At 42.9% G+C, this 144,179-nt stretch overlaps 2 protein-coding genes across 3 annotated transcripts; both read right to left on the reverse strand.

Moving 5' to 3' along the window:
• Positions 1–6,048: 6,048 nt before the first annotated feature.
• On the reverse strand, positions 6,049–97,880 carry LOC120060267 (low density lipoprotein receptor adapter protein 1-B-like). Of its 2 annotated transcripts, XM_039009446.1 has the most exons (9): positions 97,661–97,880; positions 47,078–47,220; positions 45,678–45,790; positions 44,102–44,216; positions 43,672–43,744; positions 17,236–17,331; positions 12,689–12,822; positions 12,103–12,137; positions 6,049–7,481 (listed from the first exon to the last, which is right to left on the reverse strand). In XM_039009446.1, exons 1-9 carry the CDS (start codon positions 97,743–97,745, stop codon positions 7,337–7,339), a joined length of 939 nt encoding a protein of 312 aa, XP_038865374.1. In that variant the 5' UTR covers positions 97,746–97,880; the 3' UTR covers positions 6,049–7,336. The 2 variants fall into 2 exon arrangements, with proteins under 2 accessions (XP_038865374.1, XP_038865375.1); XM_039009447.1 differs by lacking the exon at positions 12,103–12,137 and having other exon boundaries at positions 7,368–7,481.
• A 15,510-nt stretch (positions 97,881–113,390) lies between these two features.
• Positions 113,391–140,611, reverse strand: LOC120060269 (macoilin-2-like). The gene is made up of 11 exons (XM_039009448.1): positions 140,343–140,611; positions 132,826–132,967; positions 131,856–131,982; positions 121,169–121,292; positions 120,386–120,564; positions 119,769–120,273; positions 116,712–116,870; positions 115,447–115,629; positions 115,248–115,368; positions 114,631–114,805; positions 113,391–114,495 (listed from the first exon to the last, which is right to left on the reverse strand). Exons 1-11 carry the CDS (start codon positions 140,420–140,422, stop codon positions 114,293–114,295), a joined length of 1,998 nt encoding a protein of 665 aa, XP_038865376.1. The 5' UTR covers positions 140,423–140,611; the 3' UTR covers positions 113,391–114,292.
• Between the last annotated feature and the right edge of the window lie 3,568 nt (positions 140,612–144,179).

Genomic DNA, 144,179 nt, shown 5'->3' on the forward strand with positions numbered 1-144,179 from the left:
AAAACATAAGTATTCAGACCCTTTGCTATGAGACTTGAAATTGGGCTCAGCTGCATCCTGTTTCCTCAATTGATTGGACATGATTTGGAAAGGCACACACATGTCTATATAAGGTCCCACAGTTGACAGTACATGTCAGAGAAAAAAAACAAGCCATAAGGTCGAAGGAATTGTCTGTAGAGCTCCGAGACAGGATTGTGTCAAATGCACAGATCTAGGTATGGGTACCAAAAAATGTCTACAGCATTGAAGGTCCCCAAGAACACAGTGACCTTTATCATTTTTAAATGGAATTAGTTTGGAACCACCAAGACTCTTCCTAGAGCTCGGTGGTTCCAGGACCTCGGCCAGGCACGACTCCAACACCATCATTAAGTTTGCTGATGACACAACAGTGGTAGGCCTGATCACCAACAATGATGAGACAGCCTATAGGGAGGAGGTCAAAGACCTGACCGTGTGGTGCAAGGACAAGAACCTCTCCCTCAACGTGATCAAGACAAATGAGATGATTGTGAACTACAGGAAAAGGAGGACCGAGCACGCCCCCATTCTCATCGACGAGGCTGTAGTGGAGCAGGTTGAGATCTTAAAGTTCCTTGGTGTCCACATCCCCAACAAACTAACATGGTCCAAGCATACCAAGACAGTCGTGAAGAGGGCAGGACAAAACCTATTCCCCCTCAGGAGACTGAAAAGATTTGGCATGGGTCTTCAGATCCTTAAACGGTTTTACAGCTGCACCATCGAGAGCATCCTGATGGGTTGCATCACTGCCTGGTATGGCAACTGCCCGACCACAAGGCACTACAGTGGGTAGTGCGTACGGCCCAGCACATCACCGGGGCCAAGCTTCCTGCCATCCAGGACCTCTATACCAGGCGGTGTCAGAGGAAGGCCCTAAAAATTGAAGACCATCCACCCTAGTCATAGACTGTTCTAACTATAAGATTTCACCTTCCTTATAACTGTATAGATCTTTGTATGTTTAATGTTAGAGAACATTTGCATATTTTCTAAAGGTCTCTCTTGATCAAATTGTCTGCCCCCTTTGATGTGTATGTCACAGAGCTCTAGCTTGGATTCCTGGACTCTTTAGGAACTCACTGTTCATCTCATATTAATATTGTCCATCTTTGACAAACAAAGTATTTTTTGTTTAAAATCTATGAATTATTTAAGATTAATGGCTATGAATCGATCTCTGAACCATGATTAAGCCACTTTCTCCTGCTGCGCTATTATGTAATGATTGCAGGCATGTGCTTTGTCAGTGGCTGTGATGTTGGGTTCAGCCAGGAGTTGATGGACAGTCAGAAGAGCGAATGAAATGGTAGGACGGACATCCCAGCTTCAAGTGGTTTCAGATTTCACATCAGAAAAAAATACTATTGTGTCCGTGGTAACCAGGGCTATCGCCCAATGCACGCCATTTCGATCTACGGTATCCACAGATCAATTTATAAATGAAATTTCGGTCGGAACCGGTACCAGAACCACACAGGTCCCCTTACATCTAAGAGGTCTTAACTAACAGGGTTTTAGTTTTTTACAAAGTTGATGGGAAAATGAGCGAAATGCTAATGTTTGTGGGCTAGCATAAAGCGGCTCATCTGATGTTACTAGCTACTGTTAGCTAGCTAGCAAACAGATTTGCAATTATTTGCTTCCCTCCCCCATATCATATTTATAGCATTTACCATTACAAAGAAAAAAATTGAAGCACTAACCTGTATGGGTTTGTACAACTTGTTGGACTGTGCGAGTGAAGTGTCAAATTTAGCTAATGTTCATAAACCAATTCTATTTTGGATAAACCACCAATGGCACGGGCAAAAGCTTGGCACCTTCATTTAACAGGTGCACGCATGAAACTAGAGGTCAGTGAGTTCATATGACGTCTTCACATTATGGATTTAGCCAGATCTCCCCGAAGATCTACAATCAGAAATAGGCAAAGATACATTAAAATATATCTTGTTACAAAATCCAAAATATCATAAAGACCAATCAAATATAAAATACTGCTGCCAAACAATGTGACCCTACGACCAACAATGCCATGAACAATACTAATAGCTACCATCTATGACCAATATCCCAGATAATTGGCACAGTTCATAGAGTAAGTCTTCAGAGCTTTGTGGCCCCTATTTAGCGAATACATATTACTCAAAATTCAATGTGTTGGTGTCAGTAATGAGTTTCCATGAGAGTGACATAATCAGAGGTGCATGTGGAGGCACAAAAGGATTTGAAGTTGAGGCAGGGGACTCGCTTCCCGAATGAGAGTAAGTATAATGATAGTGTGGCAATAACATAGTGTGTTCGCTTTCAAAGTTGAGTTCAGTCCCACCTTTTGGAGCAAATTCACTGCATTCTATGTGCTTCAACTACCAACACCTCTCAAGGCCTCACACTACAGTACCATCAGACTTCTGATACCAGTGCAGCAACATTGGAGTGATAGAGGGCCACAAAATTGTGAACCACTATAAAAAAAAGTATTTTGAAAATACAAAATACCATTCTCTGAAGTATCTTGTTACAAATTACATTGGGATTTTCCCAGGCCTTTGAAATACAAATGACTAATGTAAATCCTCAAAAGTAATTGAAATACACATTTTAAATACTTGTAACAGAAATACTGCCCATCTCTGCCTACAATGACCTAAACAAACAAGACCTAACATTATTATCCTCATATAACATGAATTTATGTTCATGTTTAATGTCAATGGCATTGATTACTTGAATATAACCACAGAGATAGCTATTATTTGATGACGGAGCAGAGCAGTGTGTATTATATACAGGACCAGTCAAAAGTTTGGACACACCTACTCATTCAAGGGTTTTTCTTTAATTTGACTATTTTCTACATTGTAGAATAATAGTGAAGACATCAAAACTATGAAATAACACATTCGGAATCATGTAGTAACCAAAAATATATTTTATATTTGAGATTCTTCAAAGTAGCCACCCGTTGCCTTGATGACAGCTTTCAACACTCTTGGCATTCTCTCAACCAGCTTCACCTGGAATGCTTTTCCAACAGTCTTGAAGGAGTACCCACATATGCTGAGCACATGTTTGCTGCTTGTTCTTCACTCTGCGGTCCAACTCATCCCAAACCATCTCAATTGGGTTGAGGTCGGGTGATTGTGGAGGCCAGGTCATTTGATGCAGCACTCCATCACACTCCTTCTTGGTCAAATAGCCCTTTACACAGCCTGGAGGTGTGTTGGGTCATTGTCCTGTTGAAAAACAAATGATAGTCTCACTAAGCGCAAACCAGATGGGATGGCTTATCGCTGCAGAATGCTGTGGTAGCCATGTTGGTTAAGTTTTCCTTGAATTTGAAATAAATCACTGACATTGTCACCAGCAAAGCACCCCCACACCTCCTCCTCCATGCGTCACCGTGGGAACCACACATGCAGAGATAATCCGTTCACCTACTCTGCGTCTCACAAAGACCTGGCGGTTGGAATCAAAAATCTCCAGTGGTCTAATGTCCATTGCCCGTGTTTCTTGGCCCAAGCAAGTCTCTTCTTATGATTGGTGTCCTTTAGTACTAGTTTCTTTGCAGCAATTCAACTACGAAGGCCTGCTTCACGCAGTCTCCTCTGAACAGTTTATGTTGAGATGTGTCTGTTACATTTATTTGGGCTGTAATCTGAAGCTGGTAACTCTAATGAATTTATCCTCTGAGGCAGAGGTAACTCTGGGTTTTCCTTTCCTGTGGCGGTCCTCATGAGAGCCAGTTATCATAGCGCTTGATGGTGTTTGCGAGTGAACTTTTTACATTTTCCGCATTGACTGACCTTCATGAAAGAAATTCCACAAATTAACTTTTAACAAGGCACACCTGTTAATTGTAATGCATTCCAGGTGACTACATCACGAAGCTGGTTGAGAGAATGCCAAGAGTGTGCAAAGCTGTCTTCAAGGCAAAGAGTGGATACTTTGAAGAATCTCAAATATAAAATGTATTTGATTTGTTTAACACTTTTTTGGTTACTACATGATTCTGTATGTGTTATTTCATAGTTTTGATGTCTTCACTATTACTATTCTTCTAATGTAGAAAATAGTACAAATAAAGAAAAACCCTGGAATGAGTAGGTGTCCAAACTTTTGACTGGTACTGTGTGTGTGTGTGTGTGTGTGTGTGTGTGTGTGTGTGTGTGTGTGTGTGTGTGTGTGTGTGTGTGTGTGTGTATATATATACAGTATATATATATATAAATAATTGAAGTCGGAAGTTTACATACACATTAGCCAAATACATTTAAACTCAGTTTTTCACAATTCCTGACATTTAATCCTAGTAAAAATTCCCAGTCTTAGGTCAATTAGGATCACCACTTTATTTTAAGAATGTGAAATGTCAGAATAATAGTAGAGAGAATGATTTATTTCAGCTTTTATTTCTTTCATCACATTCCCAGTGGGTCAGAAGTTTACATACACTCAATTAGTATTTGGTAGCATTGCCTTTAAATTATTTAACTTTGGTCAAACGTTTCGTGTAGCCTTCCACAAGCTTCCCACAATAAGTTGGGGGAATTTTGGCCCATTCCTCCTGACAGAGCTGGTGTAACTGAGTCAGGTTTGTAGGCCTCCTTGCTCGCACATGCTTTTTCAGTTCTGCCCACAATATTTCTATGGGATTGAGGTCAGGGCTTTGTGATGGCCACTCCAATACCTTGACTTTGTTGACCTTAAGCCATTTTGCCACAACTTTAGAAGTATGCTTGGGGTCATTGTCCTGACTGATGTCTTGAGATGTTGCAGGTAACCTAGTGGTTAGAGTGTTGGACTTGAACCAAAAGGTTGCAAGATCAAATCCGTAAGCTGACAAGGTAAAAATCTGTTGTTCTGAACAAGGCAGTTAACCCACTGCTCTTAGACCATCATTGAAAATAAGAATTTCTTCTTAACTGACTTGCCTAGTTAAATAAAGGTACAAATATATTTAAATATCCACATCATTTTCCTACCTCATGATGCCATCTATTTTGTGAAGCGCACCAGTCCCTCCTGCAGCAAAGCACCCACAAAACATGATGCTGCCACCCCCGTGCTTCACGGTTGGGATGGTGTTCTTCGGCTTGCAAGCATCCCCCTTTTTCCTCCAAACATAACGATGGTCATTACGGCCAAACAGTTCTATTTTTGTTTCATTAGACCAGAGGACATTTCTCCAAAAAGTACAATCTTTGTCCCCATGTGCAGTTGCAAACCGGCTTTTTTATGGCGGTTTTGGAACAGTGGCTTCTTCCTTGCTGAGCGGCCTTTCAGGTTATGTCGATATAGGACTCATGTGGATCTAGATACTTTTGTACCTGTTTCCTCCAGCATCTTCACAAGGTCCTTTGCTGTTGTTCTGGGATTGATTTGCACTTTTTGCACCAAATTACGTTCATCTCTAGGAGACCGAACGCGCCTCCTTCCTGAGCGGTATGACGGCTGTGTGGTCCCATGGTGTTTATACTTGCGTACTATTGTTCGTACAGATGAACGTGGTACCTTCAGGCGTTTGGAAATTGCTCCCAATAATGAACCAGACTTGTGGAGGTCTACAATGTTTTTTCTGAGGTCTTGGCTGATTTCTTTTGATTTTCCCCATGATGTCAAGCAGAGGCACAGAGTTTGAAGGTAGGCCTTGAAATACATCCACAGGTACACCACCAATTGACTCAAATTATGTCAATTAGCCTATCAGAAGCTTCTAAAGCCATGACATCATTTTCTGGAATTTTCCAAGCTGTTTGAAGGCAGTCAGCTTTGTGTATGTAAACTTCTGACCCACTGGAATTGTGATACAGTGAATTATAAGTGAAATAATCTGTCTGTAAACAATTGTTGGAAAAATTACTTGTGTCATGCACAAAGTAGATGTCCTAACCGACTTGCCAAAACTATAGTTAATTAAAAAGACATTTGTGGAATGGTTGAAAAACGAGTTTTAATGACTCCAACCTAAGTGTATGTAAACTTCCGACTTCAACTGTATATAAATAAAATACAATAGCCTCACACTGATGCATACATTTTATTGAATTCAGAGGTAACATAATACCAGAAATTATAAAAATGTATTTCAAACTGTATCAAAAATGTCAGCGATATTAACACGGAGACTTGAACTTAACTCAAACCCTCATATGATATCTTCAAAATTAAATCTCCAAACTGTCAAGTAAACTATCAAAATGAGCACAAACCAGATTAGACAATATTACAGTGGTACATGTAAGAGCTAGATGGTTATTATAATAACAATCAATGACATGAAAGTATGTGCTTTGTAGAGGGATGAGTGGAGAGTGCAAAAATAGATTTTGCAATAGAATAAAAATAAGTTTCTTTATACACACACACAACCCACATATTATGTATGCAAGTAACACAGGAGGCTGGTGAAACCTTAATTGGGGAGGACATGCTCATAGTAATGGCTAGAAGGGAATAAATGGAATCGAAAACACGTCAAACACACGGTTTCCATGTGTTTGATATCATTCCATTCACTCCATTCCAGCCATTATGCGCCATCCTCCCCTCAGCAGCCTCCTGTGGCAAGTACATTTAGTTAAAGCCCGTTTGCCCAATTATTAGAGCCATTGAGCTCAGAGGAGGTGATGGTCACCCTCACTTTATTCTTATATTTGGCATCATGGCTGAAGTTCACTCCAGCTGGTGGCTTTGACTACATCACCAGTAAGTTTCCCCTCTGAGTGAGTTACTCCTCCATCCACTTATATTAACAAAAGGAACATAACTGTGGCATTCACCCAGACTCAAACACTGACCATGGATGTGTTGACCTTAAATATACTCATTACTTTCTGCCTCTAACGCTTAAATGTGCCTTCACCAAATGCTCAACAAGTGATAAATTATAGCTCCGTTTGTATCAGATTATGTATACAGTATATACACACATACATACCAGTCAGTAGAGACAGAGGCACATTGAATAATGGGGTATTGAATGTAGCAAACACCAGATGACTGGATGTTTAAAACAATGGTTGAAAACAAATGGTTGTATTGCTTTGGTCTTAGTTCTGGAGGCTCTCGACTCCAGTAGGTCCCTCCTGGTTGGTCAGTTAGACACGCTAACAGTCACATCCCTCAAGATGGCAACACTGAGTGGACTTTCAGATCGAATCATGTACAAACTCCACTAGGCCTGCTATTCTTTCACAGACATCCCACAGTCACTGCCTCTCTACTGCTTTCACCCACATACCTATCGCTTTCCTTCTCCATCTTTCGCTCTCCCCCTCGATGCCTTGCTTCCGCAGTGGCTCCACCCTTAGAACCCAAACATATAGTCTTTTTCGGCGTTGTCTGCATCCGTTTTGTCCCAGTTAGCTGGGGACAGGCACTCTTCAGTGTTGAAGTCCTGAGGGTTTACCCCAATGTCCAGGACCTGGGGGTTATTGCGAGACTCAGCGAGTCTGCAGGGGGGAGGAGACATTTCACTTATCACATTCATAAGGCAAAAGATACCAAATATCAGATGGGATGTGAAAACTCAATACATTGAAATTAACAGACATGTGGAAACTTTAACATTCAAAAGCATTTAAAATGACAAATGTGTGTATTGACATGATAGGAAAGATACTATACAAAAATGTGTCAAACTTGAGTAAGCAACTAAAAAGACAGTGTGTTGGTCTCGAGTTACAGTATCCAGAACTAAACTGTAGAGGCATGTCTTTTTAAATGATCAAACAGTGAGGTATGGTTATCTAAGTACTTCACACAGCTACAACTCTCAGGCCTGACTCTCAACACCACTTCACTGCTACGACAGCAACACCACTTGGCTCACCATGTCATTACTCATTCAGTGATGTTGCAATAATGGCGAAATGGCTGTAGATGTGAAGCAGAATAACACACAAATCCAAGACCATGTGGGCATGGACAAAATGAGAATAAATGACAATCAACATGTTAGCGGAGAACCCTGCCGTTCATACACTGCACAGCCTTCCCAACCTCTGTGCACTTTGCTGGTGTAATGTTGGAACCTGTAGTCCAAATTTACATCAGACGGGTAACTTCTCTGTCTTGGTTTGAGCCATACGTTTGCTCAGCGTGGTCTCAACATAAGGGAAGTCAATAGGACAGGGTTCTGAGCCATGGTAATGGGATGCTCCTATAGGGACATATGCAACTACAGGCATTTGTAATGGCAGAATGCTACAGATCCACATCCATGCTCAGACAGATGGGCTGGGTACGGTGAGGATGGAGAGTGACAAAGGGGTCACAGTTGTGGGTGGTGGGGGGTGGTGAATGGAGTGCGGGTGACTGGGGGAAGTGAGGGTGGGACACTGCATGTCCAATGGATGACGTCATTACCTGAGTATGATTCAAAGCTATCCAGACTGCGGCTGAGGGGTGCAAAGGAAATGTCAATAGTCAGACAACTGTTACTATTCCCCTATATTTTTATTATGATGAACACCAGAGCATTCCCAATGAACTTAAAAGTTGCATTAACTTCCTGCAGCCAGAAGATGGCACTGTAAATCCTTCTTGAGTTACAGCGATCTTAGTGAGGTCAGTGTCAGTGTTGAGAGTTCCGACTCCTGGGCACAAACTTCCTTCATATCGATGTTTAAAGGAATGTACAAGGAGAGAAAGTGTAGGTGCCCACACAGCTAAACTAAATCACTCACACAGAGAATGAAGGCAAGAAATGTCAACTCTGTCTCTTATTTTATAACTCACTAGTAAAAAACTAAATAACAGGGATGGAGGATTGTCACTAAAACTGTTCTTTGCTTCAGAAGAAGTCCTGAAGGAGGAAAACCATTCAGTCTAAAATGACAGGCATCCCTGGACTTCTAGAGTTCTGCTACACCATTATACCACCCACAGCAAGTTTGGAGGGACAAAAGCCCATCTGCCAATAAACTGCCTTTTACTGAGTTATTTCCTGAAACTCAGAGGAAAAGTCTGACCTCATTTCACCCCATTCCCAGAGGTAAAATAAAGGAAAGAACAAGCATTAGCAACAACAACATATCCCTGACTGTCAATATGCCAGAGTTTATAAACAACCCAGTCAAGAGAATAACTAAAGTCTCAGACAGAAGCTTATTTTCTGTCATCACTGGTTTTGGTCTTTTTTAGAAAATCTATACTCAAAGTGCTCTTAGGAGCTTGTTGAAAATCTCCAGTTGCCACTTCCAAGTCTCCTCAAGTAACTAAAAACGATCCATACTCCTATCATATATCGGCTACAGACATACAAGGAAAGCAAGTACTGACATCAGTCATGTTTGATCAGGCCAAGTGACAGTGAATCAGTTCAGCAGCACTCATATATGGAGATATAGTGACAGAACTTCCTCTCACTCTTCACCACAGCTCAACACCCACTACTTCAATAATAAGAGTGCAGCTCTGCAATCAGCTCTCTCTGATAGACTAAAGGCTTGAACCGGGGGACTAATTTATCAATGGTGCGTGCGTAACAAAAATACTCTACACCTTGCGTGTGCCAGTTTTCCTGCAAAGGTTGGTATTTATCCATTTTGAACATGGGAAAGTGTGTGTATCAAACTACAGCTCAGACCATGCATACACACAACTTCTAGTGGTTGATCAATTGTACTGCAAGCAAATAACGTAATAATAAAACAGATACCTTTGCCATTGGTAAGGAGATCACATAGTAGTTTACAGCATAATGTTTTTGACTTAAGGCCTAAATCATACTCGTATTTTCTGACATGACTAGTTAATTCCCGCTAGACAACAAATATTAGGCTACCATTTATCCATTAATAATTCAATAGCCAAGAAAGCTTGGAAGTATATAGACCAGTAGCCTATTTAAAATATTGATAGTACGGGTAGGCTACAGTATTGCTGTAAGATAGGAGTGCGACGTCATAGCCCATTTAATATTAGAGCCTATACCAAGGCAGGTGATAGAAACCCAATCATCTATTGATTACCAAAATATTGAACAACAATTCAACTTTTGCATAGTGTGTGGGCTGTAGCATTTACATTTAAATTGTTTGAATAGACAATCAATCTTGCAGAATGCGCTTGGCACTTGCTATAGTCGGCATGCATTTTTAGTTTGAAAAAGTCACTGCAAAATATTAAAACATTCTACACACACCTCTACAGAAATGTGATGAAATTTGCCTTTGCACTTTCTTTTAGAAACAGACATGTCCCAGTTCCAAAATGTCCAAATAATACAGCAAATGAGGGTGTTTTTGTTACTATAAAAGATTAACGGAAGGCGTTTTCCAGACAGGGTTGTATCGCTCGTTCACAAGCACACAAATATATGGCTCTGATTTATCAATGAAAACGTGTATATGTTGCGTGTAACAGTTCGATTAATCCCAATCATTTGTTGCGCACGCGAACACTAGAATCTCCACTTACGACAGAATTTAGTAAGAAATGTACACATGGTTGATAAATAAGGCCCCAGGTCCTCTGCCTACTAAATTTCCCTCAATTAAACCAATCTATGGTCGGACTGCCCATCACTTCTCCACAGAGTCCCCTCGTTAATCACAGCAGCATAGATTAACGGCCTAGTGAGTAATTACTGTGTGTGCAGACAAATAATTATCTGATAACAGGACTAGAATGGTCTCAATGCTTGATTACCGCCCCTCTGAAGCACACTGTCCCTACCGCCAGACAAAGACTGATAAACAGAGGAGAGGCCACCGTCAGTTTCAAATGAAACAAAATGAAAAGAGCCTTGGGGGAAATGAAAGCACTGATAAGACTGGAATTAGACTATAACTTAGTGGCTACATAAAAAAATTTAAAAAATAAAAACATCTTAGGAATTGTGATTCAGCATCCCTAAAGACCTCATCAGGACATGTCATTGAAACAAGATGGACTCCTTTGAGCTCTGCATGAGTTGGGTTAGTTTAAAATGAGCCCTTGAGCAGGGTTGGGCAGTAACTGATTACAAAAAATCTGTAATTGTAATCAGTTACGTTACCAGCCACAATATTGTAATCGGATTAAAGATACTTTTGAAAAACTAGATTACTTCTTGGATAACATTTACATTTAGAAATTATGTTTATGACATCTTTCTGTTATCTCAATGAAATGAATCATTGAAAAAAGGTGCAAGTTTTAGTTTGTTCCACCTCAGAAAGTCTGACCACGTCAGGGACCACTATGATGACACACCAAATGCATTTGATAGATCCTTTTTGTGTTCTTCTAATGCCTCTTAAAAAGGAAAATTCCACCCCAAAACAATATTTTGGTAAATGTTTTGCATGTCAGCAATCAAGTTAAGATATATTACCTTCAAAATACAGAAATACAACCGGTATGATGCATTTTCAGTCATATGATGCAAAATGCATCATACTGGCTGTATTTCTGTATTTTGAAAGTAATATATCTTGATAACTTGATTGCTGACATGCAAAACATTTTGGGACTATATCAACAATAGACTAATGAAACAAATACCAAAAGATAATTTTGGGGTGGAATTTTCTTTTAAGGGGAAAGTACTCCAACTGTAACTAATCAGATTACATTACTGAGTTTGGGTAATCCAGAAGTTACGTTACTGATTACAATTTTGGACAGGTAACTAACGGATTACATTTAAAAAGTAACCTACCGAACCCTGCCCTTGAGGAATTCCAGTCTGTACAAGAGCACAGAGAATACACTGAAGGACGTGTCCAGTTAACCTTGAACCTGCTAGTTGTATGACCGAAAACCAATGCTCTGTGTATTTATCCCGCAACCACTGCCATTGAAGCTTGCAGAATACAATCTATCCAAAGTCCTCACTTAAAAACCTATTGTTAAATCACTGCTTGTGGGGGCCTGGCCAGTAGAAAGGCAGGCTGAGAAAGCAGAAGATTACTAAGTTGGGCGTTGAGGCCAGTAAACTAAACACAGACAGTTTCTTGGATATAAGTGCAGCGAGTGCCCAGCGGCGAGCCAGCAGGTGGGAATGGCAGTGTTTATAAGACAAGCCTTAAAATTGTGTGTGTGGTAATGCAGAGGGACTGGACAGGGCACAGTAAAATCACACACCTTGAGAAAGCTTCATCCAGACCATCCTCAAGCTCCTACCAGACAAAACACACATATAGACAAGTTCAGGGAAAGAAGACCATGTCAAAATAATTGAAATACTGTTTAAAAAACTACATTTGTTTCAGAAAGGTTAACAGTAGCTAAACTACAGGAAGTGATGGCATCATGACTATAAATGGAAGGTTTGGGTTCTGAGCAGCTAAAGGAAACACACACCTCTATCCAAATGTTCCCTGTAATAGAAGTATATGATTGCAGAGAAACAGCTCCACACCCTCCCCTGCTATGGGGACCATCTGATAAGTCTTGTTCTGTTCAATGCACCATTGTCCTGAGCTAAACTCAACCCATAATCATACTCTACTATAAAGACACTGCCTTTGAATCAAGTATGTATGCTAGGAGCTACTGTCAATACTGTATTATTTCAATCTTACCCTTACAGTATACTGGTAGCCATTCTATGTCCATTTGATGTAACCATACAGCTCTCCAAGCCTTCATTCTTTCATCCATAAAGCATTGCCCCTCTTATTAAGCATGTGTAGCAACAGTAGTTCTATTCTAGCCCCCATTCTCTTACCCATACAGTATTGTTGTTCTCTGTGGCGTGGTTGTGCGTCATGAATGGGTCTGGTTCGCTCTCCTTTGTCCCTGAGTGCAGCAGCGCCATGTTTGCCCCCTCTGCCAAGTCCAGAAGGTTCCCTGTGGCCACTTCTGTAACACAGAGAAAACAAACACACTACATTAATCTCAGAGGGAAGAACAGTACTTTCAATATCAACAACATTGCAGGACTTCTGTACAGACATCTATTACATATCTTATTGTCACATACTGGCACCAAAACCCCACGCACACTTATGAACATCATGTGCAAACATAACAGTAACATGAATCATGCAGACAAAGGCCATTATGGGAATCATTAGGACCAAAACTTCCTTATTACCCCTCAAAATGTGTGTCAACAACATGGAAGGTTTGGGGCGGCAGGTAGCCTAGTGGTTAGAGCGTTGGGCCAGTAACCGAAAGGCTGCTAACTCGAATCCCTGAGCTGACAAGGTAAAAATCTGTCGTTCTGCCTAGGCCGTCATTGTAAATAAGAATTAGAGGTTGACCGATTAATCGGAATGGCCGATTAATTAGGGCCGATTTCAAGTTTTCATAACAATCGGTAATCGGCATTTTTGAACACCGATCATGGCCGATTACATTGCACTCCACGAGGAGACTGCGTGGCAGGCTGATTACCTGTTATGCGAGTGCAGAAAGGAGCCAAGGTAAGGTGCTAGCTAGCATTAAACTTATCTTATAAAAAACAATCAATCTTCACATAATCACTAGTTAACTACACACGGTTGATGATATTACTAGTTTATCTAGCTTGTCCTGCGTTGCATATAATCGATGCAGTGCCTGTTAATTTATCATTGAATCATAGCCTACTTCGCCAAACTGGTGATTTAACAAGCGCATTCGCGAAAAAAGCACTGTCGTTGCACCAATGTGTACCTAACCATAAACATCAACACCTTTCTTAAAATCAATACACAAGTATATATTTTTAAACCTGCATATTTAGTTAATATTGCATACTAACATGAATTTCTTTTAACTAGGAAAATTGTGTCACTTCTCTTGCGTTCTGTGCAACAGAGTCAGGGTATATGCAGCAGTTTGGGCCGCCTGGCTCGTTGCGAACTGTGTGAAGACTATTTCTTCCTAACAAAGACAGCCAACTTCACCAAACGGGGGATGATTTAACAAAAGAGCATATGCGAAAAAAGCATAATCGTTGCACGAATGTACCTAACCATAAACATCAATGCCTTTCTTAAAATCAATACACAGAAGTATATATTTTTAAACCTGCATATTTAGTTAAAAGAAATTCATGTTAGCAGGCAATATTAAACTAGGGAAATTGTGTAACTTGTCTTGCGTTCATTGCACGCAGAGTCAGGGTATATGCAACAGTTTGGGCCGCCTGGCTTGTTGCAAACTAATTTGCCAGAATTTTATGTAATTATGACATAACATTGAAGGTTGTGCAATGTAACAGGAATATTTAGACGTATGGATGCCGCCCGTTAGATAAAATACGGAACGGTTCCGTATTTCACTGAAAGAATAAACGTTTTATTTTCTAAATGATAGTTTCCGGATTTGACCATATTAATGACCTAAGGCTCGTATTTCTGTATGTTATAATTAAGTCTATGATTTGATATTTGATAGAGCAGTCTGACTGAGCGGTGGTAGGCAGTAGCAGGCTCGTAAGCATTCATTCAAACAGCACTTTCGTGTGCTGTTTATGACTTCAAGCCTATCAACTCCCGAGATTAGGCTGGTGTAACCGATGTGAAATGGCTAGCTAGTTAGCGGGGTGCGCTCTAATAGCGCTTCAAACTTCACTTGCTCTGAGACTTGGAGTAGTTGTTCCCCTTGCTCTGCAAGGGCCGCGGCTTTTGTGTAGCGATGGGTAACGATGCTTCGAGGGTGGCTGTTGTCGTTGTGTTCCTGGTTCGAGCCCAGGTAGGGGCGAGGAGAGGGACGGAAGCTATACTGTTACACTGGCAATAATAAAGTGCCTATAAGAACATCCAATAGTCAAAGGTATATGAAATACAAATGGTATAGAGAGAAATATTCCTATAATTCCTATAATAACTACAACCTAAAACTTCTTACCTGGGAATATTGAAGACTCATGTTAAAAGAAACACCCAGCTTTCATATGTTCTCATGTTCTGAGCAAGGAACTTCAACGTTAGCTTTTTTACATGGCACATATTGCACTTTTACTTTCTTCTCCAACACTTTGGTTTTGCATTATTTAAACCAAATTGAACATGTTTCATTATTTATTTGAGGATAAATTGATTTGATTGATTTATTATATTAAGTTAAAATAAAAGTGTTCATTCAGTATTGTTGTAATTGTCATTATTACAAATAAATGTTTTTAAAAAATCAATATATTTTTAAATATTTTTTTTTACATTTTTTAATTTAATTTACATTTTTTAATCTTTTTAATCTTTTTATTTGATTTTTTAAATTTTTTTTTTTTTTTTTTTAAATCGGCATCGGCTTTTTTTGGTCCTCCAATAATCGGTATCGGCTTTGAAAAATCATAATCGGTCGACCTCTAATAAGAATTTGTTCTCAACTGACTTGCCTAGTTAAATAAAGGTTAAATAAAAAAATATAGAAAAACATGCCCATCTGTTGTTTGTCACTTATTGATAAGTGGGCATGGAATAATCCCGACACACACCTCACCATGATGACTGTGCTGTAATGGGATCGTCTCCAATGGCTGCTGTGGACGCAGCTGTTTTATAGGGTTGGGAATCGTGTGTGTGTGTGTGTGTCTGCGCCATGTGTGCTTATTGATTCCCTGGTCAGACAGACGGGTGTCAGTCCCCTGAGAAGAGAAGGTCAAATCTCAGTAGGTTCTCTAAATCTGTCTCAAAGTTGTACTTGGGTTTATTAATAACCTCATATACTTCCTCCTCTTTTCTCTGCATAACAGGAGGCCCCCAAAAGAGGAAGGCTCATAAATGATCAAATCAGCCATTGCAGCAGTTCCCCTCCACTGGTTCCCTCCATCAACACGACCTCTGACATTTACTGCATCTTCCCTATCACTAAGAAAGCCATTATTAGCAGGTGATTATTCATTGTATCGGTCTGTCTGGGATGGTGAAGGATGCAGGGGGGCACCGCCGCACTGTTCATCACCACATTGGGTCTGGGGCTGTGTGCGGAGGGCTTAGGTTGAGAGTGAGATGGGTGTGGGGGCTTGGAATGGGTCTGGGCACCGTCTGGCAGTCTGGCCCCAGGGAGTGAGTGGCAGATTGAGTCAGGAATATAATTTTACAGGCCTCTCAGGAACTACATCTCCAAGTAGAGGACACAGGAACTACATCTCCAAGTAGAGGACACAGGAGCATGTGCCCACACCCGCGCACACACACCAGTTTGTGTGGCAAGCAGAAAACTGGCAGAGGGAAGATGTGAGGTGGGTATCATGTCTCCTGAATAAAGCTGAATAGTCTCCAGCAACACTCCTTCCTGAGGCTCCCAGGAGGTGAATACTTACTGTAAGCACTTTGCGTCTCGGTCAATACCACTTCCTTATGGGTCTAACCCACACATTCCTCTATGGGACTATGAATCATAGCTCAAGGACAGCCAAAAGATAAAAGGGACAGGGCTGCAATCCCCTTACACCAAGCCTCTCTGTTACAAAAATACAATTTCTAGGTCAAGGGTTTTGCTCTCCTCTCTAGAGATGATCTATAAACCACTGAACCCAAACGGGCCTAATCCTATTGTAATCGTGAGCTGATCCAGTCCCATCCCATGTTAACAGTATCAGATGAGATTTAGAGGGATCCTACTCTGGCAGGCTGGGGTCCACCTGGCCAGACTAGGGGGACGCATGGCCAAAGCTGATGTTTTAAGTCTGCTCTCTCTGCATCACACAGTGACTGAACCCTGTGATCCCCTCACAGAGGAGGAGAGGGGAGAAGAGGGAGAACATGGTGTGCCAGAGGTACTGTAGAGTGAAGGGTGAGCGTCATCCTCTCTCAGGCTCTGGATCAGGAATGCAGCACTTCAGGGCCTAAAACTGCACAGGCCTCACCAGCAGTATTTGAGGAAACGGACACAGGGACTAGAATCTCCCTGCTTACAGAATTCTACAGAAGAGGAAGCTAATAGCCACAAAGAATGTAGATCCCTCACGCTTTTCAAACAAACAGTGTTTCCTGCTGTTGGACTTCTCAAGTGTCCATGGCAGAAGTCACTGTTCTCCTTACCATTCCACAGTGCAAAATATATTTGAAAAACAAATAGCTCAAATAAGAGAGACAAGATCCTGAGAAAAACAGATCACCTTTACTTCCTACTGAAGTATTGATCATGTCTACGTGAGTATCTTCAGGAGAATAAAGACTGTAACCAGCGTGAGGCAAGGATGGTGGATAGAGATGTAGACGGAGGAGACAAGCACCAGATTGACATAGTCACCTGCCCTGGGCTATATGAATAGCCTACCCATTAAATATCATCCCATTCCTGAGGCCCTCAGGCTGAAACTTCAGGCTGGTGACTCACCTCCTCCCTTCAGACTGCCCAGTCTGGACAAGCTCTCTGACTGGCTACTACTTGCTCCTTCCACATCTGACCCAGACTTCACGTGTTTCTCCTTCTCTGTGGGAGAGAGAGGGGGGGGGGGGGGAAGAGAGACCGTCAGCGAAATACAGGAGAATATTTACATCTAGCTGATCATGTGTGTGATGTCTGTAAATCATAGTTGATTATTCTCAGCAGATATCGGGCACTTGACCAAACATATTTAGACAAGATGCCACAAAGACCACAAGCTCTGTAGTAGCTACACTTACACATGTCAGTCAGTAACCACTGGTTAGGAGTTTTAAATAGGGCAGAACCAAACACTGGTCATGTCTGTAGCTTGAGGACCCAGTCAGTCAGGCAGGCAGTTCCTCCTTTGCCTTAATAAGGAGCATCTGGGTCACATGGATAAGGCCTGTCTCCCCTCCTAACATTCTCACCTGCTGGGAGCAGGGCTTATGTTGAGCACAGACCCAAAGAGCTTTCCAGGGATTTCCTCGATAATCTGAATGCTTTTCTCTGAATTTCAGTCTCAGTCTACACAGTATGGTTTATATACCAAGAGAAGCATCTCTACAGGAAGTATAGTCCTATAAAATGTACACACAAACATACACATGTATAGACACAGTGCATTTGGAAAGTATTCAGACCCCTTGAATTTTTCCAAATTTTGATACATTACAGCCTCATTCTAAAATTGATTCAATTGTTGTTTTTCTCATCAATCTACACACAATATCCCATAACAACAAAGCAAAAACAGGTTTTTAGAAATGTTTGCAAATGTATTAAAAGTTAAAAACTGAAATACAGTGCCTTGCAAACATATTCACCCCCCTTGGTGTTTTTCCTATTTTGTTGCATTACAACTGTAACGGGCTTCCTCCTTCTCTTCATCCGAAGAGGAGTAGCAAGGATTGGACCAAAGTGCAGCGGGGTGTGAATTCATAATGATTTATTAAACAAAACGACGAAACACGAAATAACACTTGAAATACAAAATAACAAAACGAACTAAACAGACCTAAACTACGAACTTACATGAAACGAAAAACACACGAACAGGAACAGACAAACCGAAACAGTCCCGTGTGGTAACATCAACATCAACTCATAAAGTTGGAGTTAATCGCCGCCCATGGGAACAGCTGGAGGCAGCTCGGAGAGCGGAGGAAACCGGAGAGAGGAACCGGCGTTATGAGGGGACGCGTCTAGCACGGAAGCCCGAAAAGCCCGCAAGTACAACCCAAAAATTTCTTGGGGGGGGGGGCTAAGAGGTAGTGGGTCTAGGGCAGGCAGGAGACCTGTGCCCACTTCCCAGGCTAACCGTGGAGAGCGGGAGTACGGGCAGACACCGTGTTACGCAGTAGAGCGCACGGTGTCTCCTGTACGTGTGCATAGCCCGGTGCGGGTTATTCCACCTCCCCGCACTGGTAGGGCTAGATTGAGCATCGAGCCAAGTGCCATGAAGCCGGCTCTACATATCTGGCCACCAGTACGTCTCCTTGGGCCGGCTTACATGGCACCAGCCTTACGCATGGTGTCCCCGGTTCGCCTACATAGCCCGGTGCGGGTTATTCCACCTCCCCGCACTGGTCAGGCGACGGGGAGCATACAACCAGGTAAGGTTGGGCAGGTTCAGTGTTCAAGGGAGCCAGTACGCCTACACAGTCCGGTATATCCGGCGCCACCTTCCCGCCCCAGCTCAGTACCACCAGTGCCTACACCACGCACCAGGCTTCCAGTGCGTCTCCAGAGTCCTGTTCCTCCTCCACGCACTCTTCCTGTGGTGCGTGTCTCAAGCTCAGTGCCTCCAGTTTCGGCACCACGCAGCAAGCCTCCTGTGCGTCTCCAGAGCCCTGTACGCACTGTTCCTTCTCCCCGCACTCGCCCTGAGGTGCGTGCCCTCAGCCCGGTACCTCCAGTTCCGGTACCACGCACCAGGCCTATAGTGCGCATCGAGAGTCCAGTGTGCCCTGTTCCTGCTCCCCGCACTAGCCTTGAGGTGCGTGTCTCCAGTCCGGTACCACCAGTTCCGGCACCACGCACCAGGCCTACTGTGCGCCTCAGCGGGTCAGAGTCGGCCGTCTGCCCAACGCCTTCTGCACTGCCTGTCTGCCCAGCTCCGTCTGAGCCATCCATCTGCCCAGTGCCGTCTGAGCCATCCGTCTGCCCAGTGCCGTCTGAGCCATCTGTCTGCCCAGTGCCGTCTGAGCCATCCGTCTGCCCAGCGCCTTCTGAGCCATCCGTCTGCCCAGCGCCTTCTGAGCCATCCGTCTGCCCAGCGCCTTCTGAGCCATCCGTCTGCCCAGCGCCTTCTGAGCCATCCGTCTGCCCAGCGCCTTCTGAGCCATCCGTCTGCCCAGCGCCTTCTGAGCCATCCGTCTGCCCAGCGCCTTGAGCCATCCGTCTGCCCAGCGCCATTAGAGCCGCCCGTCTGTCCCGAGCCATTAGAGCCGTCCGTCAGTCAGGAGCCGCTAGAGCCGTCCGTCAGTCAGGAGCTGCCAGAGCCGCCAGCCAGTCAGGAGCTGCCAGAGCCGCCAGCCAGTCAGGAGCTGCCAGAGCCGCCAGCCAGTCAGGAGCTGCCAGAGCCGCCAGCCAGTCAGGAGCTGCCAGAGCCGCCAGCCAGTCAGGAGCTGCCAGAGCCGCCAGCCAGTCAGGAGCTGCCAGAGCCGCCAGCCAGTCAGGAGCTGCCAGATCCGCCAGCCAGTCAGGAGCTGCCAGATCCGCCAGCCAGTCAGGAGCTGCCAGAACCGCCAGCCAGTCAGGAGCTGCCAGAGCTGCCCTACAGTCATGAGCTGCCCTACAGTCATGAGCTGCCCTACAGTCATGAGCTGCCCTTCAGTCATGAGCTGCCCTCCAGTCATGAGCTGCCCTCCAGTCATGAGCTGCCCTACAGTCATGAGCTGCCCTACAGTCATGAGCTGCCCTACAGTCATGAGCTGCCCTACAGTCCGGAGCTGCCACTCAGTCCGGAGCTGCCACTCAGTCCGGAGCTGCCACTCAGTCCGGAGCTGCCACTCAGTCCGGAGCTGCCACCCAGTCCGGAGCTGCCACCCAGTCCGGAGCTGCCACTCAGTCCGGAGCTGCCACTCAGTCCGGAGCTGTCCCTCTGTCCTGAGCTACCTCTCTGTCCTGAGCTACCTCTCTGTCCTGAGCTACCTCTCTGTCCTGAGCTACCTCTCTGTCCTGAGCTACCTCTCTGTCCTGAGCTGTCTCCTCTATGTAGGAGGGGCCTTAGTGAAGGTTCCTGGACCATGGTCGGGGGCGAGGGTCGCCACTCAAAGGACGCTAAGGAGGGGGACAAAGACAGTGGTGGAGTGGTGTCCTCGTCCACCGCCGGAGCCGCCACCGCGGACAGATGCCCACCCAGACCCTCCCCTTGAGTTGTAGGGGTGCGCCCGGAGTTCGCACCTTGAGGGGGGGGTTCTGTCACGTTCCTGACCTGTTTTCTGTTGTTTGGTATGTGTTTATTGGTCAGGGCGTGAGTTTTGGGTGGGCAGTTTATGAGTTATGAGAACTCCAACTTAATGATCTCCTCCCAAGACCAGAAATCCTGCTTCGTGCGCTGTCCGTTAACCCGCTGCTTGATCCGGGTTTGGTGGGTGATTCTGTAACGGGCTTCCTCCTTCTCTTCATCCGAAGAGGAGTAGCAAGGATTGGACCAAAGTGCAGCGGGGTGTGAATTCATAATGATTTATTAAACAAAACGACGAAACACGAAATAACACTTGAAATACAAAATAACAAAACGAACTAAACAGACCTAAACTACGAACTTACATGAAACGAAGAACACACGAACAGGAACAGACAAACCGAAACAGTCCCGTGTGGTAACATCTACTGACACGGAAGACAATCACCCACAAACAAACAGTGAGAACAACCTACCTTAATATGACTCTCAATCAGAGGAAACGTCAAACACCTGCCTCTAATTGAGAGCCATACCAGGCAACCCAAAACCAACATAGAAACAGAAAACATAGACTGCCCACCCAAAACTCACGCCCTGACCAATAAACACATACCAAACAACAGAAAACAGGTCAGGAACGTGACAACAACCTGTAATTTAAATTTATTTTTATTTGGATTTCATGTAATGGACATACACAAAATTGTCCAAATTGGTAAAGTGAAATGGAAAAAAATAACTTGTTTCAAAAAAAATAAAAAAAAATAAAAAATAAAAAGTGGTGCGTGCATATGTATTCACCCCCTTTGCTATGAAGCCCCTAAATAAGATCTGGTGCAACCAATTACTTTCAGAAGTCACATAATTAGTTAAATAAAGTCCACCTGTGTGCAATCTAAGTGTCACATGATCTGTCACATGATCTCAGTATATATACACACCTGTTCTGAAAGGCGGTAGAGTCTGCAACACCACTAAGCAAGGGGCACCACCAAGCAAGCGGCACCATGAAGACCAAGGAGCTCTCCAAACAGGTCAGGGACAAATTTGTGGAGAAGTACAGATTAGGGTCGGGTTATAAAAAAAAATCTGAAACTTTGAACATTCCACGGAGCACCATTAAATCCATTATTAAAAAATGGAAAGAAAATGGCACCACAACAAACCTGCCAAGAGAGGGCCGCCCACCAAAACTCACGGACCAGGCAAGGAGGGAATTAACCAGAGAGGCAACTAAGAGACCAAAGATAACCCTGAAGGAGCTGCAACGCTCCACAGCGGAGATTGGAGTATCTGTCCATAGGACCACTTTAAGCCGTACACTCCACAGAGCTGGGATTTATGGAAGAGTAGCCAGAAAGAAAGCCATTGCTTAAAAGAAAAAAAATAAGCAAACACGTTTGGTGTTTGCCAAAAGGCATGTGGGAGATCTCCCAAACATATGGAAGAGGGTACTCTGGTCAGATGAGACTAAAATTGAGCTTTTTGGCCATCAAGGAAAATGCTGTCTGGTGCAAACCCAACACCTCTCATCACCCCGAGAACATCATCCCCAGTGAAGCATGGTGGTGGCAGCATCATGCTGTGGGGATGTTTTTCCATCGGCAGGGACTGGGAAACTGGTCAGAATTGAGGGAATGATGGATGGCGCTAAATACAGGGAAATTCTTGAGGGAAACCTGTTTCAGTCTTCCAGAGATTTGAGACTGGGATGGAGGTTCACCTTCCAGCAGGACAATGACCCTAAGCATACTGCTAAAGCAACACTCAAGTGGTTTAAGGGTAAACATTTAAATGTCTTGGAATGGCCTAGTCAAAGCCCAGACCTCAATCCAACTGAGAATCTGTGGTATGACTTAACGATTGCTGTACACCAGCAGGAACCCATCCAACTTGAAGGAGCTGGAGCAGTTTTGCCTTGAAGAATGGGCAAAAATCCCAGCGGATAGATGTGCCAAGCTTATAGAGACATATCCCAAGAGACTTGCAGCTGTAATTGCTGCAAAAGGTGGCTCTACAAAGTATTGACTTTGGGGGGGGTGAATAGTTATGCACGCTCAAGTTCTGTTTTTTGTCTCATTTCTTTCACAATAAAAAAATATTTTGCATCTTCAAAGTGGTAGGCATGTTAAGTAAATCAAATGATACAAACCCCCCAAAAATAGATTTGAATTCCGGGTTGTAAGGCAACAAAATAGGAAAAATGCCAAGGGGCATGTATACTTTTGCAAGGCACTGTATCACATTTACATAAGTATTTCAGACCATTTACAGCGATTACAAGTCTTCTTGGATATGACACTACAAGCTTGGCACACCTGTATTTGGTGAGTTTCTCCCATTCTACTCTGCAGATCCTCTCAAGCTCTGTCAGGTTGGATGGGGAGCATCGCTGCACAGCTATTTTCAAGTCTCTCCAGAGATGTTAGATGGGTTCAAGTCTGGGCTCCTACTGGGCCACTCAAGGACATTCAGAGACTTGTCTCGAAGCCACTCCTGGATTGTCTTGGCTGTGTGCTCAGGCTCATTGTCCTGTTGGAAGGTGACCCTTCACCCCAGTCTGAGATCCTGAGCACTCTGGAGCATGTTTTCATCAAGGATCTCTCTGTACTTTGCTCCGTTCATCTTTCCCTTGATCCTGATTAGTCTCCCAGTCCCTGCCGCTGAAAAACATCCCCACAGCATGATGCTGCCATCACCATGCTTCACTGTAGGGATGGTGCTAGGTTTCCTCCAGACATGACGCTTGGCATTCAGGCCAAAAAGTTCAATCTTGGTTTCATCAGACCAGAGAGTCCTGATTGGTAGAGTGCTGCAGAGATGGTTGTCCTTCTGGAAGGTTCTCCCAGAGTATGGTACTTCTGTTTTTTATTTGTAATAAAATGTGCAAAATTGTCTAAATCCTATTTTCGCTTTGTCATTATGGGGTATTGTGTGTAGATTGATGAGGGGGAAAAATTAAATTAATTAATCTAATCCATTTTAGAATAAGGCTGTAACATAACAAATGTGTAAAAAGGGAAGGGGTCTGAATACTTTCTGAACGCACCGAACATATCCACTATGGGTATGCATTGCATGCATGTCTCCATTCCCCTATGATAAATGGTGAGTTTTTTTCCTGACGCACAAACACATACTTGTGATGCACTCAAGCAAACGAAAACACAGTATCTGAGCAGGCTTGGTCATTCTTAAAAGGCCTGGCTGCTGACCTACTGTACCTAATGCTTCCATTACCGTCAATGGAGATTAAAAGCACATCTCAGCCTGTCCCTCAATGGAATTGGTTACATTAAAGCCTTTTTAGGATTCCTTAGCCATCGTCCAGCTGAAGCATAAAAAAAACATAGCCCCCCTCCTGTGAGTCCCATTCTCCAGGAGAGCCAGGTGGCTGAGTGGTGACTGGGTTCTAAACCATTCCCTGGGCGACTGCACCCTTATTTCCACTGAACTGGATAGACCCCAGATAGGGTGTGAGAGAGAGTGTCATCAAGCATTGAAACAATTCCAAATAATATTGAGAGGCAAAATCAAAGCTATGTGTTTACTGTAAAGTACACTTCAAATCACTATTTCTCATGCAGAGAGATGAGAGCTTATAAAGATTTGGGTCAGGGATGCGGTTTACAGAAATATGGTGGGGTGGGGGTGCAATGATGTACAGCAAAGAGACAACCACCCTGATGTTCCTACCCACAATCCTCTAGGGCCATGTAACTCACGGAGCAGTCTCAAAGCTTTTTAGTTCTCTCTCCTTCTGCCACAAGAGAACACAACTACTTCCTTTGATATCTCCCCAAAGCCCCACTCCTTTCTACTCCTCTCCCTCATCAGCCACATTGTGTAGAACAAGACAAGACGCAGCCCAGCACATCAGAGGGGTTAGCACTCCTGATGGCTTGGAGTCTGAGCAAACTCTGACGAGGTACAAGGGGGGAGAAATTGAGAGGACGAGGAGAGAGCGCAAGGGGAGAAAAGTCTGCACTCCTAATTTGCAGCTTTAATATTCATTTTTGAAATGCAGAGTGGAACACAGAAGTGGGGAAACTAAACAGCCCTCTGCTGCCTTGATCTCTGAAAAATAATGAAATAAAATGGAAATGCATCCAAATTAAAACACTATCAAAAGGCTCTGTGGTAAACACAACCTTCTCCTGTCCAAAACCACTAAAAAGGGGGGAGTAAATGAAAGGCTAGGGGGTGTAAAGGGATGAATAAATAACCTCTCCTTCACTCTCTCAGTGAGACAGGATCAACTGCACAGGCACCCAGCTGTCACATACAGGACTGAACTGCCATTGTCACATACTCTCCCCCCTCCCTCATCTCGGACAGTGAAACAGAATGAGGGGTTTAGACAAGAAAAACAGGAACTTCACAAGGATCTAGGTAGATGTTTGAGCGGGATGGAGTTCTACATCCGCTCCCACTAAAACCTGCAGCTTTTCATACCACACCTGCCCGCTCCCGCTGATTTTCAGTTTTTAGGATAGATGTACTTTGAAGAGAGCAGAGTTGGAGAGAGAGCGGACGCTTGCACTTTCTCTTGAACCGAGTTTTGCAAATGCGTAGCCTACCTTTTAGGAGTGGGAAAATTTGTAGACAAAGACAATTAAATGGGTAATAAATATTTATTGAAAAGGAAAAAGGTGCAACGCTCACTCACCATGGTCTGCACGTTGCAATCTTTTGATCGCACCTCAACTCACGTTGGTTGAGTGCCCTCTACTTCTCTGCATTATCAATATTTATTTTACAGACACTGTACTAAACTACAGCCTAATCGTATTTAAGTTAATTTCCTTGGAAAGATAACTGCCACATGATTCTCAGTCCATGCATAGGTAGCCTACTCTATTTCATTGAGACCACACATATAGCCTAATGTAGGATGCACTTGATCTCGCATGCCAAACTACTGTAGGAGAGGTAGGCTACTGAAATTGAAGAAGCAAATTCTGAGTGTGTGAATAATGCGTCAAAGGCTACTAACGCATACAAAGCATTAAGACGACCGTTTCCAAATGATATGCGGGACAAAAATAACATTTCATCCCAAAGTTGTCTGACCACCTGAAGAATGAAAGTGACAGAGCGCGCCCGCAATGATCTCTGTCGAGACCCGCAGGTCTATGCAGCCCTCTAGATCCAGTTGCCAGACTAGATGCACAGTCACAAAATACATTTGGAAACATCTAGAAACAAAAGATAACTGTATGCTTGTTGCAACTGAATCTTGATAAGATTTGACATTTTATATCAAACAAAAAGAATGGACCTCTGATTCTAAGGCACTATGTTCAGAAGACAACATAGTAAGACAGGGCGTGCTATATGGAGGTGTGAATAGGGCTGTGGCGGTCAAGAAATTGTCAGCTGGTGATTGTCAAGCAAATATCTGCCAGTCTCACGGTAATTGACCGTTAATTAACATAAATATATTTAGCATCGCCTGGCTTCCACGCATAGCCTACAAGCCACTGATGCAGACCTTTGGAACATCTACATTTTAAAAATAAATACATAGCCTACACCATCACAATAAATTCATTATGTATTTTAGACAGGTCTAAAGAAACAAGATATGAAGAAAATGTAGTCTATTTCAGAAGAACAGAATAGCATACTCTGTGTCCTTATGTTAGGCCCTGATCTGGCTATGCCATATGGCTGTGGGCTACACTAGTTTAGAGGTCGACCGACTATGATTTTCAACGTCGATACCATACAGATTATTGGAGGACCAAAAAAAGCCGATACCGATTAATCGGCCAATTTTTATATATATATTTGTAATAATGACAATTACAACAATACTGAATGAACACTTATTTTAACTTAATATAATACATCAATAAAATCAATTTAGTCTCAAATAAATAATGAAACATGTTCAATGTGGTTTAAATAATGCAAAAACAAAAGTGTTGGAGAAGAAAGTAAAAGTGCAATATGTGCCATGTAAAAAAGCTAACGTTTAAGTTCCTTGCTCAGAACATGAGAACATATGAAAGCTGGTGGTTCCTTTTAACATGAGTCTTCAATATTTCCAGGTAAGAAGTTTTAGGTTGAGGTCATTATAGGAGTTATAGGACTATTTCTCTCTATACCATTTGTATTTCATATACCTTTGACTATTGGATGTTCTAGTAGGTACTTTAGTATTGCCAGGCTAATCTCGGGAGTTGATAGGCTTGAAGTCATAAACAGCGCAATGCTTGAAGCACAGTGAAGAGCTGCTGGCAAATGCACAAAAGTGCTGTTTGAATGAATGCTTACGAGCCTGCTGCTGCTGCCTACCACCGCTCAGTCAGACTGCTCTATCAAATCATAGACTTAATTATAATAACACACAGAAATACGAGCCTTAGGTCATTAATATGGTCAAATCCGGAAACTATCATTTCGAAAACAAAACATTTATTCTTTCAGTGAAATATGGAACCGTTCCGTATTTTATCTAACGGGTGGCATCCATAAGTCTAAATATTGCTGTTACATTGCACAACCTTCAATGTTATGTCATAATTATGTAAAATTCTGGCAAATTAATTACGGTCTTTGTTAGGAAGAAATGGTCTTCACACATTTCGCTACGAGCCAGGCGGCCCAAACTGCTGCATATACCCTGACTCTGCTTGCACAGAACGCAAGAAAAGTGACAATTTCCCTAGTTAAAATAAATTCATGTTAGCAGGCAATATTAACTAAATATGCAGGTTTAAAAATATATACTTGTGTATTGATTTTTAAGAAAGGCATTGATGTTTATGGTTAGGTACACATTGGTGCAACGACAGTGCTTTTTTTGTGAATGCGCTTGTTAAATCACCCATTTGGCGAAGTAGGCTGTGATTCAATGACAAATGAACAGGCACCGCATCGATTATATGCAACGCAGGACAAGCTAGATAAACTAGTAATATCATCAACCATGTGTAGTTAACTAGTGATTATGTGAAGATTGATTGTTTTTTATAAGATAAGTTTAATGCTGGCTAGCACCTTACCGTGGCTCCTTGCTGCACTCGCATAACAGGTAGTCAGCCTGCCACGCAGTCTCCTCGTGGAGTGCAATGTAATCGGCCTTAATCGGTGTCCAAAAATGCTGTTATGAAAACGGCCCTAATTAAATTGGCCACTCCGATTAATCGGTCGACCTCTACACTAGTTCATTTGTGACTTGTTTCAGGAAACTAGGCAACCTTCACGCTAGCCATGATTAGCTGAGATAATGAGTGTGCTGGACATGCCAAGAGATGAGTTCAGATTGGTCTGCCATGTAGCATGCTTCTGTCTATAACATGAGCTGGTCAGTATGTGTAGGTAATCCTTTCTAACACAGCTTTTTTGAAAGATATCATGTAGTAGAACTGCGTAAGTGTTGCTCTCCACTTTCTGGAGGACCGAGTTTTGAAATCAGTGGAATTAGAGTATGATAGCTAAGGAGATGGAGAAAAGTCTGGCGTTTGATTGCAAATATGCAGACGGAGTCAAAAAGAGAACACACAGAAGGCTGTTGTATAACTTCTTCGGGATAGGGGGCAGTATTCAGAAGTTCGGATGACTGAGGTGCCCAAAGTAAACTGCCTGTTACTCAGGCCCAGAAGCTAGGATATGCATATCATTGGTAGTATTGACTAGAAAACACTTGGAAGTGTCTAAAACTGTTAAAATTATGTCTGTGAGTATAACAGAACTGATATGGCAGGCGAAAACCCGAGGAGAATCCATACGGATTTTTTTTTTTTTAGGTGTCTGCCCATTCAAATGCTTGTTTATGGGAAAATCAAAGGAATACCTCCCAGATTGCAGTTCCTAGGGCTTCCACTAGATGTCAACGGTCTTTAGAAAGCGTTTCAGGCTTGTTTTTTAAAAAATGAGCTAGAATTTGTAGTTTTTCTAGGTGGTTCTCATTTTGACTGTCGTCTTGTGGCGTGCATGGATGAGGGCGCGCACGGTAATGAACATACTGTTCTCCATCTTAAATTGTATCGTTTATTTACATATTAGGGTACCTGAGGATTGATTAGAAATGTTGTTTGACTTGTTTGGACGAAGTTTATTGGTAACTTTTGGGATTCTTTGTATGCATTTTGAACGAGGGGAACAGGTGGATTACTGAATCAAGCACGCCAACTAAACTGACTTTTTGGGGATATAAAGAAGGACTTTATCGAACAAAACGACCATTTGTTATGTAGCTGGGACCCTTGGTATTGCAAACAGAGTAAGATCTTCAAAGGTAAGTTATTTATTTTATCGCTATTTCTGACTTTCGTGGTGCCTCTCCTTGTTTGGAAAATGTTTTTAATGCTTTTGTACGCGGGGCGCTGTCCTCAGATAATCGCATGGTATGCTTTTGCTGTAAAGCCTTTTTGAAATCTGACAAAGCGGCTGGATTAACAAGAGATTAAGCTTTAAAACAATGTGAAACACTTGTATTTTCATGAATGTTTAATATTACGATTTTTGTATTTTGAATTTCACGCTCTGCAATTTCACCGGATGTTGTCGAGATGGGGCGCTAGCGCCCCACCTTTCCCAAAGAGGATAAAACACATGTCTCCGGATTACATCTTCAAACTACGGGCAACCATGGCATCCGTGACAGAGGGAGAAGTGTCCATCCATGTATACGGGTAAGATAGTCTAGCTAGCTACATTTTCAGACATTACACGTGTCTGATTTTGTGAGAAAGTCATTTTCATTTCAAGTGTACAGTTAAATAGCTAACGTCAGCTGGCTGGCTCGCTAGCTAACATTACCTGTATGATCTGTGTAGGTATATCAGAGCCATTTGCATTGCTAGTTATAGCCTAATGTTAGCTAGCTTAACCTGTTGAGGATAGAGGACGCTATTTACACTTTGGGGGAAAATCGTGCCCAATTTAAACGGCCTCGTACTCTATTCTTGCTCGTACAATATGCATATTATTATTACTATTGGATAGAAAACACTCTCTAGTTTCTAAAACCGTTTGAATTATATCTGTGAGTAAAACAGAACTCATTTTGCAGCAAACTTCCTGTCAGAAAGTGAAAAATCTCAAATCGAGGCCCTGTTCCAGGCCCTCCCTATCATTTGGCTTGAGATTTGTGACTATACATGCACTTCATACGCCTTCCACTAGATGTCAATAGGCTGTGAGAGGTGAAATGGGGTCTCAATCTCTTTCTATGGTCAAAAGAGACAGCTTGGAATGACATGACCCCAGAATTCGTTTGTTCAGGAAGCGCATAAAGGTCACCAGTATTGGCTTCTGAAAAGCAATCGTTATAGACGTCTTATATCTCCGGCTTTGATTTTATTTGATAAATGTGAAGATATCATCGTAAAGTATGTTTTTTCAATATAGTTTTATTAGATTATTGAAATTTTTTCGGGAGTTTAGACGTGTTGCGTTCTTTGCGTTTGGTGAAGATGGAAAGCTTAGCGCCACTTGGCTAGTTTTGCTTGCTAATTCGCGAGGGAAAAAGGCCATTCTAAAACCAAACAACGATTGTTCCCGACAAAGGACCCCTTGTACAACATTCTGATGGAAGATCATCAAAAGTAGGACCCATTTTATGATGCTATTTCATATATCTGTCGAACATGTGTACTATTAGGTAGCGCCCAGATTTTGGGCACGCTCTCGCTATAACGTAAGCTGGATGTCGTAATGAAGTTATTTTTAGAATTCTAACACGGCGATTGCATTAAGAACTAGTGTATCTATCATTTCCTATACAACATGTATTTTTTTGTCATGTTTATGAATAGTTATTTGGTCAGAATAGGTGAGTTTTAGAAAAATATCCGCACATTCTGGGAAAAAGATGCTACGTTAGCACAATGTATAACCACTGATTTCAGCTCTAAATATGCACATTTTCGAACAAAACATAAGTGTATGTATAACCTGATGTTATAGGACTGTCATCTGATAAAGCTTATCAAGGATAGTCAAAAATTATATATCTTTTGCTGGTTTGTTACGATCGCTAACTTTTGCTGCTGGTAAATGGCTTGTGTTTCTGGCTATTGTGGTAAGCTAATATAATGCTATATTGTGTTTTCGCTGTAAAACACTTAAAAAATTCACAAGATGCTTGTCTTTCATTTGCTGTACACCATGCATTTTTCAGAAACGTTTTATGATGAGTATTTAGGTATTCCACGTTGGTCTCTATAATTACTCTGGCTGCTTTCGGTGCTATTTGTGACGGTAGCTGTGATGGTAGCTGCAATGTAAAACTGATTTATAGCTCAAATATGCACATTTTTCGAACAAAACATAGATTTATCGTGTAACATGTTATAAAACTGTCATCTGATGAAGTTGTTTCTTGGTTAGTTTGGTTGGTTCTTGGTTAGTTAGGTTGGTTTTGTGCATGCTACCTGTGCTGTGAAAGAAATGTCTGTGCTTTTTTGTATTTGGTGGTGAGCTAACATAAATATACGTGGTGTTTTCGCTGTAAAACATTTTAAAAATCGGACATGTTGACATTTTTCACAGCACAGGTAGCATGCACAAAGCCAACCTAACTAACCAAGAACCAACCAAACTAACCAACAAACAACTTCATCAGATGACAGTCTTATAACATGTTATACAATAAATCTATGTTTTGTTCGAAAAATGTGCATATTTCAGGTATAAATCATAGTTTACATTGCAGCTACAATCAGAAATTGCACCGAAAGCAGCCAGAATAATTACAGACACCAACGTCAAATACCTAATTACTCATCATAAAACATTTCTGAAAAATACATAGTGTACAGCAAATGAAAGACAGGCATCTTGTGATTCCAGCCAATATTTCCGATTTATTAAGTGTTTTACAGCGAAAACACAATATAGCGTTATATTAGCTTACCACAATAGCCAGAAAGACAAGCGAAAAGTTAGCGAAAAGTTAGCGTAGCAAAAGTTAGCGATCGTAACAAACCAGTAAAATATATATTTTTTTTGACTAACCTTGATATTCTTCATCAGATGACAGTCCTATAACATCATGTTATACATACACTTATGTTTTGTTCGAAAATGTGCATATTTAGAGCTGAAATCAGTGGTTACACATTGTGCTAACTTAGCTACTTTTTCCCACAACATCCGGATATTTTTCTGACACTTTTTCTGACACACATATTCTGACCAAATAGCTATTCATAAACATAACTAAAAAATACATGTTGTATAGGAAATGATAGATCCATTAGTTCTTAATGAAATCGCAGTGTTAGAATTCTAAAAATAACTTCATTACGATATGCAGCTTCGGTATAGCTAGAGTACCCAAACGTTGGGCGTCGGCGACTAGTTCACATGTACGACAGATATATGAAATAGCATCATAAAATGTTTCTTACTTTTGCTGATCTTTCATCAGAATGTTGGACAAGGTGTCCTTTGTCAAGAACAATCGTTGTTTGGATTTGGAACGTCCATTATCACTCTCGATTTAGCAAGCGCACTTGCCAAGTGGCACGACGCTCTCCATGTCAACAAACGGAAGAGAACGGAACACGGCAAAATTCCCGAAAAATTTTCAATAATCTGATGAAACTATATTGAAAAAACATACTTTACGATGATATGGTCACATGTATCAAATAAAATCAAAGCCGGAGATATTAGTCGCCTATAACGGCAGCTAAACAGAAGGCAAATCCAGGTCCCCCTTCGCGCTCTCCAGAAAACAGGAAATGGGCGGACACGTCATACAAAGAGCTTGTATTCCACTTCAGACCAAGATAAACACTAAATTTCTTCTCTCACCGCCTCTTGACATCCAGGGGAAGGTCTATGAAGTGCACGTATACTCTTACGTATCATGCCCATTTATAGGCAGGAAGTAGAACAGAGCCCCGATTTCAGACTTTCCACTTCCTGGTCAGGAAGTTTGTGCCAAATGAGTTCTGTTTGACTCACAGATATAATTCAAACGGTTTTAGAAACTAGAGAGTGTTTTCTATCCAATAGTAATAATAATATGCATATTGTACGAGCAAGAATTGAGTACGAGGCCGTTTGAAATGGGCACCTTTTATCTGGCTACTCAATACTGCCCCTTCAGCCCAAACAGGTTAATGTGTGAAAGTTAAATATTTCTCAAAAATATTTTTTGAATTTCGCGCTCTGCCTTTTCAGTGGAATGTGGGAGGAGTTCCGCTAGCGGAACCCCGGGGCTAGACAGGCTAACATTGAACCTGGTTGGTTAGCTTCTTGCAGATTCATGTAGGGTAGTAACATTATGAGTTGGGATTATGGATCACTGTTTAGCTAGCTAGCTACATGTCTAAACAAAAGACTCCACTATGCAAGTAACCATTTCAATAGTACGTTCCAGATGTCACTGCGACAACTGTCGACAGACATAGCTGGTAAATTCACTCTGGCTATCTACTCCGATTTCAGAGCACTCTCGTCTGAGTGTGCCAGAGCGCAGAATAACTGATGAGTTTACTAACACTTAACACGCCTTGAATATGGCCGGGTTGTCAGTAAACGTTGGCAAAAAAGCGTAATTAAATTGTTGCCAGCAGCATAGTTGCAGTCACCAACACTCTGGATAACATAAAAATAGCCTAACCAGCTCTGCTAGGGCAAGTAAAATGGTCAGAGTGAGGTGTTCTCTGTAAGTAGCTAGCCAACATTAGCCAGTTAGCTTGGGTGCTTGACTGCTGTTAGGTCAGAACACTTGGATCAACCCTACTCCTCGGCCAGAGCGTCCAGTGTGCGCTCTGAACGCTTCGAAAACAAAACACTCTGAATTTACCAACGGACAATCTGACAAGTTTATGAATGCCCAGAGCACACTCTGGCACTCCAGACTCAATTTACGTACACACCCGTAGTATAAAAAAAAAGAAATCTTTGGTTGTTTAGTACATGGCCTCATGTGAATCCTTAAAGAGATGGGTGAGGCTAAGGCTTTAGAGGGAGGGAACGATGCTGAATGGGTGTAGACAAAGAGCCCTCCAGTAGGTGTACCAAAACATTCAATGGCCATTTTCTCAAAAGTGAGCTAACAAGTTTATCAACTTTCAAAGCAGAATTACTTTCCCATTGTTCTTCAACTGTAGTATATGATATAACATTTTCTAGCTCTGAGTCGCTACTTTTATCCAATGTAAAAACAATTTCAAATTTTGCCAAAGACCAAATCAAGCAGGTTGGTCACATTTAGCAGACAAGATTTGCTTAGAATTCCGTATTGTATATAGTATGAAGAATACAATTGAAAATAGCTGAATAAAATATAAAGGATATTTTCTCCAAAAGATTTGAGCTATTGCGCACATGCGGCTATTCTGTGTTGAGCAGGTTAACAAAGAAACAGGTCTTCCTATATGCTTAATTTAGAGTTATTTATGCAACTTTAGCTATGATCAAAACATATAGCCCAACGTTTGCATGTTTAATACATTCTATGTCTGCATCATGCGACACTAATGACGATTTGAAAAAAGTTGCAGGAAAGGCATGAGCGCTGCATGTTATTTGCGTAGGCTGCACACATTTCATCAGTCTCTCATTCACAATTTGACAAGCACTTGATAATGGCCTCGAATTTCCCAGCAGCATCCCCTTTGTGTGGCAGTTAGGCTCTACACCTGTTGTAAAGCGGATTAATACTCTTAATTTTAAGAATTTATTTTGCCACTTTAGTTGTGATACAAAACTTATCAAAACATATAGGCCTATGGGCTAGGCTAGTGTACATGAAAAAGTTGCACAAAAAAAGGCATGCGCTTCTTCGCGGCTTACTGCACAAGCTGGGAATCATCACAAGTGATAGGCTAATATTGTCACCCATCAGACTTGATTTAGAATGGACCATTAGCATGCACCTGTCTCGAAACAGGTGCAGGGGGGAGAAAATCCATGTCATCTCTCACAATGCGAATTATGCTGAAACTACACTTCCAAAACCTATCGCTCGATCACCCATCAGCAGACTTGTGTCTGGGACACCAACCAACCGCTGGTGGGGGGGTCCCGAGACACAAAGGGGGGGAAATACAGGCCCAGACCCATTATGAGCCTCTACGTGCAACACTGTACGAGGCCGCCCGATCAGGAAACAAATCAAGTTGTAAACTTCCCCATGAGAACAAAGAGGAGCGGACGAGCCCCTCGACGGGGATAACCTTAGAATACACCTTGAGATATCACTGAGGTGTCCCACACTGGCTTTCCACCACCCACAAAAAAATGGTAAAGTGTTCCAGTAGGATAACATTACGCAAGCAATTGGTAGAGTAGCTGGTCCCCTTGGGTACCAGTACCAATGCCAGCAACAGTCAGTCCAGCCACAATCAGTAAGAAGGTTAGAGACCTAACAATTCGAATTGCCCTTGATAACAGATGAGGTAGTAGTCACTCAGATTGCAACACATGGAAGGGAATCTCCAAAACTCTCTTCTGATCATTAACACACATGCCGCTAATAAATAGAACCCTCCATTCAGGAGGAAAGTTATTAGAATTCCTGAACCATGATCACACCAAGTAAGACTGGTTCAGTTGTTATAGAGTACTTCCGTCGTGAGGTTAGCTCCTCTGTGGATAATGTCGCTATGAAATAGACTCCTTCATACCCATCGCCACTACAATGGTGTAAGACACATTGACTTGTAGCAAAACATCTGCAGGCCCCCTTGGCATATGGCTTGAGGTCGGCACAGATTCTTACTGACACACGATTATTGACATGGAAATGATCTGATGACGTCAGACTCATTCTGCCCAGGTTGCAGCCTACCAGGATACTTGGTGTTCTTGCCCTTGGCATGTGCGCTTGTGCAAACAAACACACATTTAATGAGGATTTAAACTAGGATCACTTAAGGGTCCGAGCAAAATACCAGTCTTGGTAAAGTTGAAAATAGACCCTGAAGCCCCTTTTGACTCTACAGCTACATTAATAACCAGTAACTCCCCAGAGGTCCGTAGGTCACCCCTGTAGAGCGTTCGAAGCTAGTGCCTTACACCTGTATACTTCATGTAGTTATCAACTTAGGATAGTGGTGTGTTGCTTAGGGCAAGTAGGATCGCCCTAGACATGACATTAGACAAAAATGCCATGATAGAGTCATTTACCCAAAACCGTGGAGGTATATAGAATAGAGTCCAACTTGATGATTAAGGTGTGGTAACTATATTTTGTATATTTTTATTGTTTGTGTTTTTATACATTTTTATTTCATTTTCTTTTCTTTTACAAACAAGTTCCCCATACGACCACCAGTTAGTGCCACAACGACGCTCATTTGGGGAAGAAATGTAATGATGTATTTTGTGAGTGTTGTGTGTTATTAACGCATGTCTAAGTTACTGCCTAGATCTACCAGCCTGGACAACCAGACGAGGGGTCTGGAAAGAAGATACACAACCATGGCCATTCTTGTGGTGGTCTGCAGCTTGCAGAAATCCTACCAGGTTAAACCACCAGAGGGGGACTGTCATGATGATCCACAAACCAGGACATCCCATGGTAATTCTTGAGGTGGGTTGCAACTTGCCGAATCCTTCCAAGATTGAACCCACCAGAGGGGGACTGTCATGACTGTCCTGTAAAGATCCAAATAGGTCAGATCAGCTTCGCAATAAATTACTTTGGCCAGACCCCCTTTCACCTGCAGAGGTGGGAGAAAGGAGCTGGTGGGGGGTTGACATCACACCCTGTAGTAAATCAAGGACAAGAAAATTCAGCCATCTCCCTCTCCAAATTCACACAGGAATGTACCTTTGTTTCACAGAAATGTTCCCACCGAAACTCTAACACATTCTAAAGTGAATACTGCAACAACATTTCTAACATAGAACGTGGGGAATGGTCAGAGGCGATCTAAAGAATGTCATTTTGGTTATTCATTTGAGATGTCATTAAAAATGGTAAAGGAAATATTGTAACTTGAAAAGTACACACACTATATGTGTGAAGTGTCCATCCTCTACGTTGTGCATGAAATATGAAAAATGATTAAAGTGTTTTTGTTAAGAGAGGAATGTGATTTTAGAAACTATAAGAGGAAATTGTTTCTATAACTTTGAACAAGTATGTAGCCCCCTGAGTGAGGTCAAAGAGCATGTCAGCCTGGTGGAACCGCTCCTTTTGAATGAACTGTATAAAATGATGGGATAAGAATTAACATCAGACCAAAAAGACATTGAGCTACAGCTCACATTTAGTGGTTGGAACTCTTAATCTCAACACGAGGTAGAGACGATAGTCACCTCCCGGACAATCACTGGTACGGCTGATTAGCTGTCCTAAGTAAAGTATCAAGAAAAGTGAAATAAACTGGGACCATTCTACTACTCTTCTCAAATCACTGTAGTACGCTACTCTCATCACCCCACTGAGAACCATCAACACGGCTGGCTAGCGTATCTTCAAAGAATAATCTTCCAGAGCGAGTGGAAGTAGAGTGAGCTCTGTAGTTCTGTTCAGGACTACGCGACAGGTCGCCGGATGGCGGGCGACGGCAAAGGAGAGCAACAGTCAGTCCCTCCAGGATTCCGTGATTCTGCGATTGCATAATTCAATGCAAAACCAATCAGCACATATTATGCTAGAGCTCGCAATTTTGACCAATCAAGGTGAGTAGCGTTTTACTCAAACTTGTAATCCGCTAACCTTGGCTTTAGTAGGGTGGTCGGCACTCTGTGCTCCCCAGTCTGTCTATGGAGAGCGCTGCTCAAAGCACTGAGTGCAATTTGTCAGCTTTGCCGTTTTAAACTCTAAAACTTATGGTACCACAACCAATGACTCCGCAGTGGAGCAACTGATATGGAGGAGGATGAAATGGACGATTACATTAAGATATAGGCCTAGATGAGCTAGGCCCTTGGTCACCCCCCACCTCTCGTTTTGTTCAGAAAGAGCTGTGTTTATTCAAAAAAAGAAACAGCCCAAAAGAGCACTTTGTCTCTAATTGTTTTCATGAAAGATGAACTTGAGATATAATATGTCTTAATTGCAGATTGGACCCCAGGTGTTTCTTTTGTCTTAGTTTAACCTTTTTTAGTACCTACAGATTATGGGGGCATGCATTTTTTTTATGTTGGAACACTGAGCTAGCTTCTACACCTTTTTTGTTCAAAAAAAGAGCTGTTTGTTCAGGAAAAGAAACACTTTAAATGTTTCTAATTGTTTTTGTGTTATGTATTATGCTTAAAATTGTCCTAAAACTGAGCACATATTACTTTTTATTGCTTTATATGAAATGAACATGAAAAAACACTGCATAATGTATCACAGAATTTCAGAAAAAAGCTGCCGCAAAATCAAGCATTTTTGGCACCAGAAATCACCCAAAAAAATGTAGCAAAATCCTGGAGTGACTGAACAGTAAGAGACGGATGGGGACCCCTTTTGGACAATCAGAGCCTTACAAGCGTGCCGCAAAAAGGCCCAACAACCATTCTTCCAAGAAGGCCTGGTTCTGACAGAAATACATGAAAAACCAAGACATTTACATGTAAATACATTCATGAGTTCTTACTCCAAATGTGTGTCAGTTTGTGTGAAAAGTATATGATTACTGTGAGAGTAGTTTCTAAAGTATTTTTTTAGTATTATGTCTCTGTCCCTCTCTTCCCCCCCCCCCCCCCTCCCCTCTCTCTCCATGTCTTTTGTAACAAGCCACCATATGGTCAGTCCACTAGAGACCTGTTTTTAATGTATTAAGTATGTTTATCCTGTGTTACCATTTATCTAGATAGTAAATAAATAATTAAACCAATTTGTGTAGTACTGAATCTTAAGTAAGGCTGGGGTTTTTGCAGAGGCAGGAGGTTACAACTGTTCAGAATTATATGATAACGGTTATGATTAATAAGATGACTGTTTATAGATGTGATAGGTTAAGACCTTTAGAGTTTAATTCGGGAGATGGTAACTCTTTAAAGAACTGCTCTCGTGTTGCACCAATTCCTAATGAGTTAATTGTTACCCAATTCACTATTAAAAAAAAACAAATTAAAAAATACAAATCGGGTACCAATTAAACATACAGTGGCAAGAAAAAGTTTATGAACCCTTTGGAATTACCTGGATTTCTGTATAAATTGGTCATAAAATTTGATCTGATCTTCATCTAAGTCACAACAATAGACAAACACAGTCTGCTTAAACTAATAACACACAAACAATTATACGTTTTCATGTCTATTGAACACACCGTGTAAACATTCACAGTGTAATGTGGAAAAAGTATGTGAACCCTTGGATTTAAGAACTGCTTGGTTATCCTTTGGCAGCAATAACCTCAACCAAACATTTTCTGTAGTTGCGGATCAGACCTGCACAACCGTCAGGAGGAATGATGGACCATTCATCTTTACAAAACTGTTTCAGTTCAGCAATATTCTTAGGATGTCTGGGGTTAACCGCTCTCGAGGTCATGCCATAGCATTTTAAAAATCGGGTTGAGGTCAGGACTCTGACTGGGCCACTCCAGAAGGTGTATTTCCTTCTGTTGAAGCCATTCTGTTGTTGATTTACTTCTGTGTTTTGGGTCGTTGTCCTGTTTCATCACCCAACTTCTGTTGAGCTTCAATTGGTGGACAAATAGCCTAACATTCTCCTGCAAAATGTATTGATAAACTTGGGAATTCATTTTTCCATCGATGATAGCAAGCTGTCCAGGCCCTGAGGCAGCCCCAAACCATGACGTTACTACCATACCATACTTTACAGTTGGGATGAGGTTTTGATGTTGGTTTGCTGTGCCTTTTTTCTCCATACATAGTGTTGTGTGTTCCTTCCAAACAACTCAACTGTAGCTTCATCAGTCCACAGAATATTTTGCCAGAAGCGCTGTGGAACATCCAGGTGCTCTTTTGCGAACTTCAGATGTACAGCAATGTTTTTTTGGACAGCAGTGGCTTCTTCCGTGGTGTCCTCCCATGAACACCATTCTTGTTTAGTGTTTTACGTATTGTAGACCCGTCAACAGAGATGTTAGCATGTTCCAGATATTTCTGATAGCCTTTAGCTGACATTCTAGAATTCTTCATAACCTCATGAAGCACGCTGCACTGTGCTCTTGCAGTCATCTTTGCAGGACGGCCACTCCTAGGGAGAGTAGCAACAGTGCTGAACTTTCTCCATTTACAGACAATTGATCTTACCTTGGACTGATGAACATCATGGCTTTTAGAGATACATTTGTAACCCTTTCCAGCTTTATGCAAGTCAACAATTCTTAATCTTAGGTCTTCTGAGATCTCTTTTGTTCGAGGCATGTTACACATCAGGCAATGGTTCTTGTGAATAGCAAACTCAAATTTTGTGAGTGTTTTCTGGAGGGCAGGGCAGCTCTAACCAACATCTCCAGTGTCGTCTCATTGATTAGACTCCAGGTTAGCTGACTCCTGACTCCTGACTCCAATTAGCTTTTGGAAAAGTCATTAGCCTAGGGGTTCACATACTTATTCCAACCTACACTGTGAATGTTTAAATTATGTATTCAATATAGACAAGAACAATACAAACATTTTGTGTTACAGTGTGCTTAAACTAGTGTTTGTCTATTGTGGTGACTAAGATGAAGATCAGATCAAATTTTATTACAAATTTATGCAGAAATCCAGGTAATTCCAAAAGGTTCACATACTTTTTCTTGCCACTGTAGTTAGTTGATTAGATAAATAACAGTCATCAGATGAATGAAAGTAAAGTCACACCGGTGTGGCGGTAATACAGTGGTGAAGAGGGAGAAATACTGACACACACGTAGAGAATACCCCCAGGAGTTCTCATTTACATAGAAGTCATACATGCAGTAAATTACATACATGTTCTGCTGATCTGTGAAAACCATGCATGGGTGTTTGACACCTTCCTAAAACAGCACTTTCAATGTGCACACACACACACACACATCTTCATCGGTTTAGCCTGGTACATGCTCAAAGTAAAAAATACTTAAATTAAACAATATACATGGTAAATAATTTATGTACTAGAATCAAATATTTCCACTCCGTTTGAAGGAGTAGACCTCACTATCTCATTGGTGACTTCCATCTCTCCCACTTCTGCCTCGTGTTCTCTCAGCCCACAGTGAAAACACAGGAAACAGGGCAGATTGACTCAAACCCACCTAGGCTATGACTCGCTGAACTCCTGTCAATAAACATAACAAATCAAATCTTATTTGTCACATACGCAGAATACAATATGCGTGGCACTACAGTGAAATGCTTACTTACAAGCCCTTACCCAACAACGCAGTTAAGAAAAATACCTAAAGAAAATAAGAAATAAAAGTAACAAATAATTCAAGAGCAGCAGAAAATAACAATAGCGAGGCTATATACAGGGGGTACCGGTACAGAGTCAATGTCCAGGAGCACCGGTTAGTTGAGGTAATATGTACACGTAGGTAGTTATTAAAGTGACTATGCATAGACAGAGAGTAGCAGCAGCGTAAACAGAGAGTAGCAGCAGTAACAGAGAGCAGCAGCAGCGTAAAAGAGGGGGGGAAATGCAAATAGTTCGGGTAGCCATTTGACTAGATGTTCAGGAGTCTTATGGCTTGGGGGTAGAAGCTGTTAAGAAGCCTCTTGGATCTAGACTTGGCAATCCGGTACCGCTTGCAGTGCGGTAGCAGAGAGAACAGTCTATGACTAGGGTGGCTGGAGTCTTTGACATTTTTTTGGGGCCTTCCTTTGACACCCCCTGGTATAGAGGTCCTGGATGGCAGGAAGCTTGGCCCCAGTGATGTACTGGGCCGTACGCACTACCCTCTGTAGTGCCTTGCGGTTTGAGGCTGAGCAGTTGCCATACCAGGCAGTGATGCAACCCGTCAGGATGCTCTTGATGGTGCAGCTGTAGAACGGTTTGAGGATCTGAGGACCCATGACAAATCTTTTCAGTCTCCTGAAGGGCAATAGGCTTTGTCGTGCCCACTTCACCACTGTTTGTGTGCTTGGACCATGTTAGTTTGTTGGTGATGTGGACGCCAAGGAGCTCTCAACCTGCTCCACGACAGCACCGTCGATGAGAATGGGGGGCGTGCTCGGTCCTCCTTTTCCTGTAGTCCACAATCATATCATTTGTCTTGATCACGTTGAGGGAGAGGTTGTTGTTATTCCACCACATGGTCAGGTCTCTGACCTCCTCTCTATAGGCTGTCCCGTCGTTGTCGGTGATCAGGCCTACCACTGTTGTGTCATCTGCAAACTTAATGATGGTGTTGGAGTTGTGCCTGGCCGTGCCGTCATGAGTGAACAGTAAGTACAGGAGGGGACTAAGCCTGCACCCGAGAGGCCCCAGTGTTGAGGATCAGCGTGGCCGATGTGTTGTTACCTACCTTTACCACCTGGGGGCGGCCCGTCAGGAAGTCCAGGATCCAGTTGCAGAGGGAGGTGTTTAGTCCAAAAGTCCTTAGCTTAGTGATGAGCTTTGAGGGCACTATGGTGTTGAACACTGAGCTGTAGTCTATGAATAGCATTCTCACATAGGTGTTCCTTTTGTCCAGGTATGCAAATCGGAGTGGGTCTAGGGTTTCTGGGATAATGGTGTTGATGTGAGCCATGACCAGCCTTTCAAAGCATTTAATGGCTACAGACGTGAGTGCTACGGGTCGGTAGTCATTTAGGCAGGTTACCTTAGTGTTCTTGGGCACAGGGACTACTGTGGTCTGCTTGAACCATGTTGGTTTTACAGACTCAGACAGAGAGAGGTTGAAAATGTCAGTGAAGACCCTTGCCAGTTGGTCAGCACATGCTAGGAGTACACGTCCTGGTAATCCATCTGGCCCTGCTGCCTTTTGAATGTTGACCCGTTTAAAGGTCTTACATCGGCTGCGGAGAGCGTGATAACACAGTCGTCCGGAACAGAGGATGCTCTCATGCATGTTTCAGTGTTACTTGCCTCGAAGCGAGCATAGAAGTAATTTAGCTCGTCTGGTAGGCTCGTGTCACTGGGCAGCTCTCGGCTGTGCTTCCCTCTGTAGTCTAATAGTTTGCAAGCCCTGCCACATCTGATGAGCGTCGGAGCCGGTGTAGTATGATTCAATCCTAGTCCTGTATCGTCATTTTGCCTGTTTGATGGTTCGGAGGGCATAGCAGGATTTCCTACAAGCTTCCGGGTTAGAGTCTTGCACCTTGAAAGCGGAATCTCTACTCTTTAGCGCAGTGCGGATTTTGCCTGTAATCCATGGCTTCTGGTTGGGGTATGTACGTACAGTCACTGTAGGGAGGACATCATCGATGCACTTATTGATGAAGCCAGTGACTGATGTGGTGTACTCCTCAATGCCATCGGAAGAATCCCGGAACATATTCCAGTCTGTGCTAGCAAAACAGTCCTGTTATTTAGCATCTACTTCATCTGACCACTTTTTATTGACCGAGTCACTGGTGCTTCCTGCTTTAATTTTTGATTTCAAGCCGGAATCATGAGGATAGAATTATGGTCAGAATTGCCAAATGGAGGGCAAGGGAGAGCTTTGTATGCGTCTATGTGTGTGGAGTAAAGGTGGTCGAGCGTTTTTTCCCCTCTGGTTGCACATTTAACATAACAGCCTTTAACCAGAGTAATCTGCCCTTAATAAAGTGGGTTTACTGAACTAAGCCAGGTTCTCCTTTCTGGCCTGGTTGTGCCAACAGAGGCACTGTTTTAATCAAATGTGGACCTTCCTGTTGGGGAGCTAACTATTTCACATGCCTCTGAGTGGTCAGGGCCAAGTTGAGGGAAGAGAGGGGAATTGATGTTGCCACATAGTACAGGAACTATGGTGGGATTGAGAAACTCCACGTGATTGTCCCTCATGCAGCTGTTGCAGAGAATAGCTACATGCATTGCATGTGAACAGGAGAGAATGAAGTGTGTACTGAAAGAGAAGAGGCAACACGGTGAAAGAATGAAAGAGTAGGGGGGAAGGAAAGGGAGAGAGGAGGATAAGAACGATTACGCTCAAAGAATATCAGTCAGCAATCCCACTTCTCTAGTCGTCCGGGGTGACCATGCCTACCTTCTTTGGCGGCCTGCCAGAACTCAAACGCCACTCTGAAGGCCTGGGCCACTGTTAACGTCACTGCCTGGGCCTGGGGGAGAGAGAGAGAGAGAGAGAAAGTGAGGCAGGGGGAGATAAACACAATAAGTATGACAAAAATATGTTGGCTAAGTGTTTCAAGAGGGGAGAAGAAAATCCATTGATGACGGATGAGAGCAGTACTAGGGCCTACTTGACGAGGGAACATTAACCTAGGTGTCGTTCCCTACTGCGCAGTCCAACTTCTCCTTTTCATTACAAGTTGTTTCATGCAGCTGGGAGGAAGTGTGGCCTTTGGACCAGAGCTAAATTAACAAGGGGAAGGAAAGAAGGAGTGGCACAATCATTCACAAACCCCCCTTGGAGGGAGACTATTTGAAAGAGGGCCCACAGGCACACACGGACTCACCACCTTCCTCTTGGTGCAGAGGTATGCGTGGCACTCCAGGGTTTCGTTCTGTTGGCTCTGGGCGATGTAGGCAAACACTTTGTCGTGCATCTTGTCTGCTGTGCAGTAGGATATCCTGAGGGGGGGATCACAGAGAGACAATCTAGTTTGAATAAAACCTAAAAATCTAAGAGTCCCTGCGGATCAGACAAGGCTATCACACAACTTCATCTTCACTAAGCCTTTAAGCACACTACAATCAGATTTAGACCCTTAAATCTTTCATTTCCACATTTTAAAAAAACAAAAAAATTCCACATAGATTCTGCCCACACACTATAGCGTGCGGGTGGAGAGCCACTCAAAAGATCCAGGCGGAGAGTTTTAACTTGAGGACATTATCTGTAGTTGATCCACAGCGTACCTCGTCTTTTTTCATGTCAGCCATAAAGACTGATGCCTGCTGTGTCCGCCTAGCCCACCTGGGCCTGTTGTGTTTTAGCATTATTGGATTGGACCTGGACTCTTAACAACAGTTCTGCTCTTTCTCTAACATTTTCCCCTGGAACATGCTCTGTTCTGCAGATGTTCAGAGAAATGACATCATTGGTGATATCATCACCTCAAGACCTGATTGACAGGTGGTTTGGCCAGTCGTATGGGGACCCAGAGCAGTGGGATGACGGGCATAATGAATGACCATCTGCCCTCCCTGTTCCTTTCCACACCAGTACACTGCTGCTCAAACTGTCAACATCACTGCAGAGATCAAATGTCTAGTTTACTAATGACTCAGTGATATAAAAAGGCAACGTGTAAAAGGATTCTGCTATAAAAGCCCACAGCTGCACAACGTGACGCTGTGAGATTTCCGACAGATGTTCGAGTGAGAGCATTGTAAAATTGGGTGTCTAGGTAAATCCATTTCATTTCCTGCTCGTTCATCTTCTCTAGCGGATGCCTGGAGAGGAGGACCCCAGTGAATAATGTTTGCTTTAAATTTAACCAACACCATTACATTGGGTCACAGCTGGATAGTTAGTGCTTCAGTATGATGGAGAGTTGAGCGACGTGGTTGTGATTCTGCCAACCCCTCTGTCACTGTGAGAGTGATCCAAGTTCTGGCCTTGAGACCCAGTTAAAACTCCACTTCTCATAAATGTGGAATGTTAGAAAAGTGATTGAAGTTTGACCTAAGCAGTTACAAGTCACACTCACATGTTTTTGAAAGGTGAAATTGAGGGTGTGTGTTGTGCTTGCGCACGTGTGCTATCGTGCGTGCCCGTTTGTCAGTATTCCCACCCCAGGTGAGGGCTCAGACACACAGATGTTGTAGAGGCCTCTTGAGGGAGAGGAGATCACCGCAAATCCCAACACTTTTAGGCTCAACGTGATAGATGAGAGGGTCTTGGAAGGGAAGGGAGATTCTGGTGGGAAATGTTTTATTTATTTTTTGCAAGTAAAAAAATTATGAACTTGGCCTGATAGAATTTCACATTTCAGCTGCTCACAACCAGAGCATGAGTATATCTTCTTCTCCGTCAGTGAAAGGCAGAGAGAGAGAGAGAGAAACAAAGAGGGAGACATGAGCACTAACCTGTATATGGAGATGTTCTCAATCAGCTGGTTAGAGGCATAGTCGTAGAGGATGATTCCTCGAGGGGACACTTTTAATGTCACTTTCTGGAGTTTCTTGCCACTGGCTTTGGCCTAGAAAGACAGACAGACAATATTAAATATTTAAAATCAACTCATGCAATCACAAACATCTGTGACACTTGCCAGTGTGCAAATCTTTGCTAAAAGTACACATCTAGATTGTCCATTTACACTTCTGCTACCTCCTCCAGTGCTGACACTGCCAGTGCTGACACTGCCCAAAACACAGCCTTGACACCAGCAGGTATTAATCAAACCAACACGCCCTAGCCTAAACACACTTCCCTCAGAGAAACAAAACACATGATTCAGAAAACCCTGGGGGCCGATAACAGCTTTCTAGCTTCAATGCATCATTATACTGGAGAAACAGATCTATTAGACAACTTCATACTATAGTCTGAAGGGATGCATCCAGACCCCTCAGCTGCTAATGATATCCCTAACACACAGAGTCAAGACAAGCAGCTTGTTAGAGTTCTATAACACACAGAGTCAAGACAAGCAGCTTGTTAGAGTTCTATAACACACAGAGTCAAGACAAGCAGCTTGTTAGAGTTCTATAACACACAAACACCACTCCGGTGCTTAACAATGTCGACAGAGAGCCTTGGGCAGAGCAATCAACAACAGAGTTTGTTTACACCCGGAAAGGAGAAGGACAGCAGTAGAAAGACTCAAGGCAGTTATTTAAGCCATTCTCTAAAATCCTGCTTTCAACCAGTCAATACAATAAGTATTGGGTCCAAAACAACACTACCTAGTGTATTAACTGTCAGGACCTTGTTAGTCTGGTCAGGGTGGCGACAGAGAGCAGAGTGAGTCACCTATGAGACTCTGTCCTGTGTGCCCTGGGGCTGATCAGCGTTCCCTAATTTAATTAGTGTGGAGCTGACAGATTTATTAACAATAAGCCTTTCTGTTACTGTAAAATAACCCTGGCCAAAGCAACACACAGATGCATCAGTACTAATTGCATCTTGTTCAAATGAAGGCAACAACTTAATGGGAAAATAAATGGGACTGTTTTATACTGTGGTGATACGGGTATTAAATTATAAGGAATAGATCACCATCCACTGTATGTTTGGAAAAATTGTCAAAAGGGCCTTTAAAGGTCAGGGAATCTATATAGAATGGAGTTTACATTTTGGGGGGATAGGGTGCAGAACTCCTTGGGAGAGGATGAGTGTGAGTATAGAAGGTCAAGTGTGTGTGTGTGTGTGTGTGTGTGTGTGTGTGTGTGTGTGTGTGTGTGTGTGTGTGTGTGTGTGTGTGTGTGTGTGTGTGTGTGTGTGTGTGTGTGTGTGTGTGTGTGTGTGTGTGTGTGTTGCTGACCGTGGCAACAATCCTCTTGACGGCGGCTGCAGAGAGCTCCTCTCCTTTGGGCTGCTCCACCAGCGTGACGCCCAGGTACTTGAGTTGGAACACCATGCCCTCCAGCAGGGTTTCTCGCGTGTCTGTCCAGTTCTCTGGCAGCTCTATGGCGAGGAAAGAGGACACAGGTGAGAAGAGACAGGTAAAGGACATACAGGTGACAGGTCAGACTGATGGCCCAACGTTCTTCCATCTAGAAACAGACGGTAGGCATATTTCTGATATTAGTTTATGATTAAAGTTTTAGGTAATTTAATTTGCTTCACCAGTTTCTGTGTAAAATCCTCCAAAGGCCATTGAACTGTACTATGGTTGTGTGTGACCATTCCTTAGATTGGGGGGGACGGTAGAGAAGCAGACTGTCTCAGACCAAGGTTTATCATACTAATCACGTTTCCATCCTCAGTTTATATGCGAGTAAAGTCATACCAATTTTATAAATGCAGACAAAATTTGTTCGTTCGACATGGTGGGATCTTTTTGTGTCGGTAAAATGAATTATGAGATAAATGTTAGTGGAAACACCGTTATGGCCAAGGCCACGAGGGATCACTGCATATATTAAGTTATTGTATCTGAGCTCCTAGAGTGTGCGGCTCTCCTTTAATTTTTCAGGGATCACTGCAATAGAGGAGCACAAACGAACATGCACAGACATGCACACAATCCTCGAAATAGCTGTGATTGACATAACAGGCTTCTTCTTAAGCACCATGTTTAAATACACTGACTTAATGATTAGTGTTACAGGCTTAGATCTGAAAAGCTGGCCAGTACACTGAAATAGCCTAATTCATGTTTCTGAGACGAAAGACGAATGACAAAGGTTGTTTTGGACTGCTTTCATTATCTTCATACTGCACTTCCTTCCTGAAATCAGAAAACATCAAAAAGATCTGTATCAAAAGAGAAATGGAAGAAACTTACACTCGATAGTGACACAGGAATTTGGAAGGGAAGAGATGACATGCACACAGCTAGGATTACAACAGCTAGGATCTCCAAGGACTGGGATGATCCCCCACACACACCCTCCAACACCTCAAACCTTTTATTGACTCGTCGCTCTTAAGAGGAGCATTCACAAGCATCAGGGTGCTCAATTCTGTTAGACCACCATGAGACATGGCCACCTGGACACTTGCCACTGCTCACTTCTTGGGAGGTCTCTGGTGGTCAGTGATATATGTTGACCTCAGGGTCATCTAGATGGAAGATCCTGTCTTCACAGCAGCCGTGGTCTTACAGAGACATTCAGCCAACTGCAAAGGTTACTACTGTAGGTTAAAATCATGCTCGGCGCGTCAAAGGTAAACCCATGGATTGGATTCCATGTAGGCTATAGGCTACTCTTCACTGCAAAAGGTTAAGATTCGTATGCTTTCACCCTACGGAGCCACAGTCATATTCTACCAATGTAAAATGCCTGAGGTCTAGCTTGCTACTTTGCTTGCGTTTCAGAACCAAAATCTACCCATCGAAGGCCACACTCGAAGGCCACACTCAAGGTCACTGGTTTGAAAAGTGCAACAATGTGACTTCCCTTTAAAACCTAACAAGGAGTTGAAACTAGAAAAAACATTTTCAAATAGGGAATCTATCATTTTCATCTCTCTCCCCAGCCTTGGCGACCAGCCTTCAGTAAACACAGGCTTTGTCCATTCCAGCCTTCTCAATCCATCCATCCTTCTCCATTTTATACTAAGTAGTACGGTGCACCTCCCATAGTCTTTTCTTGACTTTGGTGACTGTGAAGAAACCTCTGGTGGCGTATGCATGGGTGTCCAAGCTGTGTGCTAGTAGCTTAAAAACAGACACCTCAGTGCATTCAGCTTGTCAACACTTCTTACAATAACAAGTAGTGATTAAGTCAATCTCTCCTCCACTTTGAGCCATGAGAGATTTACATGCATATTATTAATGTTAGCTCTACGTGTACATTTGCCAATTGTATTTTCCGAGGTCCCTCTGTGGCACCGGACCACACGACTGAACAGTAGCCCAGGTGCGACAAAACTAGGGCCATTAAAATAATGCCCTCTGTATTCTGTTAGACAGGTAACTCTTTATCCACAATACAGCAGGGGGTGTAAAGCCATAACACATAGGTTTTCCAGCAGCAGACTATGTCAAAAGCCACACTGAAGTCGAACAAAAACAGATCCCACAATCTTTTCATCCCCAATTTCTCTCAGCCAATCAGTCATTTGTGTAAGTGCCGTGCTTGTTGAATGTCCTTCCCTAGAAGCATGCTGAAAGTCTTGTCAATTTGTTTACATTAAAATAGCATTGTACCTTGATCGGACCACAAAGGTCTTAAAAGCTATAGTACCCGAAAGGGCATCAAGCCGTCTGAAATTACAAGCATCTGCATACATTAGACACTCTACTTTTCCCTCCAGGGGCATTTCCTCCATTCTTTTATCTCAACACACGTGTACTGCGTGGATCACTGAGACCAATCCCTACTAGAGGCTGTGGGGTTGACAACAGTTCACTCTACATACAGAGCCTCACTGTAATCCTTTTCTCCTTGTCCCCTCCCCCCTCCCGCTCTCTCAGAACCATAAATATACCGTATACTTCTTCCGTCCCTCCCCTCGGTCTTGCCTCACACTCTCTCCTTACTTCTTAAATAAAACCATAGGAGTGGCTGAGATAAGCAGGGCAAGAGATAATATACTCTAGCAAAATTATATACCACAAAAAAACATTTCCATGCTATTTTCATGCCCAAAAGCAATTTAGTGATGGAGGGAGGGCCAATTCTCCACATGCCAATTACTCCTGAAATAGCTACATTAAAGTACATTCACCCTTTGAAGCCAAACTCAATGTCTATGAGAGAGGGGTAGCCTATTCTAAGAGTGCTGCTTCGTATGGATAATATCCCATTTCCATATTGGAACAGAGCGCCACATTCTCATTCTTCTCCTCTTGCTGCCCAGGAGAGGTTATTAGCGCACACTTCAAAGGCTGCCTATGCTGGCTGGACCACAGCGCTGCCTGTAACTGCTGGACGCTGGAACACTGCTGCACACACGGCCCAGGCCGCTTGGCAGCGACACAGAGGACCACAGCTGCTCCCAGAACAGGGGGCGTGAGTATGGTCGACTCGGCCCGTGATCTTCAAAGCCAAGCCTGGATAATGAAACAGTAGAGGTGTGTGGAGGCGACTCTGACTGAGGCACTGGAGGGACAGGTGTCTACTTCTGCTGCCATGGGACGACATTAAGAACAGACCATCTCACACCAAAGCCAGCTTCTGCACAGTGCACACAAATTAATTGACCAAAGCATGTTCATTCCGCATGGGGAAATGGGCAGAATGGAGGAAAACCCAGTGAACAGGCAAAAAAACACACACACACACACACACACACACACGTGTGGACTGAAATTTAATCATGGCCAAAGTAGGGAAAGAGAAATAAGAGATTCCCCTAAAGTGGCCCACATACATTCCTGTAGGCACATTTCTCTTTGAGGTGATACACTATATGCCCCTTTATGAATAAAAGACAAGGCCCTTTTGAAAAATCCCATTATCAGGCACCACCATCATGAATTAACAATGAGACAGTTAAAGGAATACAGAATCCCATTGAATGTATAGACATTCTTCAAACAGTAGGGTCTATACACCACACTCACGCTGTGAGAAGTGTGATCCAATTCCAGTGTCTTCTGTCACAGCAGATAGAATGGTGCTTCCCTCAGAGCTGTGGCAGTGAGAGGTGTCAGACTAATCCTGCAGAGAGACAGAGAGAGCAGTCTGCTCCACAGCCCTCTAATCAAACAAGCTGTGAGGAGCCCACTCTGACACACTGCCGTACTGATACACCACCACGCCAGTCCTCTGCTTCTCCTCTCCTCCTGGATCAGACCAGTCTTAACACATCAATCACGAAGAAGGGAGGGAGGAGGGGAACAAATAAACCCTACTACCTTCCTCCTCCCTTCTTTCTCTCCATCCGTCAGTGTTCTACCTCATCTGAACCCAGAATAGTTTCAGGGGACTGTGCCTAGTGAAAATGACCTTATCTGGCCCCCACTGTCTTGGTGTCTTATGGTGAAGTGGAGCTTGTCTGGTAGCTGGATCATGGGAAGATGGCAGCAGTGAGATAAAACCAGTGAACGGCTCTGAATATCAAACAGATGTGCCAGCGGCTACAAACTGCCTCCTAGACTACCGGTAGGCAAGAGTGTTAGCCAATAATTGATTGACAGTGATAGTGCATGGACATTCTGCCCATCTGAGGTCTCTCAGTACTAGTGGAAAGCTGGGTTCATTTCGTCAAAAATAACTATGGCAAAAAAATATATACTCTCGTCAACCTATTTTTCCTGACTAAAACTATGACGAGACACCCTTGAAAAAATGATAACTATTACAAATTACTTTGTAATTATTACCAAACAAGAACATTTGACATGAAGCTCCTTTTCATAGGTTTTGTCCAATCAATCCATACAATCCTCTTTTTGTCAGAATTGAAAATGTTCAGTTCTGTGGTTGATAGAGCTGATCTGCCCAGCTCTCCCACACAGCTCCCAGGCGGTCACTTCCATCACTCATCAATCTTTTGAACTGATGCGAAGCCAGGATACTGGACTTGTACCTAACCTCAACTAGAAACAATGTTAAATTTCTCTTATTTCATCTAGGCTATTTTTTCTTTGATCACGTCAGAATCTCTATTTTCCCATGTACACTGTTATTCATTCAGCTGTGTTGCTGCTCTGGCAACGTGGTCCGCAAATGCGAGTTGTGGCTGCTTTTTATATGGGAAAAATAAATGCTATTTGTTGAATATTAGGAGTACAGTTATACTTCTGGCATTTTTGTAAAGCTCAAATTCTCCCCTTTTCAAGGAAGCCACTGATATTATTGAACCCCTTGACAGTTATGATGGGGAGAAAATTTGAGCTGTAAAATGTTTAAACAGTAGCCATGGCGTTATAGTCTATATGGTTAATTATGGCTGGCATTTGTTACAATCTGCCTCAATATCAATGTTGCCAGCTAATGTATACAAGGGGATAGTAGGCCTATACTGGACAAGGCTATCTGAATGTGCACATGATGGTGAGGAGGTAACCTAAATATTCATTATTTATTAGAAAAAATGCATTAACTATGTGACTAAAATGGCTGTGACTAAAACTAAAGATTTTTTAGTCGACTGATAATAACAAACCGACGAAGGAGAACATGACTAAAATGTGACTAAGACTGAAAGATATTTTAAGACTAAAACTAAACTTAAAATATACTGAACAAAAAAATTCAACGCCTTTCATGAGATTAAATAAAAGATCCCAGAAATGTTCCATACACACAAAAGCTTATTTCTCTCAAATTTTGTGCACAAATTTGTTTACATCCCTGTTAGTGAGCATTTCCAAGATAATCTATCCACCTGACAGGTGTGGCATATCAAGAAGCTGATTAATCAGCATGATCATTACACAGGTGCACCTTGTGCTGGGGACAATAAAAGGCAATTCTAAAATTTACATTTTTATTCACACAACACCACAGATGTTGTAAAGTTCAGGGAGTGTGCAATTGGCATGCTGACTGCAGGAATGTCCACCAGAGCTGTTGCCAGAGAATTGAATGGGCATTTCTCTACCATAAGCTGCTTCCAATGTCATTTTAGAAAATGTGGCAGTACATCCAACCGGGCCTCACAACCGCAGACCACGTATAACCACACCAGTCCAGGACCTCCACATCCGTTTTCTTGGGATTGTCTGAGACCAGCCACCCGGAGAGCTGGTGAAACTGTGGGTCATTCAGATGTCCACACATCGCTACTAATGTCAGCTGCTACCCAGAGACCTCAAATGCAGTGCTTCTGAACACACGTTGGCCGTTCCCTCTGTTGTTGAACAGACCAATGAGAGAGGAGTTGAGAGGACCATAACCTTACTCATACAGTGCATTCGGGAAGTATTCAGACCCCTTGACTTTTTCCACATTGTTATGTTACAGCCTTATTCTAAAATTGAATAAATTAAATAAATCCTACATTTAAACACAGCACCCCATAATGACAAAGCGGGGGGGGGGGGGGGGAATGGTGCAAATTTATATACAAAAATCAATAAAAAATACCTTATTTACACACATATTCAGACCCTTTGCTATGAGACTCAAAATTGAGCTCAGGTGCATCCTGTTTCCATTGAGATGTTTCTACAACTTCAGTGGAGTCCACCTGTGGTAAATTCAATTGATTGGACATGATTTGGAAAGGCGCACACCTGTCTATAGAAGGTCCCACAGTAGACAGTGCATGTCATAGCAAAAACCAAGCCAAGAGGTCAAAGGAAGAGCTCTGAGACAGGATTGTGTTGAGGCACAGATCTGGAGCATTAACATTTCTGCAGCATTAAAGGTCCCCAAGGGCGGCAGGTAGCCTGGCGGGCAGTAGCGTTGGGCCTGTAACCGAAAGGTTGCTGGATCGAATCCCCGAGCTGACAAGTTAAAAATCTATCGTTCTGCCCCTGAGCAAGGCACTGTTCCCGTGCGCCGATGATGTGGTTGTCGATTAAGGCAGCCCCGCACAGTAAAGGGTCTGAATACTAAACAAAATGTGACATTTCAGTAAAAAATATATACATTTGCAAACATTTATAAAAACCTGTTTTTGCTTTCTCTTTACGGGGTATTGTGTGTAGATGTATTTTTTTTTATTCCCTCATCAATCCGTTTTAGAATAAGGCTGTAACGTAACAAAACGTGGAAGAAGTCAAGGGGTCTGAATCAGTGGAGGCTCCTCAGAGGAGGATGGGGAGGACAATCCTCCTCAGTGAATTTTTAGATAAAACTATACTAAATATAATCACGTCACCAAATAACTAATTAAAACACACTATTTTGCAAAGAAGGTATACAGTAGCCTCAACAGCACTCTTTAAGGTAGCACCATGGTGTAGCCGGAGGACAGCTAGTTTCCGTCCTCCTATGGTTACATTGACGTCAATACAAAGCCTAGGATGCTCATGGTTCTCACCCCCTTCCATAAGCTTACACAGTAATTATGACAACTTCCGGAGGATGTCCTCCATCCTATCAGAGCTCTTGCAGCATTAACTGACATGTTGTCCACCCAATCAAAGGATCAGAGAATGAATCTGAAAGCATAAGCTACAGCTAGCTAGCACTGCAGTGCTTAGCATGTGGTAAGTAGTTGACTCAGAAAGACAATAGTTGAACAGTTTATAAATTAATTTCTTCCAAAATGAAGGACAAGCGAGAGAGGTTATTTTTCACTTTCAGTTTCATTTACTTAGCTAGCAAATACAGCTAGCTAGTGTAGCCTACTGAAATGCAATGCTCAAAACAGAGGGATGCTGTGTTAGCTAGCTGGCTATGACTTTCCAACACAACACTGGAACTCTTTCAAGTCAAGGTAAGTTTTTGGTATTACTCATGTATTGCCACCGTGGCCCGCCGGTGTAACTGCTTACTGACTGTACACTAAGGTTACTGCATGATTATAACAGGTTTACTAACGCGTTAGTTCTATTAGCTATGTTGACTATGACGTTACTTTAGTTAATATGGTGACAACGATGTAGGCTGTTTGTTGAGGTTTGGCTTGGAAACATTTTTTCGCCTGGTCACATACAGCTGATGTGTTGTGCATTGAAGTCCACAAGTGAAGGGAAGAGAAGGAATACAACGCGGCTGTTATGAGAGTGAACTCTGTTTACGCATGATCAGGGATGTATTTATTCTGCCGATTCTGTTGAAAAAAAAAAGTTTCTTAAACGGAAGCAACGGAACAAACATACCTGAATTTGTCCAATAGAAACGTTTGCAACTGTTGGACTAATGATAACACCCAGATGCAGGCACACTCTTGCCGCAAGGCGGTATTGAATGTCACCGTCTGGCTCTCGACCTGTGTGTACCTATGTTGTAAACTTACATTCATAGGCTAGGTTGTAGCAACCTCATGATGGGTATAGGGAAAATGTTGTATCATGTAGTAGCCTAAACCTATCGATGTTACATTGAACTGTTATAGCATAGAAAGCTACACTCACAAAAGCTTGGATTTCTTTCGCTGTAAAATATATTTTCAAAATCTGACACGATAGGTGGATTAACAACAAGCTAAGCTGTGTTTTGGTATATTTCACTTGTGATTGCATGATTATAAATATTTTTAGTAATATTTTTTAATCTGATAGGTTTGGAAATTTCCGTCTTCCTTTCAGGACCGGAATGAGGCTGTCGTTTTTTTCATCATGACGCACAACCCAAATGGCGTTTTTTTGTGATAAAAGTAATATTTATCGAACAAAAAGAAGATTTGTTGTGTAACTGGGAGTCTCCTGAGTGGAACCCTCCGAAGATTATCTAAGGTAAGCGATGAATTTTATTGTTTTTCACACTTTCGTGACTATGCTAATTTGGGGTTAGCTGATGTAGCATTGAAAACTACACTCACAAAAGCTTGGATTTCTTTCGCTGTAAAATATATTTTCAAAATCTGACACCATAGGTGGATTAACAACAAGCTAAGCTGTGTTTTGGTATATTTCACTTGTAATTGCATGATTATAAATATTTTTAGTAATATTATTTGTCTGTGGCGCTATGCTATTCAGCGTTGCTGATGACAATTATCCCGGTACCGGGATGGGTGGTTCAGAAAGGGTGGTTGGGTGGTTCAGAACATAAAGCCTCAATTATATTAACTCATGAAAAAATGAAAAAAATATTTTATTTAGTATGGGACCTCTCCTGGTGCAACGAGCAGTGGAGATGCCAACATTTCTGATCAGGGGGATTCGAATCAAAGGAACTGCAGGCCTGACACCATGGAGAGGAGAGACAGAAGAGGCAGAGGGTAAGCAGATACTGCAGGGTGCTGTGCAAAGAGGAAATGAGGCTGGAGATTAAGAGGTGGGGAGACAGAGGGTCACATCAGATCACTGATGTCTCCACCATCAACAACCGCAGTTACCGCAGATAATGAGGACAGGAATCCAGCGCTCTCATCTAAGTATAGGATACCCTCTGCCCTGGAACTAAAGCCAAGAGGGGGAGTGGGAGGGTGAAAGAGAGTGAGGGAAAGACAGACAAGGAGAGAGAGAACAAATGAGACAGTCAAACAGAGCAAGACGGAAAAAAGAGGTGCACACACACTCTCAACCAGAAGGAGACATCACACAGCCAGTCTGACAGGCCATTACACGTTATTCAGATATGTGGGACATGCAACAGTCTTTAATCACTGTGGAAACAGGCAGCAACTCTCAGAGAATGCAGGCCGAGCAGACAGCGATAGTGAGGCTCAGAGCGACTGAAGGAGATAGGCATTCAATGATTGCCTATGAAAACACAAATCATGGCTGTGCATTTCCACAATGTGACAGCCTAGGGTGTTTATGGTTTATGGTTTCTAGCCATGGCGTTAAGAATCTCAAGACAGGCTATTCACTAGTTGACAAGGGAATGCTGATGGCCCCTTAATAGCATCAACAAAAGGAAAGACACAAACAAACCCACCCCTCTCAGAGATCCACCTATTTTACACAACACCATGTAGGCTATGTGGTGACAAGGCAGATCAGGTTGCCAGGTCTTCAGTGAGTGGAGCAAAGTGCTAGCTGACGTAGGCTAACCCACTCACCTTACACATGGGTAGATACAAGGCACTTACTGTCTCTCAAGTACTCCCTCTCTAGTATCATCGCAACGGCAGCCCAAATCAAGTCACTGTAAAGCCACATGGACATGAGAAACGAAAACTATTAAGAAATCAGTTACTAAGTCAGTCAGTTACACAACAACCTGCCATCAGAGGCCTTCCCAGGGTTGGGTAGGTTACTTTGTAAATGTAATCCATTACAATTACTAGTTACCTGTGCAAAATTGTCATCAGTAATGTAACTTTTGGATTACACAAGATCAGTAATGTCATCTGATTACATTCAGTTACTTTATGATTACTTTCCCCTTAAGAGGCATTAGAAGAAAAAAAGGATCCATCAAACGCATTTGCTGTGTCATCATAGTGGTCTCCGACTTGCGGTCAGACTCGCTGAGGTGGAACAAACTTAAAAACTTTTCAATTCTGAATTGAATGTCATTGAGAAAACAGAAGTATCAATGTAATTTTTCCACAAACATCCTTTCTGAATTCAAAAGTAATCCAAGAAGAAATCTAGTTGTTCAAAAAGTATCTGATTACAATATTGTTGCTGGTAACCATTTTTTTGTAATCAGATTCAAATGTTACTCCCAAACTGTGAGGTTTGGCCGGGGTAGGCCGTCATAGTAAATAAGAACTTGTTCTTAACTGACTTGCCTAGCTAAATAAAAAATATAAATAAATATTTTTTTTAATTTAGTGGTAAAAAAGATTATAGGTGGGTAAACTCTGATTGCCGGTCACGCTGAAAAAGGTCATGCTTCCTATACTTAATGCATTTTCTGCAAAAGGTGAGTAAACAGTTGGGCAAATTAAAAAAGGTGGTAAAAACAGTGTTACTATCCACTACACCACTGCTCCCCAACCTTGGGTCTTCCTCCTTCCACTGGCAGGCTGAATGACTTGTGCCTGAGCCAGTGGGAGGGAAGGGGTCTACTGCTCTACTCTGCTCTGCTGTTCTACTCTACTGTGCTGCTCCAGGTTACATACAAACACAAACAAGACTATCAGGTCAATTAACAAGCCCCGCAGCTCCAGAAAGTCAAGCCTGCTGTATCAACAGTTTTGCCTTTGTAGAGCCTGAACAAGTTTCCGACAGTTGAGCGCTCCCTGCATGGGTTTGTGTTGAGCAGAGCTGAATGCTGCCTGCCTGGCTGAAGCCTGTCTAAATGAATGAGCCTGCAAATAGCTCCTGGTCCATGAAGTAACTAAGCACTCTGATCCCCAGCAGAATGCAGGCCTGTCAAAGAGGCATTGTTTAGACTAGAGCAGGCCCAACGCTCCTCTCTGCCCACCTGCATATGACCTACTGTACTCCCAACACATACAAAAAGAGTAGGGATTCATTTTCAACGGTCCTCTAATACTTGCACTCATATGCATGCAAACTCTCTCTCGGTCATATAGCCACACACAGAACTTCAATTGTCGGCTGGTGGGGAGTCAATTTCATGGCTTGCCCTGGGATGTGCATATTGAAGATGGCAGTGGCCCAGTCAGCAGTGAGGCTGTTTAACCAGGGACAGAGTTAACACACAACTAGCCACCCTGTGTATGTGTGAGCCCCATTGATCTGTGAGTGCAGTAAACACAGTGGGGAATCTGGGACGGACATACACACACACACAACCTACCCACCAGGTCTGACAGTGACTATCTTTGTGAGTGTGTGCACATGTGTTTGCCAACATGTGGACACTTTCAAACACAAACAAGAGGTGATCCAGGGAGAACAGCCTTCGCGTCAGAGAGTGAGAAACTGAACTGTGCTGTTAGGGGACAGAACTCAGTCTGAAAATACACAGCCTAAAAACAAACAGGACTGAGATGTGTATTGATCTCATGGTCCGTTACAACAATTCTAGAGATATACCTCCATGTCCACCAATCACTATGCTGAACATGTCCACCAATCACTATGCTGAACTCCAGTGTACTGCTGTCTGACGGAGCAGATTCTGATTTAAGGGCTCATCTGACCTATCCATCTCCCCTCACCTCCTAGTGAAGAGTCATCTGATTCCAATCAGGGCACTTAGTGCTCATTGAGGAACCTGCAGACTCAGACCTGGAGAGAGCTCTGGGGAGCAGGAGAGATTCACTCGTGGTGAGAGGAGATTCGCTTCACTTGTTTTCACAGGTAAAAAGAGTGATTTAAACCACAGGAGATGCATGATTTACTTCACATACAGTATGCTTGGCACAGTAGTGAGTAAGAACTCCTGTATGTCACATTATGCATTTAAACCCACTCAACCCTGTCTTGTGTTGTGCCTACTAGCCTCTGTGCAGAGCAGCGCCTGGCACCAACTCCAGCTCCTCACAGAGACAGAGAAGTGGCTGCTGTGGAGGCGGTGGACTGAAAGGAGGCTTTGTGAGACAGGCTAGGGGACAGTATGGAAAGGTTGAGGAGGCCAGTGGAGACTGGAGAGTAAGGAGGTGTGCCACTGTGACTGACTTCTTCTGCCTGGTACACAGTAGTACACACTATTGCTGCTGCCTTCAACTCAGCTACTGAGGGGAGAGTTGAGATGTTTACATTACGTCAGAGGCTTAGAGCAATATTATACACTTTCACACATAAACATGGACCAACGTACTCTACAGTACATGTGAAGTGTTTACTTTACAGCTGGAACATCCGCCAAGTCTGTCCAAGCAATTAAGAACAGTGGACAGTGCACTTCTATGGAGGACCAGACCTGCCGTAATTAGAATTAAATAAATCCACACAATTAAATAAATGAGCAAAGAAATACAAAAATAATTACTAAAATTAATACATTCTATACATATCTGTATTTTCTTATTTATGTATTATCCAATTATTCAAATGTTAAATTTTATTAATTTATATATTTATTTACACTGAACAAAAATATAACTTTACACTGAATATAAAATATAACAAAAATATAAAATATAAATAATAAAATGTTATTTGTCACATACACATGGTTAGCAGTTGTTAATGCGAGTGTAGCGAAATGCTTGTGCTTCTAGTTCCGACCATGCAGTAATATCTAACAAGCAATCTAACCTAACAATTTCACAACAACTAACTTATACACACAAGTGTAAAGGAATGAATAAGAATATGTACATAAAAATATATGAATGAGTGATGGCCGAACGGCATAGGCAAGATGCAGTAGATGCTATAGAGTACAGTATATACATATGAGAGGAGTAATATAGGGTATGTAAACATTATATAAAGTGGCATTGTTTAAAGTGGCTAGTGATACATTTATTACATAAATTATTTATTTAATTATCCATTATTAAAGTGGCTAGAGTTGAGTCAGTATGTTGGCAGCAGCCACTCAATGTTAGTGATGGCTGTTTAACAGTCTGATGGCCTTGAGATAGAAGGTGTTTGTCAGTCTCTCGGTCCCCGCTTTGATGCACCTGTACTGACCTCGCCTTCTGGATGATAGCGGGGTGAACAGGCAGGGGCTCGGGTGGTTGTTGTCCTTGATGATCTTTTTGGCCTTCCTGTGACATAGGGTGGTGTAGGTGTCCTGGAGGGCAGGTAGTTTGCCCCCGGTGATGCATTGTGCAGACCTCACTACCCTCTGGAGAGCCTTACGGTTGTGGGCGGAGCAGTTGCCGTACCTGCTGCTGCGCCTTCTTCACCACGCTGTCTGTGTGGGTGGACCATTTCAGTTTGTCCGTGATGTGTACGCCGAGGACCTTAAAACTTTCCATCTTCTCCACCACTGTCCCGTTGATGTGGATAGGGGGCTGCTCCCTCCGCTGTTTCCTGAAGTCCACGATCATCTCTTTTGTTTTGTTGACATGTAGTGAGAGGTTATTTTCCTGACACCACACTCCGAGGGCCCTCACCTCTTCCCTGTAGGCTATCTCGTAGTTGTTGGTAATCAAGCCTACCACTGTTGTCGTCTGCAAACTTGATGATTGAGTTGGAGTCGTGCATGGCCACGCAGTCATGGGTGAACAGGGAGTACAGGAGAGGGCTAAGAACGCACATTTGTGGGGCCCCAGTGTTGAGGATCAGCGGGGTGGAGATGTTGTTACCTACCCTCACCACCTGGGGACGGCCCGTTAGAAAGTCCAGGACCCAGTTGCACAGGGCGGGGTTGAGACTAGAGGTCGACCGATTAATCGGAATGGCCGATTAATTAGGGCCGATTTCAAAACAATCGGAAATCGGTAATTTTGGATGCCGATTTAAAAAAAAAAAAAAAATGTACACCTTTATTTAACTGGGCAAGTCAGTTAAGAACACATTCTTATTTTCAATGACGGCCTAGGAACGGTGGGTTAACTGCCTTGTTCAGGGGCAGAACGACAGATTTTTACCTTGTCAGCTCAGGGATTCAATCTTGCAACCTTACGGTTAAACTAGTCCAATGCTCTAACCACCTGCCTCACGAGGAGCCCGCCTGTTACGCGAATGCAGTAAGAAGCCAAGGTAAGTTGCTAGCTAGCATTAAACTTATCTTATAAAAAACAATCAATCAATCATAATCACTAGTTATAACTACACATGGTTGATGATATTACTAGTTTATCTAGCATGTCCTGCATTGCATATAATCGATGCAGTGCGCATTCGCGAAAAAAGACTGTCGTTGCTCCAACGTGTACCTAACCATAAACATCAATGCCTTTCTTAAATCAATACACAGAAGTATATATTTTTTAAACCTGCATATTTAGCTAAAAGAAATCCAGGTTAGCAGGCAATATTAACCAGGTGAAATTGTGTCACTTCTCTTGCGTTCATTGCACGCAGAGTCAGTGTATATGCAACAGTTTGGGCCGCCTAATTTGCCAAAGTTTTACGTAATTATGACATAACATTGAAGGTTGTGCAATGTAACAGGAATATTTAGACTTATGGATGCCACCCGTTACATAAAATACAGAACGGTTCCGTATTTCACTGAAAGAATAAACGTTTTGTTTTCGAGATGATAGTTTCCGGATTCGACCATATTAATAACCTAAGGCTCGTATTTCTGTGTGTTATTATGTTATAACTAAGTCTATGATTTGATGGACCAGTCTGACTGAGCGGTGGTAGGCAGCAGCAGGTTCGTAAGCATTCATTCAAACAGCACTTTCCTGCGTTTTGCCAGAAGCTCTTCGCTGTGCTTCAAGCCTATCAACTCCCGAGATTAGGCTGGTGTAACCGATGTGAAATGACTAGCTAGTTAGCGGGGTGCGCGCTAATAGCGTTTCAAACGTCACTCGCTCTGAGACTTGGAGTAGTTATTCCCCTTGCTCTGCATGGGTAACGCTGCTTCGAGGGTGGCTGTTGTCGATGTATTCCTGGTTCGAGCCCAGGTAGGAGCGAGGAGAGGGATGGAAGCTATACTGTTACACTGACAATACTAAAGTGCCTATAAGAACATCCAATAGTCAAAGGTATATGAAATACAAATGGTATAGAGAGAAATAGTCCTATAATTCCTATAATAACTACAACCTAAAACTTCTTACCTGGGAATATTGAAGACTCATGTTAAAAGGAACCACCAGCTTTCATATGTTCTCATGTTCTGAGCAAGGAACTTAAACGTTAGCTTTCTTACATGGCACATATTGCACATTTACTTTCTTCTCCAACACTTTGTTTTTGCATTATTTAAACCAAATTGAACATGTTTCATTATTTATTTGAGGCTAAATTGATTTTATTGATGTATTATATTAAGTTAAAATAAGTGTTCATTCAGTATTGTTGTAATTGTCATTATTACAAATAAAAATAAAATAACAATCGGCCGATTAATCGGTATAGACCTTTTTGGTCCCCCAATAATCGGTATCGGCGTTGAAAAATCATAATCGGTCGACCTCTAGCCCATACCATAACCCCACCGCCACCATGGGGCACTGTTCACAACAATGACATCAGCAAACCACTCACCCACACTGCCATCTGCCCAGGTACAGTTGAAACCGCAATTCTTCCGTGAAGAGCACACTTCTCCAGCGTGCCAGTGGCCATCGAAGGTGAACATTTGCCCACTAAAGTCGGTTACGACGCCGAACTACAATCAGGTCAAGACCCTGGAGAGAACAGCGAGCACGCAGATGAGCTTCCCGGAGTCATTTTCTGATAGTTTGTACAGAAATTCTTTGGCTGTGCAAACCCAGTTTCATCCAAACCAAAAGGTGAAGAAGCCGGATGTGGAGGTCCTGTTATTTGGACCACTGTTATATACCCCCTTGACTGTTATATAGCCTATATGGCTAATTATGGCTGGCATTGGTTACAATCTGCCTCAATATCAATGTTGCCAGCTAATGTATACAAGGGGATAGTAGGCCTATACTGGACAAGGCTATCTGAATGTGCACATGATGATGAGGAGGTAACCTAAATATTCATTATTTATTAGGGGGAAAAAATGCATTAACTATGGGACTAAAATGGCTGTGACTAAAACTAAACGTTTTTAGTCGACTGATAACTAAAACTAACGAAGGATGAAATTACTAAAATGTGACTAAGACTAAAATGTAAAATATACTGAACAAAAAAAATGTACGCAACATGTAGTTAGTTCCATGTCTCAAGAGCTGAAATAAAAGACCCCAGAAATGTTTCATAAGCACAAAAACTTTATTTCGCTCAAATTGTGTGCACAAATTTGTTTACATTCCTGTTAGTGAGAATTTCTCCTTTGTCAAGTTAATCCAACCACCTGACCGGTGTGGTATATCAAGAAGCTGATTAAAACAGCACAATTATTACACAGGTGCACCTTGTGCTGGGACAATAAAAGGCCACTCTAAAATGTGCAGTTGTGTCACACAACACAATGCCACAGATGTCTCAAGTTGAGGGCGCATGCAATTGGCATGCTGACAGCAGGAATGTTACCAGAGCTGAGACCAGCCACCCGGACAGCTGATGAAACTGAGGAGTATTTCTGTCTGTAGTAAACCCCTTTTGTGGGGAAAAACTTATTCTGATTGGCTGGGCCTGGCTCCCCAGTGAAATCCATAGATTAGGACATAATTTATGTCAATTGACAGATTTCCATATATGAGCTGTAACTCAGTAAAATCATTTGAATTGTAGCATGTTGGGTTTATATTTTTTTTCAACATAGATAATGGTTTATGATAATTGCAGTTTAGTTCATTATCTAGCTAGCTATCTAATTGTAAATCTGAGAGTCTGGCTGTAAAACAAAGCCATCTAGCCTCAGACTATCAGTTGTAGCCAAGCTAGCTAGCTTGATACTCACTCTGTAATGTTAGCCTACCATACTTGTCTGGCCAAATGGACAGTCCTCTCGCCCATCCCGGTCAAATCCTTGCCTACTCCAGTCTTCTTCTTTTCGGTTCAAAACTATATGACTGTAGTCCGGTGCCTTATTGTCATAAGCAACCCACTCAAACACAGCCACCTGGTGCAGGCAGGCAGTCAATGGCTCCGTGTTTCAAAACTGTTCACCTGTTTCTACATCAAGCAAGCACAATGTTGCATCTGTTATTTTTGTGTGTTTTTATTGTGCGCATGCGGCACAGCAACATATAGATTTTACCTCCTATTTCCCCCCAAAAAGTGACATATATTGATACATTGCTATATGCACTACACATTATTGTTTGGGGGATGCTAATGTGAAACATGGCCTTTAAACTTTGAACACCATTGTTTCATACTGAACGCAGCATAGGCAAATCGAGCAACGCGCCGTGGCATTGACCAATGGTGGGTTAGATACCCCCTCATCATTTTGGAGGAAGAACTTCAGAAATAAATTAAATGAAAGTGGGATTCATTATTTATATATTTGTGTACATTCATTCATTTATTTATTTATGTATTGATGCGTGCATTTAATTATGAATCTATTTATATGTGCATTTATTGATGTATTTATCTATTTGTGTGCGCATTTATTTATTAATTCATTCATTTAATTACGTCAGGTTTGATCAATATGCTTTCAGAAATTAATGTCAGCCCAATAAAATCATTATGGCAACAGCAGCAGTCACAGGCGTACAGCTGGTACAGGAGAAACTGCATAACCCAGAGTAGTTATCAGCGTTTGATTTGGTGTGTGTCCAAAACAATTCCAGCTGACTGAAGGGATTCACAGATCAGATAAGAATCTTACCGCAGGCCTGTAAGTCCCAACAGTGAGACAGGTGCTTCTGTGCAGAACTGATCAAAGGAGGAGAACTGTCCTGTCAGTTCGGGATTAAACCAGTAGTCAGCTAGGGCCTGTGCTGTTTACATGTGCTGAAAGAATGAACTTGCCGCTGGTTAAATAGACTATTATACGGTAGACATCACAGGGGCTGTCCAGGCATAGGTCGTCATGGTTAGGGCCAGGAGTTTTTCCTGATCAAGTGATCTAACCATGAATACCTCCAGGAACTAGTCATGAGGCCTAGGGGGTATTAATGCTTCAGCCTCAGCACAAATAGAACATCCTATCCTAATACCAGAACATGAGTGCAGCAACATATTACCGCTATGCAAAGCAACATGAGGTCAATAGCAGACTCACTCAAACTGTCAGGAACATTCTTACCTGAATTACATGCAGTGTATATGTGGGGCAGAAAATATGTGCAGCATCAGTAGCACGATTTCTCAAACCTGCCTGACAAAATGCCCTGAGAGATCTCTGGATTACCTTTATGGCCCTCCTAACAGGTTAAACAACAGAAATAGCATTAAGGGCCAGCCATGAGAATGTCCAGTGAGTCCAGAGGCTCACTTTAGAGTAATTATGCATATGGCCCTTCACACATCGTTCTCAGATTCCTTGTCATCCCTCAGGAGACACAGAGAAACGACGATAAATAACGTCTCAGAGTTCCACGGCTGGGACAGCTTATTCAGGAGGCCACATCAATAAAATCATACTTCAAATGGGATTTGTTGGCCTTCAACTTTCTGTAAATAGCCTCATGTGGCGTGCATTTATGCAGCAGACCCCATCCGACAATGCACTGGTTTTTAGAGCTCTGAAATCTAAAACAATGCCTACTGTACAACCCAAAACTTGCTTAACCATACTGGTATAACAAGCTGACAGAATGATCTGACATTTACCTAAACATTAGTCACCCTTCAAACAGGCCTAATCTCTTCAAAGACAATAAGGGCATTTTCATCTAAAAGGATCCATGAGCACTAACATGTGAAGTTGATAGGAACATATCAAATTGGGTGCCAAATGAAAGCTAAAAGTCTATAATTTTGGGAAATGAAGGCATTGATATTTTTTGGGGGAGCAAAATGGTTGAAAAATGTATGAGGCATAAGTACGGGCTTTTATTTTTGGATAAACTGATAGAAAAGGGGTCTTTGAAAACATCTGCCAGAAAAAGTCTTAAAAAAGGTATCAGAAATACATCAAAACAATGTTGACGTAAAGACCCATGCCAACAAATACTGTATCAACACATTTTGTTTTGAAGAAATGGTTTACCTTCTGTAAGTTTAAGAAACATTGCCTTGTAATTCCGTTACCAAAAAGCCACATATCTTTCAGATATTTTCAAATGTTACTCCCTCATGAGGATAATGAAAGTTCACAGAAGTAACAAGTAAAAAGGTAGACCTACCAATTAGTTAGTGATTTTACTGATATTAATTTTGTTTGTTTATTAAGTGATTAAAACTCATAATTACCAACAACAACAACAAAAAACAGGAAAACTGGATTGGCTACAACAGGAATCATAATAGTCACAAACCAGTTGGGCCACTTGTTACGGGCCTCCCTTCAACTGGCATACTGTGAACTTCAGCTCAGAACTTTTCTTTGTCTTTTGGTTGTCTGGTGGTCAAACCAAGAGTTAAAATAATCAGAGTCTGGACAACCCCTCCCTCTCTAGTTAACGTCACCTCTCCCAGCTCTAGCCATGAGCCCCCTCACTTTCCATTTACTGTAACCAGCATCCGCACCAACTGAGCACGGCCGACACCGGACGTCCATGGACGTTGAAAAGTAGTTTAACGTTGGCCAGTCCACCCTGGCCTTGATGTTAACCCTATCTACTCTAAGACCCCAGCAAAAATGGGCATTTCATTTATCTGCATGTCCAGCCCTTATATTTAGCCTCACAATTAAGTGTTTTACCATTTTCTTTTCAGGACAACCAGGGCTACAAGTAGAACACAAAACTATTTGACAAACAGTTGCATTCATGAGTTTTACTGACAAAACATCTAAAAATAAGTTTAAAAAGTCTGCTGTAAGCACAAAAATGGTTTGCTCACTGGGAAATTAATATACAACTGGTCAGTGACAACTGTGTGGAGTTTGTGACAGCAACTATGTGAGCTTAATACAGTATTATAGACACTATGTCCTGGCATTTCCTATGATCTATGTAGAAGAACACTTTAACGACTCGTGTGGCTTGTGAGCGTCATAGAGCAAAACATTACATGTGCTTGTTTGTGAAAGACTCAGCTTTTCATAGATTGGTTTGAGCTACAAACTACTAAAATCATTCAGACTCGACAGACAATTTTGAATATAAGACCCGGCCCCAGGCCCCTTTGGGATCCGCCTTTGTCTCACAAACACTGCTCTGGTTCAGCCCCCATTAATCACACAGACTAATGGTTGGTATATACGGATGCAGAAGAAATAGAATCCCAACGGTACAACCCAGAAGTCTGTTGCTCAAATGCACAATGTTTAAAAGGCGTTAGAAGTCCAAAACACGCCAGCGTTACGGTAGGACTCAATGGATTAAACGTCCAGACTGACCGAAATGGACCAAATCTGAACCCATCATAGACGTATGTTTCACAAGTTTGGCTAGCACAGTACAGTGAGTAGAGCGCAGTACAATACTGTGAGTAAACAGAAACGTACAAACCAATACAATATTATAGTACAATACAGTTAAGAAAAGTATAATACAGTATATTGTATGCCACTTGAGGCTACTTACAGCACATTGAAGGCCTACAAATCCCATTAAAGTATGAGTTAATTTATGTGGCCACCTGGACGAGCTGGCCCAGCCATGGAACTCTGGGCCGTCATTTATTGTCCTTTCTCTAAATCTCTCTACTTTACTGTACTGAACTCTACTGCATTGTATTGCACTGTACCTCTACCATACTCTGCTGAATTGTACTCTAATGTGCTCTGCTGTCCAAACTTGTGAAACATGAGAATGACATTCGTATCCATAAATTACTAATTTCTGTGTAGTTGTCACGTTCTGACCATAGTTTGCTTTGTATGTTTCTATGTTTTATGTCTAGGTTGTCTATTTCTGTGTTTGGTCAGGGTGTGAGCTGGGGTGGGCATTCTATGTTGTTTTTTCTATGTTTGTATTTCTGTGTGTGGCCTGGTATGGTTCTCAATCAGAGGCAGCTGTCGATCGTTGTCTCTGATTGAGAATCATACTTAGGTAGCCGGTTTTCTCACTATGGGTTGTGGGTAGTTATTTTCTGTGTCTGTTTCACCATACAGAACTGTTTTGGTTGTTTGTGTTTTTTGTTATTTTGTTCCGTGTTCATGTTGATTTATTAAAAATCTAATTATGGACACTTACCACGCTGCACATTGGTCTGACTTTTCCTACTCCTCCTCAGACGAAGAGGAGAATCGTTACAGTAGTACAGATCAGGGACCCATGATGTAACTCAGTAACCGTAATTCCATTACCAGGTGTAATGCCACTTCACTTACTGTAGTTCAATAACCAAAATAGATGTGTTCAAACTCAAGGTGCATTGCCATAGTTGACACCCAATTCCTTCTGCAGACAACTTTGAATCTTTAATTCGGAGCAGATATTTAACACATTTTCCAAAAACTGTGGTGGCATAAAACCCTGAGGGAGATTTTGCAGTGATTACGTTTGCATCTGCACAGTTCTTTCACTAAATTAATTTTTGTATATTTTTCAGTGAAAATTTGTAAAAAGTAGTCCTGTATGGTTTGTTAAATTTTGAAATCAATGTTTGTTTGGCATACATTTAAAATGAGTCAAAGCAGAATATCATTACCGTGGAATTTCTCATAACAAAGAATAATTGACCAGTTGTACTATGCAGAAATCGCTCCATTTCATGGTTGCTAAAACTAATAGTTAGCCTCATTTCAGATTAGGTGACAAAATAAACTAGTAGTGTCATTGTACCATCTAAAACCACTGAAATATAGTTCCCATAACCAAAAATAACCAAAGCTGGTGTATAAAACCAAAAGTAAAAGACAAAAAAAATTAAAAAAATTATAAACGGTAAGCATAGAAACAGCTCACATAGAACAGCTCTACCACGCAGACTTGCTTTCAAGTACAATGATAGATCTATCACTCACATTTCTATGTGAATTTGGTCAAGTCACCCCAAAAGTTACATATTGCCAATCTAAAAAGAAAAACTGTGACAAAGCATGATTGTTCAGTTCCATCCCATCCACACAGTGACACACGCATGTGTGGCTCCAAACACAAGCAAACTCCAGAGATACTGGAGATGTAACAGGGCAATACATCACTGGGACTTTACAACTCCATAAAGGACTCATGCAGGAAGCAATCTCCATTACAACCTGGCAGTGTACTTTGGATGACTTTGTGCAGGGGACACAATTCCACTGCACGGGCCAGAGGCAGAGGGCAAAAACTAGCCAGGACAGAGCAGAGAGTAAACTACAGCTCCAGTATGGCATGTCCGTTTTAGAAGACTGCCCCCGTACCAGTAGTAGGGCACCAGAAAAGTAGAGCCTAGACAGACTTTTACTCCTCCATGGCTCGATCTTCCCTGATCATGTCACCTCTGATATTCTGGTTACACAGGCCACAATAACCAGTTGGCCACACTAGTCAACATAACCCCATGAAGCTACAGCAACAACAACCAACAGGGGAATCACTATTATAATCAAATCACATTTTATTCGTCACATGCACTGAATACAGCAGGGAAAGGGAATACCTAGTCAGTTGTACAACTGAATGAGTCTTCTGCATTTAATCCAACCCCTCTGAATCAGAGAGGTGCAGGGGGCTGCCATAATCGACATCCATATCTTCGGCGCCCGGGGTACATTTGGGTTAACTGCCTTGCTCAGGGGCAGAACGACAGATTTTTACCTCGTCAGCTTGGGGATTTGATCCAGCAACCTTTTGGTTACTGGCCCAATGCCCTAACCACTAGGCTACCTGCTGTAGACCTTACTGTGAAATGCTTACTTACAAGTCCTTAACCAACAATGCAGTTCAAGAAAGAGTTACTAAACATACAAAAACAAACCAAAAATGTAAGAAGAAAATTACATAACAATAACGAAGCTATACAGGGGATACCAGTACCGAGTCAATGTGTGGGGGTACAGGTTAGTCGACGTAAATTGTAAAGTGACTATGCATAGATCATAAACAGCAAGTAGCAGCAGTGTAACGGGGGGGGAGGTCAATGTAAATAGTCTGGGTGGCCAATTGATTAATCGTTCAGCAGTCTTATGGCTTGGGGGTAGAAGCTGTTAAGGAGCCTTTTGCTCCTAGACTTGGCGCTCCGGTACCGCTTGCCGTGCAGTAGCAGAGAGAACAGTCTATGACTTGGGTGACTCGAGTCTGACAATTTTTTGGGCCCTCTGACACCGCATAGTATATAGGTCCTGGATGTCAAGAAGCTTGTCCCTAGTGATGTACTCGGCCGCCTGCACCACCCTCTGCAGTACCTTATGGTCAAAGGTCGAGCAGTTGCCATACCAGGTGATGATGCAACCGGTCAGGATACTCTCGATGGTGCAGCTTTAGAACTATGAGGATCTGGGGACCCATACCAAATCTTTTCAGTCTCCTGAGGGGGAAAAGGTGTTGTCGTGCCCTCTTCACAACGTTCTTGGTGTGTTTGGACCATGATAGTTTGTTGGTGATGTGGACGTCAAGGAACTTGAAACTCTCGACCCGCTCCACTACAGCCCCGTCAATGGGGGCATGTTCGGCCCTCCTTTTCCTATAGCACACGATCCAGCTCCTTTGTCTTGCTCACATTGAGGGAGAGGTTTTTGTCCTGGCACCACACTGCCAGGACTCTGACCACCTCCCTATAGGCCGTCTTATCGTTGTCGGTGGTCAGGCCTACCACTGTTGTGTCAGCAGCTAACTTGGTGTTGGTGTTGGAGATGATGATGGTGTTGGAGTCGTGCTTGGCCACGCAGTCATGGGTGAACAGGGAGTACAGGAGCGGACTAAGCCTGCACCCGAGGGGCCACAGTGTTGACGATCAGCATGGCAGATGTGTTGTTGCCTACCCTTACCACCTGGAGGCGGCCCGTCAGGAAGTCCAGGATCCAGTTCCAGATGGAGTTGTTTAGTCACAGGGTCCTTAGCTTAGTGATGAGCTTTGAGGGCACTATGGTGTTGAACGCTGAGCTGTAGACATATAGGCATTCTCATATAGGTGTTCCTTTTGTACAGGTGGAAAAGAGCAGTGTGGAGTGCGATTGAGATTACGTCATCTGTGGATCTGTTGGGGCGGTATGCGAATTTGAGTGGGTTTAGGGTTTTCGGCATGATGGTGTTGATGTGAGCCATTTCTGTCCATTTCCAAGCCTTGATAACTTGATCCTGGAACACGAGAAGAATACATGAACAAGTTCCACAAGAAAAGCAACATTAAAACTAAAGGACCAACATTTCAAAGCATTTCATGGCTACCGACGTGAGTGCTACAGGGCGATAATAATTTATGCAGGTTACCTTCACTTTCTTGGGCACAGGGACTATGGTAGTCTGCTTGAAACAGGTATGTATTACAGACTCGGTCAGGGAGAGGTTGAAAATGTCAGTGAAGACACTTGCCAGTTGGTCTGCACATGCTTTGAGTACACGCCCTGGTAATCCGCTTTGTGAATGTTGACCCGTTTAAAAGGTCTTGCTCACGTCGGTACGGAGAGCGTGATCACACAGTCGTCCAGAACAGCTGGTGCTCTCATGCAGGCTTCTGTGTTACTTGTCTAGAAGCGAGCATAAAAAAGGCATTTAGCTCATATGGTAGGCTCGCGTTCACTGGGCAGCTCGCATATGGGTTTTCCTTTGTAGTGCGTAATATTTTTCAAGCCCAAGTTGTAGATCGTTCAGTTTACCTTCTCATCTGCGATTCTTACAAGGCACCCTGTCTTTTCTTCACACTGAAGACAGAGTTGGGCCTTGTCTTGACAAAGCAGTATATCCTTCACGTCGGATTCATAAAAATAAATTTAAAAATCTATATCCAGTTCAAGGTGAGTAATTGCTGTTCTGATGTCCAGAAGCTCTTTCGGTCATAAGAGACGGTAGCAGCAGCATTATGTACAGAATGAGTTACAAACTATGCGAAAAAATTAAACAAAATAGCACAGTTGGTTAGGAGTCTGTAAAACAGCAGCCATCCCCTCAGCTGCCATTATATTGGTTGATAAACCAACACATTGAGTGGTTAAAGAGTCAAATGGTTTCTGCCCCTCAACCTGACCTCAGGTCACATCCACTTGGGGCTTTCCCCAGGCGTCCATCTGTGGATGTCCTGGATCAACTGGTCAAGCTTCTAAATCCAGTCTTTCCAATGTAGAAAGGGCTCCAGGCAGGTAACAGTGACAGTTCCTAGGCCAGCACTAAGGCAATGTGTCTGAAGCACAGACAGAGACATACAGACATAACATGGCGAATTGTAGAGGAAAGGAAGCAGAAAGAAAATAAACCAAATGTTATGGCCTGAGAAGAGGTTTTAAAGGTTGATGTCAGAGAACATTTATCAGACAAACTAAAGCGAATCAGACAATAGCTGTGCAGAGTAAGCCTTTATCAGCAGCACTGCCAAAATCACGAGAGCCGTTTGTTGTCAGCAGGAAATGGCAAACAGTGTAGGAGTCTCGCTCTATTATATGCTGAAGTCAGGCAGCGGATGGAAAACAGAGACACAATTGACCCTTCACTAAGCTCCGCCCCAGAATGTGGGACAACCAATCGCAGCACTCCAATGGATCGCAACCATTGTCGAATCCGACACCTCGGACAGGCTTACGTTTAATGAGGGCATTGCAAAAACAGAGTTTATCCAAAAACAAAATTGTTTAAAAAAAAATGGCTAAAGTGTCATACCATGTAATTTCAGCAAGCCACGACACTCACCATCTCAGATTGTTCTGAACATTTTTCTAGTTAGAAACAGATCAAATAAGCATTCATTTGATCTCTGACAAATTACGCTAATTGATTGCAACCAAATTGTCAATTTTAGTTCACCCAAATTACACAATTACATATTGGTTTTCTTACCCTGTAAGGAGTCTGTGGACCAGGTATGACAGCAACCCATGCTTTGGTTTTGTTTACTTGGCCACTGTTTCAAATGCTAACTTTTTTGCATTTGTGGCACAAATTTTTAGATACTTTAAGATGATTTGTACAAGAAGCGTGAAAATTGAAATTTGTTCAGATTCCCACCCCACTTATCGCAATACAATTATTTTATTGTGTTACTATGCGTGAAGTTTAAAATGCATTCTATCATTACTAAATGTGTAAATGTGATATATTTTAACATTACTATACTGAAAAAATATATTAAAAAACGCAACATGTAAAGTGTTGGTCCCATGTTTCATGAGCTTTTGACCATTTCTTTGAAATACTAATGACTAACTCATTGGTAGAAAATTTTTTGGGTCCAAATCGGATGTTAGGCACCATCTTTCCGATTTGGTCCTGCCGTACATACCTACACGTACGCTACGGTTGATTTCGCCAGTGGTTCGTATGGGGAAATGGGCTTCCCAGGAAAATGTTGTCCAAGGTCAACAAGAATAACCAAGGGGGGCGGGCTTAGGGGAGGGCCAATTGACTTGTGGTTGTAGAGGACGCTAGCTTGACTGTGCCATCTTCTTCTATGGTATATTGGCGATCACACAATTTAATATGCATCCCGCCACCTACTGTGCAGGATGGAATCAAGATTCCCAAAATCAGAACAAACTACCAAAAAACAACCAAAATTTTAAAATAAACTAAATTAAACAACTTTTCGGTTAAAAAATAAAAACAGATCTGCTCCCTACACAGGCTCAGGGGGCACCTTGGAGGGCAGGTCTTCCGGCACCAGAAAGCCCGTGCAAGTCTTCAGATGTAAAATCCATAAGTCCCAAAAACATTTCTACCACAGCCACAATAATGTCCAGTTTCTTAGACTTCTTTGAGACTAGCGTAGTACAGTCTATAACTGTGGCAATGAACACGACAAAATCCAACTTTTTAACACACAGGGTATCTTTTGACTGGCAGCAAACATTTACTACAGGCTGTAGTCCATCCCGTACCATATCTTCACTAGCATCACTTGTTTTCTCAATTATTTTAATAGCATTCACATAGAAGATTCGATTGACCACTAACTTTTGCCACCTCAATCTCTGTCACTCTTAAAAAGGGCACTCCAGGAACTTGGGATCATGATCCCCACCACAAATTGCAACACAGTCGTCCTTCTATACACCGTTCTTCAGTACACTCTGTCCGCCTGCACACACTTGAAACATGGCCAAATCCTTTACAATTCTTACATTGCAATGGTTTGGGGACGAAAGCGCTTACAGTGCATCTTACCTACGTTTGTGAAGCTTGGTTGCGTATTAGCTCTTTATCAAAAGACAGGACCGACAGACTTTATTTCTCCATTCACCCAGCGGTTCAGACGCCAGGCACCAACCACATCAGGGATGCTCTTCAGGTATTCAACCTGAACATCCACCATCGCCCCTGAGATGACTTCTTTGACAGGTGCTCTACTCCGAAGTTCAAAACTCACTGCAATCTTCCTCTGTTCTTCAGAAATACATTTAAATCGAAATACACAGTCCTGGTAACTGACAGGCACCCCTTTTCACAGCGCATACTTCACCATTTTCCACACCTCAAAACAGGTCTCCCACATATGCATCCTTACTCAAACGCATCCCAAAAAGAAGTGATTCATTATCATTCATAAACTTATCCTCCACTCCAATTTTAGACAATTTCCTTTGTTCCAGTTGTCAATACTACTGTTGTCCATTTAGAATATTCGTCTTCACCAATTTGCATGACGCGCTGCTTGATTCGAACTCAGCATCCTCTTCCGCCATCTTTCCCTCCTTCCTGACTGAGTCGTCTATGATGGAATGTGCTTTTAGACATCCATTATAGAAGGCATTCTGCAACATTGTTACAGAATATTTTTTTGTTCTTACGATCTGGAATACCTCCTTCAAATGTCAACCCCTTTACATCCCGAAACCCTGGATCATTGCTACTCTCCCTTCCAGGACGGCTACAAGGCCCTCCCCAAATCAGATCACGCCTCCATTCTTCTCCTCCCTACCTATAGGCAGAAACTTAAACAGGAAGCTACCGTGGTAAGGACTGTTCAACGTTGGTCTGACCAATCGGAATCTGTTCTTCAAGATTGTTTTGATAACGCAGACTGGAAAATGTTCAGGGTCGCCTCTGAGAATAGTATTGACTTGTACACTGACCCGGGACATAAGGAAGTGCTTAGAGGATGTTGTTCCGACTGCAACGATTATGGCTTATCCAAACCAAAAACCATAGATAGATGGCCGCATTCGAGCAAAACTGAAAGCGCAAACCACCACATTTAACCATGGCAAGAGGACTGGGAACATGGACGTGTACAAACAGACCAGCTATGACCTCCGTAAAGCAATCAGAGACAAAAATGACACTACAGGTACAAAGTGGAGTCTCAATTCAACGGCTCAGACACAAGACGTATGGGACTAGGACTCCAGACAATCACAGATTATAAAGGGAATGCCAAGCAGGTCGCGTTCACCGACGCCTCTCTCCCGGACAAGCTAAACATCTTCGCCCGCTTCAAGGAAAACATTTAGCCGCTTACGCGGGCCACCAACACTCACAAGGACTGTGTTCACGCGTTCTCTGTGTCCCAATGTGAGTAAGTAATTTAAGAGTGTTAACCTTTGCAAGGCTGCCAGCTCAGATGGCATTCCAAGCCACGTCCTCAGAGCATGTGCAGGCAAGCTGGCTGGAGTGTTAACGGACATATTCACTCTCTCCATATCCCAGTCTGTTGTCCCCACTTGCTTGAAGATGTCCACCATTGTCCCTGTATCCAAGAACGTGAAGGTAACTGAACTAAATGACTATCGTCACGTAGCACTCACTTCTGTCATCATAAAGTGCTTTGAGAGGCTAGTTAAAGACCATATCACCTTACCAAACACACTAGACCCACTACAATTCGCATATCGTCCCAACAGATCCACGGACGACGCAATAGTCATTGCACTGCGCTATACCACCTGGACACGAGAAATACCTGTGTAAGAATGCTGTTCATCGATTACAGCTCAGCCTTCAACATTATAGTGCCCTCCAAGCTCATCACTAAGCTCAGGGCCATGGGTCTGAACCCCTCCTTGTGCAACTTAGTCCTGGACTTCCTGACGAGCCAACCCCAGGTAGGGAAGGTAGGCAACAACACCGCCACCACGCTGATCCTCAACATAGGAGCCCCACAGGGGTGACCCCTAAGACCCACAAACTTCTACAGATGTACGATTGAGAGCATCCTGTTGTGCTGTATCGCCGCCCGTATGGCAATTGCACTGTCCACAACCGCAGGGCTCTTCAGAGGGTGATGTGGTTAGCCCACCGCATCACTGGGGGCACAATGCCTGCCTTTCAGGACATCTACAGTACCCAGTGTCACAGGAAGGCAAAGATGATCATCAAGGATCTCAGCCACCCAAGCCCTGCTCACCTCGCTACCATCTAGAAGGCGGAAACAGTACAAGTGCATCAAAGCTGGGAGCGAGAGACAGCTTCTATCTCCAGGCCATCAGACTGTTAAATAGTCACCACTAGCCGGCCTACGCCCAGTACTCTGCCCTGAACCTTAGTCACTGTTACTAGCCAGCTACCACCAGGTACTCTACCCTGCACCTTTGAGACTGCTACCCTAAAGTCATTGAACACTGGTCACTAATGTTTACATACTATTTTACCAACTTTATACACAGTGTACAAAACAATAAGGACATCTTCCCAATATTGAGTTGCACCCCTCCTTTTGTCCTCAGACCAGCCTCAATTCATTGGGGCATGGACTGTACAAGGTGTCGAAATCGTTCCACAGGGATGCTGGCCCATGTTGACTCCAATGCTTCCTACAGTTGTCAAGTTGACTAGATGTCCTTTGGGTGGTGGACCACTTAATACACACGGGAAACCGTTAAGCGTGAAAACCCCAGCAGCGTTGCAGTTCTTGACACAAACCGGTGCGCCTTGCACCTACTACCATACCCCATTCAAAGGCACTTAAATATTTTGTCTCAACCATTCACCTTCTGAAAGCCACACACACAATTCATGTCTCAAGACTTAAAAATGCTTGTTTAAAACAGTCTCCTCCCCTTCAGCTACATTGATTGAAGTGGATTTAACAAGTGGCATCAATAAGAGATCCTGGATTCACCTGGGCAGTCTATTTCATCGAAAGAGCAGGTGTCCTTAATGTTTTGTAAACTCAGTGTATGTGCAGTGCATTGGGAAAGTATTCAGACCCCTTGACTTTTTCCACATTGTTACATTACAGCCTTATTCTAAAATTGATTAAATTGTTTCCCCCCCTTAATCTACCCACAATACCACATAATGACAAAGCAAAAACAGGTTTATAGAAATTTTTGCAAATTTATTACAAATAAAAAACTGAAATATCACACTTACATAAGTATTCAGACCCTTTAATCTGTACTATGTTGAAGCACCTTTGGCAGTGATTACAGCCTCGAGTCTTCTTGGGTATGACGCTACAAGCTTGGCACACCTGTATTTGGACAGTTTCTCCCATTCTTTTCTGCAGATCCTCTCAAGCTCGGTCAGGTTGCATGGGGAGCGTCACTACTTCAAGGTCTATCCAGAGTTGTTTGATATGGTTCAAGTCCAGGCTCTGGCTGGGCCACTCAAGAACATTCAGAGACTTGTCCTGAAGCCACCCCTACATTGTCTTGGCTGTGTGCTCCGTTCATCTTTCCCTCGATCTAAAAAACACCCCCACAGCATGATGCTGCCACCACAATGCTTCACCATAGGGATGGTGCCAGGTTTAATCCAGATGTGACGCTTGGCATTCAGGCCAAAGAGTTCAATCTTGGTTTCATCAGACCAGAGAATCTTGTTTCTCATGGTCCGAGTCCTTTAGGTGCCTTTGGCAAACTCCAAGCGGGCTGTCATGTGCCTTTTACTGAGGAGTGGCTTCCGTCTGGCCACTACCATAAAGGCCTGATTGGTGGAGTGCTGCAGAGATGGTTGTCCTTCTGGAAGGTTCTCCCATCTCCACAGAGAAACTCTGGAGCTCTGTCAGAGTGACCATCGGGTTCTTGGTCACCTCCCTGACGAAGGCCCTTCTCCCCCGATTCCATTTAAGAATGGAGACCACTGTTCTTGGGGACCTTCAATGCTGCAGACAATTGTTGGTACCCTTCACCAGATCTGTGCCCGGACACATCCTGTCTCGGAGCTCTTTTGACCTCATGGCTTTGTTTTTGCTCTGACATGCACTGTCAACTGTGGGACCTTATATAGACAGGCGTGTGCCTTTCCAAATCATGTCCAATCAAATGAATTTACCACAGGTGGACTCCAATCAAGTTGTAGAAACAGCTCAAGGACGATCAATGAAAACAGGATGCACCTGAGCTCAAGTTTGAGTCTCATAGCAAAAGGTATGAATTCTTATGTAAATAAGGTATCAGTTTGTTAATGAATTTGCTAAAAAATAAATTTAAAAAATAAAAAATTTCACTTTGACATTATGGGGTACTGTGTGTAGATTGATGAAGAAATCTTATTATTTAATACATTTTAGAATAAGGCTGTAAAATATAACAAAATGTGGAAAAAGTCAAGGGGTGTGAATACTTTCTGAATGCACTGTACTCTTGTCATGACTCATCCTATTGAAAAACTGCTACACACACACACACCTTTTCTATTCATATACTGTCTACACACACACACACACACACACATATATTCCAGTCTCTGACATTGCTTGTTCTGAAATTCTTAATTTCTTCACTGGATTATTTTGCGAGTTTTTTATTTTGTTCTTTTCTCCTAGGTATTAGTGCACTGTTTGAGCTACAAACAGAAGCCTTTCGCCACTCATGCGATGACATCTGCAAATCTGTGTACTCGACCAATAAAATTTGATTGGAATTGTTTTTAGACCACATTGTTATTCTTTGTCTTTGAGTTTCAGTAAAAGTGCCGGTTTAACCAGCCGTCCCCGGGAAGGTTATTAAAAACAATTACAATACAGACAAACAATGAGCAGTGAGCACATGCAGAGCAACATAGGACAAGCAACACGTAGTACGCACACTGACAGAGCAATTGCCAAAAAATATAATATATAAAAGCAACAAACAGTGTTTGACACACCTCACAAGCTACAGAGAACAGATAAGACTCAACGACATTCATCACTGTTGCAGATTTTAATATGTACAGTTAAAGTCAGAAGTTTAAATACACTTAGGTTGGAGTTTTTAAAACTTGTTTTTCAACAGCTCCACACATTTCTTGTTAACAAACTATAGTTTTGGCAAGTCAGTTAGGACATCGACTAGTAATTATTCCAACAATTGTTTACAGACAGATTATTTCACTGTATCACAATTCCAGTGGGTCAGAAGTTTACATGCACCAAATGAACTGTGTCTTTAAACAGCTTGGAAAATTCCACAAAATTCCATCATGGATTTAGAAGCTTTTGATAGGTTAATTGACATAATTTGAGTCAATTGGAGGTGTACCTGTGGATGTATTTCAAGGTCTACCTTCAAACTCAGTGCCTCTTTGCTTGACATCATGGGGGGGGAAAAAAGGAAAAAAATCAGCCAAGACCTCAGAAAAAACATTGTAGACCTCCACAAGTCTGGTTCATCCTTGAGAGCAATTTCCAAATGCCTGAAGGTACCACGTTCATCTGTACAAACAATAGCACGCACGTATAAACACCATGGGACCACGCAGCTGTCATATCGCTCAGGAAGGAGATGCGTTCTGTCTCCTAGAGATGAACGTACTTTTGTGCGAAAAGTGCAAATCAATCCCAGAACAACAGCAAAGGACCTTGTGAAGATGCTGGAGGAAACAGATACAAAAGTATCTATCCACAGTAAAACAAGTCCTATATTGACATAACCTGAAAGGCCTCTCAGCAAGGAAGAAGCCACTGCTCCAAAACCGCCATAAAAAAGACAGACTAAGGTTTGCAACTGCACATGGGGACAAAGATCGTACTTTTTGGAGAAATGTCCTCTGGTCTGATGAAACAAAAATAAAACTGTTTGGCTATAATGACCATCGTTATGTTTGGAGGAAAAAGGGGGAGGCTTGCAAGCCGAAGAACACCATCCCAACCGTGAAGCACGGGAGTGGCAGCATCATGTTGTGGGGGTGCTTTGCTGCAGGAGGGACTGGTGCACTTCACAAAATAAATGGCGTCATGAGGAGGAAATTTGAATATATTGAAGCAACATCTCAAGAAATCAGTCAGGAAGTTAAAGCTTGGTCGCAAATGGGTCTTCCAAATGGACATTGACCCCAAGCATACCTACAAAGTTGTGGCAAAATGGCTTAAGGACAACAAAGTCAAGGTATTGGAGTGGCCATGACAAAGCCCTGACCTCAATCCTATAGAAAAGTTGTGCGCAGAACTGAAAAAGTGTGTGCGAGCAAGGAGGCCTACAAACCTGACGCAGTTACACCAGCTCTGTCAGGAGGAATGGGTCAAAATTCACCCAACTTATTGTGGGAAGCTTGTGGAAGGCTACCTGAAATGTTTGACCCAAGTTAAACAATTTAAAGGCAATGCTACCAAATACTAATTGAGTGTATGTAAACTTCTGACCCACTGGGAATGTGATGAAAGAAATAAAAGCTTATAAATAAATAATTCTCTCTACTATTATTCTGACATTTCATTCTTAAAATAAAGTGGTAATCCTAACTGACCTAAAACAGTGAATTTTTACTTGGATTAAAAGTCAGGAATTGTGAAAAACTGCATTTAAATGTATTTTGCTAAGGTGTATGTAAACTTCCGACTTCAACTGTATATTACTTAAATATGAAAACATTGGTTTTTATTTCACTCAATGGTCATGCTGCTGATGGCCATTCCACCGCACCCCCTCAGTCTTTACTCTCCCTCTACCCAAATTAACATTTATTTATTCATCACTGTCACAGTTGTTTTTATGTATATAGTGCTATTTATTTGTACTGTTTTTTTTTATTACCATTTTCATCATTTGAATGTTGAAGCTCAAAGCCTAAGTTTTTCACTGTACACTGCAATCACACCTGCAACCTTGTACGTGTGACTATTAAAACTCTGAATTGGAATACATGGAAAACGACAATACACAGCTAGGGATTATGTTCACAAATCTGACTGTCCTTTAGCCATGTCTTTGCTTTTTGTGAAGTTACAATAGTCGTGTGTCTGATGGCAGTGTGTTCCAGACATGGGAAGCTCTAACAGAGAAAGCAGTTTGACAAAAGGTGCTTTTCCTTAAGGGAACTATACAGTCACCTCTCATGGCAGACTTTGTGAATCTGCTGCCATGGGTTTGGGTTTCTGTTTGACAAAAGCATTAAGTGGAGGGGGAGCCAGGCCATTTAGGATCTTGAATACAAGACATTGCACAAGATTATCCCAACTCAGGAGCTTATGCATTCTGAGGATGTAACAGTGGTGATGGCTATCGGGCTTTCTATCAAGAACATTGAGAGTCTGATTGTAGACAGACCGAATGGGTTTTAATGTTGTACAGCAAGCTTGGGCCCAACTAGTCAAGCAGTATGTTAAGTGGGGAGAATCATAGCTGTGAATGCCTTGAATTATGCTCTGCAGACTTGAGTGGTCTCTCTTGAAAACAACACTTCAAATATCAATGGGATAAATAAATTAGGAACAAATAAAGGCATGGTTAAAAAGAGACTGGGGCGAGGGGTGCGTAGATGCCAAAACAAAATAGGCATGCATGTACAAGGCCAAGCCCAAAGCATGAGCACCAAGTTACTTTATTTGGGACTCAAACATTCTATCATGTAGGGGTGGAGGACACCAACATTGAATCCAGGTGTGTTTGGACTTGGAGGTGCCTTGCATGGACTCCAGACATCTCAATAACAAGACTCTGAATACTTCTATTTTTTGGTCTCAGCATTGAAAGCAGCATGCATCACTTACCCACAACAAAACACAGACTATCTTGCTGCAGTGGTATGCTTCCAGTTATGACAAGATGTAACAAGTTACTTTCTATCAACAGCAGCTACCAGTGCACTCTACACTAGCCATGCTGTATTGAAATAACCACATAGATGTTTTGGCCATAAACACTACCTGACCTTGCTAGGAATAGGCAGCGTGTGGGTGAGAGGAAATGCAGGTCTAGACCAGAGGCTATCACAGACCAGGGCCCACATGACCTGCATATAGAGGTCAACAACATAAAAGGTGAAGATGCAACGCTGCCCTGATAAATCTGTAACCATGATTTTATATGGGCATTATCAGCTTCCACCAACCCTGGCTGTTGGCCATGCATCGTCTCTGCCGGGAGAGACTGGGGACAGGAAGTAGGCCTTTAGAAAGCCTCATTATTCACCCAGAGAAAGTGGACCAAAACAAAGCATTGATTGCACATGTGGCATCATGCTACCAAGTCTGCCAACGACCCCACTGTCTATGAAGAAAAGGAAGGTGAGACAAGGGGAGGGGGCAATGTTCCCTCTGTGAAACCAAGCAAAAAAAGGTTTTACGAAGCAGCTACACCTCGCTTTGAAAAACCATACTACAATAGTGTGATCATACGCACCCACTCGGGTGTCTGCACATCGTGTGTGACAAACCACTGAAGACAGATCAAAGCCATTGTGAGAATCATGCAGCTCCACAGCCAATGGTAGTGCATGAAGATATATTTTAAAAAAATGTAACCTTTATTTAACTTGGCTAGTCAGTTAAGAACAAATTCTTATTTACAATGACGGCCTAGCGGGGAACAGTGGGTTAACTGCCTTGTTCACGGGCAGAATGACAGATCTTTACCTTGTCAGCTCGGGGATTCGATCCAGCAACCAGCAACCTTTCAGCCCAACGCTCTAACCACTAGGCTACCTGCCAACATGGAGATTTTATGAAGATTATTTATCTATACAGAATAAAAATATAAAACGCAACATGTAAAGTGTTGGTCCCATGGTCCATGACCTAAAATAAAAATATCAGCAAAAAAAATAAAAATTCATAGACAAAATGCTTATTTAGCTTCAATTGTGGGCACACATTTGTTTATATCCCTGTTTGTGACCATTTCTCTTTTGCCAAGATAATCCATCCACCTGACAGGTGTGGCATATCAAGAAGTTGATTAAACAGCATGATCATTACACAGGTGCACCTTGTGCTGGGGACAATAAAAGGTCACTTTAAAATGTGCAGTTTTGTCAAACAATACAGATGTCTCAACTTTTGAGGGAGTGTGCAATTGGCATGCTGACTGAAGGAATGTCCACCAGAGCTGTTGCCAGAGAATTGAATGTTAATTTCTCTCCCACAAGCTGTCTCCAACAATGTTTTAGAGAATTTGGCAGTACGTCCAACTGGCGTCACAACCGCAGACCACGTGTAGCCACTCCAGCCCAGGACCTCGGGGGGGGGGGGGGGGTTAGCTGAGGAGTATTTCTGTCTGTAGTAATGCCCTTTTCTGGGGAAATTCATATTCATATTCTGATTGGCTGGGCCTGGCTCCCCAGTGGGTGGGCCTATGCGCTCCCTGGCATGTGAAATCCATAAATTAGGGTATAATGAATTTATTTAGATTAACTGATTTCCTTATATGAACTAACTCAGTAAAAAAAAAAAAAAAAGATGAAATTGTTATTTTTGTTCAGTGTAATAAAATAAGTAAAGAAGTCTGTTTTCAAATCAAAATCAAATTTTATTTATCACATACACATGGTTAGCAGATGTTAATGCGAGTGTAGCGAAAATGCTTGTGCTTCTAGTTCCGACAATGCAGTAATAACCAACGAGTAATCTAACCTAACAATTTCACAACAACTGCCTTATACACACAAGTGTAAAGGGATGAAGAATATGTACATAAAAATATATGAATGAGTGATGGTACAGAACGGCATAGGCAAGATTCAGTAGATGGTATAGAGTACAGTATATACATATGAGATGAGTAATGAAGGGTATGTAAACATATAAAAGTGGCATTGTTTAAAGTGGCTTGTGATCCATGTATTACATTTTCAGCCAATTTCCCAAGTGTTGATCATACAGTATGTGTTTGAAAGGTGTTTACAGCTTGTTGTTTTTTAGGCTACATGTTAACCAAAAAAAACTAAATCGAGCCCCCTCTAACACCTTGCACAAACCGGCTGCGCGCGTGCGCCATCGTGTATAAATGTATTTTGCCCCCCCACACCAAACGCGATCACGACACACAGGTTAAAATATCAAAACAAACTCTGAACCAATGATATTAATTTGGGGACAGGTCGAAAAGCATTAAACATGTATGGTATTTTAGCTAGTTAGCTTGCACTTGCTAGCTAACGTTAATTTGTCCTGTTTAGCTAGCTTGCTGTTGCTAGCTAATTTGTCCTGGGATATAAACCTTGAGTTGATATTTTACCTGAAATGGACAAGGATCTCTACTCCGACAATTAATCCACATATAAAACGGCCAACCGAATCGTTTCTAGTCATCTCTCCTCCTTCCAGGCTTTTTCATCGTTTAAATTATATGGTGATCGCATCTAAACTTTCATTGTATTACCACGACTACCGGCAAAACAGTTTTCGTCTTTCTATCACCCAAGTGGGTATAACCAATGAGGAGATGACACGTGTGTACTTGCTTCTATAAACCAATGAGGAGATGGCAGTGGATACCTGCTTCTATAAACCAATGAGGAGATGGGAGAGGCAGGACTTGCAGCGCGATCTGCGTCAGAAATAGGAACGACATCTATTTTAGCCCTTGGTGTCTCAGACGCTCCTTGGCGCGCGCAAGCAGTGTGGGTGCAATAATTGAATAACATGGGTTTTGTAATAAATACCATTTAAAATAACACAAGCATATTGCTATTACATTGTTATAACTAACTTCTTTCAAAACAGGGTTTCTCACAAACTCATAAACAGATACAGAGACCCACACACACACCCAAGGACAGAGGGCTGACGTAAACCTTTCATAAACACTGATAAGAAAAGGGTGCTTGGGTCTGCATTTCACGAGATAATAAGACACACACACACATACCCAAGGACAGAGGGCTGACTACGCACACACAAAATCTCCTGCTTAGCTGAACATTTGGTAACAAAGAACTTTTGCTACAAGACTCAGAAGGATGACGCCCAGCTCATCAGGACCAATCTGAGAAGACAACAACCTGTCCAGAACCAACCAGAGGACCAGAACTTCCAGACTCAACCTACTTTCTGTGCTGTATAAAATGTCTATGCACTCTGTTATCTGGGCTTTTTCTGGAGGTTCCTTATGAGCTAAATGAACGAGTCCGTATACGCTTGTACCAGATATCTTTACTCTTAAATTAAACTGTCGCTTGTCATACAATTTACCACCTTGTCTGAATCGATCCTTGACCGGCTCACCCTTCTCCATATCCCATTATCAACAGAAACTTGGTAAGCAGAGGATGGTTGTCTAGATACCCGGTCCAGAGTGGTTGATGTGGATGTGAGGGGGCGAGTTGGTGAAAGGACGGTTCACGGAGGACAGGTGAAATCTTTTGGGGGGGAGGACAACAGTTCTGCTCAGCTCGGGAAACTGATCTCCTGGTCGACCATAAACAAGGTAAGCAAGACCTGTTAAATCAAACTTTGCATATTGTCGTATAGTCTATCCAAATTTCGATCAGTATTACCGAGTCTGGGTAAGAATTCTTGTTTAAATTTATGTGTATAGATGACATGTGAAGGACAGTGAAGTAAACATATGTGGCCATAATTTTGTTCCGATAGTCCGGCGGCGACCGGTCCGGCTGAGTCCGGTAAGGAACGATATTCCGATAGTCCGGCGGCGACCGGTCCGGCAGAGTCCGGTAAGGAATAGTTAAAGTTAAAAGAAATAGACTTATCCGATAGTCCGGCGGCGACCGGTCCGGCAGAGACCGGTAAGGAAGTCTTAGTCCTAAGTCCGGCTGAGACCGGTCCGATTAGATTCGGTGGGGAACCAGTGGTGTATGAAACACAAGAATGAAATAGTGGTGTATGAGACACAAATGAATATATGTGTAAATGTCAACTGATTAATGTGTATTGTTTAATGACAAACGCTCCATGTACCAATAGGGTCGGATGTGTAAATGTCAACTGATTAATGTGTATTGTTTAATGACAAACGCTCCATGTACCAATAGGGTCGGATGTGTAAATGTCAACTGTTTAATGGATGTTGTTTAATGATGAACATTGCTAGTTAAAAATAGGATTCCGATAGTCTTAAAGTGTATAAGCCTCATCCAAAAGCCCGAATATTCGTTCGGTGAAGGATGTAGTTAAAGTGAACAGTGGTAAATGATAAAGTGGTAACTATTCTAAGTCCGGCTGAGACCGGTCCGACTGAGGTCGGTAAGGAATAAACTTAATTTGTGTTGTGATAAGACCTACTCAATAGTCCAGGCTGAGACCGGTAAGGAGTAGGTTTGAATTGTGTAGTGATAAGTGATAGCTATTCAATAAGTCCGGCTGAGACCGGTCCGACTGAGATCGGTAAGGAATAGGTTCAGAGTGTTCGAGAGATCTTTAATGTAATGTGTAAGTGTTGAATGTATACTGATTAATGTGAAGTATTTTAAGTGACAAATATTGACTATATTGAATGAATGCTTAAATGATGAGTTTAAATGTGCTGATATAATCTGTTGGTTGCGCATTCCACAACGCCGTATAAATTAAATAATACATATAAAATTCTGAGTGTACGAGGGAGGAGCTCTGAGATAAGACAGAGTACGTGTCTCCAAGAATTCATCACGGGTATTTACCAGTGACGGGCTAAGTATATTCAGATAGTCTAAATATAGTGATGAAATTTAATCAGATGTTTTAAAAAATAGAGATAAAAGTTAAAATATAAAATACATGACAATATGACGACCCCAAATACTCCAAAGCTAAAATTCAATGATTTTCTAGATCAGAAAATACAGGATAGATCAGGGGGAAAAGAACAGTGGAAGTCGATAAAGAAGGTTTGGGAAGGGTTGAAGTTGAAATGGACGCAGGCAGGTTATCTAGGAGGGGGACCGCCAAGCCGGGTCCAATTGAGTACGATGGAAGGTGGACTGAGAGAGGCAGTGCAGGAGGCTAGGGACAGGGAGGTAGAACTGAACAAAAGGCATGTGTTTAGAAAGGAAGGGACTAAACAACGAGAGAGAGCAGAAGTAGAACTTAAAATAGGGACATGGGCGGTGGAGGAGGCTCGGAGAGCACAACTGAACAAGAAACCAGAAATGATGGGGGTAGTCACCAAAAAGGAAGGAGAGGCGTCACTGGAGGCCCAGCAGGGTAGCATGCCAGACATGGGTTGAAGCCCTGCCCCTGGCGTTGATGGCCATGAGAGCCTCTCCAGGGGCAGGCACCCATCTCTCTCCTCATGAGATAATGACTGGAAGAGTCATACCTGGTCCACCAAGAGAGGGAGGTCATATGCCCGCTCTTGATGTAAATATGTGAAAAAACTGACGGAACTTTCTGCAGCTCTCTCCAAACAGATTCACAAGGTCCGAGAGGGGGAGCTGCCAGGAGGCACGCCACCACTGAATGTAAAATGGTGACTGGGTGGGGGTTAACTTCTTGCGACTACAGGGGGTGCTGTTCCGAATTAGCATTTTGTCGTCTCCAAATTAAACTGCCTAGTACTCAATTCTTGCTCGTACAATATGCATATTATTAATTCTATTGGATAGAAAACACTTTCTAGTTTCATACAACGTTGAAATTATGTCTGTGGGTGACCCAGAACTCTTTCTACAGCGAAATCCATGACAGACAGTGAAAGGTCTGAGAGCGAAGCTCTGGTTTCAGATCAGTTTTTAAGGTCTCTGTCTATCCTATGGAACGACACGAACTGCACCCGCCTTCCCCTGGATGTCAGTAACCAATGAGAAGTGGAATGGGCCTTCTAGGTAGCTCTCAGAGGTTATAAAAGACCAAGGAGTGAGAGTAGCCCCCCTTTCGACGCTCGCCCTTACGCAGGAAGGGACCTCCGGATGCCATTTTCACAGGCTCGGTTATCAACTTGAAATGTATCCGTCTGTAATTTAATTCGATATAGGACTTAGAAACATCATAAGGTAGTTAATTTAAACCGTTTTATAGCAATTTATATCCGTTTAGTGCGATTTTGATGCATTTCTATGTGAAGCACCGGGCACATTTCGGGGTCCCGGTCGAACGTTAGCGGGCATTTAGACGGACAAAGGACATCTTTCGACCAAAAGAAGATTAAACCCAAGAAAGAATACATTGCCCAAGAATCTGATGGAAGAACAGCTCAAAGTAAGCAATATTTAATATGATAAATCGTTGTTCTGTCGAAATATTTTAAACGCATATTTCGCCATTTTGTTTGGTATAGCTTCACTTGGCGAACCCTGTATTGAAAAGTAAGGATAATTTTAAAAATGTAAGTCAGCGGTTGCATTAAGAACTAATTTGTCTTTCGATTCCTGTCAACTCTGTATTTTTTAGTCAAGTATATGATTAGCTTTCGATTAAACTAGATCACTCTGAAAGCTGACGTCCCTCATTTTGATGCTTGAGTTGTGACTATTTCCATTGTATAACCACGGTTTTGTATGGCTAAATATGCACATTTTCGAACAAACTGTATATGTATGTTGTAAAATGATGTTACAGGAGTGTCATCGGAAGAATTCTGAGAAGGTTAGTGAAAAAATTAATATATTTTGGCGATGATAACGTTATAGCTCCCTTTGCCTTGAATTCATGCTCTACTAACGTTTGCACATGTGGTATGCTAACTTATCGATTTATTGTGTTTTCGCTGAAAAACGCTTAGAAAATCTGAAATATGGTCTGAAATCACAAGAACTGTGTCTTTCCATTGCTATGCTTTGTCTATTTTTATGAAATGTTTTATGATGAGTAAATTGGTCATACACGTTGCTCTATCTAGTAATTCTAGTCGATTTGTGATGGTCGGTGCAATTGTAAACTGTGATTTCTACCTGAAATATGCACTTTTTTCTAACAACACCTATCCTATACCATAAATATGTTATCAGACTGTCATCTGATGAGTTTTTTTCTTGGTTTGTTGCTATCAATATCTTAGTTTAGCCGAATTGGTGATAGCTAGTGGTGGAGAGAGAAAATGGTGGACAAAGAAAGATGGTGTATTTTGCTAACGTGGTTAGCTAATAGATTTACATATTGTGTCTTCCCTGTAAAACATTTTAAAAAACAGAAATGATGGGTTTATTCACAAGATCTGTATCTTTCATCTGGTGTCTTGGACTTGTGATTTAATGATATTTAGATGCTACTATTTACTTGTGAAGCTATGCTAGCGATGCTAATCAGTGTGGGGGGGGTGGGGGGTGATCCCGGATACGGGGTTGATACTCGTGAAAGGTTAAAGTCCACAAGAGAAAGTGGCTGGAACCCAGGTGGACTGAACTGTACGAAGTGAAGGAGGTTACTTCACACTCAGTTCAGGTCAAAGGTAAATCAGGCGCACCTTGGCACCACCTCACACATTGCACTCCAGCTCCAATTCCTTCCAGAACACTGACAGAAGTCAGAGCTGATTTGAGCGGCCTAAATTCGATTCCAAATTAAGACACTCCTGACTCAGGTGATGCGGCATCAAACTTCGCCTCCCCTGAAAAAGGAACCTCTCCCAGTTAGAGGGACATTTCTCCCTCCCTGGGCAAGGCTAGGGATATCTGGCCCCTTATTTGTGATATTCCTTCACACACTCATAACTCTTAGAATAGTATGGGGGTGGAGAGCTGTGCAGAGAATGGACAGAAGATGGCAGTATTGCAGCACTCAACGGTCTCCCAGCAAACGGGGAGCCTGTTTGAATGCTGGTGACAGAGAAAAACTTAAAACCAATTCGGAGTAGAGAGAATACATTTAATAACTTATTTAGGTTAAATTTACAGACTAATGATATTATTGTTATGGATTGGCTGACATGCGATATAAATTTAGCGAAGTATATGGTAAGTTTACACTTTGGAATGGAGAAAGTTGAGAAGTTGATTTTACTTATACGATAGTTTTGCTGCCAAACTTAGTTGGAGTAACTAGATGTTTTGCCTAGAGGCATGAATAAGACAGTCATTTTTGGTATTATATTGGCTAGTTGCTGCGTTCTGAACACAGGTTGAGCGCTAGTAAACGCATATCTTTATTTGAACTATACTAATCTATTTGATAAAAGTACTAAACCTGTATATTTAACATTTGATAATGATTGGCAAATCCATATATTTAACCACAACTTTGAATTTAGCATTGAGTATTATAGGAGGAACGGGATAAAATTTGTACTTTCCCAACCGGGTGTGGCCGTATTAAATTATGCTAGAGAAAATTGGTTGTGTCATATAGAGGGAAAATGTGTACATTATAGATTTGAGATACTTTTCAAAAGTTGCTGAAAGTTATTGGTTTTGGTTTAGGTAACACCAGAGAATTCGAACAATAAGTAAACGTATTCTAAACGTGATCTGTTTTCATTATGGGGAACAATGACCGGCCCGCAGAGTAGAATGGCGGCATGAGAGTTTTTAAAGGGACAGTACACGTTTATCACAGTTGTGTTACATGAAACATCGGGGAAATTTAAAACGAATGATTTAAGGGTATTATCATAATTATTAGGTTTTGTTTTTGTGGTAAACGTTTGGGTTAAGGGGTTTTCCGTGTTCCCAGAGACAAGATATCTTAAAAGAATACACTCATATTGGAATAGGAGTTTTACTTTCTGAGTTTTATTTAGGCAAGGGACTTTGAGAAGATAAAGGGTTCTTTTGGTATGTCTAGATATGGTATGGAACACGAATGTAGGTGTAACCTTTTTGACCTGTTTTCGTTGCATTTTCCGGTGACTTGATCACTCACGGGGGAATGTAGTGAGAATAATGAATTTGTGTCATTTGGGATACTAGTTTATAACTCTTGACCATAAGGTTAGCATTTGTTTTGGCCATTAGAAGATAGAGATAGGTTTATTAAGGTTATGTAAGGACTTTAGAGATTGACACTATAAGACATGTTGTTATTTTTAAATCCATTTGGGATAGATAAAGTCAAAACAGTGAGACACTTAGTTAATATTGCAAAGGAACACATAGTTGTTATTGACTATTATTAGAAAAAGGCAGACAGATGGGTCCACCCCGCACTGTTGAGACTTTGAAGGTTTGAGAGCAGAGTGGGGAGGGGGACCAGGAAATGAGCAAGGTAGGCTGTGAAATAAGATAGGAGAGAAAGGGTTTAACATATATAAGCAGCACAGATACATTTTAAAGTAGATAAGTCACTTGACAGATAATCGGTAAAGGATAGATATGAATGGACACCCAAACTCAAGGGACAATTGGACATGTGGAAAATGAAAGGGACGATATAATATACTAAGTCATTATTTAGAGTAGGTAAGGTTGATACCTGGCCAGAGCCAGGTATCAAACGGGGGAGGGGTACATTGTGGTCTAGGATAGGATGGGGCCTATTGGATAATAACTAATTTAAAATTAAAAATTTCTAGCTAAAAAATAGGCATAGAAGTTAAATATATAAATTAGATAGAACAAATGAGAAACTGTTTGTTAACCAAACCTGTATGTCCAAGATTTTATGCATTAAAGGTGAATTAAAGGAGAAGGTGATTCACTCGACCTGGGGGCATATCGCACTTGGAGGGTGAGACACACTGACACTGTCGAAATGATCACAGAGTTAGGGAGAAGAACCGTTACTAATAGAGTTCGGGGATCAACTCCTTAATGAAGAATTCCCTGCCCCCGACCTTTCCTCACTGTGTTTGTTCATAGAAGTGAAAGTGTTGCTTGGTCTCTGGCTGATGATGTGTTCTCTGGGAGAGGGTGGGGCTTTGCAGGACTGCTTGTGGTCCTGAGTTGTCTGTTTAGGATACGATGGGGATGTTACCATCGCAGTGCTGCCAGAACCACCACCAGTTCCAACAGACCAGGTTCAGCCGGCCTCCTCCACCACTTCAAGACCAAGTCCCACGCCATCACCTGAACTCTACAATCTGGTATAGGTAATAAATGTAAAAGACATCTCAGATAGTGACCAATTGGGGACTGAAACTGGTTATGAGGGAAGGGAGAATATGTGGTTGGCCTACAAAACACTTAATAGAGAGGACTGTGTCGTATGTGGACATGCCAGACCTATTCTGGCTGCTCACCCATTTGCCCTAAGTAAGGGGGAAGGTTGGATGTGCATATTGGAAAGTTTAAGCCAAATTCAACCCTGTGTAAAACTCTGAGTCTTGTGTTCCCAGAAGTCCGTCCCCAGAAGACACCATGGGGGGTTAAGGCATATGGGGGATATTACAGCTGTAACACTGGTATAGGTAGAGGTATAGACTATGGGAGGTTCCCTACTACTGCCTGCATCACTAATGTCACTATTAACTAGAGGTGTTGCTGATGTATGGTGGATGTGTGGACCTGCCAGGCGGTTGACCCCATTTTGAAAGGAGATTATCAGGGAACATGTGTTTTGGCCAGTCTGATAAACACCATTGCCTATTATTGAGGTTACAGCTAACCAACTTTTGGGAGCTGCACATGACAGAGGCTTGGGACCAACCCAGGAGACGGCAGAAACGTGACGCTCCTTGGTCCGAGAGTACAGATAACATCCACACCAACCTGTTGGGGGTCCCAATAGGGGTCCCCCACGAATTCCAGACATTAAACAGGAATGATGGCCTGTGGCATCTGATGCCCATCATTGGCCCAGCTATTGTTGATGCTAAGCATAATGCCTGGATCAATTATATCTACTATAATTAATGATGATTTGTTAAATACACCCACACAGCACTTACGGGGATGGCTGAATAATTGGATGCTACCTTTCAAACCAGTAGACAAAATAGACTAGCACTGGACATGATTCTGGCCGACCAGGGAGGTGTATGTAACAATACTAGTCCGGATGGGAGCATTTCAAAAGCTCTGAGTGGGTTGGCAAGGTTATCGGTGGAGGTGAGGGGTCTTGCAGGTGTGGAGGAGAGTGGACTGTTCCCCTGGCTGGGTGGTTGGTTTGGTAAGTACACTGCAGTGATGATTACTGGATTTCTAACCCTAAGTTGTTGTTTTTCGTATGCTCATGTTCCGTAATGCCTGTATCATACCTTGTTTGAAGAAGTCTGTTACAGATGTGGAAAGGGCCTATGGTATGATGCCGCTGCTTGATGCTCCAGTTGGAGAGGCTGATACGAAATCAAGCTTTCGCAGGAGAGTGGGCCTGACAGAGGAGGACCCTTGGTTCGCTGTAGTTGATGTTGTCGAATGAATAAAAAGTGATGTTTGTCCTCCCTGTTGTGAAGGTTTGAAGTTCCCGGGTGGCGACGAGCCCACCTGATACAGGTTGTATAGAGGGATGGACCTGAGGGTTTAACATATTCTCGTTTTTTGGTTACTAATGTGTCCAGGGGTAGTTCTTGGAGTGGTCTCCTTTTGGTCCTTGCTCATCCTTATCGTGGGCAAACTTGGTATGTGAGACTAATTATGACTGGTCCAGTTACACCTCTACTACATTAGGAAAACAATGGAGGAAACTCTTGACTTTGACAAAAAACTCTGAAGGACTTAAAATTACTATCCATCCTGGTATTGCATTAGGCTGCCAGGACTTTACACTTGCTCCTTATGTGAGCTGTACCACTCCACCAGTCTCTTGGGAGGTTCGAGTTTGTTATATTGATGATACAAAAGCACAGGCTGTAACTGAAAATGGTAATAAGAATAATTCTATTATTTTACTTGCAGCACCGCCTGCTCTTGACGGTGCTATCCTTACAGCTACAGGGGTCTCGGGACTTACAAATAACTGGCTACTATTGGCTGAGGAAGCTGGAAAGGCCTCCCGCCAGAGCTGTGTGGTATGTATGGGAGCCCGTCCACTCCTACGCATTGTACCGGCTACCCTACCTGATGTATGTCTGCTTCCTGTTATGAAGCATGACAACCCAACTGCCAACTGCTCTATGTGAGACAAGGTTTATCCTATTGTTAAAAGTACCAGACGGGCCCGATGTTTTCTTCTCGGGTTGCCAGGGCTAATTTTACTTGTATAAATATGTCCCTTGGCCCTCCAATGCTGGGAGCACTACCTTATGAATGGTGCAATAACACCCATAATCCTAATGCCCCTTTCCAACCTGTGTCTAGAGCTGATGTCTGGTGGTGGTGTGGAGGAAATCATCTATATGACCGCCTGCCAGGGAATGCCACTGGTCTTTGTGCTCTTGTCTCTCTGCTTCTTCCTGTTTCAGTGTATCCTATGGAAGTAAAGGACCTGATGGCCCGTGTAGAGAGGGACGGGGATTTATCCCGGTCCAAAAGATCAACAGGAGTGGATCCTGGAGACCCCACCTATCTTGATGCCATTGGGATCCCTAGGGGGGTGCCAGATAAGTATAAACTTGTGGATCAAGTGGCAGCCGGTTTTGAATCATCAGTGTGCTGGTGGTGCACCATTAATAAAAATGTTGACAGGATCAACTATATCCATTTTAATGTCCAAAAACTAGGCAATTGGACCCAGCAAGGCTTTGAGGCGGTACATGGCCAATTGGCAGCTACCAGCTTGATGGCCTTCCAAAACCGCATTGCAGTAGACATGCTACTCTCTGAGAAGGGAGGTGTATGCTCTATGTTTGGTGAACAGTGTTGCACCTTTATACCTAACAACACCGCCACTGATGGTAGCCTGACCATTGCCTTAGAAGGCTTGAGGACTCTTAATGGTAAAATGAAATCCCATTCTGGTGTAGATACCTCCATGTGGGATTCCTGGATGGATGCTTTTGGGAAATATAAAACCCTGGTGTCCTCAATTTTGGTTTCTATCTCAGTGTTTGCAGCCATTTTGGTTTTGTGTGGTTGCTGTTGCATACCATGCATTCGTTCACTCACCACTAGGGTCATATCTAAAGCCATTGACCCAACAAGCCCTTCCCAGATGTTTCCTCTTTTAGGGGATGAAGGCCCTCCATCTTTTGAGGACAACAACATGCCTGCTGCTTTTACCTTTTTCTAGTTTATGTCACGTCTCTTAGGAGACGTGAAGAGAGGGCATATGAAACTTTCTCTTCAAGAAAGTTTCTGCATATACTACTCCTGCTTGATCCCATGTTTATGTCACGTCTCTTAGGAGACGTGAAGAGAGGGAATCAAAACTTTTTCTTCTGGAAAAAGTTTCCCTTGTGCCTGGATTCGCTTAAAATTTATGTCACGTCTCTTGTGAGACGTGAAGAGAGGGAATCAAAACTTTTTCTTCTGGAAAAAGTTTCCCTTGTGCCTGGATTCGCTTAAAATTTATGTCACGTCTCTTGTGAGACGTGAAGAGAGGGAATCAAAACTTTATCTTCTGATAAAGTTTACTCTAATTTTGCCATTTATAGCTTTTGTCCTAGCTTTTGTCACGTCTCTTATGAGACGTGAAGAGGGGGATTTGTAATAAATACCATTTAAAATAACACAAGCATATTGCTATTACATTGTTATAACTAACTTCTTTCAAAACAGGGTTTCTCACAAACTCATAAACAGATACAGAGACCCACACACACACCCAAGGACAGAGGGCTGACGTAAACCTTTCATAAACACTGATAAGAAAAGGGTGCTTGGGTCTGCATTTCACGAGATAATAAGACACACACACACATACCCAAGGACAGAGGGCTGACTACGCACACACAAAATCTCCTGCTTAGCTGAACATTTGGTAACAAAGAACTTTTGCTACAAGACTCAGAAGGATGACGCCCAGCTCATCAGGACCAATCTGAGAAGACAACAACCTGTCCAGAACCAACCAGAGGACCAGAACTTCCAGACTCAACCTACTTTCTGTGCTGTATAAAATGTCTATGCACTCTGTTATCTGGGCTTTTTCTGGAGGTTCCTTATGAGCTAAATGAACGAGTCCGTATACGCTTGTACCAGATATCTTTACTCTTAAATTAAACTGTCGCTTGTCATACAATTTACCACCTTGTCTGAATCGATCCTTGACCGGCTCACCCTTCTCCATATCCCATTATCAACAGTTTCTACATTTATTTTGCGACGCTCGCGCACGCGACGTGTCCGGTCTGGTCAGCATGTAAGACCTCCCTGCTACCACTCCTTTAAAAAAAATTGTGAAGCAAAATGTGTAGACAATTTGTTTTTTGAGCCATATCTCGTGCCGGCTCCGCAGTGTCTTAATCTAAACAGGAAGCCTGTCCGACCCTAGCCCTTGATCATGACTCAGTTCCATTACAATACACATAAGTCATTGGATGAAGGCGTTTTCTGTAGCGTTGAATTTTGTTAAGAGCTGCGACGCTTCGTCAGAACATTAACAGGCATTGCTTGCGGTACGGTTTTGGAAGCATAAGGACCTTATCTTTCATATCGGTGAGAAATTATTTCCAAAAAACAAATGGTTAAATTGATACACACCTTTTATATGGTAAAGGTTCCCACACGGCCATATTTCCATGTTACAGCATTTGTTTATGGAAAACAGTGGATTACCTGTGCTAATTAGCCATCTGTGTTTCTGAACACCTGTGTGTAAACTGAAGACAGACGCCAAAAACGTGTTGTCACCTGCAACGGTGTTAAAACAGTGTACAGTAAGTGTGTATTTGGCATTTGTGAAATTATTTTGATGTGATTTTTAAATTGAGGGATTTATGTTTCTAGAACTACCGGAATTGAGAATCGATTCACGTTTATATTGAGTAGGCTATTTGGCCGTTTTGGCTTCCAGGGCCAATTCTCTTTAAACTGAACATGCAAGTTCCTTGGACTAAGGAGTAACTTTAGGCTCCTTTAGTCCAATATTGGGCTAGTCCGACCCCAGTACAGCTGTAAGCAAGAGTATGGTCAGAATCTATTCTGGCTAGACGCTTCCTGGGGAAAACCTGGTATGATAGCCAAACAATCTTCCTAGCACGTTTTAGCTTTAATGATCTATCGGCAATCACAAGAAAAAATATATATTTACAAATACTTGTCACATGCGCAGAATATAACGGGTGTGTAGACTTCATCATGAAATGCTTGCTTACATCCCTTCAACGATGCAGAGTTAAAATAATTACAAAAAAGTAACAATAGGAATAAGATACAAGCATGTAGGAATATACAGGGAGTACTAGTACCAGATACATGTGCAGGGGTATGAGAGTTATGTACATAAAGGCAGGGTAAAGTGACTAGGCATCAGGATAGATAATATGCTTAAGAATAAAGAACGGAGTAGCAGCTGCATATGAATGTGTTTCGGTATGTGTGTGTGAAGTACTTTCAGTCTAGGTATGATCTTTAAGTACTGAACTTTACTCTAGCTACAGAGGAACACATTGGGGAATACAGCAGGAAGCTACATTCGGTACCCAGCGTTTAAATATAGTTACATAGGAAAGACTAGATAGCAAACACTTGTTTACCTTTTACTAGTATCCACATGCTAGATAGTCAGGTTGCTACCAATACTACTTACTTTTATGTCTGCCCACACCCCATGACTGTTTAGCGAGACTGGGGCTCCGAATTATTGCCCTTCCAGCCGACTTCAAAGCGTCCATATCGTAATCCAAAATTGGGGCAAAGAGCCCAACGGGTTTCGATTCTTGTCTCTCGAAGCGCTTGGTTTGTCACACACTCCCAAACTTTTCCAGCGGTTTTTTCCCCCCACTACTGTTTCAAAGACAGCCCCGAATAGAAACATCATATTCGTCCCACTGGGCGGTGTTATGTAGCTAGCTATGTAAATTAACCGCATAATGTACGTGACGTATATTTGTGGAATATTTAACAGAGATGTAGATATAATGACGAGATGCTTATGTCTCCACCCTAACAATGGGATTCGTTGTCCACAGAGCGGAATGGCGGGCTGTCAAGCTCCCGCCTATTCCTCTCTTTGGATTGGTGGAAACATCTTATTTAAATATAGTTTTTAATATTCGATGAGGGGATGGGGGGGGGTGACGTTAACCGACTGTATTCAATGGAGACGCATGCTAGCCTCATGAATATGCATAAACAGTCTCGAACGCCTACAGGGGACAACTCCGATATAAAGTGTTTTTTTCTCAGTTGTCCGGATGTCACGTGCATTACACTTATATCAGTACACTCATAACAACCTAAGCGTTAAGAATCTTATAATATAGCAATTTATGTTTATCTTGACTAAATCCGACACTCATTGCCGCCGCCGCCCCCCCCATGCAAAAACAACTCACCTGCTTAATAATTAAGGATCTATTCAACGTGGACAGATTTGGGCTCTCTTTGTCCTTTATCGCACGAGCAAGCTCGCTACGCAGCTCTTTCCGGGCCCTTGTTGCTCGCGGAGGTGGTGACTTCAGTGTGACTGATTATCCTATTCTTTTGAATAGTGAAGTTTATCAGAATATCAACAAAATAGACATAAATTACTAATTGATGTGTTCATAAACTAATGTGGCTAAATAATTATTATGGACATGGTGAATATGTAGACTAGATAAATTAATTCCGAGTTGCCACATATCATGTAGATATCTGACAGGACTCCTGTCATGGGCTACAATATTTGTCATCATGATGATGTGCACTGCACAGATGTTGGATTTCCTCTCAAGTTACACATTCATTTGATAAATATTTAAACATTTTAGATTTTCTCTCAAGTTACACATTTCATTTACATTTAAACCTGAGCACCCCCCCCCCCCCCCCCCCCTCCCTCCCCCTGTGTAACCCAAGCCCCAATCTCCCTTGGTGCCATGACAGACAGCTGCTGGTGAAAAAACAAAGCCGTGCCAGTGCCAGTGAGCCTTTGCTCCATCACCATAGACCCCAGCTCTCAGCAAGTCCCTCCAGACTACCCTGTTCCTGGCAGACTCTGTGTGACATGATCACCTGTCTGGAGACAGAGCTGTGTTGAAAGGACTCCCTAGGGGACTGTTGGGTGTCAGGCCATAACAAAAGCTCTTCTCCCCTATATTCATGAAGGAATGGTGGTGGTTTTTTGTCAATATAAATATTTTGAGTTGGCTCTGATTGAATCTGAATAATGAAACTGTGTTCCACACATGAGTTATGACCGTCTCCACTTTGCATTTTTCAAATATCTTTCATGAACCAACATCCATAATACACCGAACAAAAAAAGTAAACACAACATGTAAAGTTTTGGTCCCATGTTTCATGAGCTGAAATACAATATCGAATGTTCCATATGCACAAATATCTTATTTCTCACAAATATCTTTAATTCCCTGTTAGTGACCATTTCTCCTTTGCCAAGATAATCCGTCTACCTGACAGGTGTGGAATATCAAGAAGCTGATTAAACAGCATGATCATTACACAGGTGCACCTTGTGCTGGGGACAATAAGGCCATTGTAAAATCTGCAGTTGTCACACAATGTCACAGATGTCTCAAGTTTTGAAAGAGCATACAATTGGCATGCTGACTGCAGGAATGTCTGTCCACTAGAGCTGTTGCCAGATAGAGAAATTAACATTCAATTACCTTAAGCCACCTCCATCATTTTAGAGAATTTGTCAGTATGTACAACTGGCCTCACAACCGCAGATCATGTGTATGGCGTCGTGTGCGAGAGCGGTTTTGATCGAAACGTTGTGAACAGAGTTCCCCATGCTGGGGTTATGGTATGGGCAGGCATAAACTACGGACACAATTGCATTTTAACGATGTCAATTTGAATGCACAGAATTACCGTGACGAAATCCATAGATCATTTATTTTAATTGACTGATCCTTATATCAAATCAAACTGTATTTGCCACATGCTCCAAAAACAAGTTTAGACTTTACTGTGAAATGCTTACTTACAAGCCATTAACCAACAGTGCAGTTTAAGAAGGAAATATTTACCAAGCAGGCTAAAATAAAAAGTAATAATAAAAAGTAACACCATAAGAATAACAAGGCTATATACAGGGGGCACCGGTACCGAGTCAGTGTGCAGGGGTACAGGCCAGTTAAGGCAATCTGTACATGTAGGTGGGGGCGAAGTGACTATGCATAGGTAACAAACAGCGAGTAGCAGCAGTGTACAAGAGGGGTGGTGTCAATGTAAATTGTCCGGTGGCAATTTCTATGAAGTGTTCAGCAGTCTAATGGCTTGGGGGTAGAAGCTGTTGAGGAGCCTTTTGGTCCTAGACTTGGCGCTCCGGAACCGCTTGCTGTGCAGTAGCAGAGAAAACAGTTTATAACTTCGGTGACTGGAGTCTCTGACAATTTTTATGGGCTTTCCTCTGACTCCGCCTATTATATAGGTCCTGGATGGCAGGAAGCTTGGTCGCAGCAATGTACTGGGCCATTCGCACTACCCTCTGTAGAGCCTTACCGAGCAGTTGCCATACCAGGCGGTGATGCAACAGGTCAGGATGCTCTCGATGGTGCAGCTGTAGAACCTTTTTAGGATCTGGGGGCCCTTGCCAAATCTTTTCAGTCTCCTGAGGGGGAAAATGTTTTGTCGTGCCCTCTTCACGACTGTCTTGGTATGTTTGGACCATGATAGTTTGTTGGTGATATGGACACCAAGGAACTTGAAACTCGACCCGCTCCACTACAGCCCCGTCGATGTTAATGGGGGCCTTTTTGACCCTTCTTTTCCTGTAGTCCACGATCAGCTCCTTTGCCTTGCTCACATTGAGGAAGAAGTTTTTGTGCTGGCACCACACTGACAGTTCTCTGAATTCCTCCCTATAGGCCGTCTCATCGTTGTGTCGTCAGCAAACTTAATGATGGTGTTGGAGTCGTGTTTGGCCACGCAGTCGTGGGAATACAGAAGGTGAAAGATTAGTGGAATCTGTGTGGGTAGCTGGACAGGTAGGATGACTGACAGTGAAGGTGAACAGGTGGTCACGTGTCAGGTGACAGAGGAATGGATGAGACTGAGGCAGGAATTCCTTTAACCATAAAGTGGTATATTTACTGAGTAGTCTGTGCTGCATAACAAAGGAAACAAAATAACATGTATCCAATCAAATCCATGATCAAATCATAACAATCATTCATTATTAACATAATTAGGGAATTCAACAATCCAGTTCATTAAGAAGTCAATAGGAATCACCCGTGAGTCATTTAGGCTCGTAACTATTTATCATGAAAGAATACAAACAGTGAATGGTCATTCAATCTATAATCCCCTTTAGTTTGATATCAAAGTCGATCAGTTAGCAAATAATGACGTTTCTCATTTCACCCTTTCAATTGTCTTCATGTGTACATGTAATTAATTTAATTACATATTAACCATATCGATTGCATAATTGGCCTATGAGGATCCGTAAGGGCCGCGATCATTGACAATTCACATTACACCATATGTTTGAAGCGTGTGCTCCAAGCCGCGCTCCGCGGTAATAACTATAAACAATAACTGATGGCCCACTCTCCCGATCGCAACAGATAGTTCAGATGAAAGGTAAGAGTCGGTGGACTTACGTGGATTCATGGACGTACAGAACTTCTGGAGCAGACGGAGTTAAGGAAGAGAAAGCAGCGAGATCAGGTGATGGCGTTTTCCTCCTTTTATGTGGATGAGATCTGTCGGTCATTGCCACCTGACCTAATTAAAGTGCCCCTGGCCCAGCTGAGTAAGTGGCCATGAATTAAAGGATTATTCCACCAACTCCATGGGCCTTTCCTACAGCCACGCTGGAAATGTGTTAAATTCCACACTCCTCAAAAAGGCTCATTGCTCCCTGTCCTCCGTCATCTCATGGAGAGGAATTAGTCGAGCAACTAGCCGGATATATGTCCGGTTCTTTACCTGGATCTCCACTGATCTAATGCGACCATCGGTCCCAGGCATGGTCTTAGTGATACGTCCCACTGGCCAGGATGCTCGAGGCAGCTGAGGGTCCACCATCATTACTACTTGGCCAGTTTCCAGGCTGGCCATTTCTCTCCGCCATTTCCCTCTGTGCTGTAGGCTTGGTAGGTAATCCCGAATGAATCGGGCCCAGAAATGTTCAGCCAAGATCTGGCTGTCGCCACCGGCGTCTGCCAACGAGGTTGGTATCAGCATACATGGCTTGAGGAAGTGACGCATCTCGGCGTCCCATCAAGAGCATATTCGGTGTAACCGGATTGGGGTCAGCGATGTCTGCAGAGAGATATCCCAAGGGTTTGGAGTTCAATATCCCTTCCACCTCTATCAGGACGGTCCGCAAGACAGTTTCAGTGACAGTTTGGTCCCCCTGGACGACTCGTAAGGCCGTCATTACAGATTTGATCTCTCGCTCCCATGTTCCTCCAAAATGAGGAGCTCCTGGAGGGTTACATTTGAATAAGATTTGTTGGTCCATCAGCTGATCCTGGAGGCTGGGTTCCATGGCTTGGAAGGCTTCCTCCAACTTGGCTTCTCCTGCCTTGAAGTTCGTGCCTCTGTCAGCCAGGATCTCGTAGGGTTTCCCCCGTCGGGAGATAAACCGCCGTAGGGCCATGAGGAAGGCTTCAGTATCCAAACTCTCCAGTAGGTCCAGGTGGACACACCTAGTCGTCAAACACTTGAATAGAATGCCCCAGCGCTTTTCCACTCGACGACCTAGCTTGATCGTCAAGGGGCCAAAGCAATCTACTCCTGTTGACCATTAGGGTGGTTTGACGAGGCGCAAGCGAGCAGGGGGTAAATCTGCCACTTTGGGCACAGTGGCTCCGGTCCGCCATCTCTGACATTCTACGCAGGCATATTGGTGCTTACGAATGGCTCCTCGTCCTCCAAGTATCCAGTACTTCCGCCTCATCTCCCCATAGACCCTCTCTGGCCCTGGGTGGAGAAGCCTCTCATAACTCTTGATGAGGAGCCTGGTAAGAGGGTGTCTGGAGTCAAGGATAATTGGGTGGATAGCATCGGGGTCCAAAACTTCTGCTTGGCGCTCCCACCGACTCTGATCACTCCAAGTATTTGATCATATTCTGGGGTGAGAGAGAAGACGGCTCTCCTTAGCAACTTCCCTACCGGCTTTCAGAGCTTTTAGCTCCTCAGGGAAGCTAACTGCTTGTGCATGCTGGAGGAGGTGTCTCTGCCACGAGGGAGGTGGGTATAGAAGCCACCTCATCTGAGGTCTGGTTTGTGGCGGCGATCAGATCTGGCAGTGTTTGGGATTGTGCTAGGTCAGGGAGAGCTGTTGTTGGTTCCGTAGAGATGCTGTAGCATTGGGCGGCCTTCCTTAACTCATGAGCTTCAGTTGGTTGCGGAGAGGCCGCATGCCTGGGGGCTGTCGGCCACTCATTCTCTGGTTGGGACAAGAATGGTGGTCCCAAGCTCCAGCGATGGGGTTGAGCCAGTTCCTTAAGGGTTTTACCACGAGTAACGTCATCAGCAGGATTGTTTATGCTATCAACATACCTCCAGTCCTGGACTTCTGTTAGGTCTTGGATTTCCGCAATGTGAGTTCCGACGAACACCTTATACCTGCAGGACTCCAATGTGAGCCAGGTCAATACAGTGGTCGAATCACTCCAGTAGATGACCCTTTGGATTGGCAAGGTGAGCTCGGCTCGCAAGGTAGAGGCCAACTGGGCTCCGGAGAGGGCAGCACTGAGTTCCAGCCTAGGCATTGACAACTGCTTCTTGGGTGCGACCCTGGACCTGGCCATGACAAAGGAGACATGGGTGTGTCCCTGCCTTATCCTCCACTCTTAGATAGGAAACCGCCCCATAAGCTCGCTCGGAAGCGTCACAGAACACATGCAGTTCCAGGCATGATCCCAGTTGGTCAGCACAGGGTGGTACATAACATCTTGGCATTTGGACTTCAGAGAGCTCCGATAACTCTGTTTCCCAACAGATCCATTGTTCCACTAGGTCAGCCGGGTGGATCGGTTCATCCCAGTCCCTCTTGGTCTGCCACAGGTCCTGGACTAAGACTTTGGCCCGGGTTGTGTATGGCAGGATATACCCAAGGGGATCGTATTGACTGGCCAGGATCCGATAGATGTTGCGCAGAGTGGGGGTTTCGGTACTCAGGGCTGAGCGTTGCTTGTACCCAAGAGTATCCGGTATGCAGCTCCATCTCAGTCCTAGAGTGGGCTCTTGTGGGTTAGCGCCAGACTGCGATAGCCATAGTTCACTGCTACTGGACCTGGCTTGTGGCGGGAGGTGCTGGATAACCTCCGCCCTGTTACTCGCCCACTGTCGGACCTCAAATCCCCCTTTGGACAGGAGATTCCGTACTTTATCAAGGAGTGCTTTCGCTTCAGCCGTGGATGGGATGCTCTGTAAGCAGTTATCCACATAGAAGGCATTTTCCACTGAATCCCATACTTCTGGGTCACTGTCTGGGTGCTCCCGTGCGTGTATCTGCAGAGCGTATATGGCACAGCAAGGACTGCAGGTGGTGCCAAATGGGAGTACTTGCCATTCATAGATGGTGGGCTCTGCGTCTCGTTCCATATCTCGCCATATGAACCGGATCAGTGTGGTGTTGGAAGGCAGTAGACAAATCTGATGAAACATGGCTTTGATGTCTCCACTGAGGGCTGTAGAGTGCTGCCGGAACCGGAGAAGGACACCGAGCAAGGAAGGACCTAAGGTTGGTCCGGGGAGTAGACAGTCATTCAGGCTTTGACCAGCAGCTTGGAATGAACAGTTGAAGACAAGTCGGTACTTCCCACCGTGTTGCTGGATAACATGGTGAGGGAGATACCAGGATTCGCTGAGTGGGTTTCCCTCTTCATGAGCGGTCACTTTTGTGACATAGCCTGCCTTCAAGGTTATGAATCTCCCGGTTATGAACTTCAGCAAGCTCAGGATTCTTCACCAGGCGTCGCTCCGTTCCACACAGTAGTGGGAGTACAGCCCGTGTTGTGGTTGCCAGAGGAGGATGGTTGGGCACCCGTAGCAGTGGGGTCGCGTACCTCTGAACGCCATCCAGTTCAGTGGTGGTGGTGCGCTTCTCCAGGAGGTCTAATGCATAGGAGTCATGTTTCGAGCAGGTGACCTCCTGTAGCTTCCGGTTGGAGAAGGTGTCCATCTTCCAGAGCATCTCTACATTCCGAAGGAGGTCAGTGGCTGCACAGGGGGATGGAGCTGGATTGCTTCTGGTGAAGAGGACTTGCTGTGACTGTACAGTTTGGGTGGAGAGTAGATGGGCTGGACCTTGCACAGCCCAACCCAACCCAAGGATTTATGGACAGCAATGGGCCCTCCTTCTGGTCCAGCTCGTATAGGCTCAGTCAGGGTGACGAGATGTGGGTGGTCTGACCCAATCAGGATAAGTGGCTCTGGCCAGGTGAGGAAGAGGCAATCCTCGTAGATGAGGATATTGTTTCTGTAGAACACTTACCGGGCAGGAGTGCTCTGTGAGATTCAAGCCATCTGCCGTGGAGGCATTAGTGATGTTATAGGCCACGTCCCTGTTTCCTGAAGGTGAAATGCTAAAGGTCACAGCAGAGCCTTTCATTTGGATAACATCATGTCGCAACGTTCTGAGATTAAGGGTCTCGGGGGTCCCCTCCAGGTTTAGCTGACGGGTGGCCGCCGTGAGAATGATTGTTCTTTCTGACCCATCATCTAGAACGGCGAATGTATCAATGCTTCTCCCTTCATTTTGCAACACTCCTCGGTTCCTCCCCGGCTTCATTATTTAAGTACATGGTAGTGGGATTTGGCCTTTTCTGTCCCTCCTGGCGTTCAAACTCCTTCCTTCCCCCGGTGGCTATGGCTGAGATTGTGGCCTGGTGAGCGATGCTCTTCGCCTTTGCCTTCACCTCCAACCATGCGGCCAGGTCTCTGAGAGCATAGGTGCTTCTCGAGCCCTCTTTCAGGATGCCCTTGTTCAAATAAAGTTCAATGAAACTGTCTCTGAGGTACACTGGAAGCTTGCTAAGAAGCCTGTCCACGTGGGAGCCACATTTCAGCTCGTTCCCGTCTTCTCCTTCAGTGGATTGGAGCATCGAGGTCAGGGATTGGACAGCCAGGGAGAACTCTTGGAAGGCAGCATGGTCTCCCATTTTAATTGGAGACGTGTTCAGGATGTTTAGTTAATTCTGGACTAGCTGGCGTGGCTCACCATATCTCGCCTTCAGGGCCTGGAGAGCGGCAGTGTATGGTGTTGCGGAGTGCATAAAGGATTGGGCCAGCCTGTATGCACTGGGAAACCGCAAATGATCCATTAGTACTTGGTATTTGTAGCGTTCTGACAGATGACTGTGAATACCCAGTAGGCTCTCCAATGCCATTTCCAAAAGGACACATTCACTCTCCTTTCCGCTCTCAAAGTATGGCAGTTTGGGTCTGGGAATTCCATAGGCTGAGGCTACTAGAAGTTTCATAATGTTGGCTCCATCTTCTGGTTGCGTGAAGGATAAACCCGGGACTTCTGATGAGCCCACTGTGGCCTCATTGGGCCGGTTGCCAGCTGTCCCAGACCCGCCATTGGTGGCAGCCGGAATTGGGTGAGAGCCCTCCCACCTGATGTTTGAGGACTGGCCTGGCCCTGGACGAGAGGAACGATTTGCCGTGGTTGGTAATTGGCGGAAAGGCGAAGGAGTGATGCTTTGTCCAGATGGAGGAATGCTAACTTGTCACTGGCATAGAGGGCGTTGGTGGAGCGGCCTGTCCCCCGTGCTCCGTGTTGGCTGTTGACCCCGGAGCCTGTGTGCCATGCTGTACCAGAGGGGCAGATTGGGAAAGAAAGGCAGACAGGTCCGGTCCATGTGGAGGGGTGGTCAGGTCAACTCCCTGTTCGTTCCTCTCCAGGAAGGATGAGACCATCCGTGCCTCCTCCAATTCCCTTCTGGCTTGACGGTGCCGTCGCTGCTGTGCCAGGTCCTTGGCAATGAATTCCCATTCCTGTAGAGCTCTACGGGCCTGCACATCCAATAGGTGACAACGTTCATCAGCATGTCGTTCCTCCTCAATCTGACGCTCAATTTCCTCCAAAGCTGTTTCACCCTTCATCTGGACAAAGCATCACTCCTTCGCCTTTCCGCCAACTAAGTACACACCCCTGAGGGGCCCCAGTGTTAAGGATCAGCGTGGCAGACGTGTTGTTGTTTACTCTTACCACCTGGGGGCGGCCCGTCAGGAAGTCCAGGATCCAGTTGCAGAGGGAGGTGTTTAGTCCCAAAGTCCTTAGCTTAGTGGTGAGCTTGAGATTGCGTCATCTGTGGATCTGTTGGGGCGATATGCGAATTGGAATGGGTCTAGGGTGTCCGGGAGGATGCTGTTGATGTGAGCTGTATGAACTGTAACTCAGGACAATCTTTGACATTGTTGCGTTTTTATATATTTTTTCAGTATCGATAAAGATCCTTATGTTGTACCCCAGCAAAAGGTGCACTTTCCACATTTAATTTCCTTGAGTTTACATCAGTCATCACCTATTCACATTGTGCACTCAGGGGTTTGGAACTCAAAATATCTAGCACTTCCAGATTTCAAAGGAGATGACATGCCACAGATAAAGAAAGTTCTACAATGTAGTGTTCCCAGGTGCATTAGCATAGCTTGGTTTGAAATAGTACAAATGACAGTATCCTAGACTTTAAAGCAAAAAGATTAATGGAATTTATATTTTTCAGAATCAATTAATTCAGCATTGAAAGAAAGTGATCCAAGACAGGTTCAAGTGAGTAGGTCAATTTTAGATGTGTGCGTTGGAGATTACTGCACTGTTGGAGCTAGAAGCACAAGCATTTCTCTACAGCGGCAATAACATCTGCTAAATATGTGTATGCGACCAATAACATTTGATGTAGGCAGTCGCTGAAGGCACATATTTGATATAACATAAATGCAGCCAACTCTTGCTCTGCTGGCAGGGGGAACATGTGTGAAATAATTATTAATGTATAATGAATGTACTACTTAACTATAATTCATGCACATCATGTTTGTTTGACAGTCTGATAATATCAATCTTGGCCATAGTCTTAAAAATCAGTTGTGGTGAGCGAGTGTCTATCCACAGGAGTACTGATTGTCCCCCACGTAATTCACACCAATGGCCTCTTATATTACATCCTCATTGCCAGGACAGTAGATATCTATTTAATAGCAGACAATCGAAACAAATCAAAATGCTGAGCTAAATTTGCATTGCATAATGGCTTCATGATTTGTTTACTGCATACTTTGCCAGATTCAGATTGCTTGAAAATACCCATTTTAATCTGTCAAATCTGAATGGTCGATGTGCCAAATTGAGACGTTAACTTGGAACAAAGGATTAAATATATGCAATTAATTCATATTTTGCAGATTTATGCCTGATAGGGCATATGTGAACTGGCAAAATATGCATGGCTTGGGGGACCTCTACGCCTTGCAGTGTGGAATGCCCATGCAACAATATCCAAAACTTGATCCATGTGTTTGTCAGCGTATTTGGATACAAAGCATTTGAGGGAATTCTTTGTCAAAGCCATGCTTGGTCTTAAAAGGGTTAATTGAGAGCAACATCTTGAAGAACTGGAAATGCAAAAATCTAAGTGAACATACAGGCAGCCCATATTGTTTCCATTTACAGTTCTGTTATTTAGAAATTGTTGGCCTTGAGGTCATTCTATTTCTAAAAGCTTCTAGTGATTATTTCACTCTGTGTCGCTCAGACAGCCAAAGATGTGGATAGAGAATACAGAGGGTTCAGTGATATAAGAAAACAGGGCAGTGGGTTTAAGTGCTCAGACTGGTCTGGGGATTAAGGTAATCAATATATTAGCCCTGCGACCTCCACCAATTACCATCTTATGTGTCCCAGGCTTGGCTGAACAGCCTATTGCACAGGGGCAGCTAGTTTATTAGCTGTGATTGGATTTCATTTTAGAGTGCAAACCCCCCCCTCCACAAAAAAAACACACACTGATGCACATTTAAGATCACCAAACCACACAGCTTAACATGAGTGAGCTGAGGGCCAGAGGCTTTGTAAAACTGAAGAGATGGACACTGCCTCCTAGTGGGAGTGAGATGACCGTAACATTTAATTGCTCTTTCAGACTTAACCCTACTGCCTGATGATGTTTAAGTATTATGTCATAAAGGAACTCCCGACTGAACATTTGCAAGAAAATAATTTATTCCTTGTAAACCTCAGTGTTCAAGCCTAGCCGAGGTCAGACTTGGGGAGAAACAGAGCAATGACTGGGCATAATTTTAAAAAATAAAATAAAAGCTTTTTATACGTTCAACATCAGTTGAAGGACCAATTGACTAAACTAATCTGTACAAAAAGTTTCCATATACAGTAGGTCATAACACACAAATTACCATTTCAGATGACAGCAAACCACATCAGGCTCAAGCTATTCCTCCCTGCAGGGAATGAAAATGAGGTTAAATAAAAAAATAAAAAACAATACCAAAGAGTAGTGAAGAAATTGTTGACTGTTCTTAACGCCTATGTCCCAGGCAGTAGCCAATACTGTAACATTTACAAAACTTTAAACTACGTAAACAGTCTACTTACAAACAGTTGAGCAGTTTCCCCACCTGCTTGACATACTTCAGACAAGTCAGAGGAGAATGTTTGTCAAACGCGTCAACCAATGTCTTTGCAGTATATTCCTAGAAAACAAGTCATGCAGAATTCTGTGGAAAAAAAATGTACCGTTGATCATTTCCAGAGCCTCATTTCTTGTATAACTTACACACACAGGTCAGAGACACACACACAGGTCAGAGACACACACATACAGGTCAGAGACACACAAAATCCATCAGCGGTTTTCCCTTCCAAACAGATTTTTTTTTTTTTACCGTGCAATTAAGTCAAAACAATAACATAAGTAGGGACAATAGTTAAACGAACAGGAGTTTCCAGTAGAGAGATGTGTTATAGTTGGATGCAGTAGACTCCCATGCTGGGAGCCTGTTTGGAGTAGACTTCGTAGTAAGGTTACCATATTAGACCATGCTAGACCAGACAAAAGTGGCCATATTGTCCGAACTGTTGAGAAAGTAGATGGCTATCTTTTCTGAACCTTATGGTTAGGGTCCAGGTTATAATTGTATGTGGTTGGAAAGCCCTGTACTTCAGTCCTTTCTAGCATAGCAGGCTACTAACTCCAACCACTGAGGTCCTGTCTCAAGGCACTGTGATCATGACAATTTGCAAAAGACTATTCTGAGCTTAAAGAGAAGCAGTAGCGTGCCGTGGGCCTGGGGCCTGGGCCTTCAGTGAGGTCCTACACAGTCCCACCCGAATTAATCCACCTCTTATTACAGAAACGCAGTATAACCAGGCGTTGCGTCACCTTGAAATTTACATTTTTATTCAGAGAATTGCAGGGGAAGAGTACAATACAGTACAGTTCAACTAATAGGCAAGAACATAGTCGAGTGCAACAGAGTTATATTAATATTCTTCTTCTATCCATTTCTGGTCCACAAACTTTGAGCTTTAAGTCCCCAAAAAAATAAATACAGTGTGTTCACTAAACAGCGCATTGTCGCACCCAAAGCAGTTTCACCGTGATGATAAAGACACATAACTATTCACTGAAAATAAAAGAAAGAAAACAAATAATTTGCAACATAGGCTATTTGCCATTTTATTTTGTTAATATATAGGGTATTTAATATTAACGAAATAAAATGCGAAACATACATACACATTTAATAAAAAATAACATGCATTGTATGCCTACTCACCAAAGACTGATTATTTGAACACAAAATCCTTCCTCCTTTCTTTCCTCAAGAAGACTTCAATGACTCTGTTGTACAGTCTATCTGTGCGTTTTAGTTCCACCAATAAGTCCTTTTCTATCGACATGGAGGCTAATGCTGAAAGCCGAGTCTGTCCAGTAGCATTTTTGGAATACGTTTTGATTCGCTTTAAGGCCGAGAATGACCGCTCGACAGAAGCCGTGGACACAGGGATAGTCACTGTCACACATGCCAATGTGTAAAGTTGCCCCATGTCCTCATTCAGATTTTTCTGCTTAAGGAAATCAAGGAGATCAGAGGGACTTTTCCCTTCAAAATCAGTTATAGCATACATTACAGTCAGTTCTGTTTTTAGCTTGGATAGGTCGAACAGTGTTCCGTGACTCTCTGTTAAGCTGGAGAAGGCTGTTTGCGGGAATTTTTTCCGGTAGGTCTGAAAGTGCCGGGGGTCCAGGAGGGAGAGAAACATTAATTTTTCGTGGTCTTGAAACCTGTTTCGTATCTGGCAAAGAATGTTGTCCAGAATATTGCTGTGGAGTTGTTGATAGTATGTGCGAGGGTCTCCTTGTGGGCCTCTGCGTGCGCTGGGTAAACTTGAGATGCGCGCTGTGTCATCGTAGATTTGACTGAACCTGCACCTCTCTCGCTCAATTGTGTCACAAAACTCGTTCACCCTTGTCAGGCAGAATTGTACATCCAAAGTTTGTTTCTGTAGAATTCCAAAAAGCACATCCGAATAATTAAAAATCCCATTGAATGTTTCAAGCAAAAAACAAAACTCAAAATCATCCAAACGTGCATTAAATCCATCAGCCATAAGCACAGTATCCCCGTCATGGTCATCATGATGTTCCAGTAAGTGGTTAAACAGCTCCTTTAGGGCAACTCTCTTTTCAAAGACTGCATTGACCAATCTAGATGTATATTGCCACCTCGTTGGTGCAACCTTAGGAAGACGACGCTTGCAGATGTCATCCAGCAGTTGCGTGCGCTTAGGGGATCGTGAGAAAAATGCTGCAAGGCCATTGAGGTTGGCAAAGAAGACCTTGCATTCTTTAAGCTTTGAGGCTCCTTGAGTCAGTACTAAATTTAGTCGATGTGCATAGCAGTGAATGAATAAGGCCATCGGTGCCCTCTCCTTAACTTTAGCCTGCACCCCATTGAGTCCAGATGCCATGACTGCTGCGCCATCAAAACACTGTGCCACAACTTTATCCAGACTACATTCATTTTCCTCCAAGAAACGGAAAATAAGAGCGGCAATGTCATCAGCTCGCTTGCCGCTTGTCACATCTTCAAATCGGATAAATCGCTCCTTGACTCCTGTGTCCGCCACATAACGCAGGACGAGTGAGAGCTGTGCTGCATTTCCCACATCTGTTGTCTCGTCCACCATAACAGCAACAAAGGGAGCTTTTTTAATCTCCATTTTGATCTCTTCTCCCATCACTTCAGCAATAGCATAAATTAGGTCATTTTGTATTTTGCCGGACGTCCCAATGAACACTTTGTTAGTGGACAGGTGGTATTGTAAATCTGTGTTGCTTTCAGAAAGAAAAGAAAGAAGCTCCACGTAGTTCCCTTTGTTTGTGGAGTCAGCACTTTCATCGTGTCCCCTAAAAGAAAGTTCCTGTTTACCCAAAAACATGACACAATCAATGAGTCTTTTCAATATTTCCCTATTTTTCTTCACCTTTTCATTGTGCAGCTCCGTTGCCCTGCGCGATTGTTCATTGAGCTGTAGATCCACTCGGGTGTCCCCAAAAGTTTTCAAAAGCACCATTGCTTGTAAGTGCCCAGCCGTACTTTGGTGTCTCGTTGCTGCCTTGGTTAGACAACTCAAGTTTGCAAAGCCAGTGTGGCTCCAAACACCAAATCGATCACTTGCAAATAATAGGCATTCCCAGGAGCCTGTGAGCCATTGATAGCGCTCGTAGTTGGAACTTTGAAAGTGGCGAACGAACCCGTTTCCCGCCTGTGACAGGCTTTGTAGCATCGGCGTCGGGCGACCTCTCCTTACAATGTCTAACTTTTCTTGAAAAGTTCGTCTTGAGAATGGCGTTATAATTATATCCTCGACCAAATCGATATCTTCTCCTCCTTCCGCCATTGTGGGTTGAAAAAACAGCTTAGTCGTACGCAAATTAATTCGTTTATCAAATTCAGTTTCCTAGTTCTGAGGATCTGCATAGACCTGCCCATAGGACCTGCTTCTCAATATTGGTAATCCAATCAAAAGACGTGCACGCACTACGCCTGCTAGCTGGCTCCTGTGTAACACTGGAGCCAGCCAGCAGGCGTACAATAGCCAACTCTAAAGCTGATTGGTTGACACTAAATTTTCATTTCCATTCACTTTAAGCTACAAGCGCCCGCACTGTTGATTCTGAAGGCCTGAGGGCAGATTTTAGACCCCTGGCAACACATGATGGCTGAATATGATTGGATAAAAGATCTAACATAAAGGCCAGCCCTCCAAATCTCAACCTGGGGCTGGAAGCAGTGCAACCAAGAGGAAAGCTATGAAATGAAGAGTATAATTCTTACTCTGGGGAATAATTTAATACATATTTGTGGGAAAATATATTTAAAAAAATATATATATTCTGATGATGTTTAGGCCAGCAGAGAAGGCCTTGCAGGCCCTGACGGCCCACCACTGAAGAGAAGGCATATCATATATTAACTTCTCTTAAATACTGCCTTTGCTTAACACTTTGAAAGTATTGTAGAAATTAGGGTGCTTTTTGGGAAATAAATGTAATTTTGCAGATGATACTCAACATTTGGGGTTGTTGAGGATGGTTTACATTGACAGTAGTTTATCCCTTGTTATTCTAACATAACATCTTGGTACAGCTCTGTTCTCATCCCAGTGATTTTTTTCTTCAACTTTGTGGTAAGATCAACAAGTAAATAGGAGATCACACAATCCACTTTCAAACATAATAGAACCAATACCACAAAACCCCATGAACACCCAATGGAACGTTCAATTTGGTCTGATATTCACAACTGAAAAATACCATTGACAAAACAGGGCTAGAGTCTATACCAACGTACAGATTGTGACGTCCTACCATAAAAATAAATGGGTATCCGCACTCAGCGATCAGAATTTCCAACATGGAAATAAGGGTGAGCACTCCTAGCAGAGATCCACATCCCAGATTTTAAATGAATAAAACCAACACCAGAATTAACCAAGACCAGAGACCAAGTAACAGGTGGAGTAGAAGGGGGAACTGAAACATCCTACATAAGCCCAATTCTGTAAGGTTTCACTAGAGATTTACCAAAAGAAAAATAACTGGTTTACATGTGATGTCCCCTAGTCTTTAAAAAAAAACTACAATAAATAGTCCCAATACAACATCCTTTGGACCTGGCAAGGAAAAACAAAACAAGTCACAGACCTTCCAAGCAGATCTGGAGGTCAGCTTTAAAAAAAATAAAAAAGAGAATGACGGGTTGGAGGGAGCGTTCACTTTTTGAGTGGCTGGTAGATGGAGGCATTTGGGTCCAGGCCCGAGGGACTTGTGTCCATGAACTTGGAGGAGTAGTGGGGGGCCACGGGAGTCATGTTGCTGCTGTCAGCTGTGTAGGAGATGCTGGGCATGACAGCCATCACCTCAGCTATTTTCTGCTTCAGGTCCTTGATCTCCTGGTCCTTCTGCGGGATCTGACCTGAGACAGACACACACAAAATGTCAGACAAGACATTCATGTCATGCAACCTATTCTACATCAATCACATACAGTAGGAAATAGGTGTGACTGAGGCAGTACTACAGAGGGGCTAGACCCAAGCTAGACACTGACCTTGTGCGATCTCCAGCTGTCTCTTGGCATCACCCAGTGCTGAGAACAGGTCCAGTTTGATGCGGGTCTCTGCAGACAGGCTGTTCTCCAGGTGCTGGGTCTTTTCCTGCATGGCCGACAGCGCTGACATCAGCACTTCTGTGTCCTTCTCATTCTCCTTGTACTTCTGGAGCTCCTGAGAGAGGGGAAGAACACGTCACTATAAGTGACATTGTCTGTGTGCCAGTGTACAGCAGGTGTGAATGAGTCATTTTACAGAGTTACAGTTCATAGAAGGAAATCAGGCATTTGAAATAAATTAGGCCGCAATATATGGATTTCACATGACTGGGCAGGGACGCAGCCATGGGTGGGCATAGGTCCACCCACTTGGGAGCCAGGTCCACCCAAATCAGAATGAGTTTTCCCCCATAAAAAGGGCTTTATTGCAGACAAATTCTCCTCAGTATTTCTGGACCAGGACATGTCACACACTGTCAATATGGAATGCCCTTAGTCTTCTTAAATAATTAGGGCTAATATTGGGCTGTATATAGTCAACATTTTAGCTACCTTAACCAAACATGTTCTTGACGTACTGTTTTCAACAAAACATACCAATCTTAACTGAACCTCACCTGCACGGTCATCTCCAGCTCTCTGAGCTGGTCTTCTTTGAGCTTGATGTCCATGGTTAGTTTCTTACACTCTGTCTCCAGCTCCGTGACCCGCCTCCTCATTGTATCTGTGCACTCCCCCCTGAGGAGCAGACAGAGAGAACTCAACTAAACACAGATGTATTTATGAAATAGTTGTGAATATCTCTGGAGCCTATACCTGGATGCTGCTGCTAGAGCGACGGCTCTGGCTGCGGTGGCATCCTCCAGCTTCTTGCGTTTCTTCTCATCTGCAAGCTGTTTCTCTGCGTTGGCATGGGCCTCCTGCTCAACTTTCAGCCTCTTTTCCAGCTGGCCCATGGTCTGCTTGTCCTTCTGCTTGGCCTGGATAGTGTTATGGAGTCTGCACACACACAGGAGCCACAGACCATGCAGCACCATGCTAGCCAGCAGCCAGTGAGATTCCATTCCACCCCCAGTGTGTGCACGCACACTCTAACAGTACTAAAAGGTAGTAATTTTCATCATGTAAGTTAACAGAGTGTGTATTGTGGAGATGGTGAGAGGGCAGGATGACAGTTTGGTAATCAAGTAAACTTTTCAATAATTTCTTTGCACTTTCGTAATCCTTAGCCTAGCATCCTTTGCCTAGCTTTGAGCATAGCCAACAGAGTTATGTGCACCAGTCTCCACCAACAGACGGAACGAGTGAAACAGGCTCTCTTGAGCGGCAATAGGAATCAGCTGGTCATTAGGGGCAGGCTGGGAGGGCCTACATGTCACCTTTAATTGCATCAGATAATTAACTACCCATAACCACCGAGTTTGTGTCTGTATGTAAATGCTAACTACCATATTAGGGTGGTCTTAAATAATGCTCCTTACCAAGGACACCCAGGAGTCCCCAGCTGGTCAGTGATTACTTAATTGGCCAATTAAAGCAGCCAGATGCATAAGTGCTCTCTCTGCTGCCGTGATATGAAGCCTGCACTGAGAGGAGAAGCAGACAGGATCCCATCTGTAAACTTCACTATTATGACCAGTCCTCACGCCAGAATGTTTTAACCCAGAGTTATTTGTATTTCAGACTAGCTCTTGTCCCTAGACAAGCATTTTGACATGGACATTCCAAGCTCAGTCCTGGGTTTTCAAGCAGTGATAACCTTTAGGTCTGAACTAGGTCACCTGAGTTTTTCCTGACTGCATTACCCTGACTAGGAAAAACCTCACGTGCTATCGGAAGTTCGGAGTGGGAAATTTCACATCAATGACAAAGTTACCCGAGTTGCGACATTTCACATTTAACCAGAAGATGACATCCTTTTTTGTCAATTACAAACTTAACAATGTGGATAATGTAGAAGGTTTGACCATATTGTCAAAATTAAGCAAGCTACCTAACTTTATTAGCAACGCTAGCCCCACTGGTCCCAGCAGGTGATCAGATCCAGTGGTCAATTCCTGACCTTTAACCTGCCCACTCACTTGTTCTGCAGCAGCTCGTTCTCCTGGCGCAGCTGGCCCAGTTCAGAGCGGATGGAGCGCTCAGCGCTGCCAAGGGAGGCGATCTGACTGCGCAGGTCCTGCTCCACCTGTCTGCTGGCCTGAAGGTCTGCCTTCAGCTTCTTCACATCCTGCTCCAGCCTGCAGTGGTAGAGGGGGAAAGGAAAGAAAATGAGGAAGGGATGAATAGAGAAGGATGATAGAAACAATTTGATGAAGATTTGGTGTATGCGTTATGCAGAAACCGTAGGTTTTGGATCATCCACAATTCCTTTCTCCAGGCTTTGGTAAAGGTTTATATTGGTTTCATCTGCTCATAAGACTGTTTCAGTAGGGCCATCTTTGTACTCAACTCTTTTCTGTGGAGTGCTGCTGTGTAGTGGTTTGTATTTGGCCTAAGTATTACTGCTGTCAAAGCCTCCTGCTGATAGCAGATTCTCCTTCAGCCCTCCATTCTGGCTGTTGGCCTGTCCCTGACAGTTTTAGCGTTTGTCTGTCGTCAGTTGTTTTCCTTAGCCAATCAGGTCAATGCCGATTTGATATAGTCAGTGTTTTGATATTCCAAATTGTTGATTAAGCTGTAACCATTTAATTATGTGTGGTTCTGAAATTTGATGAAATGTCTCCTTTGCGCTTTAAAATTACTTACTTTTCTTTCATACTAGACACAGCTTTTGTCTTTACAAGTGTACAATCAATTCAACACTAACCAGTAAGAAACACCCTTCAGCCAAAAGTGTATACAGCAAAAAACACATTTGGACTAAGCCTATAGGCTACTGTCTAGGGTTGGGACGATACCAGTGTGGCGATAATTGTTTCCTTGCCACGATACTAACAAAACAAAGCTGATTTAACTTTTAGGAAAATGGCCCTAATGTTGGAAACAAACATGTTATCCAGTCATATTTATTTTACAAGCTATAGAAGACAATATTTTATATACACAGCAGGTTATTGAAGGACCGAAGTGTTAGGTCTGCTTCGCGGTTCCATTTTTGCCATGGAAAAAATATTGCAATACTGGTATCGTCACAGCCCTACTACTGTCCAAATAATGTAGGTAGGGAAGCCCCAAGTTTGAGGTTGGCAAAAGCAGGGCACACATGTTCCCATGACAACTTGCCACAAACACCATCATTCACTTGACTTTCTGCTGATTTCACCAACAACCTTACACCCCCACACTCACACCAATATGTCTGTACAGCACCATCACACAGCCAGTTGTACAACTAAAGAGCCAAAAGGGTCAGACAAACAACTCAAAGTTCTCATTTTCAGCCAGCATAATTGTGGCAAACCATAGATTGTAACAGTCCAACTTTCTCACACACCAGTCCAATGATATCACAGCTGAAACAGCTCAACTTAACGCCTATCTATGTGCAGCATGGTCCGTTTGAGGTCAGGGACTGTGGTATCTGATAAAAGGGAAGCACCCATCATGCACCAGCAAGTTACTGATACTTTGGCCTGAAAATATGAGAACTGTGACATCCAGGACCTACTTCTGTTAATACATTAGTGTTGTCACAATACCAGTATTGCAATACTAGGAAGTAAGGAAGCAAAGGAAACAAATACATTTAGCAATTTCATGAGGAAAATGTTGGGGGAAAAACATCCGTGTCACCCAGAATCACATTTGTTTATTTTGCAAGCTATAGCTCACAATATTTTAGAAAAGTAGGTTTTAAAAGGACCAGAGTTTACGCTTCGTATTTCCTTTTTTGCCAAGGGTTTAGGATAAAAAGAAACAGAATAAGGCTAAGCACAGGCAACATCCTAAAAGAAAACCTGGTTCAGTCTGCTTTCCAGACACTGGGAGGCACATTCACCTTTCAGCAGGACAATAACCTAAAAAACGAAGAAAAATATAGAGTGGTACTTAGTAATGTGGTGTATTTGCCCCAAACATAACACTTTGTATTCAGAACAAAAGGTTTAATTGCTTTGCCACATTTTTGCAGTATTACTTTAATGCCTTGTTGCAAACAGGATGCATGTTTTGGAGAAGGAAAACAATTCTGTAAAGGTTTCCTTCTTTTCACTGTCAATTGGGTTAGTATTGTGGAGTAACTCAAATTTTGAGCCAACCTTAGTTTCCTCCCATCACAGCCATTAAACTCTAACTGTTTTTAAAGTCACCATTGGCTTCATGGTGAAATACCTGAACAGTTTCCTTCCTCTCCGGAAAATGAGTTAGGAAATCTTAGTGACTGGGTGTATTGATACGCCATCCAAAGTGTAATGACTAACTACACCATGTTCAAAGGGATATTCAAGGTCTGCATTTTTACCCATCTACCAATAGATTCCCTTCTTTGCAAGGCACTGGAAAACCTCCGTGATCTTTGTAGTTGAATCGCACTGTTTGAAATGTACTGCTCGACTGAGGAACCTGACAGACAATTGTATGAGTGGGGTACAGAACTTAGGAAGTCATTCAAAAATCATGGTAAACACTATTACAGAGTCCGTGCAACTTATTGTGTGACCTGTTAAGCAAATGTTTACTACTGAACCCATTTAGGCTTGCCATAACAAAGGGGTTGAATACATTGTCTTAAAACATCTGCTTTCATTTTTAATTAATTGGTCAAAACTTAAAAAAACATCATGTCACTTTGACATTATGGGGTATTGGGTGTAGGCCAGTGACAAAACAATCTCAATTTAATCCATTTTAAATTCAGGCTAACACCAATGTGGAAAGGGGTGTGAATAGTTTCTGAAGGCACTGTAACTGATTAATATATGATAACGACAACTTATACTGGCATAAATGCAAGGACAGAAAAATAATGTCACACGATTTTGGACAAATCCGTCAAGACACCAACCATGAGAATGGGTTAAACACAGGCTTTAAATCAACTGGTGAATTTTATTGAATATAGCTATGATCCCCCATTATATCTTAATGTAGTGTAAAAAAATAAAAATGGCAGATCATCAATGACTTAACAGCTGTAACAATTTGTCCAGTGTAGGAAATCCTCAATGGTACCCTAGTTTATAGAAAGACCCTCTTACCGTACGAGCGCCTCAGGCTTGCTTAGCTGATTGTTAGGGATGCAGTTGTCTGTTGGGTCCCTGTGGGAGCCTACTGCTGGGCCCTTCCCCGCTGCACACTTCTGCTTCTTCCCCCAGGAAAAGGAGGAAGGGGCTGATGGGACGCTGCCGTTGGTGGCGCAGTGTCCGCAGGGCAAGGAGTTGACTGCCGCGTTTCCGCTGGAGTTCTTGTAGTTTTTCGAGGAGGAGTTCTCCTCCTTCAGCAGCAGGTTCTCTGTGCTGCCCACCAGCTCTGTGGTGAGTCTCTTGTTGTTCATATGGTTCTCCATGTACTCCATCTCCTGGAGTTTAGAGTCTACCGATGATGGCAGGATGCTGTTGTGTTGCTTTTTGGCCTCGCGGCCCTCTTTCCCTTTATCTCTGTACTCCAGCTCCGGCAGCATAGCTGCCATTTTTTTACTGGCGGGGGCACCATTCTGTGAGACTGGGGTGGAGTCCATCTCAGATATCCCTTTAGCTAATGCAGCTGAATGGAAGGTGGAAGTAAGAAAGGAGAGAATGAAAGAGTGAGATTAAACACATATTTGACCAACATCACTTGGACTGTGTCTGGAGCATCAGTTGTGTGCGTCTCTCACCTTCCTCTGCCTCCCTTTCCTGTCTCTGGAGCATCTGTTGCTCTGGTGGCAGGGCCTGCAGCAGGAGCTGCATGTAGAACTCATTCTCCTTCTGCACCACCTCCTGCCTTCTTAAGCGCATCTTATAGCTGACGTAGCTGTTGAATCCAAAGCCCAGTGTCACCACTGGGTATCCAATGCTACAGAGAGATGGATAGAGTTCAGGGGGGTAAGTAAGTTCAGACAACACATCACCAAGACAATGATTCACAAGTTGAAAAGCATAGGTGCTATGAAAAAAGCCTTGAGATGAATATCACTCCAGAAAGTAAAGCTGGAGGAATGACTTGCCCTAATATCCTGCATTACTACATAACAGCTCAATTACAGCACATCATACAGGCTCAAATCTAAATCCACTCAAATGTCTTAAAGAGTATTTAGACTATAAATGTAGGTATTTTCAACCAAACAGTGGTGTATGACCTTACAGATCTTGGGCAGAAATATTCCATAAGCCATCTTAGAATATGTATGCTTTTTAATAATGCTACAGACTGAAACCAGCATGCACTCTCTTTGTGGAAAGTGGTGTCTGAGCTTGGGGGATATACAGACATCATTACTTGTATATTATGCTTAACAAGCGGAAATAATATTGTTTTCTGAGAGTCAAATGGGGCAGAACACTTCCCTCCTTGGCCTGTGGGTCTGAGGCGGAATCTTAGTCCAGCTTCCTCACAGATCCACACATATAGCCTAGACAAAGATCCTGCCAGGGCTTGGACAAAACACTTAACTTACCAATGTGAAGCGAATGGGCGACACAAGTCGACATGGAAGTTCTTCAGGTCTTTGAATCTGATGGCTGCCTCTATGTACACAAAGAGTATCCAAAGAGACACTGTGGGGAGACAGACCCCCCTCTCTGTGGAAGAAAAATAAGTATTAGAACAGAAAAGACTACTGGTCATAACCACACATCTACATAAAAAAAAAAATATATATATATATATATATATACACAGTGGGGCAAAAAAGTACTTTCAACTCCCTCCAAAGATTTTCTATGGGGTTGAGATCTGGAGACTGGCTAGGCCACTCCAGGACCTTGAAATGCTTCTTACGAAGCCACTCCTTCGTTGCCCGGGCGGTGTGTTTGGGATCATTGTCATGCTGAAAGACCCAGCCACGTTTCATCTTCAATGCCCTTGCTGATGGAAGGAGGTTTTCACTCAAAATCTCACGATACATGGCCCCATTCATTCTTTCCTTTACACGGATCAGTCGTCCTGGTCCCTTTGCAGAAAAACAGCCCCAAAGCATGATGTTTCCACCCCCATGCTTCACAGTAGGTATGGTGTTCTTTGGATGCAACTCAGCATTCTTTGTCCTCCAAACACGACGAGTTGAGTTTTTACCAAAAAGTTCTATTTTGGTTTCATCTGACATTCTCCCAATCTTCTTCTGGATCATCCAAATGCGCTCTAGCAAACTTCAGACGGGACTGGACATGTACTGGCTTAAGCAGGGGGACACATCTGGCACTGCAGGATTTGAGTCCCTGGCGGCGTAGTGTGTTACTGATGGTAGGCTTTGTTACTTTGGTCCCAGCTCTCTGCAGGTCATTCACTAGGTCCCTCCGTGTGGTTCTGGGATTTTTGCTCACCGTTCTTGTGATAATTTTGACCCCACGGGGTGAGATCTTGCGTGGAGCCCCAGATCAAGGGAGATTATCAGTGGTCTTGTATGTCTTCCATTTCCTAATAATTGCTCCCACAGTTGATTTCTTCAAACCAAGCTGCTTACCTATTGCAGATTCAGTCTTCCCAGCCTGGTGCAGGTCTACAATTTTGTTTCTGGTGTCCTTTGACAGCTCTTTGGTCTTGGCCATAGTGGAGTTTGGAGTGTGACTGTTTGAGGTTGTGGACAGGTGTCTTTTATACTGATAACAAGTTCAAACAGGTGCCATTAATACAGGTAACGAGTGGAGGACAGAGGAGCCTCTTAAAGAAGAAGTTACAGGTCTGTGAGAGCCAGAAATCTTGCTTGTTTGTAGGTGACCAAATACTTATTTTCCACCATAATTTGCAAATAAATTCATTAAAAATCCTACAATGTGATTTTCTGGATTTTTTTTTCTCATTTTGTCTGTCATAGTTGAAGTGTACCTATGATGAAAATTACAGGCCTCTCTCATCTTTTTAAGTGGGAGAACTTGCACAATTGGTGGCTGACTAAATACTTTTTTGACCCACTGTATATATGCAGATTTACTTCCTCTGAACATGAAACCAGAGGTTTACAGGGTGGTCAGTACAGCAGCCTCCCTCACCAGACCAAGAACACAAACATCACGACAGCAGCAGAGTAGATTAGCTTTTGAGTGACGAAATGAGACACACACAGCCACAAAAGGGCAGCTTTTCAGTAGTGATAAGGAGGGGGGGATAGCTGTAACATTCTCCATCAAGAAAATCAGAAGTTGCCGATCAAACAGAAGGGGGAACTAACAAAGAGTAACTGAAATCAACCAAAACAGGTGTGGTTTTAGGAGTGGTCCTGAAAGACACTGAAAGTTGACTAGCAACAACAACTGGGATCCAAGACATCCACCACGAGCACCCACTAAATTTGCCCAAGAAGAGGCAAACAAAATAAAAACCCACATCAAACTTAAAGACACAACAACCTAAGGTGTTAACCCTCCACATCTCTCAAGACAACTGGAACACTGGGCCAGCCAAATTCTTTCTGACTAACGAGATGACAAGCCAGCACAGGTGTAAAACATACTGCCTAACAAGGTGACACCAATCGGTGCACCCAACATGCAACCTCAATCTCACAAATATAAATGGAAAAACCAAAGCCTGTAACAAATCGCAATATTATTTTTGGACAATAGAGGAAAAAAATAATCTAGCATGAATTAAACTGAAAGAGTGGTTTAACCCTCCTGCTGGGTTCCGGTCAAATTAGACCTATTTACAAGTTCTCTCTGAAAAATGTAGTTCATTTAATCTGATTGTCATAAGGTTCCGTCCACACAAAATAGATTTTGATCATTTTCATAAAATTGTGGGTGTTTTATTTAACTTTTGTACACCTGTGGTGTTCCTGGTCAAAAATTACCGGTCATTAGAAATTAATTGGTTAGACTATAATTAGTGTATAAAAATTAGTTCAGGCACATGCCCATTCAGATGGACACACTTCCTCTCCCAGACCCCACATGCATGTGTGTTTGAGCACGCACACACACACCTCACTCCCCTTCTTGGCTTCCATGGCAACCCCCACGGGAACCTTTCCCCAATAGAATCTTTCCCCCACAGGAACCACACCTGTTGGCATTCTCACAAACAAACAATCCCAACATTGTTTCAATAATATATAGAACTTTTCTAACAGCTCTGGTATATAAAGCTTTTTTGAGACCTTGCTCACAATTCATTCTGTGGCAGCACAATGACCAAACGATATATTGTATGTGAGGCTCTTGATCATATCACTGGTGAGGAGGAGAGGCCAGGAAACTGACAGTGAAGATGCATTAGAGGAGGAAGTGTCAGCAGTTGAAGACAACACAGAATATGATCCAGACCAAGAGATAACCGATGTGGAGCAATCCAGTGATGAGGAAGAGGGCCCTGCTGAGGTTGTTACATTCCGGTCAAAGAATGGGAATTTGTCCTGGTCGTCATCCCCACCTGAGAGGAGAGGTCGGCTGAAAATGTTATCAGGATGACCCCAGGGCCAACGAGATATGCAATATCCCGGGTTGAATACATAAAATCCTGCCACTATTTAAAAATGTGAAAAGGTTTCAAAACAAATGTCCTTGTTAAACTTTGACACAAAGTAGTGTGTGATAAATAGCACAATATGTTTAATTGGGTATTTGTTATAGTCAAAATAATCCATACATTATGCTTTTTTTAAACTCAAAAACGAGTTGTATGAGCTCAGGTCATTTTTTTTTAAATTTCACCTTTATTTAACCAGGTAGGCTAGTTGAGAACAAGTCCTCATTTACAACCGCGACCTGGCCAAGATAAAGCAAAGCAGTGCGACAGAAACACAGAGTTACACATGGAATAAACAAACGCACAGTCAATAACACAATAGAAAAGTCTATATACGGGCCTCCCGGGTGGCGCAGTGGTCTAGGGCACTGCATCGCAGTGCTAGCTGCGCCACCAGAGTCTCTGGGTTCGCGCCCAGGCTCTGTCGCAGCCGGCCGCGACCGGGAGGTCCGTGGGGCGACGCACAATTGGCATAGCGTCGTCCGGGTTAGGGAGGGTTTGGCCGGTAGGGATATCCTTGTCTCATCGCGCTCCAGCGACTCCTGTGGCGGGCCGGGCGCAGTGCGCGCTAACCAAGGGGGCCAGGTACACAGTGTTTCCTCCGACACATTGGTGCGGCTGGCTTCCGGGTTGGAGGCGCGCTGTGTTAAGAAGCAGTGCGGCTTGGTTGGGTTGTGCTTCGGAGGACGCATGGCTTTCGACCTTCGTCTCTCCCGAGCCCGTACGGGAATTGTAGCGATGAGACAAGATAGTAATTACTAGCGATTGGATACCACGAAAATTGGAGAGAAAATGGGATAAAATTTATATTTAAAAAAAAAAGAAAAAAAAGAAAAGTCTATATACAGTGTGTGCAAATGAGGTAGGATAAGGGAGTTAAGGCAATAAATAGGACGTAGTGGCGAAATAATTACAACTTAGCAATTAAACACTGGAGTGATAGATGTGCAGAAGATGAATGTGCCAGTAAAGATACTGGGGTGCAAAGGAGCAAAAAAATATTATAATAATAATAATAATATGGGGATGAGGTAGTTCGATGGGCTATGTATAGGTACAATGATCTGTAAGCTGCTCTGATAGCTGATGCTTAAAGTTAGTGAGGGAGATATGAGTCTCCAGCTTCAGTGATTTTTTGCAATTCGTTCCAGTCATTGGCAGCAGAGAACTGGAAGGAAAGGCGGCCAAAGGAGAAATTGGCTTTGGGGGTAACCAGTGAAATATACCTGCTGGAGTGCGTGCTACGGGTGGGTGCTGCTGTTGTGACCAGTGAGCTGAGATAAGGTGGTGCTTTGACTAGCAAAGACTTATAGATGACCTGTAGCCAGTGGGTTTGGCAACGAATATGAAGCGAGGGCCAGCCAACGAGAGCATACAAGTCGCAGTGGTGGGTAGTATATGGGGCTTTGGTGACAAAACGGATGGCACTGTGATAGGTCTATACCCAAACAGTTTGAACTTCTAATTTTAAAAATGAACCTCTCCAGAAATAAGTCTCTCACTGTTGCCGCCTGCTATCGACCCCCCTCTGCTCCCAGCTGTGCCCTGGACACCATTTGTGAATTGATCACCCCCATTTAGCTTCAGAATTTGTTCTGTTAGGTGACCTAAACTGGGATATGCTTAACACCCCGGCAGTCCTACAATCTAAGCTAGATGCCCTCAATCTCACACAAATCATCAAGGAACCCACCAGGTACAACACTAAATCTGAAAACATGGGCACCCTCATAGACATTATCCTGACCAACTTGCCCTCCAATTACACCTCCTCTGTTTTCAATCAGGATCTCAGCGATCACTGCCTCATTGCCTGTCTCCGCTATGGGTCCGCAGTCAAACGACCACCCCTCATCACTGTCAAACACTCCCTAAAACACTTCTGCGAGCAGGCCTTTCTAAACGACCTGCCCCGGGTGTCCTGGAAGGATATCGACCTCATCCCGTCAGTCGAGGATGCCTGGTAATTCTTTAAAAGTAATTTCCTCACCATCTTAGATAAGCATGCCCCGTTCAAAAAATGCAGAACTAAGAACAGATATAGCCCTTGGTTCACTCCAGACCTGACTGCCCTTGACCAGCACAAAAACATCCTGTGGCGGACTGCAATAGCATCGAATAGTCCCCACGATATGCAACTGTTCAGGGAAGTCAGGAACCAATACACGCAGTCAGTCAAGAAAGCAAAGGCTAGCTTTTTCAAGCAGAAATTCACATCCTGTAGCTCTAAATCCCAAAAGTTTTGGGACACTGTAAAGTCCATGGAGAATAAGAGCACCTCCTTCCAGCTGCCCACTACACTGAGGCTAGGTAACACGGTCACCACTGATAAATCCATGATAATCGAACATTTCAATAAGCATTTCTCAACGGCTGGCCATGCCTTCCTCTTGGCTACTCCAACCCCAGCCAACAGCTCCGCCTCCCCCGCAGCTACTGGCCCAAGCCTCCCCAGCTTCTCCTTCACCCAAATCCAGACAGCAGATGTTCTGAAAGAGCTACAAAACCTGGACCCGTACAAATCAGCTGGGTTAGACAATCTGGGCCCTCTCTTTCTAAAACTATCCGCCGCCATTGTTGCAACCCCTATTACCAGCCTGTTCAACCTCTCTTTCGTATCGTCTGAGATCCCTAAAGATTGGAAAGCTGCCGCGGTCATCCCCCTCTTCAAAGGGGGTGACACCCTAGACCCAAACTGTTACAGACCTATATCCATCCTGCCCTGTCTATCTAAAGTCTTCGAAAGCCAAGTTAATAAACAGATCACTGACCATTTCGAATCCCACCGTACCTTCTCCGCTGTGCAATCCGGCTTCCGAGCCAGTCACGGGTGCACCTCAGCCACGCTCAAGGTACTAAACGATATCATAACCGCCATCGATAAAAGACAGTACTGTGCAGCCGTCTTCGTCGACCTGGACAAGGCTTTCGACTCTGTCAATCACCGTATTCTTATCGGCAAACTCAACAGCCTTGGTTTTTCACCAACTACTTTGCAGACAGAGTTCAGTGTGTCAAATCGGAGGGCATGTTTTCTGGACCTCTGGCAGTCTCTATGGGGGTACCACAGGGTTAAATTCTCGGGCCGACTCTTTTCTCTGTATATATCAATGATGTCGCTCTTGCTGCGGGCGATTCCCTGATCCACCTCTACGCAGACGACACCATTCTGTATACTTCTGGCCCTTCCTTGGACACTGTGCTAACTAACCTCCAAACGAGCTTCAATGCCATACAACATTCCTTCCGTGGCCTCCAACTGCTCTTAAACACTAGTAAAAATCAAATGCATGCTTTTCAACCGTTCGCTGCCCGCACCCACCCGCCCGACTAGCATCACCACCCAGGACGGTTCCGACCTAGAATATGTGGACAACTATAAATACCTAGGTGTCTGGCTAGACTGTAAACTCTCCTTCCAGACTCATATTAAACATCTCCAATCCAAAATCAAATCTAGAATCGGCTTTCTATTCCGCAACAAAGCCTCCTTCACTCACGCCGCCAAACTTACCCTAGTAAAACTGACTATCCTACCGATCCTCGACTTCGGCGATGTCATCTACAAAAAAGCTTCCAACACACTATCACAGTGCCATCTGTTTTGTTACCAAATCATCTTATACCACCCACCACTGCGACCTGTATGCTCCAGTCTGCTGGCCCTCGCTACATACTTGTCGCCAGACCCACTGGCTCCAGGTCATCTATAAGTCTATGCTAGGTAAAGCTCCGCCTTATCTCAGTTCACGATAACAACATCCACCCGTAGCACACGTTCCAGCAGGTATATCTCACTGATCATCCACAAAGCCAACACCTCATTTGGCCGCCTTTCCTTCCAGTTCTCTGCTGCCAATGACTGGAACGAATTGCAAAAAAATAAATAAATAAATAGCTGAAGTTGGAGACTTTTATTTCCCACATCAACTATCTGAGCAGCTAACCGATCGCTGCAGCTGTACATAGTCCATCTGTAAATAGCCCACCCAATCTACCTACCTCATCACCATACTGTTTTTATTTTATTTACTTTTCTGCTCTTTTGCACACCAGTATCTCTACTTGCACATCATCATCTGCTCATTTATCACTCCAGTGTTAATCTGCTAAATTGTAATTATTCGCTCCTATGGCCTATTTATTGCCTACCTCCTCATGCCTTTTGCACACACTGTATATAGACTTTATTTTTTCTACTGTGTCATTGACTTGTTTATTGTGTTATTGGCTTTTTTATTGTTTACTCCATGTGTAACTCTGTGTTGTTGTCTGTGTCACACTGCTTTGCTTTATCTTGGCCAGATTGCAGTTGCAAATGAGAACTTGTTCTCAACTAGCCTACCTGGTTAAATAAAGGTGAAATAAATAAAATAAAATAAAAATAGACTGCATCCAATTTGCTGAGTAGAGTGTTGGAGGCTATTTTGTAAATGACATTGCCGAAGTCAAGGATCGGTAGGATAGTCAGTTTTACGAGGGTATGTTTGGCAGCATGAGTGAAGGAGGCTTTGTTTACGAAATAGGAAGCCGATTCTAGATTTAATTTTGGATTGGAGATGCTTAATATGAGTCTGGAAGGAGAGTTTACAGTCTAACCAGACACCTAGGTATTTGTAGTTGTCCACATATTCTAAGTCAGAACCGTTCAGAGTAGTGATACTGGACGGGCGGGCAGGTGTGGGCAGTGATCGTTTGAATCATGCATTTAGTTTTACTTGTATTTAAGAGCAGTTGGAGGCCACGGAAGGAGAGTTGTATGGCATTGAAGCTCGCCTGGAGGTTAGTTAACACAGTGTCCAAAGAAGGGCCAGAAGTATACAGAATGGTGTAGTCTTCGTAGAGGTGGATCAGAGAATCACCAGCAGCAAGAGCGACATCATTGATGTAATACAGAGAAAAGAGTCGGCCCGAGAATTTAACCCTGTGGCACCCCCGTAGAGACTGCCAGAGGTCCGGACAACAGGCCCTTCAATTTGACACAGTGAACTCTCTGAGAAGTAGTTGGTTTACCAGGCGAGGCAGTCATTTGAGAAACCAAGGCTGTTGTCTGCCGAGAAGAAGGCAGTGATTGACAGAGTCGAAAGCCTTGGCCAGTTCGATGAATACGGCTGCACAGTATTGTCAATGAGGCCTAAAGGCCATGAATAGCAAATAGAAGTTCAAAACTTGTAATGTTCACAAGAACTTAAGTTGATAAAAAGATCTAACACAACATTAGGTGATAATATATGTATTATTATGGATATATAACCAGCTATAATGGGGTGGTCATTTTGGACCGGGAACACAGAATTAATTAACAGGAAACGAACACAACAGGAGGGCTAATAAGCCAAGTCATATTCATATCAACTGGAGACAATAGAACATTTGGTCTTCTATAACAATAAGACACCAGAGTGTCCGCTATAGACTTCAGCTACTGGCCCAGATCATCCACATTTTAAAAATGTTATTCTGACCGGACATTTTGCGCTGCTTTGGTGAGACTCTTAGCTCTGTCTACATTGTTCTCTTGCTTTGTGTAAATATAACATTTATTGAAATGAGCAAAAGCAAATAGGAATAGGCAATAGTCAGAATGTCAACCACACACTGCCCTGCATTGGCTGAGCTAATTCTGATTGGAGTAATTGTTTGATAGTGATTTTTTAACTTATCCCATTCGGACAATTGAAATCTATATTCTGGTTGTCCGCCATTTTTTTAAACTTGCCCTGGACAAGCATTAATGTCAAAGCCTGATGGTGTGGTGTATGCAGCAGGCGCTTGGGGTCTCTGCTCTACTGTGGCATTTGGTCTCGTCAGGAGTTCAATTTGACACCGAAGCCCAACATGTCCTGGTCAACAGGGGCTACTGCTAAATCGCACTGACACCTGTTACAGACATCCACAATCGCTTACTGATGCTGCACGGGATTCTGAGAAGTAAGCCGGCTCGTAAACATAACACGCGGCATGGGAACGTGGAATAAATCTGGTAACGCATGCTTCACACCCATTGCAGAGAAACACACACCTGTGTGTGTTCAGAGGTTACTAGGAGAGCTTGTCAATGTAGGTAACTCAAGTTGAGTGTATTCGGAAAGTATTCAGACCCCTAAACTTTTTCCACATTTTGTTACGTTACGGCCTTATTCTAAAATGGATTAAATAGTTATTTTTCCCTCAATCTACACACAATACCCCATTATGACAAATCAAAAACAGGTTGACATTTTTGCACATTTATTCAATTTAAAAAAAACTGAAATATTACATTTACATAAGTATTCAGACACTTTACTCAGTACTTTATTGAAGCACCTTTGACGGCAATTACAGCCTTGAGTCTTCTTGGGTATGATGCTACAAGCTTGGAACACCTGTATTTGGGGAGTTACTCCCATTCTCTGCAGATCCTCTCAAGCTAGGTCACGTCTCTCCAAAGATGTTCAATTGGGTTCAAGTCCAGGCTCTGGCTGGGTCACTCAAGGACATTGAGACTCCTGAAGCCACTCCTGCGTTTTCTTGGCTATGTGCTTCGGGTCGTTGTCCTGTTGGAAGGTGAAACTTTGCCCCAGTCTGATGTCCTGAGCAGGTTTTCATCAAGGATCTTTCTGTACTTTGCTACATTCATCTTTCCCTTGATCCTGACTAATCTCCCAGTCCCTACTGCTGAAAAACATCCCCACAGCATGATACTGCCACCACCATGCTTCACCATAGGAATGGTGCCAGGTTTCCTCCAGACTGATGCCTGGCATTCAGGCCAATCTTGTTTCTCATTGTCAGAGTCCTTTAGATGCCTTTTGGCAAACTCCAAACAGGCTGTCATGTGCCTTTTACTGAGAAGTGGCTTCCATCTGGCCACTCTACCATAAAGGCCTGATTGGTGTTGTGCTGCAGAGATGGTTGTCCTTCTGGAAGGTTCTCCCATTTCCACAGAGGAACATTGGAAGAGTGACCATCGGGTTCTTGGTCATCTCCCTGACCAGGGCCCTTTCCCCCGATTGCTCAATTTGGCCAGGCAGCCAGCTCTAAGTAGAGTCTTAGTTTTCCAAACTTCTTCCATTTAAGAATGATGGTGGCCACTGTGTTCTTGGGGACCTTCAAATGCTGCAGAAATGTTTGTACTCTTCCCCAGATCTGTGCCTCGACACTATCCTGTCTCGGAGCTCTAGGGACAATTCCTTCGACCTCATGGCTTGGTTTTTGTTCTGACATGCACTGTCAACTGTGGGACCTTCTATAGACAGGTGTGCCTTTCCAAATCATGTCCAATCAATTGAATTTACCGCAGGTGAACTCCAATCAAGTTGTAGAAACATCTCAATGGAAACAGGATGCACCTGAGCTCAATTTCGAGTCTCAGAGCAAAGGGTCTGAATACGTATGTAAATATGGTATTCTTTATTGATTTTTGTATATACATTTGCAAATAAAATTTAGAAAAAGGGGTCTGAATACTTTCCCGAATGCACGGTATGTTCTCTGTGTATACTATAGCTGGTGCCTCACTCCAGGAAATAGTATTGTGAGAGTTGATCCTGTGAACCTCCTGTCACTAGTCCCATTTCTTTACAGCTAGGCTTAAATAGTTCAATACAGTGATCATAGTCGGTATACCCACACACTAATTCACTGTAATCGTTAAGTTCTTTCCCCTCATTAAAAGGCAGGTGAGTAAGAAGGCTTACCTGTGTGCCACACGTACTGCACCCACACGTAGGTACTGGCAGCGAAGAACAGCCATTGTACTGGGATGAAGAGCAGGCATATGGTGTCAGAGGTAAGCGCCACACACACAAAGAACAGAGAGAATGCCTGGAAGAGAGGAGATGTGAGGGGGGTAAGTAGGAGATCTGCCAAAAAACACATTGCTACCAACAATGAGAGATGTGGGTCACATATTATCCACATCAACATTTATTGCTTGATGATTAAATCACAAGTTAAACACAACAAATCTGCAAAAGACATCAAAGCCTCCACTTAAATTGACTACGCTACTTTATTTTTTTAAATATTTCTTTTACAATTCGCAAGTCTGAAAAAAAGTCGCCCGAGCCCTCCCGCTAGAATGAACAACATGCATCATCTAGTGATCTATTGATAGGACAGGCACCTGTCAGTCAAAGTGAGTGATGACAGGGAAACACTGCTGGTTTGACAGTCTGCTGTCTCTCTCGCCTCCTGGTACTTGGGTGTTTTGTGTTGTGTACTCTGTGGTTGCAGTCAAATTTCTTTACACGGAGGGAGAATGACGCTCCATCATCTATGTGAGTCAATTTGCACGTCCCATATAAAATGTGGTAATGATGAGTGAAATCCCCTTAGCCTATTGTTTTCTGGCACATTCATACATTTTCTATCACTTGTTTCATATGTAGCCACGAAGTTCTGGCGTATAGGCTTACTGTGATTTGATTGACAAACAGCAAGCTTTTTCTACTTTGCTAGCTACTCCATGTGCTTGTGGAAAACACTGATTCGGGAGCAGGTGGTGGAAAAACAAGGCAGAGCTAGAGAAGGGCTTAGGCTAGATGGACCTTCTAGAGAACAACATAGGCCTGCTCTTTAAACCACAAATCTAGTTAAATAAAAGGTTAACTAAATAAAATAAATAAAGATCAGTCAGGCCCACCCAGGAGACAGCCAGACACTCACCAGCCCCTGGTATCTGAAGGAGTCGTACACACTTCTGATGAAGAGCCAGAAAGGCCACAGGTACTCAAATCTGAACTCGAGCACAAAGTCTGCCAACAGCACCAGAGCCCACACCACAAGGAACTTCAGGTACAGGAAGGTACTGGATGAGAGAGAGAGAGACATTCATGAGTTTGTGTCCAACACCACAACCATTTTTCAATAAGACTGGATTGTGTCAAGGTGTGGGGCTTTAAAAAGCACCTGATCGAAAACTCAAGGATTAGCTACTCCACCTCTAACCTATTCCCAGACGTCAACTACCTTAAGCGCCTACTGACGCTAGTATTTTCTGGCTGGGGGAGTTTTGCTAAGAGCCCCGACACACATTCTGAACATTAAAATGCAGTGCTGGTGGTACGGTTTCGAAAAAATTCATATCAGCAATTACTACACACCTTTGAGGTTAGTATTCAAGGCTTGACATTCAGGTAAATTTGCCAGTGGCACACCAGCCCAGTACAAAGAGAAAACTACTGGCCAAAATGAGAAAATGACTGGTCACGGCCAAGATCACAGGAAAGCAAGTCATGCACGCAGAATTTCAATCATGGGTGACTTCATGTTTCATTTGCAGTCTGGGAAAGTATCAATAGCCAACCATACAATCTGATATTTAAGCTGATTTTTGTTTAGAAACATTTTATAAAACCATCTCAATGATGACAATAGCCTTAACATATGAAACCGTTTCAAATGTAATATTCCCCTCCAGAAATGAGCCCAATAACATTCATGAAAAGTCAAATGTTTAGGTAGTGTACATGCTTCATATTGTAGGCATGTGTGCTATTTTAGCATTAAGCATCATCAACTGTAACCTGATGCAGCATCGTGGCTAGACTGGCTACATGGCTGAAGCACGGGGTTGATCATCTGCATTGTTTACCCCAATGGTTGAATCATTATCTAGAGCAGGCTAAATATTCTCTTGTTGCTTGTTTAAATCTCCTAAATAAAAACTCCCACTAGCCTAATAAAAATTGTAGATTTTTTGACTGTTTATAAATAGTGTAACTGTGTGAATATAGGCCTACCATTTATGCACTCCAATGGCCATGAGGCGCTTCAGCGGTAATTTTTTTTGTTGTCAAGCCAGACACTCATAAAATCCCACCAATTTAGCAAAAAATTTGGGTTGAGAAAAAAAAAATCTAACAGCACCGGAATGCTGGGATCTCGCTCTTTTCAATAATTGCCATCAAAACGGTTGCCTTTTCCCCAAGATTGCATGTAATGTTGTGAAGTGACTGGGTTTATTAGAACACATTTATTTCCATGGAGAGCAGGAGTTGCACACTTGCCAGCTGACAGTTCATATTCCACTGATAACATAGGTCATTTATGGACAACCTTTTCTCAATAGGGGGGCGCCATTTCGACTTTGTAAAAAAACGTTCCCAAATTAAACTGCCTCGTACTCAATTCTTGCTCGTACAATATGCATATTATTATTACTATTGGATAGAAAACACTCTCTAGTTTCTAAAACCGTTTGAATTATATCTGTGAGTAAAACAGAACTCATTTTGCAGCAAACTTCCTGTCAGGAAGTGAGAAATCTGAAATCGGGCACTCTGTTCCAGGGTCAGTTTATTAATTTGCATGTAATCTATGGGTCGACATGCACTGCATACGCCTTCCCCTAGATGTCAGTAAGCAGTGAGAATTGGAATGGGGTGTCTAGGTAGATCTGAGGCCGTACAAAAGCTCTTGGAACCGGGTGTGCAGTCTTTTCAACGTTCGTCATGACGCAAGACAGACCTCAGGATTGCATTCTGAAAAGCTCTCGTTATAGGCGTTAGATATATCCGGATCTGATTTTATTCGATATAGGTGTTAAAAACATCATAATGTAGTTATTTTAAACCGAGTTATATCAGTATATTGCGATTTTCGGTATTTTATTTGTGCTGCGTTATGGTGAGTTGGACACGTCTTCGCCACATGGCTAATGTTTGCTGCTAATTCCAAAGTTGAAGACGACAATCTACAACCGAGCAACGATTATTCTGGACAAAGGACAACTTGCACAAGATTCTGATGGAAGCTCATCAAATAGTAAGAACTATTTATGATGTTAATTCGTTGTTCTGTTGAAAAATGTTAAACTATTATTCCGCCATTAATTTCGGTGCGGTCTCGCTTTAACGCACGCTGTATGTCGTAGTAACGTTAATTTTAAAAATCTAACACAGCGGTTGCATTAAGAACTAATGTATCTTTCATTTGCTGTCCAACCTGTATTTTTTAGTCAAGTTTATGATTAGTTATTGATTAGATTAGGTGCCTCTCCCAAGATTTCTCCCGACATTTTGTTTGCATTTTGGCTACTATTCATATTGTATAACCACGATTTGTGCCGCTAAATATGCACATTTTCGAACAAACCATATATGTATTGTGTAATTTGATGTTATAGGACTGTCATCTGAAGAAGTTTGAGAAGGTTAGTGAATAATTTTATATCTTTTGCTGGTTTATTCGTTATCGCTACTGTTGGCTTGAATCAATGCTGTTGTGTGGTTGGCTATTGTAGTAAGCTAATATAATGCTATATTGTGTTTTCGTTGTAAAACACTTAAAAAATCTGAAATATTGGCTGGATTCACAAGATCTTTGTCTTTCATTTGCTGTACACTGTGTATTTTTCATAAATGTTTTATGATGAGTATTTAGGTAATTCACGTTGCTCTCTGTAGTTATTCTAGTTGCTTTGGTGAGAGTTGTGATGGTGGCTGCAATGTAAAACTATGATTTATACCTGAAATATGCACATTTTTCGAACAAAACATATGCTATACAATAAATATGTTATCACACTGTCATCTGATGAAGTTGTTTCTTGGTTAGTGACTATTTATATCTTTATTTGGTCGAATTTGTGATAGCTACCTATGCAGTAAAAAAATGGTGGAGAAAAAAAAGTTGTGTCTTTTGCTATCGTGGTTAGCTAATAGAAATACATATTGTGTCTTCCCTGTAAAACATTTAAAAAATCAGAAATGATGGCTGGATTCACAAGATGTGTATCTTTCATCTGGTGTCTTGGACTTGTGATTTCATGATATTTAGATGCTAGTATTTACTTGTGGCGCTATGCTAGGCTATGCTAGTCAGCTTTTTTACTGATGAGGGTGCTCCCGGATCCTGGATGAGTACCAAGTAAAAGTTAACAGATTTGGGAATTAATCTGTTTTTTAAAACAATTATATAGACTTCAGAATAGCATTATTACAATGACAAATTATGTGTAAATAATTGTCATGTCTTGACAAGCAAGCAGCTACACTGAACAAAAATATAAACACAACTTGTAAAGTACTGGTCCAATGTTTCATGAGCTGATATAAAAGATCCCAGAAATGTTCCATATGCACAAAAAGTGTATTTCTCTTAGATTTTGTGCACACATTTGTTTACATCCTTGTTAGTGAGCATTTCTGCTTTGTCAAGATGATCCATCCACCTGACAGGTGTGGCATATCAAGAAGCTGATTAAACAGAAGTATTGTTACATAGGTACACATTGTGCTGGGGACAATAAAAGGCCACTAAAATGTGCAGTTCTCTCACACAACGCCACAGATGTCTCAAGTTGAAGGCGCATGCAATTGGCATACTGACTGCAGGAATGTTCATCATAGCTGTTGTCAGAGAATAGAATGTTTACCATCATTTTTGAGAATTATGCAGTTCACACGCATCCAACCGTGGGCGAAACTAACTGCTGACAACCCTACGGAGAAGGGTTTGAGAGCTATTCCACCTCAACAGATTACTAGCTGCAGGTGTTACATGGAGAGGTGCTTGCTGTCACAGGTAAAAACAGGGCAGATGCATGCAGACTAAGCTTTTTTATGTAACTAGTGTAGGCCTAAATTATAACTTGTAGCCTACAATTTAAGAAAGGGGAATTGACAGTAAGCTTTTAAAATTAGGTAGTCTTATTTAGATGCACGTTGACATTTCTGCTGGCTGAATTACACTGTTCAATTCTGAATGATGGGGTGCAATAAAGGCAACATTTGTTTGACCAACTGAGTTTGCAAATAAGCTGGAAGTGGGGTGGTTTAGTGCTACTAACATCCCTTCCATATGCAGACAAATCACTAACTTACAATGCCTGCATTTTTATACCTGCTTTTTGTATATTTGAAAGGAGTACGGGTAGAACATGGAAAAATAAGCCACCTAAAGTCCTTGTCATGATTCCTGCATTTTCACATACCCTGTAACCAAAATACAGGTATCGGGTCAGCGTGAATGGTTCTCTGCTTTTTTGCAGGTAAATTTATTAACACTTACCTTGTTTAACACAGGGGTGTCAAACTCATTCCGCGGAGTGTCAACGGATTTTATTTTTTTCCCTTTCAATTAAGACCTAGACAACCAGGTGAGGGGTGTTCCTTACTAATTAGTGACCTTAATTCATCAATCAAGTACAAGGGTGGAGTGAGAACCCAGACACCTCCCTAATTTGAATTGCAAACACCACCCTAGCGAACTAAACTCCACGGTGAAGGAAGTTTGATGGACTTCAACTAAATGGAGCCGAGACCAGACTTTGTGGAATCTAGCTCCGATTACATTGATTCGCCCAAGGTCAATATTTCAAGAAATGTAAATCATGAAAACTCCTACCTTGTCCTCTGTTGCGTGCCTTATTTTTTTCTCCAATAAACGTTCAAATACAACTACCGAAATTTGACTCGTGACAAAATTGAGGAAATTAGGTGGGAGTATTTAGCAAGGCCATTTTCTTGCCTGCCGAAATCCCCCTTCTAATTTCCTTAATTTTGTCACGAGTCAAATCATTTCGGTATTTGATTTAACGTTTAAATCAAACGGGGGAATTTTGGCAGGCAAGAAAATTGCCTTGCCGAAATACTCCCTTCTAATTTCCTTCATTTTGTGACTAGTCAAACACTTTCTGTGGCACACAGACCTTCCCAGGTTGTAGCCTGCCTAGCTCACAAACTAGCATCAGGGCGCCCACTCCGACAAGGATAATTGACCCACAGTCCCACATGGTGACATATCATTGACGTGACGTGCAAATGAGCGATAAAAAAAACAATTGCGAAAACGTCACCATTTCGAATTATTATTAAAAAATTAATTGTGCGGGCGTCCCGTGCCGCCCCTGGCAAGATGCCACCCTGGGCGGCTACCCAAGTAGCCTATACCTAAATCCGCCGCTGGTTGTATTTGATTAACGTCTGTTGAAAACGTATGGATTTCACCAAACAAAGGCACGCAACAAGAGGACAAACATAGGTGGGACGTTTCATTATATATATATATATACACTGCTCAAAAAAATAAAGGGAACACTTAAACAACACAATGTCAATGTCAATAACTCCAAGTCAATCACACTTCTGTGAAATCAAACTGTCCACTTAGGAAGCAACACTGATTGACAATAAATTTCACATACTGTTGTGCAAATGGAATAGACAAAAGGTGGAAATTATAGGCAATTAGCAAGACACCCCCAATAAAGGAGTGATTCTGCAGGTGGTGACCACAGACCACTTCTCAGTTCCTATGCTTCCTGGCTGATGTTTTTGTCACTTTTGAATGCTGGCGGTGCTCTCACTCTAGTGGTAGCATGAGACGGAGTCTACAACCCACACAAGTGGCTCAGGTAGTGCAGCTCATCCAGGATGGCACATCAATGCAAGCTGTGGCAAGAAGGTTTGCTGTGTCTGTCAGCGTAGTGTCCAGAGCATGGAGGCGCTACCAGGAGACAGGCCAGTACATCAGGAGACGTGGAGGAGGCCGTAGGAGGGCAACAACCCAGCAGCAGGACCGCTACCTCCGCCTTTGTGCAAGGAGGAGCACTGCCACAGCCCTGCAAAATGACCTCCAGCAGGCCACAAATGTGCATGTGTAAGCATATGGTCTCACAGGGGCTCTGAGGATCTCATCTCGGTACCTAATGGCAGTCAGGCTACCTCTGGCGAGCACATGGAGGGCTGTGCGGCCCCACAAAGAAATGCCACCCCACACCATGACTGATCCACCGCCAAACCGGTCATGCTGGAGGATGTTGCAGGCAGCAGAACGTGTGGCGAATTTGCCAATCTTGGTGTTCTCTGGCAAATGCCAAACGTCCTGCACGGTGTTGGGCTGTAAGCACAACCCCCACCTGTGGACGCCGGGCCCTCATACCACCCTCATGGAGTCTGTTTCTGACCGTTTGAGCAGACACATGCACATTTGTGGCCTGTTGGAGGTCATTTTGCAGGGCTCTGGCAGTGCTCCTTCTGCTCCTCCTTGCACAAAGGCGGAGGTAGCGGTCCTGCTGCTGGGTTGTTGCCCTCCTACGGCCTCCTCCACGTCTCCTGATGTACTGACCTGTCTCCTGGTAGCGCCTCCATGCTCTGGACACTACGCTGACAGACACAGCAAACCTTCTTGCCACAGCTCGCATTGATGTGCCATCCTGGATGAGCTGCACTACCTGAGCCACTTGTGTGGGTTGTAGACTCCGTCTCATGCTACCACTAGAGTGAGAGCACCGCCAGCATTCAAAAGTGACAAAAACATCAGCCAGGAAGCATAGGAACTGAGAAGTGGTCTGTGGTCACCACCTGCAGAATCACTCCTTTATTGGGGGTGTCTTGCTAATTGCCTATAATTTCCACCTTTTGTCTATTCCATTTGCACAACAGCATGTGAAATTTATTGTCAATCAGTGTTGCTTCCTAAGTGGACAGTTTGATTTCACAGAAGTGTGATTGACTTGGAGTTACATTGTGTTGTTTAAGTGTTCCCTTTATTTTTTTGAGCAGTGTATATATATATATATATATATATATTTAAGTATTGATCCAATCAGAAATAACTCGATTCCAAAGCCTGGCCTCTGATCCACTCTGTTGGTGAAGTTCATCATAAACTTCCTTCACCATTGAGTTTAGTTCACTAACACCCCCCACCCTTCCCAATTTGTCAGTTTCCCACTGACTATTAAAGGGTTATACCTGCAAATAAGGTGCTGTTTGAAAAGGGTCATCAACATTGACCTTTTTTTTTATACGTAACATAACAGCTCCTGTCTGAAATTGGTATAACTGTTCCATACCCCAGCTAGGGGGCTGTCTTAGTAGGGTGAATTTAGCTAGCTACTGCAGACAATATGGGATACATAGTTAATCGAGATGCCTAATTGGAGCAGGGGTGTTAAAGACAGCCCCAGGCTATGGTTTGGGGCCTATCAATGGGTAGTAGCCTAACGTTACTCCAAAGATAATTCACACCTCTCCAGTTATCTATGCTAATATGTCCACAAATATACTAGTTAACTTACCTACTTGATATCTAGCCAATTTCACTTGACTGCGAGTGTCAGTGTGACATTTTACATTTATGAGAGACACAGTAGCTAGCTAACTAGATACTCGCACACAACCCAGCCATGCAATGAAGGAGTCTTACAAACCAACCCATCGCTTGGCTTCATATACCTGCCGTATATGCCCTCGGTGATTCGGTTCCGTTTTAACGGCCGTCGGAGTTTGCTGCATTCCGCATTGCGCCGCTTCATCCTCCTCTCCTTCGCTGTAGCTTTTGATTTCCTACTGTAATCTTATCCAGTTTTCTTGCATGGCAAGACAAAGACAACAAATTAAGTCCCTGTGCAATATCGCTGTAATTATTTTTCTACTGGAAACATAAATAATTAAAACTCTCTTTAAGAACCTCCTCTTTTCTCTCAGCGCAAGCTTGCGCTATAATTTACGTCTGTCAGGTTATGAGACAGACGATTTATCCAATCACTTTATTTGCCAACGCTTCTTATTTTGATTGACGCAAAGATGAGCCATTTATATTGCTCGTGCCCACCAAAGACGAGCGAACAAGGAGGGGCCGTGTTCGAGAGGATCAAAACTGTAATGTATCAAGGGCAAATTTAAACTGACTGACCGATCTACAAATAATGAGTAGTTATTTATAATCAAATGTTTCTTGTAGATCAGTCAGTCGTATTGTCGGCTGCAACGTCGAACTAGCCCAAGGAGTTCTATTAACCTGAGCAGCTGTACATGTGTGTCGTGAACAACATTTAGCGTGAGCAACAATAGTGGAATTGGCATGAAAACGTGCCACAATTGTACTAGATAATGCTCAACCAGGTTGGAATTTTATTATAAAAACTCAACAAAAGATAATTAGGCCTAACAGTTAATCGCATTGTGGATGTATTTGAATTCAGAATTGCATTGCGTACAGCCTGACCTATGGATGGGGTATCAGCCTACTCAGTGACACCCAGAGAACACAATTCTAAGGATTTTACACACATATTAGCACCATAGTTCTTATTGCAGGATTTTGACTCTGGGAAATCACCATCCCAGTCTATTGTGTGTATTGGACATTCAAAGTGCACTGTACAGCCTAACCAATGCATTGTGCACCAGTGGCGGTCAGAGATGTTTATTACAGCATATTGGATGACTGTCATTCATATTCCATTCACCCAGTTTGGTATAACAGCGATAGGTTTAGGCTACTACGTGAAACTCAAATTTTCACTATACCCATCATGAAGTTGCTACGACCTAGCCTACAACGTTACAACGTGGATGCACACAGGTCGAGAGAAAATTGAGGTGACAGACAGTGACACATGTACAGACAGTGGCACATGACATTTCACCTTGCACACTCTTGCCTGCATCTAGCTGATCTAGGGTGTAATCATTAGTCCAACAGTGGCAAAAGAGAGTTTATATTGGACAGATTCGGGTATGTTTATCCCCGTTCCGTTTGCTTCCATTTAAGAAATGTTTTTAAACAGAATCTACGGAATGAATGAACCCCTGATCACGAGTAATTACAGTTCCTTTTCATAACAGCCACGTTGTATTCCTTCTTGCATCTATGTGCTCTCCTCTTCTCACCTTTTCCCTTCACTTGTTGACTTAAATTTTTGAGACGAAAAAACCTTTCCAAGCCAAACCATATCAAAACCGCTACACACAGCCTACATCATTGTCACCATATTAGCTAAAGTGATGTCATAGTCAAAATAACGAATAGAACTAATGCGTTAGTAAACCCGCTAGAATCATAAAGTAACGTTACAGTGTACAGTCAGTAAGCAGTTTAGCACTTATACTGGTGGGCCATGTTGGCAATAAATTAGTAAAACCTAAAGCCTACCTTGACTTGGAAGAGTTCCAGTGTTGTGTTGGATAGTCATAGCCATCTATCTAACATAGCCTTCCTCTGTTTGAGCAGGGTATTTGAGTAGGCAAAACTAGATAGCTGCATTTGCTAGCTAAGTAAGTGAAAAAAATAACAATCTCTCTCTCTTGCTTCTCCTTCATTTTGGAAGTAATGAATTTGTTAAACTGTTCAACTATTGTGTCTCTTTGAGTCAACTACTCACATGTTATCCACTGCAGTGCTAGCTAGCTGTAGCATATGCTTTCAGTACTAGATTCATTCTCTGATCCTTTGATTGGGTGGACAACATGAGCATGAACAATGAGCATCCTAGGCGTTGTATTGAAGTCAGTGTACCCAGAGGAGAACAGAAGCTAACCATCCTCCGGCTACCCTACAGAGTGCTGTTGGGGCGACTGTAGACCTTCATTGCAAAGCAGTGTGGGGGGGTTTTTTGTGTTTTTTTTTGTTTTTTTTGAAAACTCTGTTTATTAAGTTTTACACACACAGACAAGACAAAGCAATATAAATAATATACTCAACTAGAAAAAATACAAATAATACATTTTTTTTTTTAAATAGCTTTAAAGATACCATACTTTAGACAAGTTAAACACACCAGGCAGAAGGCTACAAAGGTTAAAGGGCAATCTATAGTATAGGGACAGAGCAAACACCTCACCATTGTTCCTGTAAACAGTCAAGGGATGGGGTGGAGAAATGCAACCACTCACAGACAGTCAAGGCCACAGACTGACCATCCACTGGACCAAAAATAAAAAGTTTACAATGCTTTAAAATAAAAAATGAATAATAATAATTTTATGTAGGCGTGAACAAAATTTAAAAATAAAAATAACTGGGAAAAACAAGCTCACACCTTAGTCTCTGCCCGGGCAAGATGAACAAGGCATCCGCAGGTCACAATCAATAAGCACATCAACCTTAATGCCCCCCACCCCCACCCCAGAAAAAACACAGAGAAATGCTCATCCAACCCCTAAGTCACAGGGGGGTCAAATACAGACAAATTTTGGTTTTAATAGGAATGCCATCAGAGGATGGACTGTTTAAAGTAAGACCGGAATGGAGCCCAAGCCTCATTAAACAGTTTGGGGTTCCCACGTGAATTTAATTTAATTTTTTCTAGTTTCAGGGAGCACAACACATCTCTCACCCAATATTTATAAGATGGGGGAGCTGCCATCTTCCAGTTCTGTAGTATTAGCCGTCTAGCTAAAAGAGTTGTATAAGCAACAGTGTCCGACTGGATTCTTGACAGGGGGGTACCTATGGGCAGTACTCCAAAAAGGGCTGTAAGGGGAGAGGGATCTATAACAGTGTCATATATATCAGAGAAACATTTAAATATTAATTCCCAGAAACCTGACAGTTTATGACAGCCCCAGAACATATGCAACAGTGTGGCTGGTTCAATTTTACATCTGACACAGGTAGGATCAAAATCAGAGAAAATTCTTCCAAGTCTGGCCCCAGACCAGTGGATACGGTGAACCACCTTGAATTGAATGAGGCTGTGTCTAGTGCTAAAAGAGGACGAATGCACCCTGCGCAGCACAGATTCCCAGGTGTCTTCCCCAAGTTCCTCCCCCAAATCCTTTTCCCATCGAGTCTTTAAAGGCACCAAAGAAGGGTTCTGTAAGTCATGAATGATTGCATATACATCTGAAATTGTGCTCCTAGGAAGCTTGTTCAGCTCCAAGATGCTCTCTATAGCTGTATTCGCAGGCCTATGGGGAAAATCAGGTGTGTTAGCTCTGACAAAGTTCCTAGTCTGGAGATAGCGGAAAAAGTGGGATTGGGGGAGGTTGAACCTTTCCTGTAGCTGAGCAAAAGAGGCAAATGTATCATCAAAGAATAATTGGGCTAGTGAGGAGAGGCCTAGTGAGTGCCAGATGCCAAAAGCCCCATCATTCAAAGATGGAGGAAATAAAATGTTCTGATTGATTGGGCCTGATAGAGAAAAGGAGGCCAAAGGCTAAACGGAACTGATTCCAAATTTTAAGAGACTGCTTTACAATTGGGTTGACACACCTTTTGCCTAGGGACACTGGGAGAGACGAGCACAACACAGAAGAAAGTGCAGCAGGTTTACACGATTCAGACTC

Source organism: Salvelinus namaycush, chromosome 15 (assembly GCF_016432855.1).
Source record: "Salvelinus namaycush isolate Seneca chromosome 15, SaNama_1.0, whole genome shotgun sequence".
NCBI lineage: Eukaryota > Metazoa > Chordata > Actinopteri > Salmoniformes > Salmonidae > Salvelinus > Salvelinus namaycush.

What these genes read in the sequence shown, in the direction of transcription:
- LOC120060267 (XM_039009446.1), bottom strand. Translation starts at nt 97,745, where the DNA reads ATGGACGCTTTGAAGTCGGCTGGAAGGGCAATAATTCGGAGCCCCAGT. An exon ending in TCTGCACCAAGAGGAAGGTG is followed by an intron (nt 43,745 to 44,101) that starts GTGAGTCCGTGT and finishes TCTCTCCCCCAG; the next exon opens with GCCCAGGCAGTGACGTTAAC. An exon ending in CTGGCAGGCCGCCAAAGAAG is followed by an intron (nt 17,332 to 43,671) that starts GTAGGCATGGTC and finishes TCTCTCCCACAG; the next exon opens with AGAAGGAGAAACACGTGAAG.
- LOC120060269 (XM_039009448.1), bottom strand. Translation starts at nt 140,422, where the DNA reads ATGAAGCGGCGCAATGCGGAATGCAGCAAACTCCGACGGCCGTTAAAA. An exon ending in GCAGTACGTGTGGCACACAG is followed by an intron (nt 121,293 to 131,855) that starts GTAAGCCTTCTT and finishes TTTCTTCCACAG; the next exon opens with AGAGGGGGGTCTGTCTCCCC. An exon ending in AAGCCTGAGGCGCTCGTACG is followed by an intron (nt 116,871 to 119,768) that starts GTAAGAGGGTCT and finishes CTACCACTGCAG; the next exon opens with GCTGGAGCAGGATGTGAAGA.